This window comes from Sphaerodactylus townsendi, linkage group LG08 (assembly GCF_021028975.2).
Source record: "Sphaerodactylus townsendi isolate TG3544 linkage group LG08, MPM_Stown_v2.3, whole genome shotgun sequence".
In the NCBI taxonomy this organism is placed as follows: Eukaryota; Metazoa; Chordata; class Lepidosauria; order Squamata; family Sphaerodactylidae; genus Sphaerodactylus; species Sphaerodactylus townsendi.
This window is the reverse complement of record NC_059432.1, coordinates 69,890,385-70,013,005: the sequence shown is the minus strand read 5'-3', so window position 1 is coordinate 70,013,005 and position 122,621 is coordinate 69,890,385. Positions and strand designations below refer to the sequence as shown.

Below are 122,621 nucleotides of genomic sequence, written 5' to 3'. Positions count from 1 at the left end.
GGGCGCAAAAACTGCAGGTTCGTTTGTGGGATTTTTTGTATTTTCAGTGTTTTTCTTTGGCCTGCAGAGGGCGCAGTTTTTAGGCTAGCAGCACCAAAATTTCAGGGATGTTTCAGGAGACTCTCCTGATGGTACTACCCAGGTTTGGTGAGGTTTGGTTCTGGGAGTCCAAAGTTATGGACTCCCAAAAGGGGTGCCCCATCCCCCATTGTTTCCAATCGGAGCTAATAGGAGATAAGGCTACACCTTTGAGGGTTGATAACTTTGGACCCCCTGAACCAAGAGCTTCCACTTAAGAAGCCTGGAATGGCTATCATCAGAGGAGATCCTCTTTCTGATAACTACCAGGTTTTGTGAAGTTTGGTCCAGGGGGGGTCCCAAAGCCTGGACTCCCAAAGGGGGTGCCCCATCATCCATTGTTTCCAATAGGGAGCTAACAGAAGATAGAGGCTACACCTTTTGAGGGTCCATAACTTTGGATCCCCTAGAACCAAACTTCACCAAGCCTAGTGAGTATCAAATAGGAAGGAAGTCTCCTAAATATACCCTGAAAGTTTGGTGCTGCTGGCTTAATCGAATTGCACCCCTGACAGCAGGCACTTCCCAAAATTTCCCAGATTTTCCTTTTTAAAATCCCCCCGCCTTTGACATTGTGGATTTAAAAGGAGAATCTAAAGGACCCTAATTTAAACATTGAAAGTGATGCTGTTTCGGGGTGGGGGAGAATCAACCCTGAAATAGCATCACTTTCCAATGTTATTTAAACTAGAACTTGGAATACTCCCTTTAAGGTGGATTTAAAAGGAGAATCTGGACTCCCCCGATTAGACACCCTTTAAACAGAAACTGTTTGGGGGCGGAGTTCAGCATCAATTGTCTAAACTAGGGAGGCCAGGATTCTGCTTTGAAACAATGAAAATGATGCTGTTTCCCTCAATCGGAGGTTGGATACAACCCCATCAACTGTTTTCATATCAGTAATAATACATTTTTTGAAAGCATTTTGAAAATGTTTTCCAAAATTATTTCTGCTACGCAGCTGTGGCTTGTGCTGAGTTCAGATTTGTGAGTTGGGGCATGTTCTATAATGTGATGGTGACTTTGAAACAACCTGGTGTAAAAAATCATTGCTTGGTTACAGTGGGGGAGGGTGGCTGCCCATGGGTGGCGCCAAACTCCAGTTTGCCTAGATACGCCACTGGGTGTAGCTACAAGGGGGGGTGCGCGTTGCATTGGGCACGTGCCTGGGGGGGCATCAAACTCAGGTTTTGCCCAGGGCTCCAGTTTGCCTAGTTACGCCACTGAATTTCTGCATACCTTTTCTGGGACACGACATCCTCTGCTGCACAGATTTTAGATATACTATGCTTTACAAATCTGCATCTCAGCGATAGGTATGAGAAGAGGCAGAGTGGTAACAGAACTCTGAACTGATGGAAGTTTCAATGCCCAGTTTTCAGAACGTGAATGCACACAGTAAATGTTGAACTTAACAATGCAGAAAACTCAGTCCAATTTCACACAGCTTGTGAGCCTTAACGATATCAAATATCATTCACTAGCTAGCAGAACGTTAGCAGTCTCTGTAAAGATATGTTAACAAGTTTGGCTCCTCTGTTACTACTTCTTCCTCATAAGATATCCTGTTTTCTTTCATTCTTTCACTCTCTTCTTACCAACTGACCTCTACCTTCCCTCTACCTTTTCCCCAAATGGCAGGGCTATCTGATCAAGGCAAAGTGTCCTGTACTAGAATGAGGTGCATTAATTAGTCAGCTCCCTGCCTATGCTCAACACAGTCAGACCCAGTGAGAATGGCATGTGAAACTGGCAGCTGAACTTTCATAAAGCAGGACACAGAAGTGTCAAGACTAGATGGATGTGTACGCCTCAATACCAGGAAGGGAGAGACATTTCCTCTCATTCTTCATGGAAATAAAAAGAGATGTAATTGAAAAGAATCTAAGAAACCAAGAGAATGTTTCCTGCATCAAGAATAAATAAGAGTCAAGTAGAGGAAGCTATATATATATATAGGAGGAAAGAAAGGTAAGGGTTGGGATGGGATGGGATGGGAAGAGGGTTGGTAGGTGAGTATTGGGGTGGGGAAGGGTTGAAAGGTGTGGGTATGGGTGGGGGGAGGGTGGAATTTAGATGACTGCGGTGAGACAGGAGGCAGGGAGATTTTGCCTTTGCTCCGGACTCCAGCCCTGAGCCCTCACCATCACGTGGGAGGGGTGCTGCCAGTACGTGCAAGCTCCTGGGTGGCAAAGGAGCCAAAACACTGCCTCCACTGGAGCAGGAGCAATGGGAGTTTGGGAAAAAGCATATATATGGTGGGACATTTTGCATTGGATAAAATTACTAGACTCAATGTTGTATATGTGATGTCCTTCCCACATCAACCAAAGCCTTATTTTAATGCGATGTGGCAGTTTAGAAGATCTTGCCTGTGTAATGTTTCATGTGCACATTATCTAATTTAAACTGGGTTTGCATGCAGCTTTGGCATGCCAAAGATCCATAGCCCAAGCAGGCATGACACCCATGACTGCATTCCACACATAGATACGCAGCACAGTTTAAATGAGACATTGGGCATGAGTAAGGTCACATAGATAAGTTCTTGCAAACCAGTACGTGCTTAAATCAGGCATGAGCTAAACTAACGGTGGTCTCAGAAGACCTCTTCTAGAAAGGGCGTGGTTGGGGTTTCAGATGAAATCATGCTTACAAACCTTTCCCTCAAGAGACAACAGAAAGATCACATTTTCAGTCATGAGTTTACTTTCACAATTCCTTTGACCCTTAAGTTCCATGTAACTCCAAACGTGGCAAAGAAACCTAAGAGCCTGTACATCTTGCAACTATTATGCAAATAACGGTAATTAGCTACATGTAAATGTAGCTCTGGAGAGCCAGCATGAGATTGTGGTTAAGAGTGGCAGACTCTAATCTGGAGAACTGGGTTCGATTCCCACTCCCCCTTATGAATCATGCTGGTGACCTTGGACCAGCCACAGTTCTCTTACAACTCTCTCAGCCTACATGGGGGAAGGCAATAGCAAGCCACCACCAAAGGTCTGTTGACTTGAAAACCCTACAACACAGGTGTCAAACTCACGCCCCTCCAGATGTTATGGACTACAGTTCCCATCATCCCCTGCCAGGATGATGAGAACTGTAGTCCATAACATCTGGAGGGCCGCGAGTTTCACACCTACGCCCTACAAAGTCACCAAGTCAGCTATGACCTGACGGCACTTTTCACCACCAAATATAGCTCTAGAAAGGGAATCCTTGAGGGTAAAAGTTCAAAACTATCAATAAAAGAAACAAAACACTGGATCTTCAGTCTGAACAATGCTTATAGGGGAGTGGTGGGGCTCTGATGTGTGTGTGTAGTCAACATTTTTTTCCTGATATTTTTACTGGTTTTCAGAATTGTTTCATTTAAAGCTCTTTACCACATCCTCAATATGCTAAGCCTAACTATTCCCACTTGCCATTTGTCCTCAGATCTGAAAGTCTAGATGTGATGAAAGTTCCATATTCAGATCACCACAGTGTTTTTGTTTTCTTGACAGCAGCTGTGATTAGGACTATGGCACAAAAAGAGTAGAGAACCAACACCACATGTCTGCGATTAACCCCACAAGCAGATGTAGGAACTTTATGTGTTGCTTCATCTCTCTGCCCTTTATAAATTGTTTGGAAAGAGTAGTAGAACTTGAACAGGAAGTGCACTGAAATTGTGGATGAAACTGTCAGTTGCGTGAGTATTTTGCAGCAAAGACCTACTAGATGAGGGGGGGGGGGGCAGAAGCATTATAACTTCTCTGTGCAACAAAAAACTCTAGGCAAGGAAAAAATGAAGTAAACATTGTTCCAGTTTGGGAGCTATGGAAAGAAGAACATTCCTTGCATAGCAAACTGCAGCTGAATACAAAAAGAAAAAGAAAGAAAAAGAAATTGCAAAGCCAAAACTGAAAGTAGCAGAAGCACATTTACCAAAAGTAAGTACCCAGGTTAAGGAGTAGATAGCTTCTTCTCTGGGTACAGACACTGAGAATGCTCAAACGCACAAAGAGAAGTAGGTTTTAAAATAAGAAGTGTGGTCAGTTGCAAGAATCAGCAATTGAGAGACACATTAAGACAGGGAGACAAAACTTCAAAAATGGTTAAACTGACATTTCAAGCTTCAAATAAAAAAAAACTAGCAATAAAATTAGGATTGGTGGCAGCAGTCATACCCACAGTCCCTGCTTTGAAAAAAAGACTATTATGAATGACAGGAGAATATTTTTTAAATCATATGGAGAAAGTTAACATCGTATTACAGTGGTTCTCAACCTTCCTAATGCCATGACCCTTTAATACAGTTCATCATGTTGTGGTGACCCCCAACCCTAACATTTATCCATTTTACAGATGGAGAACACTAATGCAGAGAGTCTTAGGCGACCCCTGTGAAAGGGTCTATCGACCCCCAGATTGAGAACCACTGTCTTATTATATGTGTGAAGGGGCTTCCAATGGAGTATTGGAATATTTTTATCCTGGCATCAGTTATGCAGGATGAATCTTTTCCAGTCCAACAAACTGCTACTATTCTAAACCACAAAACTTAAAGAAGGCTCTTCAGGTACCAAAAGGGCTTTGTTAGAGTCACTGGAAACATCTAGGATTAAAAAAAACACCCTCAGGTAACAGAAATGGCCATGCTAAAAACTTTGTGGGTTTGTTATTCAGAAACAAGCCTTTTCTCTTATTAAGGGTATGCACACAGCCTCCTAATATTTTTGGAATCTAGGTTTGTTCTGAACCATAAGTCTTCCCTTAGTCTCCAGATGTTCTACAGGTAGTGAGTGTATAGATTTGGGTTCTCTGCTGTGAGGTAATGTTTGTGATGCACAAGGAGGTTATTGAGATAACTGAGGCTGGATTAATATATAAACAGCTAAGAAGATTTATTTAATTTCAGTTTAGTTTTAAAGGAACAACCCAACAGCACAGATCTTCAGGTAGATAAAGTAGAAACCTGGCTGAGGCACAGCATTCCCCCCAACATCCCAACACATTTCTTGAAGGTGCCCCCTTGAATGCTAGGGCAGCATGCCTATGCACTCATCTGGGTGCCTGATTTTCCCTTCAAGGGCAGGACAGTCTTCTGTCCATCAAAGCCATCATTCACATAAGCTCTTCAAAGAAACTTCAGCCAGAGTCCTGGAGGGGGAGAACACAGCAAGGTTACAGAAGGAGTAGATGGAAAGGGTTGGGGGGTAGAGAATCAGAGTCTGGTTAATGGCTTGGGGTGGGGGGAGGAAAGAAAGGTAAGGGTTGGGATGGGATGGGATGGGATGGGAAGAGGGTTGGTAGGTGAGTATTGGGGTGGGGAAGGGTCGAAAGGTGTGGGTATGGGTGGGGGGAGGGTGGAATTTAGATGACTGCGGTGAGACAGGAGGCAGGGAGATTTTGCCTTTGCTCCGGACTCCAGCCCTGAGCCCTCACCATCACGTGGGAGGGGTGCTGCCAGTACGTGCAAGCTCCTGGGTGGCGAAGGAGCCAAAACACTGCCTCCACTGGAGCAGGAGCAATGGGAGTTTGGGAAAAAGCATAACACAAGGCGAGCAGCGGGAGCATGAGAAGTCCGGGGGTGGGTGGGTGGGCAGGGAGGTCACAAAGGAAAAGCGGGAAAGAAAAGAGGTGCAGAGCGAGAAGTGGCGCAAAAGAGGGAAACGCCAAGACAGGAGCTAGGAGGAAAGGGAGGAGATAAGGAAGCAGCTGCAGAAATGGACAGCAGGAATCAAATAGAGGAAGAAAGGCCGGGGGGGTGGAGGAGCAGTGGCGGAGCTACAAGGGAACGGGGGGTGCACCGTGCACCGGGCACACGCCTGGGGGCACAGAAAAATTGTCCCCAGGCCCCTCCCCCTTCTCCCCCAGTGGCACCCCCCACCCCCTTCCCACACTTACCTTAGTTCCTTTCCTTTTTCTAGAACTTTTTCAGGCTGCAAAAGGCCTGTTCACAGTGAAAACGGCCTGAGGAACTACAGTTCCCTGGAGACCTTGGGGCTCACAAGGTCTCCTGGGAAGTATAGTTCCCATCAGGACGTTTTTACTGTGAACAGGCCTTTTGCAGCCTGAAAAAGTTCTAGAAAAAGGAAAGGAACTAAGGTAAATGAGGAGGAGTGAGAGAGCCCAGGAGAAATGGAAGGAAACAGAACAACAGCCACAGACACAACTGGTAAAGCGGTGAGAGAAACAGGAAGATAAAAAAAAGCACAGGCAGGCACAGAAACGAGAAAGGGAGATGAAGCCCTCCCCCCCCCGGAAAATAAAAAAGGGGTAGGAGGTAAAGGGAGGGGGCAGTAGCATTCTCGCTGCACCCCTGGATGTGCTCATGGCACCCCAGGGTGCTGTGGAACCCTGGTTGGGAATCGCTGGTCTAGAGCAGTGGTTCTCAACCTTCCTAATGCCGCGACCCTTTAATACAGTTCCTCATGTTGTGGTGACCCCCAACCCTAACATTTATCCATTTTATAGATGGAGAACACTGATACAGAGAGTCTTAGACGACCCCTGTGAAAGGGTCCTTCGACCCCCAAAGGGGTCCCAACCCCCAGGTTGAGAACCACTGATCTAGAGAAATCTGGAGACAACTGATAGAGGGGAGGGGACAACAGGAAGCAATGGAGTCTACTACTGAGTTCATTGTCAGAGCACCACCACCAATTCAGAGATTTAAAAAGCAGTTTCAAATTCTGAAAGAAAGGGAGGATTCTCTCTAATCTTTAGAGGCCACTCCCTAATGATTACTATGCTGGAGTTGTCTCTCCCAAATATTTGACAACCAAGCAGAAAAGTATAAATGTTCTACTCACACAAAAAGAATACTTGTAAGCTATCTAAAAAAACAAAGGTAGCTGCCAGTTAACAGAAAGAAAAAAATCCTTTAGTTAGAATTTTTTTAAGCTGACAAAATCCCCTTTAAGCAGTTATTTTAAATGAAACAGGAAATGAAAACATCTCTTGTTAATCAACTTTGTGAAAAAGAATAATTGTTTCAATCAGGATATGCTGTGTAAATGTATTGTATTTTAACCATCACAGCATCCTCTTGTCCACTATGGGGATGCTGCTAAATTTTTAAGTGATTTTAAAAGCCACAAATGAAATAGGCGGAAGTGGTCTTGTTTGCCACCCCTCGAAATGCCTTTTCAAGTGATGGGGAGTGGGAGGGTGCAGCCATTTTGGTATCTGAAAAAGTACAGGGGAAGAAAGTGCCTTAACCTGCTACGCTCTGGGCTGGATCAAGAACAGGCACTTGAAGCATTTTTAAAACAGCGTCCCTCAAGCCCATTGCTATAGACCACTATATCTGAGTCCTAGGAATATGTATTTTTAAAAATACATTTTCTAAAAAAAATCATGATAAAATAGATTTTGTAGCTAATGAAGTATTAAAGTTTTTAAATTGTTTTATATTTGTTCCTTTTTTGGTGAATTACACAAAGAACTTCTAAGATAATTTATTTTAAAATTACACAACCATAACAGATTCAGTTCAGCTATATGCAGTGGTGGGATTCAGCAGGTTCACACCCCTTCGGCAGAACCAGTTGTTAAAATGGCGCTTGTAAACAACCAGTGGTTAAATTATTTGAATCTCACCACTGGCTGTATGTATATATAATTTTAGAAACAGACAGTGTAAAATACTCCATTCTAAACCCATTGATTAGACTGCATAAAATTGTACAGTTAGGCGTAGGGGGTGGGGAGAGAATGAGGTTTCCAGATCATTCTGGAGATTTTGGTAAGAAAGAAAAGGCAACAGTATTTGCAAATGTTCTTGTGTGCTAAAACAGATGATATTTACAAACTGTATGCTCATTGTAACTGGGAAAATAATCATGTTCAGTCAGCCTATTAGCTTCTCACAGGGAAGAACACCACTTAAGTGCAAGTGCTTTCATCCAGCACGGTTTAAAGCATGATTTCACATTCAGGAAACTTGCACCACCAATGATTTGGGACCCCATACTGTATTGTAGTAGAAGTATTAACATGCTTTTGTTTGTTTGCTGTATACAGCATGACAAGTCTCCTTTTCTTTTAGAAACATGGAGATACCTGCCTTGATTACTTTCTCAATAAGGCGGTGGTACATATACTGAAAAACAGTGAGTGTGCAGGGCAGGAGAAGCAGCTATTATTGTATTTTTGAGCTGATTTTTTTCTGTGATCTTAGGAAGAGATTAGTCTTGTGAGTGCTAGGATGTGTTGATCTATTTGGCCATCCTATTTTTTGTTTCCTTATGGATATACTGTCTGCCTTTTCTGTAAGTTTATGTCAGTAACATACATTGATAAAGGACTAGGTTTTAAGTTATAAACCTGCTAATATCAGACACATCCCGACCTATTCTCATTGTGCTTTATGGATTAATTCACATAAACAAACCAGAAACTTCCCAAATAGACCTTGAAGAGTGAGAACATCCTGTATGTTTCCCATTGCATGGATGACCCTGCAGTTTTGTCTGCTTTCTGGAACTACATCTTAAGGGTTTGATGAGTGAAGACCCACCCAGCCTGAATAGGAGCTGTCAGAGGCACAGGCACAGAGGCACACTTACAGCTCCTACGACGAGGTTTCAAATGTTTATTGTAACTTCAGGTATCAGAATGGCATTCCTATCAGCAAGGCAAGTATATTTTCTTCTGAGGATTAAAGTAACTTAGCTGTGGAAAGGTGGACAATGATTGACACCTACTGGTTGGTTATATTAGGAATCTTTGCAAATATTAACCAGAACAGAAATGGGAAGTACCATACCAAATTAGTGAGTCACAGGAGACCCCTGACTAGGCAGAGCAAACAAAATCAGCATTTCTTGGATGAAAATGCACAGTAAAAGGACTGAAATATTTTGTACCAGGCATATAGTTTATGTCTCATGGCACCTCACTATGACAATACATAAGTGAAGCGGGTATAAAATGTATAAAATCCTCAGGAACAAACAAGCATGGACTGAAATAGTAACAAGCTTGTGATGTTCAGCTCCATGGCATCCCTGAACCGAAGTTGTGATAGACAATGTACACCTACTAGGGAGAAGCAAACCCTACCGAGTTCTGTCCCGTTTACCTCTATATAAATGCACTTTATTTCACTGTGTGATGTTGAGCTCCATGGCATCCCTGAAGCGAATTTGTGCAAGCCTATGAACGTCTACTTGGTAGCAACAAGCCCTACCGAGTTCTGGCCCGTTTACCTCTAAAATAATGTACTAAAAATTGCACTTTACAAATATGCAACCTTTTCCCCCTCCCCGCCTCCCCCAGATGACTGCAGCACAAGGCAGAACTATGACACTGCAAGAAGGGGGCATCAGGTGATGAAAGCCTCGGAGTGGGTACGTCAGCCAGGTAGCCCCGCCTCCTGCGGGCGGAGCCAGAGGTTGGGCGGCAGAGGCGTGGCTGAAAGGGACCGGGGTTCAGGGTTTGCTCCTGGTGTGCCTGGCGTCTGTCATTCAATCGGAGTCCTTGAGCTTCGAGAACGGCCGGGACAATGGCGGGAATTGGACTGGGCTCGGAGGCGCTGGACCTGGAGAAGCTGCGCATGGCCGGCGCCGGCGTGGCTCTGGCCGTGCTCACCAGCGGCGGGGATGCACAAGGTCAGTTGAGGAATAGGACACGGCTCGCGCTCGTTAGCCTCCTCCCCCGCCCTTCCAGGAGAGGGGCACGAGCCCGTGCTTAAGGCGCAAGCAGCGTCACGTGTTGCCAAGTCGAACGTGCAGATACACACGATATGGAGGCAAAGTGGGTAGACAGTGGACTAGGCCTGAGTAATGGAGCCCTGGCTGGCGAGACGTCTCGGTGGTCCAGTACCTTGGGGAAAGGGAGGCCTCTTTAATCAACGCCAGAGAAATGGATGACGTCTTGAAAGATTCAAAGCTGCCCTTGAGGAGCTGTCCCCGCAGATGCCCTTTTCCCTTTCTTGTGTTTGTGTGTCTGGATTTATAACGAGTCCCAAACTCCCAGAAGATATTTTTGGGAGTGTTGCTTTGATGAGAATCACCCCCAGCTGTCACAAAATAATAGAGCTTTTTTTTTTTTGCAATCTTCAGAACTCTTTATCTGCCTAATTGTACAGCAACCAACAACAACAACGGTGTGTTTTGTGTGTGATGTTGGGCATGATAGAAAGGCCTCAGGGTCTGGCTGCTTACATGTGTTGCTGGGGTGCACACAGCTATTTGGACAGGGGACAGAGCTCTGAGTCCAGAGTGTAGTTTTAATATTCAGGCTTAGCTTCAGAGTATGTGAAGCAATCATCAGGAGCTTTTGAGCATGTGCTGAATAGATTCCTCCTTTTCATGGAGCAGAAACAAGCAGTTCTCCCATTCTGTATCATGCTTTTGGTATGCCATTTCTCCAAGGAGCTCAGGCCAAATTATATGCTTCTTGCCTCCTCTATCCTCCCAATAACCCTGTAGGTTAGATTGGATGCAAGCTGATCCCCAGTTACCCAGTGAGTTTCATGAGTGAATGGAAATTAAACCCGTGTCCCCTCGGTCCTTATACAGCATTCAAATCCCTGCAACACATGTCTCAGAGCAGTGAGCAGGGGCTTTTCTTGGGGCATCAGTGAAGGATGATGACAATGGTGGTTAGGGTTGCTGAGCAAATGTGTCAAGTTCTTTGGACTGAAGGTTCCATTCCAAGGAGAATTGCACCCTTCTGAGCCTATTGACTTCAAAGGATATTTAAGAATGAACTATCAGGAACTACACAGACTCTCAGTATGATTCTTTTATATTGGGGGGGGGTATTCATTGATTGTGGCGTTGTAACAAAACATTCCCTCTCACATCGTCCATTAGGAGTGACTCTAGTAATTACGCAGTTTTAAAGACTTTGCCACCTTGCAAAATCTTTAGCAGCGGTAGGAGTTCTCCAGAATTTATCAATAAAAAGGTGATGTACAACCTTTAACAATGATAACATGAAAGAGTAAGGGATAGAGTTCAGTTCTCCGAACTATTCAGTGTCAAACCAGACCGAAAACCTGTGCAGTTTTTAGTGTTGTTTAAACATTTTGTAGCAAGTAATATTGTACATATTGTAGCAAGTAATAGCTTATTGTACATATTGTAGCAAGTAATAGCTTTTTAAAAAACAAATCAGATTTTAACTTTTGTCTCACTGCTTTTAGGAATTATCAAAAAGCCCAAGTTGTCCTAGAAATCTCACCTTAAGCAATACACTAGCATGGTGTAGTGATTATGAGCAGTGGACTTTAATCTATTGAACTAGGTTTGTTTCCTTACTCCTCCACAGGAAACTTGCTGGGTGACCTTGGGCTAGTCACAGTTCTCTCACAACTCTTTCAGCCCCATGTATCTCACAAGGCATCTTTTATGGGGAGAGGAAGGGAAAGCAATTTTGAGCTGCTTTGAGACACGTTAAAGGTAGTGAAAAGCAGGCTATAAAGGTTTTTCTGAGACTTCCAGCCAGAGATATTTGCTTGTCACAGGAGTGCTTATTTTTAGAAAAATATCAGTCCTTATATTTTTCTAAATCCGATCTTTATAATCATCTGATTATATCTAGAGAATTGATTGGTTCATAACTAAATATGAGATAATCAACACAAGTCAAATAAGACTATCAACATATGTATATGAGTTACATGTGACCTAGCAAGGCCAGTGTCGACTCTTAATGTCCTAATTAATCTAACTTTTTTCTGTATTTATTTTAACTGACTTTCCAAGATGAGAGCATCTCTAACTACAAAGTTCACTGGCGCTTGAAAAGTGTGAACTTGCAAACTCATCAAGGAAAAAGTACTGATAATTGTTCCTATTGCTACAGAGCCATTGGGTCCAAACTCTCATTTAACCAGATCATGGGAAGACAGTTGGCAATACTAATTTCCATAGTTCTAAACTTGTCTATTCAATCAGCAGGCTTCTTCTGTTAAAATAACTGGTAAGTACAACTCCTGCTAACTTAAGTAAATATATTGCAGGCTAATAATAGGGCTCCTTTGACATAGATCCAACCATGAGGTTATCCAGATATGCCAGTGTGGATTCAATCCCCTCTTATTTGTTCTGTGTACATGTGTCTACATGGACTGTGTACATGTGTTCTGTGTACATGTGCCCATTCTGTGATTCCTGTCTATATCCCCATAACAGGCTTAAAGGTCTCTTGTTTGTTACACCTGTGCCTCGATTACCCAAATGTTTCCTATGTAATTGTATATGTGGTTAATGGCTATTCTGGTACAATGGGGCTTATTTTGATGTAGACTGTTGCAGTTGTGTGGCTGCTGCATCAGTTTTCCTCCCTCTGTACATCAAGGTCACATGTATATTAAATGGAATAGTCCAGGTAAGATCCTCATTGAACTTGCTTAACAATAGACATGGAGCTATTTTTGCCACATCAAAGTGCTTGCTGGCCCTTTAGGGAAGTAAGCTGTCTTTTGAATCTGTGGGACAATAATAGATTTTCTCCATTGTAGTCAATCACAGTGTTTGACATTTTTTTTGTAATTATTAAATCTTAAACGTCAATATTTTAGAATATCTGTTATGGCATACAAATCAAAGCTCATGCTAGCTCTTGGTTGTGTGTTAGAAAAATGCCTCATTATATTTTCTGTCTCTTATAAATTATACCGTTAACTTTCTATATCCATCTATAGAAACATATCATGTTCCAGTGTAAAGGCTGAGTCAGTTTAGTTTTCACTTGTTAAAAAAAAATCTTAAGAAACTGATGGAACCTGAGAATTAAACTGGAATTGCCCTTATACAGCTTTCTCTGTGCTCTACATTTTTGTGGTCATCTGTAGTAAAGTAATCTGTCCAATTTCAGCTGACGAAAAAAACATTGCACCAACCTTATCTGTGAAATACCATACATTTATAGCCCCACCATATAAATAACCCACATTCTTTGTTGTGTGCCTTTGAAATCATTATTAACTCATTTTGCTATTTCACTGGTGGGATTACATGTTGCAACCTCGCAAGCAATCAGTTGGCAAAGATTTTTGACCTTTAATCTTACTTATTACTCCCTTGGCTTTTGCATGTCTCGATTCTAATCTTTAACATTGCTATTGCCCATGTTCTATATATAATACAACATATTTATTTTGTTTTATTAAATGTCTATACTGCCCCACCACTTCGGGTTGGGTGGTTTCCAACAAAATATATACACAGTCTAAACCCAATAATAAACACAATAAAATGTATACATTTTAAAACTACACATAATTTCTACAGATTCCAAGATGGTGATGAAAGTTTCAAGTTCCACCTAACTTGGTAAAAATCACAACAGAAGGAAAGGAGGAAGGTGAGGAGGTCAGATGTTGTTTCAACCATGTGCCTGGTAAAACATTACCAGTCCTGCAGAACTGCATCAAATCCCACAGGGACCTGGTCTCACTAGACAGAGCATTCCACCAGGAATTTGCCCATTCAGAAAAACCCTGGCCCTGGTTTAGGCCAGCCAGACTGTCAGGGACCACAAGTAAATTTTCAGTCGATGAGCATTTAGTACTGCAAGTTTTTAAGTGGAAATGGATAAAGGTAGTTTCAGTAGAACAGTATTAAGTTAAAGCAGTAATGATTGTGTTCTATATGGTGTGGAAAAGGTAAATATATCCCTGCTGTGGTTCTGAGGCATATGTGTACATCTGAGTGTTCACTCAGAGATTTTGGCACATTCTTATGGAGGCAAATGTGTAAGGAAGTTCCTTTCCTGAAGCAATTCCTGTGCAGACCTTCTTATTAGTATGGGTAAACCCTGTTTGCAAACTTGCCCTTAGCAAATTGCCCATGCTGTCTCTCAAAGGGCCAGGAATGTGGCAGGACAGCCAAGGTTTCAAGCAGTATCTCTTGCCTTTTTCGAAGGATAGTAGCTGTGCCTTTGGCAGGATTTTGGGTGCTCTTGGGCAAGCACCTTTATGTACATCCATAACTCGGATGACTTTCCCTGTCCACCCCCCTCCCCCATCTTTTTTTTTTCTGCACTAGAAAGTATTCAAAGTTTCAGCCTTCCCTTATAGAGAAGATGTTCCAATTCCTTGTCCTTTTTGGTTGCCTTTTTCCAATGCTGCCAGTCATTTTTGAAATTCAGCAGCCAGAACTGTATAGATACAACCACACCACAAATTTGTATAAAGGCATTATGTACTGGTGGTTTTACTTAATCATTCCTAGTGTGTAATCTTCTCTTTTCCCGCCACCAGTGTGTCCTGAGTATAGTAATAAAGAGTTCACTATGTATGTATAGGGTTTGGTTGTCCTGATATGCATAACTTTATGCTCTCTTACATTTACTCTAATTTGCCCATTCATCATATAACTTGGAGATAATATTATGAAACTCTTTACAGTTGATTATTTTTATCATTATTGTTATTGTTATTTATATATTTTTTTATTTGTATCCCATTTGTCTCCCTGACCAAAAGTGGCTTTTCACTTCATTTTCCCTTTCTGTGCTTAGTCTTCACACCAACAACTTTATGAAAATAGGTTAGGCTGATAGGTTGTGATGGACCCAACGTCACCTGGCAGACCTTCATGGTTGAGCAAGGGATTCAGACTTGCTTATCCTAATCTGACACTCTAACCATTATGCCACACCATTCCTCTGTCTGCTTAAGAGTTTCACGATACTGGATAATTCATTGTCATCTGCAAACCTCAGCATCTCAGTGTCATTCCAAATTACAGATTGTTTGAATGTAAGAAACAACCCCAATCCTCATGACTTTCCATTGTGAAACCTGTCTTTTTCCCTAGCCTTTCTGCTGTTTAACTAGTTATTTAATCAGATGATAACACATTTCTTCTCTCCTATGACTGCTAAATGAATTCAGGGACTTCATGGAGGAGTTTGTCAAAGGAAACAAACCTTTGAAGTCACCAAACTGACTGGGAAGCTGGTGATTGATGTATATGGCCAATTAGTTGCCATTAATGGTCTGTTTAGACTGTTGATTAGCCATATTATGTGGGAAGAGAAAAAGAAACTCAAGTACATGCTTAGTTGAACAAAAAGTGTTGGTCATTGTTTTCACCCATGCTAGTTTGTACTTGCTACTTGTATCTTAGTGTAAGTGTGCAGTTCTATCCTATCTGGTGTGGTATTTATAGCTAATCTAGGTACCAGATAGTACATTCTTAATCAGAATGACACCCTTTGAAGTCAGTGGGCTTAGAAAGATGTGGTTGTCCTTCGAATTGCACTGCTGTTTTTCAGTGGGATATGAATTTATGCCTCCATTGCCTTTTTGAATCAGAAGCCTAAGGTACCCATGTTTCTTGCTGTGGTCTGTCGATATGGGACCTTGTATCAAAGAGTCAAGGTACTGAACTGTAGAAAGGGTATCATTTTCCTCTCTGGGATTTCATACACAATAATAAAGTAAAATCACCAACTGCTCATTTTCCCTCATGCAGATTAGTTTATGCAAAGTATGCAGACACTAAGTTCTGGTGAATGCAGAAATTCTTACAAGGACTGTATGCTGGAACAGCATGAGATATTATTACATTCAAGAGAAGTTTGATTTTTTTTGATACCAAAAATATGTATATAAATATAATAGAAAATAAATCACTACAAAAGAGATAGGAGAAAAATAAAGTTTTTTCAGTTCAACTATTCAGGCTGAGTAAATGTGATTCTTCTCAAGGGGCACTGGTTGATCCTATGGGGAGGGACATGCCTTACTTCTGATGATGATAGTATCTCAGTACTTGTTTGCTTCTATATTAGCCCCGTTCGTCAGAATTGCTATTAGCCTAAGTTGTTAAGTGGAATCTTTAGTTGTTTTTGCTGCAAAATAGCTTAGTGGCATTTTTTTTCCTGATATTTTAAATGCAGTTCCAACACCAGCCTGCCAGGATGAACGGGCAAAGCACAAGCCACGTGGGAGAGTAGTGAGGTACCTTGTGAAACTCTATTTTCCCTCAACTCTTTCCACCCCACTTCCATGAACAGTTTTTAACAAACATAAATAAAATTCTATAGGTTACAGTGGTTCACAGCTGACATACACTTAGAAAATAATAAATAAAATAAAAAATTCCTGTCCTCCTGGGACCAGCAGAAACAAGTAGATAGATACACAGAGTGGATCAGTCCTCCTCTGGAAGAAGACAGTGTTCTCTGCTATGCCTTGATCTAGCTACGCCTTGATCTCTGCTACGCCTTGATCGGTGTCATTCTGCCTGTGACGCCAGCCTCAGCGGTTCACCCTCGGTCATGCTACCATGGGAACCCTGACCTTGCCTGCCTGTTCCTTGCTCATAATTACTCCTGTGGTGCAGAAAAGCAAGCTCTGGCTCCCCTGCCAGCTTCTAGGAGAAGAGATGGGGGAAAGGCAGTTTTTTACCCTGCACATCGGTAACGAAAAAAATCATAACTATTAAAATATATAATGTAATATATGAATAAGATTCAAACCCCAATTAACAAAACTCTGTGGTACTTCAAAAACAACACACAGGGACTAGTCAAAAAGGAAAGGGCAGACCAATTAAAATTCTAATAGAAAAGAAAAAACAATAATATAAGAATGGGGGAAAGGAAGGGACTGGGGCGGGGTGGGGGAGGGGGAGGAGGCCAGCAAGATGGAAATAGTCGCTGTTCTCAGCCATTGGCTTGGTGGAACATCTCAGTCCTGCAGACTTTGTCACTGGATTAAAATTAAAAGATCAATAACTCATACTGACCCATCCCCTGTTGTCTTTTTCACAACAGCCCAAAAGGGAAGGCCAAAAAAAGAAGTATTTTTGGCAGTCATCTCTCTGATAAACATCAAATTATCATAAGAAGCTTACCCACTTTGGTTCCATGCCAGACAGTGATGAGAATTGAGTAGCATTCCCTAGAAAACTGAGACACTCTCCTCTATCAAAATCACTTCTCCTAGGGAAAGGAAGATAAATAGAAGCTGGTATCAAAACTTACATTTGCTTTTAGATATTAGGTTTAAGAATTATCTCTTGGTTAACCTGTAATGTCTTCAGTTTACTCCCTTCTTCTACCTACCACAACTGGTGGTAGCAGAACTTTAAAAAAATAACACAATAAGAATGACCTATCCAGCATTTGCCAATGTTCACTTTTTTTCAAGCTAGGACTAGAATCTCCACACTTCTAGAAAGTAAATAATTAGCTGACCGCATGGCTTTCAATAGAATAATCATAGCCTTGCTAGATGGTATCTGTACTCAGTCCACAAAAAACTTTATGTACTGTTATTTTTTTTTAGAAGAACAGTTTCCAAAATACAGTGATCAGATTTCAAGGGATCTTGGCCTCTGACTACAATTTATACCACAATTTCAATGGAATTTGAATTCCAGTAAAATCAGTATGTCTCTAAATACGTGCTGGATTGCAGAGAAATGAGACATGCTTGAATGCCTAAGTTCTATTAAATGGTACTTAGGTGCATATTTTTGTATTAATTTCAAGGTCCCTCAAGGACATTTTATGTTTTAATTGTACATGTTGACAGTAAGGAATGGAGATTACACAGATGCAAATGGACACCTGTCTCTGATGTGTATGTCTGCCCTGCCTCCTTTACCTGATTGGCAGTAGCTTCTATATGTCAACCTGGGTGGGTGGGGAAGTAGTCATGGGAGGGGCCGGTATACCCCGGGAATCTCTCTCATAAGGGTCAAGGTCTCAAGTCTGGGAGGACATTCTAACTTTCCATTCACCTACTTGACTCTATGGGATGGCAATAGCATGAGGAGAGGAGAACCTAGGGTGCTGTTAACCGCTTTCCCTCATCAATGAGGTTTGTCACCTACTCAGAGAGGCTCTGGAAAGTATGTTGGCTGTGGTTGATCTTGCATGCTTACAAAAAGAGCAAAAGTAGTGCAGGAAACGAGGCAGTAAATAAAGTTGTTGCTCTTTCTCAGTCCAGGGCAAGTAAACTCTGATCCATAAATTTTCTTGAACTTATGGGACTTTGGGATGGATACAAACAACCAAATGTACAAAGATCTTGCCAAACTCTTGTCATGTTGCTTTATTAAGGAAGAAGGAGACCCTGTTGGGAGAAATGTCAGTTTAAGTTTCCTGGCTTCAGTTGTCATATGTACAGTGGAAAAAAATACCACTCAGAATTGGAAAGCAATGTGGGAAGTTTCAGGTTCCTCTTAGGGACGAGATGATGATTTGTGAAACCAACTTTCATTGTTTCAATATTGTCATATGTGGTAACATGGCAGAATGCGGTGTGTGGTTTATTTAAGGACATGAGATGTGAGTGGAGCCAAACAAGCAAACTTTTTTTGATCTTTTTCAGTTCATTAATATTTTCCCACATCTGGTTTGATTCCAACGTAATCTTTTAAGAAAAGGTTCAGATATAAAGCCTGCAGTTTGGAACCATTTAAAGCCAATTCATCTGCATCTCATACAGCTGAATGTACAACATGTGCATGACATGTCAAACTGAAAAGAGGCCAACCAGCATTATATTGTATCCTGCCAGGTGCTTGGAAGCACTTTATTTTTTGAAGTTTTAGCCAGGTTGCAGAAAAGCCTTTCTGAGCAAGTGGTGGGCTGCGTTAGACTTGGGAAGCAGAAACTGATCCAGCGTGAAATAGTACTATAAATGTGTACAATTGCAATACATCCCTTTTGAAGTTAACACAGTAATAAATATTAACCTTGAAATAAAGTTATTCAAATGCATTAATGCCACTTCCTCCAGAACTGTCAACAGTTTCCCCCACAAAATAACAAAATAATATTTTTCTGCAGTGGCTCATATAGAAATATTTTGGGGAGTGGCTCATTTCTGGAGTTTTTTCTTTCCTTTTTTCTTGACTCTTCCAACAACAATCAGTACCTATTTGAGTTGCTGTTATGAAGAATATTTCCTTTGTGAGTTCATCAAAGTTGGACTCTGAGTCCCCAATGGGTGTTGTATTTCACATTCCATGTCATCTAAAGCTTTTTGGACATTATTGTTTTCTTTCTAATCACGGGATCCCCAGAACTGGATTGGATGTGAGTGTCCTATTTTCACAGCTGGCTCAGTAGAGGCCTAGGCCTGCAATTAAATTAATTGTGTCAGAATCCAAATACCAGTTCCCAGAGCTTTGTGTGGTTTGATTTTATGCCGTCTCGTTTTCTAATGTTTCATTTTTTTCAACTTACAGGCCATGCTTCCCCGTACAGGGTCAAGGCAGCTTATAGCAATAGATTAAATCAACAATGAACATTCTCACACACACCTTGGTACCATTGAGCTCCAGCAAGGGGAATAAAACACTAGCATTTGAAAGTATAATCTCCATATATTCATCGTTCACACCATGACTAGATGAAATAAAAAGAAGAGTTTGGATTTATACCCCACCTTTCTCTCCTGAAAGGATTCTCAAAGCGAATTACAAACTCCTTCCTTTCCTCTCCCTGCAACAGACACCTTGTGAGATAGTGGGGCTGAGAGAATTTCCAAGGTCACCCAGCAGGCTTCATGTGTGGGAGCAGAGAAATAAATCCACTTCCCTAGATAGTAGTCCACCAGTCATGTGGAGGAATGGGGAATCAAACCCAGTTCTCCAGATAAGAGTCCCCTGCTCCTAACCATTATACCACGCTGGCTGGGAAGGAAGGGGGAAAGGAGGCCAGCTAGTTAGATACCGTTGCTGTTCTCAATGTGCAGTGTAATTTTCCCGGGGTTTCATGCCCATTGCATACATTCTCATCCCCTTGTGCTTGTTTTCTTGTCTTAATGTCTGCATGTAGGCCTTCTAAGGAGTTTTAGCAGTGCTGGCCTTTTATGCCCCTGATGCCGTACTGTGATTTTTCTTTTCTGTCATCTAATGCTGGTTATAAGCTTTTGTGGTGGCGCCAGGTGAAGGATAGGAACCTAAAAATCAGTTCACTAGAGAACATTTGCTCCATGACCCTTTGTAAATGAAAGTTATTCAACAGCAAAACTAGCTTGTACCAGGTTGGTTCAGGCTGTAAACACTGTTATACCTTGTGCTCCATCTTTGCAGGTATGAATGCTGCTGTCCGAGCTGTGACTCGCATGGGACTATATGTTGGAGCGAAAGTATTCCTGATCTATGAGGTTCAATTTTCTTTTCCTCCTTTGAAATTCATTTCTTCTTGATATATTGATTATTGATATAGTGTTGTCTTAAAAACTGTTGTACTCCTCCAGGGAGATTTTTGAGAGTGGTAAGACTTAAATTGGATCCTGATTTGGATCCTACTGTACCATGCATTTCGTTTACATACAGCCAGAGAAGATCTCACCTCCCTCCTTCACTCCCAAGAGCTACAATCCTGTCTGAAATGCCGCTAGTTAAATATCTACGTAAAATCCAATATACATTAACCAGACTTGATTCCTGGATTCTTGGTGGTAGATGGAGGGTGCAGTGTGAGCTTGCTTATGTTGTGTTTTATGCACCTATGTCCTATGTCAATGCATGGAATGTGATGGTGTTAATAGGTGGGTTGAGTATACAAGGTGAGTGGGCAAAGGAGGTGCAATCTCATGTAGGGAGAATAGAGTTTGAACCAGGCCTAGGCCTTATTGAGATGCTGATAAAGCATCAGGCTGTTCATCTGGAGGTCTGTTCTTACACTCTGTTTCACATAAAGATGTTCATTCAGCCAGTTGACGTGCAGCTGTTAAGAAAATTGTATGCTTCTGCATTAGAATATAGTCCCGAACGAATATGAGAATTATAATTCATTTTTCGCAATGCCTTTTTCAAAACCATATTCTGTGCATTATTGACCACGGTACTTTGATACAAGAGCATTTATGCCAAAATGTATCTTGACTTTCAAACAGATGGGGAGAGCAGTGCTAAGTAGGCAGTAGCACCAGGCGGAGCATTCTACAACAAAGAAGGTCTGTCATGCTTTTTTCTGTGGCAGAGGAATATATAATCTATTAACACCCTTATGTGAAACAGAATATAGAAACTGCTACAACAGGGATGGGTAATTGAGAGGCAGTGTAGTACAGTGGTTAGCATGTCAGTCTAGGACTGTGGTGGCGAACCTATGGCACTCCAGATGTTCATGAACTACAATTCCCATCAGCCCCTGCCAATTGGCCATGCTGTCAGGGGCTGATGGGAATTGTAGTCCATGAACATCTGGAGTGCCATAGGTTCGCCACCACTGGTCTAGGATCTGGGAGACTGACTGTGCCATGGAAGCTTGAAGTTTGCTAGGTGACTTGGGCCTCATCCTAACTTACCTCAGAAGGTGGTTGTGAGGATAAAATGGAAGTCAAGAGGACGATGTAAGCTGCTTCAAATTCCTTTTGGGGAGATGTAGGGTATAAATGAAGTGAAGAAAGAAATGTGGGGGGGGGATTCACAATCTAGAATTCAAAATTCTTCAACTTTACTGGAAGCAGATGTAGTAGACTTCTTTCTGACTTGAGAGGTGAGATTAGAGAACAGTTTAGGGGCTCAGGGGAGCTGCTTCTAGTATAGATATGCATGGGTTTGGGAAGGAAATAAGGTATGCATATGAACCTAGTGGGCCATCTGGATCCTGGTTGAAATTTTTTAAAGCGCTCTTCTCATATAATCCATTACGACTAGGAACTATATCGGAAGGCACATTCCACAAATAGCCAGAATAGTTATTCAGTAAACTGGCTCTTGGAATGTAACAGTTCAACCAATGATCACAGCACAGGGAACTTGCCAGATGAAGCAGTTTGTTTTATACAACCTAAATCATGACAGTACTAGCAAATTCCGCTAAAGGCCATGGGGCAAGAGAAAGAATGGGGGAGAATATAGTGATCAAGTTAGAACCAAATATTATTGCAAATTACACTTACATGGGAATCTGTCTGCTATTTATTTTATTTTTACTTATATTTATAGCCCTCCTTCCCCCTGCATAGAAGGGCTGAGGGTGGGTAACGTGAATTTTAAAACACACTAAATAAATTCATGGATTAAAGCTAAATTAAAATAGTAGACTAGATAACACCAAAAAAGCAGCAATATGCAGGTTCTAATAGTACTTCCGGCTGAGATACAGCAGCAAGTTCAGGCACTGGGAGCATGTGCACACTGCTAATTGGGGTGGTATGTAGTTGGCTAAAAAAACTTGATGGTCTAATAGCACATAGTGTGGGAGAGGAGACCCACAAGGTTCTGTTACCAGACAGACTCATGGTGGGTGGGGGAGGCCTGTTTTCTTAGGGCAGCAGTTCTGCCTATCCTGCCAGCCTTAGAGGTGGCCTAGCAATGCAGTGCCAGGATGGATGCCATCTCTGCATTGGCTCTGTGTTACCAATAAGAACAGAAACCTTTTTGGGCAAGATCCTCTGCCAGCATTTACTTGCAAATAGCAGCGTCACCTTTTCCTGAAGCAATTCAGAAAAGACAAAGCCTCTAGCCTGGGAAAGCCAGTTCCCACTTCGACCATGACACACCTGTCTCAGTAAAACCAAGAGTATGCTAACTAATTTCATCAATGTTCCTGTCAGCTTTGTCTTGTTCTAAACATTGATCTCATCTTCTCATTTCCTGACTAACCTCTAAAATGACACCTTCATCTCCACTGGCATTATCCCAAAGCTGTCATGACATCAATTCCACCACAAAATCTAATCATTTCCAGGCACTCCCTGGGCTTAGACCATTAAGCCAAGTGCCCACCTTTTGTCCCCCTTGTGGAGGACAAGAGCTGCCTTTGTCCTGGGAAGATCAGGTCTCTTAGCATGGCTAGAAGGCCCAATTTTCCCAATAAATTAGCTGTCCACCCTGCAGTCAGTGCCCAGTGTTTTCTGGACTAACCCCTGGTTCAGTTGTACTGTGCACCATCTGCTTTCGCTCTGTCTCGTTGGAGCTCAGTGTGGGCATTGAACTCTGCTTTTCTGGACTGCTTCTTCAGGATAAGGAAATTATCACGTCATTCCCTGAAGCCCTGACCTATTCCAGACCATTACCCTCAATTGTATCTATATTAGGACTGTGTGATTTCTTGTGGAAACTACCTCCGTAAATGCTGGTGGAAAAGATCTCGTAATGATACCCAGCATCTTTCTATGCAAGGTCTGCTCTCACTAATTCCCCACATTAAGATAAACAGACTCCAGCATTTTGGGTAAGAGTCCAGGCTGACCAATAAATTTGCTGTATACCATTGCTTCCCTCAGCTGTGTGCCTGACTGAACGGCTCCACCTTACAGGCTGGACAACAAAACTAGATGGTTTAAAACTTTGACCTCCTAAGACAGAGCATTATACCAGGGGAAACCCTGTCCCTAGTTGAGGACAGCCGAGTAACCTATGTAAAAATTACTGTAATATAGGAGCATACTATGCATTACAAGCACTAGTGCTGAGTAAACAGTACCATTAACAAAGTATAACCACCATATAATATCAGTAATACAATCCATCAAAAGCAAAAGTCCATTAACAAAGGAAACTTTCATAGGAATATCTCAGGAGTGGCACTTCTGAGTTGAACAGGTACTAGATCCGTGAAAATGCCTCTTGTCTCCTAACTTCAGACTGAGAATCTACCATAAACCCTGTTCATATTGGAAATGTGCCCTGCAGGCATCTCTTTAACTGAGGCAAAACCCTTCAATGTAAATTGTTTAGATCCAAATGACGGGTTACTGTATTGCTGATCTATTCCATCTGTATAGTTTTCTTTATCAGCTTCTTCCAGTTCAGCAAGACTTTCAAGAGATCCTGTTACAGCATTGTAAAAATTTCTCTTATCAGCCATAAACATCAAATGCCACAATGTATAGTCATCTTTATGATGTTCTTGTATTTGTTTTTATAATGTACGTTGTGTTTCTATAACGATGTTCTTATATACACCTGAAAACTGCCTGTGATAAATCCAGAGAAAGGAGATAGTGGGAATACAGAAAGGAAAATGTTTTGGAGAGCCACAAAGTTCACACTCAGAATCTCCAGGGTTCAGTTCTTGGCAGCTCAAGTTGAAGGATCTCATGCATCAAATGCTGGGAACGAGGTTGCATCTGGTCGTCTGAGATTCATAGGGCAGTGCAGGAAAGTGGGATTCTTGGTTCAGTCATTGTCTGTCTCCTAACCTTTTATATAATCACTTTTCAGATGGAGAGGAGTATTTTGAATGGACTTTGTGGTATTCCTTGTGCAGGGTATTAATTGTAGTGGAAGATGCTTAGTGTAATGGGATCTTCACCATGCTGCCTTTTTTCTTTGCAGGGGTATGAAGGGCTGGTGGAAGGAGGAGAGAATATCAAGCAGGCAAACTGGCTGAGCGTGTCCAACATCATTCAGTTGGTAAGGTTTGGATAATGGCTCTTCCCAATTCCTTGTTGTATCTGACCAATAGGACTCATGCTTTCTTTCTAAGTTCACCCACCCTGTTTCCCCGAATATAAGACATCCCCTAAAAATAAGAAATAGTAGAGATTTTGCTGAAGTGCGAAATGTAAGGCATCCCCCGAAAGTATGACATAGCAAAGTTTTTGTTTGGAAGCATGCCCGACGAACAGAACACAGAAAAATAAGACATCCCCTGAAAATAAGACATAGCACATCTTTGGGAGCAAACATTAATATAAGACACTGTCTTATATTTGGGGAAACACGGTATATCCCCTCTGACCATCTTAATTTTCTGAGTGGTTTGGATTTGAAAGGCATTTTTTATTCTGGATGATGATTTGTTAGTTTTAGTGTTATATAACACTGTCCCATTTTCTCAAATAAAAGTAGATGTGACTGACTGGTCAGCAGTACCAAGATGGGATTTTATTTATTCATTTATGTTCTTTACAGTCTGCTTTTTTCTCTGAGGCTCAAGGTAGATTACACAGTGTAAGTCAACAACAGTAAACAGGATGGGACGGTTGGTAAACAATGCAGTGGATTTTGGACTGCAGAAATCTCAAAACAGCTGAAACAAAGCATAAGTATTAGCATTACATGTTAAGCGATGCAGAAATTATGTAGGAGGATCACACAGCAATAGACAGTATGCACTGCACACAGTGGTGCAGTCTGCAGCCTCTTTCCCTTTACCAAAGCATCTTTCTGAACCATATTGTTTCAGTACTTTCCTGTTAGCTGTCAGAGAATAGTTTTGGGCTTCCACCCTACCACATCCACGGTGATGTGCTTTCTTCGTAGCCCACAAAAAGAGATTCCTACATTGGGCTAAGAAGCTATATCCTTCTTAACTCAGTGGCCTCAATGAACTTAGAAGGGCGTGCCTCCACTTGATTGCTTTGTTAATGGGGGTCGTGAATGGGGTCACAGTGTTTGCCTCATGCAACAGCAGCTCTCACTGCTGCAGGATACCATTGTCTTTAACTCACAAGGTGCCCAAAGGAGGACAGGAAAGATTGCCCTCGATCTATTTAGCTATGTGAAGCCCCATCTGAACATAACAGCACTGTTTACCCTCACTCTAGCATGTTGTCAGTAAAAGAACAATACTGCAACAGTGGTGCTCTGCAGCAGTAACAAGAATAATCACCACCAGTATTGCAAACAGGGAGAGGCTTTTGTGGAAACATTGCATCCTACAGAAGGCATCCCTTTGAGTAAAAAACTTTGTTTTCTCGACCTTGCCATTTTCTGAAAAAGATGGTCTTCAAGCCCTTGTTGGTCTTTGCATTAGAGCTGGCATGAGTGTTTAAGCAAGACAAATTCTACCAGTTGTCTTCCCACCCACTCTTTCTTACAGAGAACATAAAACACGTTGCCCATGGGATCTGGCAAGTAGAAGGGTTTAGTGTCCTTGCTTTGTGGGTCGACTTGTTAGTCTCTGACTGACTAAAGCGGCACCAATTGTGGCCTAGTGAGGGGCAAAGGCCGCAATTAATATGCTTGTGGTCCATCAGAGGTAATAAGAGTGTGCACTATTCAAACACTATTCATCCCAACAATAGGCCTGGGAAAAACTCCTCTCATTAGGAGAAAACTTGTCTGAGTTCAGTTTATTCCATGCAGTCTGTTTACAAGCGCCTTTGTGTTTTCCCCCTACTTCTTAGAGCCTTACCCAATCTGACTGCTGTGTCTCCTTTCCCTCAGGTAACAGTTTGGTGCTGCATGGCCCAGTGGGAGCACCCTTTCCTGCCTCTGTCCCTTCTTGTCTGTGTGATGTTGTTGTTGGACAGCTGCTCCTTCTCACAGAGATGAGCTTGAGCAGTGTGCTGCGTGCAGGGCTTTGTCCTACCCGCCCAAGTTCCTAGAACTTGCATAGAAAGAGAAGAGGAAGGAGAGCAGCTGTGCCAGTTTCCTGAGTGCCTTTGCATCTTCTTAACAGGTTATGACAGGCAGTCCCCTGCTAACATGAGCTAACAGCATGTTCTCCCTCCCCAGAGCCTCTCATTGCATTTCACTTTGAATCACCAGTAACACAAGCGACTTACAACCATCCCTTTCGTGTTTCTTAGCCTCTCTTGCTTTCTTTGTCCAGACTGACACTTCCCAGTAACCGTTCAAAGTTTTAGTTCTACTAATGTACATACTTTTTGTTAATCCCGTGGCTGTCGTCCTTTTCCTTCACAGATGGGACAGCAATATTCTCTGTCATTTTCGAGAACCATGTTTATCAACACTGTAAGGTGTCAAATGGCACAGACCATTAAAAGAAGGGTGTGGCTTAGAGTAAACCAGAAGATGTCTCTGTACCAGGATAAGACAGGTTGCATCAAACTCTACAGTTGGGGTCAGCCTGTGTCCCTCTACCTTCAAGACACTTTTGAAAGGAGATCTTGGTCTGGTAGGGAGGCCAGCTACCTAGTGAAACAGGAAGGACATCTTGCACTAGCAATTTGCAGAGCTGTCTATGCAATTTAGACACTGCCTAAATATTGCTGCAAAGAATCTCTGAAGGCAATAGCACCGGCAGCTTGGTTGCTGGAGAAAAAGGGTACCTTCTATTCATTGCTTATTTGGTTTAATCAGTGTAATCCCATGCTTTGGACTAGGGGCTGCTCTTCGTGCACACTAATATTGCTGCCCGATTGCTACAGCAATAAGAGTCCTGCACTCTTTCTGGACTTGCCCAGCATGGCTCTGCTGCAGCTAGAAAGTGGAACAACTTTGTTATCATTGAATCTGGGGTTACTAAAATCTTTCTTCTCCAGCAGCCCTTAGTAAGAAGTGCTCATGTTGATTTCCTAATGAAACTCCCATTGTTTGTTTGCAGGGTGGCACCATCATTGGCAGTGCCCGCTGCAAAGCTTTCACCACCCGGGAGGGCCGCCTCAAGGCTGCTCACAATCTAGTACAGCATGGTATCACCAACTTATGTGTCATTGGCGGAGATGGCAGCCTGACTGGTGCAAACATCTTTCGCACGGAGTGGGGTGAACTGTTAGAGGAGCTAGTCAGTGAAGGTATATTTGCTTTTTAATTCTGAAGGACTGCATCTTCCTGGAATGTTCAGCCCATCTACTTCACACCCTATGGACACCTTCGGAAGTGAGAGAGGGGCATCCAGAGAATGGGCTTTTTAGTAGCGGCACCTTGGTTATGTAAAGCCCTTCCCTTTGAGGCTTGCCTGGTGCCTGTGCTGCTTTCTTTTAGGTGTCAGGCCCAAACATTTCTGTTTTCGCAGGCTTTTAAAGGGATTGATCTTTTGACACTGGAAACTGGTATTTTAAGTGGTCAGTGATTTGTTTATATGGTTTATGATTTTATGTAGGGCTGAGTTTTAATGCTGGATTTTAACTAATGTCTTTTAATTATTTTGATTTTGAAAGCCACCTCTTGCAGGTTCCTGGAAAGAGGGCACAAAAATGTTCTAAACAAATATTCATATATTACTTTTCTCCCTTAAGGGAGTCAAAGCAGCTTACAGCAGTGCAGTATAAATGAACCAATAAGCCAACTAAACAGCCAACTTTGTATTGTCGAAGGTTTTCATGGTCGCATTCAACTGGTTGTTGTGGGTTTTCCGGGCTGTGTGGCTGTGGTTTGGTAGATCTTGTTCCTAACGTTTCGCCTGCATCTGAGGCTGGCATCTTCAGAGGTGCATCACAGAGGGAAATCTGTTACACACTGTGATACACCTCTGAAGATGCCAGCCACAGATGCAGGTGAAAAGTTAGGAACAAGATCTGCCAGACCATGGCCACGGAACCCCAGAAAACACACAACAACCAGCCAACTATGTCTTCGGCCAATCCTGGTTTCCTTACTGGCTTATCTAAAGGCTCATGTTATGAGCCAGACAAGAGCCTGATGGGTTGCCCTGGAAGTCTGTGGAAGTTGAAGTTTTCATAGAGGATAATATCCATGCCTCCTCCATGGCCAACTTGTGTGGTTGGTGGAGGATTGCATAACCAGTGGTGCTAGATGAGACAGACACACCACATTGGGGTTTTTTTCATCCATGTCTCTGTAATGAAATTCAGGTCAATTTCCTTTTCCTGTAACATCTCATACAGTTGTGCAGTTTTGTGCTTAGCTTACTGATCTAGGTTTACAAAGTGTGATTGTACAGGTGGAGGAAACAGGGTCCCTTGCCTCATCAACACTTAATTTGTTCTCTCTCTCTCTTTCTCTTAGGGAAGATCACTGATGAGGTGGCTAAGACATATTGCCATTTAAACATTGTGGGTCTGGTGGGGTCCATTGACAATGACTTCTGTGGTACAGATATGACCATTGGCACTGACTCTGCACTGCACCGTATCATGGAGGTGATTGATGCTATCACTACCACTGCCCAGAGGTGAGTTCTTGATTTTTGTCTTTCATTTTTCTCAAGGATGCACCATGTCTTAGACTAACTCAGAAGAACTCCTACATACAGTTCAATAGCATTGCTCCCAAGCATGGCTAGTCATGTTGAAATGGTTTCGGGCCTATTGGTGTCCGACAAAGCAATTTTTTTCTTACTTTTAAAGCAATTGCTTTGTTGCAGGCAATTCTGGTGGCTTCATCCAAGGTGGCACCTCTGTGGTTTAAATGTCAAATTTCCTTAATCACTCACACAGTAATAGGTTGGTGAGAAAATGTAACCACACACAGACACACACACACAAATCTTTGTCAACAGAATGCTGTGGCAGAGGCTTATCTGGTGAACCAGATGTGTTCCCGCTCTCCTGCATTCCTGCTTGGACTAGTCACAGTTCTTTGAAACTCTCTCCCCACCTACCTCACAAGGTGTCTGTTGTGGGGAGAGGAAGGGAAAGGAGCTTGTAAGCCACCTTGAATCACCTTACAAGAGAGAAAGGTGGGATATAAATCCAAACCTCCTCCTCTTCCTCCTCCTCCTCCTCCTCCTCTTCTTCTTCTACTACTACAACTACTACTGAAGGTGTCAACGTTTATTTATTTATTATTTCCCCCAAAGGTCCTAAGCAGGGCCCTGCTGACTTTTATTCTTGGTTGCGTGTCCCCAAAACCCACTGGGTTGCCCAGGGTAGGCCACCATTGCTGTAGGCAGCTCCTACTCTTTCCCCAAGTAGCTGTATACTCTCCATGGACATGAGTGCACTGTCCTGATGTTTTCAGGAGCAAGGGGGACAAGCAAGGCAGTATTCCAGTCTGCCCTCTTCTGCTGCCGGGCAAAATGTGAGTGAGGAAAGTTCAGTTCATCTGGCTAAGACCTAACTTTCTGATTTGAGTCCAGTAGCACCTTAGAGAGACCAACAAGATACCTGGTGAAAAGAGCCTTGACTCTCAAATGCTTAGACCCTGAAATCTTATTCTCTTCTCCTCCATTTGTGTGATGTATTTATTTGTTTATTTGCAGCCACCAGAGAACCTTTGTGTTGGAAGTGATGGGCAGGCACTGTGGGTAAGAAAAGAGCTCTGTTTTGCCTGGTTGGTTAAATTAAGGGAAGCTAGTAATTTTTCAGGTAGCAGATTACACACAGATTGGTGTGTGCCATTTGAGCTGCATCCCCAGCTCCGGGACTCCTGGGCTACTTTGCCTCCTTGGAGTTAATTCTTTCACCTCAGTTGATTCTCTAGGCTGCCATTCATGTGCTGATCCTTGCTTGCTGTTCCAGGTACCTTGCACTAGTTTCAGCTTTGGCTTCTGGTGCCGACTGGCTTTTCATCCCTGAATCACCTCCTGAGGATGGCTGGGAGGATTCCATGTGTGAGAGGCTTGGTGAGGTGAGCTAGCATGGCCAGTCATTTGACAAAATGAATTGTGCCATCTCTTCTCAAACATACTAAGAAAAAGTAGTGAGAATGTTCCGCTTTAGTCTTTTCTGCAAAGAGACATCTGGCTACAAACCTCCATTACAGTTACTTTTCCAGGTGTCTTAGCAGGACGAAGCCTTTTCTGTCTTCCTGTACTATGCACCAACTCAAAACTGGTTTCAGAGGCTGCCTTCCCGTTTAGAAGAAGTATCTGTTCTGCTAATTCTCTTCTCCAAAACCTTCATTTTGTGTAACTTTTGCAGTGCATGAATGCAGGTGGTGCTGGGTAGTGAATGCTAGTCAACAGAAGCGAAGATGTGACAAGACCTGTTAGAGAACTGGTTGTCACAGTTGTAGAGCATCCTCAGCTGGGTTCAGGCATCCTTTTGCCTCCACTGAGAAGTTCCTGCAAAGTGGAACAGGGAGAAGACACAGAAGATCTAACTCAGAGCATCAGTATTAGGACAACAAGAGAACTTAAGGCAGGGCAGCCTTTTCTCACCTTCCTGATGTGAACATCAGTCACTGACATTCGTACTCTTATTTGGACAGGCACGGAGCAGAGGATCCCGGCTAAATATTATCATCATTGCTGAGGGCGCTATTGACTGGACTGGGAAAGCTATCACCTCTAATTACGTCAAGGATGTAAGTGAGGAAATCAATGGGAGGGAGCCAGAATGACAGCAGTACTTAGCAATGCATAGATCTTTGAAAACAAACAATCACGGCAGGCTTTTCTGTGAAACTCCGCTTGCCTTTCTTCAGACTTTGGTTTCACCCAGGGTTTAAAGTGGCCATTGTCATCTTTTACTGTAGATACTTGGGGTTTGGTGCTCTTCTCACTTTACTATGGGAAAGGTAATCTGACCATGAATAAAATAAAACTCTTTTTGGTTCCTCTTTCTGATTAGCTGGTTGTGAAGCGTCTTGGCTTCGACACACGTGTGACAGTACTGGGCCACGTCCAGCGCGGTGGGACCCCCTCAGCATTTGATCGAGTTTTGGTAGGTGTGTTTTTCCCCTATACATGAGCAACTCATGAAGTTGGTCCTAATCTGACACTCTAACCACACTCTCAGTGGAGCTCCTGAGGGATAGGGAACCCTGAAGAACAGCATGAGAGAGATCTGCAGTGGGAAGGGAGAATTGGTGAAAAATGCCAGTTTAGTATATATCCAATCCAATGTGTGAATGTCTGGGTAAAATTCTTGCTTTCAGGGCTGGTTTTACCACTACCCTTTTTAATACTCCTGTTTCTGGGAGTTTTTGTCTCCTGTGTCTCCTAGGGAGAACTTTTCCAAGTATCACTTGAAAAGTGTTTCTTCATGATGACTGCTGTTTTCCAGATTAGGAGATGTTTTGTAGACTGGATATTATCCATGAAGTAATAGAGTGCAGACTGTAATCCCTTGTTAATGCCATGATAATCCCTGGTATCTAAGTGTAGGAGATGAAGTATGATTTCCAATGCTTGGAGAGGCAAGGGATCTAACACCAAAGGGATACTATGCTACAGAACTGTAGCACACAGCCCAAATTTGCATATGACCCCGGCTACAAGATAGGCAGTGCTGAGTTCTCACAATAATGAGCCAGTTCCCTCACGTGAAATGCATTGTGTGCCTCCCAGAGCAGCAAAATGGGTATGGAAGCTGTGATGGCCTTACTGGAAGCAACACCAGACACTCCAGCCTGCGTTGTGAGCCTCTCTGGGAACCAGTCGGTGCGTCTACCCCTAATGGAATGTGTGCAAGTGGTAAGTATGCCATTGAAGCCCAGGTGTGCTGAGGGAGGAGGGTTATTGCCTGAATCTGGGGCATTAAAGACTATTTTATATACAGTTCAGAAGGCAGGGAGATTGACTCAGGATGGTGCTAATAAGCAATTAATCTGGTATTACCTTGGCAGCTGTGGAAGTGTGGGCTACATTGAGGAGAGGGAACTGGGCAAAATCATACCTGCTTTTCAACAGGTGGAGTTATACTCACCATCTTACTGTAGATACCTCACCCCACTCTGTCACTGGTACATGGCATTCTGTCATGGAAAATTTATTTTACCTGTACAGTTTCTGTATGTATTCCAGACATTTTCTTCTGGTTCCTGACACAATCTAATTGAATTAAATTTTATTCACCAAAGCTTTTCAGGCGTTCCCTGGTCAGTTGAATAGAAAACATGCTGGTATTCCTCTTTGTAGTTTATTATAACTTCATAATTGGGGGAATTTGGGTGTGAGATTTTGAGCAGCGGTTTCCAAATTCCTGAATGGAAGGGATAAGCTAGTGCTATCCAGATAGCAGTCTGGCTTGCACAAAAGGACTCCCTGGGCTGTGCTATGTTAGGGGGAGGAGAAGGCTATGTTTCTTAGGCTCACACCTACATCTGCTGAGAGGAAGAATTTAATGAAGTGAATGCAGTATATCTCTGGAAGTCTTTCCAATCCATGAGCTTCCCTGCTGTCCTCTTCTCCCCTCCCCTCCACAGTGGTAACTATTGTTTTTTATTGGCCTTAGGCAGGAGAGGCATGGCTGAATATCATTACAACCAAAGATTAATTCAAGTAACTGTCCCTTAGGCCCTTTCCGCACGGGCGCAAGCGGGGGTGCATCGGCATAAACAATGCCAACACACACCCCCGGGACCGTTTGCACGGACAGTCCCAGTAGGGGTGCAGGCGGCTGCGCAGCCTTCACATAGGCTGCGCTGTCCCTGAATGCCGTACCTTGTCTCCTGGCTTCCGGCGCGTCACAGAGGCCAGGGGACACCCCCCGCAGGCTGGAGCGGCGCCTCTGGAGTCACAGGCCAGGGGGTGTGTCCCCTGACCTCTGCAATGCGCCGCCTTCCAGCCGCTGGCATTCGCATGGCAGCAGTTGGAAGACACTGCTTCTGAAAAACCTTGCTCAGGGAGCGAGGTTCAGAAGCAGCGTCTTCACACCACTTGGGGGTGGCGAGGCTGGCGCTGCTGCGAACCCCTCCCCAGGGACGGCATTTTTGTTGTCCCTGGAGCGCTCTATTCCGCTTGTGTGGAAAGAGCCTAAGTTTTCATTCTAGTTTCTTTTTGTAAGAACCTGGCTCATAATCTTCTCCTTTACAGACCAAGGATGTCCAGAAAGCAATGGATGAGAAAAGGTTTGATGAAGCAATCCAGCTCAGAGGGAGGTAAGAGACTTATCTCTAATCTCAAAGGAAATTGCATTTCTGTTGTCTGTTTATATTATGAGCCCTTCGGCTCTTTAAAAAAAATCCTAAAAAGTCAGAGCCACCTCTATGCTTGTAGCAAGCGTTTCCTATTTATTATTGAATATGTCTTATTGAATATGTCTTATTTAAGACGTATTTAGCCCATCTTTTCTGTGAAAGACTCATTAGCTAGAACACTAACTTAACTTGCTTCTTGTTTCTTTGATGCTATTTTCTTCACATTTGCTAATTTATGAGTCTAATTTGAGTACTGGACATTACTAGCTTTTGATATGTAACATGTAATGCTCTGTATTTTTGATGCTAATGTTGTACAACCATCTGCTTTTACTTTGTGCCCATAGAAAAGCCTTTACATAAGTGCATTCAATGTGTTCTTTTCAATGGGCATCATGTATAGCTGGAGGAAGCCTCTGGATGTTAGTGGCACTGTGCTGATTTTCACCTTCTGTTGGCCAGCCCTGTTTATTGTTATCAAAAATATCAGTGGGATATCTATTGCCCTTTCATGATCCTTTCTGATTGCATCCGTCATGACCTTCCTCTATGCCTGGATACTCCTGAGCAACACAAGAGACATGAGCTCATTTAAAAATCAGATATATTGTCTGATATTGTTCATTCATTGATCCTGAATCTCACAAATGTTCCAGATTGTGAGCACTCAGTTTTCTTTCTGTTTTAAACCACTGATGGTGCAATTCTGGAGAAAGTATCTTCTAGCTTGGCAAGTCTTCATAGATTCTTAGAGCTGTTGTGTCCTAGTCTAGATTGAAGAAGAATATTTTCTTTGAAATGATGTTGTATCATGGCTAAGAGTCAGGAAGCAGCCAGCTCAGACTCCATTTCTGCCATGAACTCATCAGGTGGAATTAGGCAAGCTGTTCTCAGCCTGTATCTGCAATATGGCAACAGTGATACTCATTTATCCTACTGGATGGTCCTAGGAATTACAGTTGGATAATGGATGTAAAGTACTTTGAACACTTGAACATGCGATGCAAATGCGAAGTAGTATTGGTACATTTATCAAATTAGAAACAAGCTGTTGTATTGGACTTGTACTGTCATATCTTAATTATACCCCTGCTTCCTGAGAAGTGACCTACAGCAGATGGGAATACATCCCGTGAGGTGCAGCCGCAGCCATCTTCTCGTAGGTGGCTTGTTTTAGCGGCTTGTTGGTTTTGTGTTGCTGACTTACTATTTTACTTGTAAGTCTTCTCAGGCAGGATTCTGGTGAGGCCACATAGAAATCTTTTAAATAAATAACGTGCATGTTGGAAAGTCTTTTTGCCTTAGCTGAAATACATGGGACTTTCCCCAGTAAATCAGCACTTCTGGCTTCCATGAAAAAAAGCTGATTAAAGATTCTCAATAAGTGTTGCATTTTACTCTGTCAATCCGGGCTAGAAAAGCTTTACATTTCATATTGATTTAGACCAGGGGTAGGGAACCTGCGGCTCTCCAGATGTTCAGGAACTACAATTCCCATCAGCCTCTGTCAGCATGGCCAATTGGCCATGCTGGTAGGGGCTGATGGGAATTGTAGTTCCTGAACATCTGGAGAGCCGCAGGTTCCCTACCCCTGATTTAGACGGATTTAGATGGTTAAACTCCCTTTCTGGAGTCTGCCTCACTCCAACTCTCCCCAGAGAAAAAAATAAAGCCCCTGACAAAATGGAAGGAAACTCTGTGAGAGAGTTTTGGCTTTGAAAAACTCAGACAACACACAGACACTCACCCCTTGGTGTAGGCAATAAATAACAGGAAAAATAGACTGGAACTCTTTTTGGTAATGTGAAACAGAATTTGTAAAGTTTATTTGGCTAGAATCGAAGGCTTCTCAGTTGACTTGAGGAGGTTTTAAATGCTTGTTAGATTACAGAGAAAGTAAAACTTCTATTTCTTGGAGAGGTTATTCAGTCAAGTTACACTAAAGTTTTTCTTGTTTGGTCACACGCAGGTGGGCCACTATACTCCTTCTCTTAAAGAGGTTCTGGTTCTTAAGCTTCATCATCATACACACAAGTTCTCAGATTTGCTTCCAGCTTTCTCTCGCAGAGGTTTCAGCTTTTAGTTGTTACACTGCACACAGACCACTAGATTTTTTCTCTGTTCCACACCCTTTCCAGATGCCTCACATAAACAATTCCAAGTCTTAAGACTGGAAGGACTCTGGCTTAACACTCGCCACCTTCCCTTTCAGTCCCCTGTTAAGGTCTAACTGCCCCCTTTATGGACTGGTCTTCTCCTGACTGGGCTTTGAACTGAGGTTGGACAGACACTAGTCTGGACCTGAGCGGCGGATTCACCTTTCACCAAGCCCAGGGCTTTCCCTCACACTCTTTCAAGCCTTCTCAGCCTGAATAGAGCAGTCTGACTTCTTGTCAGAACGCACAAGCAGCAACAGATCTCTCTTCCTGATCTGCACTCAGCTTTCTGGATCTTAGTCCAAGAGCGAATCAAGACAAAAGAACCCACAGCACTCTTGCTGCCTCCTTTTCTTCCCCCTGGCAATTTCCTTCAGCCAATCAGGACTGAGCAGGACTTAACTATTTCAGGGCAGTCTCTCCCTGGAAACCACTTCCCAAATATGGGTATTTGTCACATCTGCATCACTGGGTCTCTTTGAAGTCCAGCATTAAGAAATAAAAGGGGTACTCCATCTCAGACTAGAGTGAGGAGAGGGTATGGACTGTGGGATGCCAAGAGTAAAGAAGAGGCAATGTAACAGTGGTTTTGTTTTACAGGAGCTTTGAAAACAACTGGAACATTTACAAGTTACTTGCGCACCAGAAACCAGAACAGAAAAAGGTGAGGAGACAAGCATTCAAGGGGAAGGGCAGTCTTTTCCGACAATGTGAGTAGGAGAGGTCCCCCCACACAAAGCAAGCATGAATAAATCCATTTAAATTCATTGGAGTTGGTGTGTGCCTAAACGTATGTAGAGTTTCAACACATATGTGCATGTACACAAAAACAGAAAAACCCACAAAGCAATCTTAAAGCAGGTCCTGAAGATGTGTAATGTATGCCGTGTTTCAAAGTATGTCAGCAAAACTGCACTTGTATTGTGTGTTCGGGAACCAACAAACAGAGCGGGAAAACGAAGCAACTTATTTTTCCGCATGGAATCGTTGTATAACTAGTAGTCATGCTGCATATCCAAACAAAGGTTTTCAGGCAGATTGTGAAGGAAAGTGATGTCTCTTCTTATTTCAGACTGTCTCTTTCTTGACTTCCCCATCAGAAGTTTTGTATTTATTTGCAGAAGAGCAAAGAGTTTCCCTCTGTGCTAGGAAAGCACCTTTTCTGCTCAGGTCACACAAAGGACTGCAGAAGCAATCAGTGTGGGTCCTGCAGAAACTTCTATCAGCTGTAATCTGTGTTGTGCCCCAAAGATGTAGTCAGTTTTGTAATGCCCAAAAAGCTCAGGAGGTTGGGAGCACTTCTTGAGGAAGACCTTAAACTGCTAGTGCAGAGTGGATCTGTCATGGAACTTGTGATGGAATTGTGCTGTAGATCTAGCAGCATCACACATACATGTTAAAAGGGTCTTTGATCTCCAAATGGGGAAACCAAAAGGCTTTGGGTAAATTTCCATGGCTTTTTGGTTTCCCCATTCAGAGATCAAAGACCCTTTTAACATGTATGTGTGATGCGGCTAGATCTACAGCACAATTTCATCACAGAACTACTCTGTTTTATACAGTAAGAAACAGGTTGGTGTGGACAGGGACTTGGGGAACTGCAGCTGTAATGTGGTCAGCCCTTTGTCAAAGATGGCTGTGTGAGAGAGGGAAAGAAGGAAGGGAGCCTTCAGCTAGTGCTGGCTGTTGACATCTCGCTTAGTATTCCTCAAAGGTCTTATCTGAAGCAAAACAGCATTACACACAGATATATTTCAGACCCCTCCCCTTATACCGCTTTTTCTTTAGCAGAGCTTCCTCATAAAGGCTCCATCTAGAACACTGAGAATATCAGATCCCTTTTGCAATGATTCATTTATATCTTTCGCCTGACTTCTTCCTATCTTTTCCTTCTTGGACAGAGCAATTTCAACATCGCCATCCTCAACGTGGGAGCCCCGGCAGCAGGCATGAATGCAGCAGTCCGCTCTGCTGTGCGTGTTGGGATTTGCCAGGGCCATATGACATTTGTGGTGAACGATGGCTTTGAAGGCTTGAGCAAGGGACAGGTGAGTTTCTGATCAGAGGGATGAATCTTTCCTCCTCCAGGGAGCACCAGTCATGTTTTTGTTTCTTTGTAACTTGAGTGTGTGCAAGCAAGCCTTATGTGTATGGTTCATACTGTGAACAACTCAATAGGAATTACACTGAAAAGGCTTCAGCAATTGCTGTCTACTTTCACATGAAATCTTGTTATAAGTATAATACATGTCCAAAACGACAAACATTACAAAAGTACCACAAGATATCTGAAAAACAGATCCTAATAACACAAATAAAAATCTTGTGCAGTAGAAAATATCCACTAAGCTAACCGGAACCCGGATGTGCCCTGGTCTCAAACAAGCTTCAAGTCTAGTGGAACCTATTAATATAATAAATCAGAAAACCATGAAGTCAGATGTAATGCGTACAAGACTTCATTTGAAAGTAGACAGCAATTGCTGCAAGCCCTTTTCAGTGTAATTTCTATTGAATTGTACTGTGTGCACTGATCCCCACTTAATTCTGAAAGAACCAGTGTGATATCACACTTAGGCCCTTTCCGCACAGCAGAAAGGGCACTGCTCCACCGGCAGAAAATATGCCAGTGGAGGGGAGGGGGCCGTTCGCACGGGAGCGTGCGAGCGGCCCCCACAGAGACCAGCACAGAAGAGGCGGCTCCTCTTCTGCGTCCCCACCCCACTCACCTCATACTCCAATGTCGGTCTGGAAGACTGCAGAGACCCGCCCATGCTGCCCTCCGACCTCCAGGGGCAGCATGGGCGGGTCTCAGCAGTCCTCCAGACCGACGCTGGAGGACGAGGTGAGGGGGGGGGGAGACAGGAAAGCGATGGGAAGGCGGTGCTTTCCAAAAACCTCCCTTGGGAAGGGAGGTGGAAAGTGGCGCCTTCATGCCGCTTCCTCGCGGACCGCGATATGACCTGGGCGCTGCTGTGTTTCGCAGCGCCAGCGCTGCCTGTGTGCAAACGTACGCCCAGTGGATCCGAAGTGTTTTTCCGTCCCTGGGCCACTGTTTTTGGCCCCGTGCGGAAAGGGCCTTAGAGTCATGGACTAAGATCTGGGAGACACGCAAAGATGTGAATCTCTATTGAAAACAGTTAAGTGGAAGCTGAAAAAAAAAAGTTAGGTGACCAGACCTAAAGAGAAGACCTGTCAGCAGCAGAAACTCCGGCTCTCTGCAACAGATTTGTTGTTGTGAAGGAAAAAATGGAGGACAGGAAAATGATGTGGGCCACTTTGGGTCATTGTTGTGGAGAAAGGTGGCATATGAATTAAGTAAATAAATGAACTGGCACCAGTCAGGAAGGCCTTGGAATTTCAACTTAGACTATAGGGCGGGGAGGAGGAGTTGCTAGTTGGGCAACCAGTTATCATCACAATCTCTCCTTACAGAATAGCATTGTCTTCACCATCTGAGTTTGGTAGAAGGTCTGGTATGGGGGTGTAATCCAGCTGGGCACAACTGAGCAAATCACAAGGGGACCTAATTAATGTTTTCTTCTCATAGATCCGAGAAGTGGGATGGCACGATGTGGCAGGCTGGTTAGGCCGTGGTGGGTCCATGCTGGGGACCAAGCGGTGAGTGACACCAGGGACTGGAGGGGAAAGTTCTTTGTAGGCCATTGCAAAGCTGGACACTACAGGTCAGATTGCAACTGAGGCTGTCCTTAAAATTCCAAAATGAGTGGCTCACCTAGTCCCCCACAGACCTGAGACAGGATTGATTGAACCTAAACTTGAGCCCTTTGCTGTCTGCTTCCTTGAAAGTGATTTAAATTAAAAAGGAAAGTTGACAATTTCTTTTGTTTCTTTATTTTATTGTTCAGCTGTTCTTAAGGTTAATGCTTGTCTTGTATCAGCCTTCCTGTAGTGGAAATTCCTTGTTTATGCAGAACTGTTTCCTGTATGATCGCTTCCAAAACATTGCCTGTCCAACTGCTTTCCACTGACCCACTTTTTGCTCTTCTAGTCCTGTTCCTGTAAAGATTAATTCCATTTCACAACCACAATCACTTTCTCTCCAGGACATTTCTACCCGTGCAATTTTATCTTTGCAGTCTAGTGCCATTTTTTCCCTATTATTCAAAAACTAAACTTAAAACAACACGTTTATCTTATTTTTTCAGTTGTCTGAGTTGGAAAGATCGCTGAAGTGTTAGGACAGCCTGCATGCTGCTGTGATATCTTTCCAGTGTCCTTTATTTTTCATAGTTCCTGGACTTTGGATGTTTTGCTTTTCTTTCTTTCTAACAAAAAAAAATCTTTTATCTGGCTTCCTGTGTCATCTGACAATGTAAAATAGACTTGTTTGGTGAGATCTCTTTCTCACGTGCCCCTCTCTGACTTCATTGCCACCAAGTTTTCATCCCCCAGTCCAAGGGAATCTTCCCCTCTGAGTACTTCGAGTCCCATGTGTGGCTGATCCAGGAGCTCTGGGTGCTGCTGTGCCCAATCACTTTGTACCATTGCAAGGGCACATATTGCTCGATCAAATACAGACTGAAAAACTGAGGCAGGAAAACTCGCAGTTGATTCACATATAACATCTTTCCCCCTTCCCTGCAGAGACCTTGCTTGAGGTATTCAATTTGCCAAACTGTGCTTTCAGAGGGATTTCTAGAATGTGCAGACCTGTAGGTTGCCAGCCAGCATCTTAACTGAACTGATCTCCTTATTTAAGCAGTCTCCTCCTTTTACTTAGCTGTACAGATAAGGACCCTTCCCACTACTTTGTGAACTAACAGGCTGAGTTCCATTTCACTGAGCGCTTATTCATTAAATTTAGTGCTCTCTTCCAAAACCACCAGGCAATCTGAATTATATTCGCCAGTGTTTAGCTGGGTTGAACAGGGAGCAAGTGGGTACAACAAAATTTTGGCCTGCTGAGCTCCCTTGCACTCAGGAATTTTCCTTTTTTCTTTGGTGCCATTTGTTCTGCAGGGTGTAATACAAAGAGCACATTATGCCTGTGTGATTCTTGCTGTTGTCCTTATGTGAGAGTCTGCCCCCTCTTGGCAAAGAACACATTCTTCCAAAGCCTGAACATAGTGCATGTGCCCCTTTTTGCCTCACTGTTTTCTGGGAAAGGGAAAATAGATCTAAGGCACCACATTAAATTGGGATACAAAACTTTAGTTGCTCTTTCTGCTTGCTTCATGGAATAAGCAGCTCCTTTCTTTTGTTTAGAGGCCATTTCATAGAATAGCAAGCTCTGTAACACAAAGATATGAATGCAATCTAAATTTTCAAACTGCCTGTTTTCTTCTTCTTTGTCAGAACTCTCCCAAAGACATGCATGGAAAAGATTGTAGACACCATCCGGAAATTTAACATCCAGGCACTGCTGGTCGTTGGTGGATTTGAGGTGTGAAGAAACTCATTGGGCTATTTTGGTTCAGAAAGCTAAGCTAGGCATGTTCGCCCTTGGACCAGGTATGAGCTTACCATTTCCAAGGCCAGGATAGATGCACAGTGGTGAGAAATCTTTTCTTCATGGTCCATATGGCTCAATAATGTCTCCAGTGACCTGTCTATGTTACTTCATCCAGTGCCGTTTGCTGTTGAGCAACTGCAGCCCCTAGCTGTAGGGAAAGTATTCTGGTAGGGAAAGATGTTGGCATCATTTGCCCAACCCCAAAGACTACGCGTTAATTAAAGGCAGGTAGATACCTCGCAGCTCAGGTAGATACTAGACCGAAATTCTTAGTAGCAACAGGAAGGCACCAAAAGAGTAAATTGCTTCTTTACTCTTGTGTATCTGATTCAGTTGTCCCTTGCAGGCCTATGAAGGAGTATTACAACTGGTGGAGGCGCGTGGACAGTATGACGAGCTTTGCATTATCATGTGTGTGATCCCAGCTACCATCAGTAACAATGTGCCTGGGACAGATTTCAGCCTGGGATCAGATACGGCTGTCAATGCTGCCATGGAGGTGAGCCAGAAATTCCTGATCATCTCACGCTTTCTGGGACCTAGAGCATCTTTCTTGTGCTGATGTCTTTTCTTCCATGTGTCTGTGACTTGGGAAGGGAGGCAGGGGTTGGAACAGGCGATGGGAGAAGGAATAATACAGAACGTAACTACTCCGTCTTCTCTCAGAGCACTAGAAAACCCATCCCAATAATCCCATTTGATTCTGAATGTTCAGCATGATGCTTGGTCCAGGCGAATAAACATTCCATTCCATTCTCTTCTTCCCTGCCTGTATAGAGCTGTGACCGCATCAAGCAATCTGCTTCTGGCACGAAACGGCGGGTGTTCATTGTGGAGACTATGGGGGGTTACTGTGGCTACTTGTCAACAGTGACTGGCATTGCAGTTGGAGCCGACGCTGCCTATGTGTACGAAGAACCTTTCACCATCCATGACTTAAAGGTATGTTGGTGGCAAAACCTGTGCATGAGCTGTGAGCTCAGCAAAGTGCTGGTTTTGCATGATGAGGTGGCACAAAGGATGGTATTTCTGTACTGGTGAAAGTTATGAAGGAGACCATGGGAAGGAGACCATGGGAAGGAGACCATGGGAAGGAACTTGCATCCTGCAGAGGAAAAAATGGTGCCAGCAGAAAGAATTTTGCTAACTAGAAATAGATGTCTGCTAGGAATCACTGACTCTTCATTGATTTGTCCATTTTGTATGTCAGCCTTGCTTGCATAGGGTCTCAAAATATTTGGAAAAGGTGGATTACATAAGGTGCTTTTTGTGAAAAATGCTGTGGTTCCTCAAAGTACTCTGAATGTCTCCTGCATGCAAGGGAGCTCAACAGGTCAGTTGGTAGTAACTTCCATCATGAAATCTTCTTACAAAGCCAATTAAAAGCAAAGCAAAAGAAATGCTATGTCCTTCTCATTCCCCCATACTGTGTGGCCCATCTTTTTTCCAAATCCCAAGATGATGGAAGTCTAGGAAACCAAAATAGAAGACAGGATATGGAAGGGTGAAATAAAAGGAATTCCCTGTAAACAAATGCTAGCACATGAAGTATGTCCATACATAGAGATAATTCACAATCTCACTGTCTTTTTGTTGGTTATTTTGCTGTGCTTTTGGTCAATTCTAACGTTGTCCCGTGGGAGCACAGCACTTGAATTCTTATCCAGTTTTATTTTCTCTATAGCTGACAAGCAAAGTTTCTTTCTCCTTTCCCCTGCAAAGTTATGCTGTTGTCATGTAGCAACTAAAAGCTGGTCCTATGAAAGCTGTTGTTCTCTTTCCAGGCAAATGTTGAACACTTGACTGACAAAATGAAAACGGACATTCAGAGAGGCCTAGTTCTGCGGTGAGTGGCTATGCTTCAGTTATGGTGGAAGACATTAACCTTTAGTGTAATCTGAGAGTGTCACAGCACAAGGTTCAGTGTGCGGTTCTGAAATTAGGGTGCAGGCAACTGTTTAAAGAAGCCTGAAAGATAGATGATGAGGACTGCAAGAAGCCTTGCAATTATTCTAAATATGGATTCAGAGGAAAACTTATTTTATTCAAAATGTTAAAGAACTGAGGGAATGACCTTTGCACTCAGCAGCCAACAAGGGAGCCCAGAATGCTGTGCAAGGCTTGTGAGGAGGTGTGGTCTGACAGCACACAGGGGGGCATCGCCTGCTGGGTCACAAGGCTGGAGAGATATAAATTATTTTAAAAGAAAAAAGGAAAAAAAGAAAAAAGGAATTCAGTAGCTTGACAACCCCCCTCTCAACCCCATTTTTAAAGAACTGATTTTCAATGGCAGTTAACATTCCTTGCTCCTGGGGCATATTTAGTCCTCCTCAGGTTGTTTGAGTGTTTCTCCCTTTTTAGCAGATTTTCAGAAAATGTGTTTCCTGTATCTCTGAAGAGTTTCTTATGTTGGGATTCTTGCCATGTTTTTAGCTGGTTGGCTAATGTTATGTAAGTTAGTATGATGAGGATCAGACACTTGACAGAGTGATTTTAACATTGATAGTTTTAAAAATTATTATTGGCCTCACTGATTTGCACTGTAATCATATAGATATTTCTATAAGGTATGGAATTAAAATTTAAAATAAAATAATATTCACAACAGGTTTTTTTTATAAAAACTCTGCTGATCCAGGCCCTGGAGTCCTTCCAAGGCTTGCGTCTCTAAAGCAGGGCTGAAAAAGTCATTCAGGACAAATGAAGGTCTTGCAACCTAGAAATCTCTCAAACACTGAAAAGAGATAGCTCATTCTAAAATGTGATGCAGTTCGATTTGGTTTCCTGCCAAGCTTAAGAAGAAGAAGAAGAGTTTGGATTTATATCCCACCTTTCTCTCCTGTGAGGAGACTCTCAAAGGGGCTCTCCCCACAACAGACATCTTGTGAGGTAGGTGGGGCTGAGAGAGTTCTGAAGAACTGTGCCTAGCCCAAGGTCACCCAGCAGGAATGTAGGAGTGCAGAAACACATCTGGTTCACCAGACAAGCCTCCGCCACTCAGGTGGAGGAGTGGGGAATCAAACTTGGTTCGCCAGATTAGAATCCACCTGCTCTTAACCACTACACTACACTGGCTCTTAAGCATCTGTGTTCTGTTTGGCTCTTCAGTGACAGGCGTAAAACAGTGCCAGTGATGGTTTTCCTGGTGTTTGTGTTTAACTGTGTTTACATTGTCAACAATCCAGGAACGAGGATGGCGTGGTTCAGGGATACCCTGCTTCGTCCCTGGTGAATGCCAGGTCCGCCCATCGCCCGGGATTTTCTCGAGGGCGCTACCAAGTGAACCCTGGCAGTAATCACCGAGACCTGGAGTGCGTGAGGGTGAGACCATCGCCTTGGGTGAGACCACGCCACCAGGTTGTGATTACCTCCACCTGTCGCTTGAATGCAGGGGCGGCCCGGTGACAATGTTGATCCGGAATTCCGTTCCCTTCAGAGACAGTCCCCGTCGAGGAGATCCCTGCGGCATGGAGTGTGTCGGCCTGGAGTGAGTTGGCCTTGGAGAGGTTGGCTGTCCTACTGGTGTACCCGGCCGCCTAAGCACCGGGGGACAGCAGCCTACTGCGACTGCTGGAGGTGGTGGCCGGACTGGGCGTTGAGGTTTCCCAGGCTTGTGTCCTGGGTGACTTCAAAAGCATCCATGTCGATTTCGCCCTGCCATGCACATGAGACTGAGTGTCATCCATGGCGACGCTAGGCCTCTCCTTATTGAAATCTGGCCCTACTCATGAAGCCAGTCCTACGCTGGATTTGGTCTTCGGGTCTGAGGTTAACAGTGGTATCCTCTGTTGACAGAGAGTGCCATAGTCCGACCATTATGCCCTGAAGGTTAGGATGGACATGCCTTCTCCAATCTAGGCGGCAGGCTGGTTATGCCAGCAGCGAGGAGACTTATGGATCCACTTGGTTTCCTAGAATGCTCTGCGGGACCCTAGGAACCTGCGGCCAGGCACACTCGGTATTGAGCTTGGGTGGAGGATTGGAATTCCCGACTCTCGAGGCCATCGAGGTTGTTGCTCCCCGGCGTCCTCTGCGTTCCGTTCTGCAGCGGCAGGCTCCGCATGGTACACGCGAGGAGCTGCGCCATATAAACGGGTACTCAGGCGACTAGAAGCTGAGAGTGGAGAGAAATCTGGTGTGAAGCGCGCGAACATCTTATAGGGCCCGTTTATGAGAAAGCCTATGAGATGGCGACGAAGGAAGGCGAAGAGGGCTTTCTTCTCCTCCTCTCACGCATCTGCTTTAGCTCTCGCCCGGCACCAATTTAATTCCGTATAATTAGAACTTTGACCTCCTTATCAGAAGGTTCTACAAACCCTCAATTGACTATTAGCTGTAGAGGCATTCATGAGCTTCTTTGCCAGATAAAATACGTCGCTCCGCCAGGACCTGCCGCCTCCGCTTTGACTACAATCCAGTGAGCTGGAGGCTCCTTGTGGAATCTTCTGGTCCCTGTTTGACCCAGTCTTCCCTGCTCTCCGAAGCAGCTGTTGACAGGCCCTTGGCTGCTGTTAGACCTACGACCTGCCCTCTGGATCCGTGCCCTCTCCTGGCTTATTAAAACCTGCGGTGAGCCTACTGACCCCCCACGCCTGTTGAAGATCATCAATGACTCCCTTGAGCAAAGGGAGTCTTTCGAGGTTAAGGTTGAAGGAGGTGATTGATCCGCATACTCCTGAAAAGACCATCATTAGATCCTAGGGATCCTGGCCAATTACCGCCCAGTCTCAAATCTTTTACGTTTCTGGGGAAGGTAATTGAGAGAGTGGTGTTGGAGCAGCTTCAGGGCTTCCTGGATGACACATCGACGCCGATCCCTTCCAGTCCGGTTTCCGTGCTGGGCATACAGGGCGACGGAGAGCGGTTCTCGTCGCTGTCACGGAACCGCGCTCGCGTATGCAACTAGACCGAGGCCGGATACAGTAGCTGCTGGTATTATTGGACCTTACCGCAGCGTTTGATATGGTCGATCATGACCTTTTGACCCACCGCCTGGCAGCGCTTCCGGGATCGGGGCAGTGTCGCTTCAATGGCCGTTGCCTGCGTTTCGCTTGAGGCGAAGTCAGCAAGTGTGGTGTAGGGACCAAGCACTCCCGGGAGGTGCCCGCTTCAATGTGGGTGTGCCTCAGGGGGGCATTGTTGTCCCCATTGTTATTTAACTTTATCTATATCACGACCCCTTGCTCCAGTTGATGCGTAGCTTTGGGCTGATCTGTCACCAATGCGCTGATGACACTCAGCTCATTCTGTTGATGGAGGAGGGAGCCGTCATCGCCCCTCGCGGCTCTACAGCATTGTTTGGAAGGCGGTTGCTGGTTGGTTTACCCAACAGAGCAGGTTAAAACTTAATCCATCGAAGCGGAGATTCTGTGAAAGCGGCCGTGGGGGAGGGGTTGGGGATTTCCAGCCGCCCGGTGTGGGAGAGGGCCTCATTGGCGCCGACCCCCTCCACGTTCGCCAGCCTGGGGAGTCCACCTGGATTACGTCTCTTTCAATGGAGACCCAGGTAATATATAACCGAGTTGGATTTTTCCATCTCGCGTGGAGCCCGGCCCGGCTGGCTCCCTTCCTCTCCAACACGGACCTGGCCACTGCTTGATCCATGCAACGGTCACCTCCAGGTTGGACTATTGCTAACTTCGCTCTACTGGCGGGCCTTCCCTTGCGTTTGATCCGGAAGCTGAAACTGGTCCAGCATGCAGCGGCTCGACTGCTCACGAAACCTTCCGAGACTCATATACAACCTGTGCCGTCTGCACTGGCTTCCAGTTGAATTCCGAATGGAATCTTCAAGGTGTGAGTTTTGACCTTCAAAGACGCCGGCGGCCTGGGACCCTCGTGCCGGGACCGCGTACCCCATATGTCCCCAGCTTGACCTCTGCGTTCGACGAAGGCCAATCTGGAGATCCCTGGCCCCTCAATGATGCGGCTGGCCTCCACTCGAGACCCAGAACGCTTCACCGGCTCTGGCCCCTGCCTGGTGGAACCCTCTTCCTCCAACTCTCCGCGCGCTGCGAGAGCGTGTGGATTTCCGCGGGGCCTGTAAGACCGGGCTGTTCCACCGGGCTTCGGGAGAAGGCTCCAACCGCTAAGGTGCCCCCTCCCCGGCTGGAATCCCAATATCAATGGGATCCACTATTAAAAGATCTATGGGTTCCTCGCCACCGCCAGGGACTTCTCCCCCTCTTGTTAAAGGGATTAGGTTTAGGAGGGACGCCATCTAGATATATTATAACTGCTGTTTTTATTATAATTTATGGATGCCTATGATGTTTTTATGTGTTTTTATGTTGTGCACCGCCCAGAGCCCTCCGGGGATTGGGCGGTATACCAAAATAAATAAATAAATAAAAAATAAATAAATAAATAAAATGTAAACGTTTGTCAGTTGCATCCCATATAGCACAAAAGACTAGTAACATTTAGTTCTCTACATTTCCTGGGGTTCCTTGCCTTACAATTGGGGTAGGCATGTTGTTCCTTGCTTTCTGTGCAGACATCCATAACATTTTGGATTTTATTTTATTAAAAAATAAAACATTCATTTTTACTTTGGAGTTAAAATCGAAGAAATATACAAATGTCAACATATTAAAAACGTCAGAATTTTTGACTTGAATCTTAAATCCTCATTTGTTAATGAAAACACAGAATAAAGTATTAAATAAAAGTCGGAAACCAGTCAAGCCCTTCGAGGATGAGGCGGCCTATAAATTTAATAAATAAATAAATGAAATCAGGATGTCTTTGTTTGTCTTAAGTGGACTGGAAGTAACTATTTCTGGTATGTTTCTATTTGGAGTTCCATAGGCCTGGAGCTACTATTATCAAGGAAGGCGTACTCCTTGTTCTTGTTGAGGGGCAGAGATTAGGGACCATCCTCATGAACTAAGAGGGTAGGTGAGCTCATATGAGGAGAACTGCTCTGTGAGACTCTTGGGACTTGTCCACTGAGAGGTTTAAAGGTTTTGAGTTTGTCCCAGAAACTCATCAGTAAGCAGGGCACTTCCATGCAGCCGTTTGTGGATGTGGTTGTACTTGTGTAGTGTGTCACAGTGCCTTCTTTCCTGGACTTTCTCCTCAGAAACGAGAAGTGCCATGAGCACTATACCACTGAGTTCCTCTACAACCTGTATTCCTCGGAGGGGAAAGGGATATTCGATTGCCGGATCAATGTCCTTGGTCATCTTCAGCAGGTAGGTGGAGCAAAACAGTAGGCAGCCTATAGGTCACATCAGTACTCCAAGAGGCTGCAAAATTACTGGATGATAGTACTGGATGAGGAGATTAAGGAGAAAAGGAATAATGGGAGGAAAGGTGTCAGCAAGAGTCATTACTAGGACAAAGTTTAGCTACTCAAAACCTAGTACTCAAATCTATGTGGTGCATGGCTAAGGGGTCAATTTTCTGCTTTTCTTTTTTCTAAGGGGGCTCTTGTGGGGGTTGTACTTGACCTTCTGTTTTCCAGAAACGGTGGGCAAAGTGGTAATCTACTAAGTGGAATGATCCTGCCCTCTATTTCTCAGCCTGTCTCAACACTCTCTCTTGACTGTGCCATGAATTTCCCATTTCTTTTTAGGGAGGTGCTCCAACCCCATTTGACCGCAACTATGGCACCAAGCTGGGGGTGAAAGCTATCCTGTGGATGTCAGATAAGCTGAAGGAGGTTTACCGCAAAGGTACACCAGTGTGTGGTGGAAATGTTTGCTGCAATAGAGAAAATGCTTGTGACCCTGTCAGTAGAATGGAAAGAAGCTCCCAAATACCAGGTCTTGACGCTTCAGCCTGCCAGTCAGGTTTACTTCAATTGCCATTATTGTTGTAACTACAGCAAGTCAGCCCTAAGCTGAGTGTCTCAGGACAGCTGTCACAAATGACTTTCAGAGGAGGTCTTACCCTGATGTATTGCTTGAGCTACTTGTCCCTAAGCCAAGGGACGGGTTTCCTGCAGACGCTCCGTGAGCATTCTTGCTGACAATGCTGGCATGTGGAACAACCCTTTCCTGGCAAGCTTGCTCATCTCAAAGGTAGAGTCGCACTAACAAATCTTGACTTCTAGCAGAAACTGTTGACACTGAGAGCCTGGCTAATGCATGGCATCCAAGCAGCATTCCGAGGGCCCCTGCCCCTTTGGACCTCAGCATACCATGCACGGACATTTTAGCTCTGTTTTTAGACCCTTCCGTTTCCTTTTGCCTCTACCAGTCTGCACAGCTGTTTCAAAGGCATCCCACTTCAGATTTCATTGCTCACCCAACACTGAGCTAACTTGTGGCCTGAGCACAAATGTCTGTTGGCTCTGAAAATAGTTGCTTCAAGGCACTCGTAGTTCTCTTAAAGCACAGGTGTCAAACTCGCGGCCCTCTAGATGTTACGGACTACAGTTCCCATCATCCTCTGACAGCATGCTGGCAGGGGATGATGGGAACTGTAGTCCATAACATTTGGAGGGCTGCGAGTTTGACACCTGTGCCTTAAAGCATGCTGTCATCTGTCCTCAGAACAAATGAGGCCTAATGATTAATAATGAACAGGCACTAGAGCCTAGTTGTGACAGCCCAACATTGTGTCTGTGTTGAGCAATTGACTCCTAAAGTTAGGTCTGTTTGCCGTGTTTGGTGTCTGAAACTGTAGAGCCGGGGTGTCAATCTCATTTGCTATGAGGGCTGAATATAACATGAATGTGACTTGTCTGAGGCAAGCCCGGGGCAGTGGGGAGAGGGTGTGGCTGCCTCGGCCGGTGAGCTGTGCAGCTGTATAGAGGGGGGGAGGGTGTGGCTGCCTTGGCTGGGCAAGCCCCCCAGCAAGCTCTGCAGTCTAGATTGGGACTGGTGTTATCTGAAATGGTAGGGGTTTATCCCTTTTAGAGTGGGGAATTAGCAGGAAAGACCTTGCATTGTGAGAGGGGGTAACTGGGTCAGTCTACTGGTTTATACGGAGGCTGTTCTCCCTTAGAAATCTACAGGAGACCGGAATAAAGATCAACAAATTTTATTTTGAAGTAAAAAAATAAACTTACAAGCACACAATTGGGATAAAGCACACACACAAGAATATTTGGAGGATCTTAAGATTTAGACAGGGAGGAAGGTTAGGATTTGGAATAGATTGAGGTCATTGTGGGTAATAGTTATCTTTCTAGTAGAGGAATGGTCCCGAGAAGCAGAGTTCAACACCCGCATTGAGCTCCAAGGAGACAAGGTGAAAGCAGCACTGGGAATAGTGTGTCCGGAGAAGAGTGTAGTCCAGGAAACACTGAAGGGGGGCAGTCCTAATATAGAAAAAATTGGAAGCACTTTTCCCTGTTGGCACAATTGTGCGGATTCAGGAGATAGCTTCCCCTGTACTGCCAAGGCACCCTTTAGGGAAGGGGGACAGATATTGACACGGCTTCCTAAAAACCACCCTCTCCCCACCCAATCCCACCTAGGGTCTGCTGGAAACACGGGGGGGGGGGGTGCAGCAGCTAACTCAGCTTGAGAGCGCTTATCAGGCCAGTGAGCCAGGTGAGGTATCCCGCCTCTTGTTCTAGCCTGGTGAGCCAACAAGGGGCCAGATCCAATCCCCAAGCTGCATGTTAGACACTCCTGTGATAGTTTCTTGGCTCCAGTGTTCAGCAGAGAGAGCCTGCAGCCATTTTTCTTGACCCTTACTTGATTGTAGAAACATGTGTTTCTCTGTGGCGTCAGGCTCTTCACTCTAATGCCTAACTGTTTATTAGGCGTAGTTCCTAGCAGTTACTGCACTTGTATCACGCTCTTCTTTTTCTTCTCCTCCACTTGATTCTCGTGGCAACCCTGTGATTCATGTTAGAAAAGTGTGTGGCTGGCCCAGAACCATCCAGTTAGCTGCTTCACGACTGAAAAGGGATTTGAGCCCAGGTCTCCTCTATCCTGCACTGGCACCTCACTCGATACCTCACGCTGCTGCTTTTCTTTCCACAGGTCGTGTGTTTGCCAACGATACCAATTCTGCTTGCGTGATAGGGCTGAAGAGGAAGACGGTGTCCTTTAGCCCTGTGACTGAACTCAAGAAAGTAACAGATTTTGAGTAAGTAGCACTCCCTCCACCATCCAATTCATGGGGGGATGTGAGCCACTGGCAATAGGAGGGTGTTAGATTCTACTAGAAATAAGACAACACACAGGAAAAGGGCTGTGAAGGGAGGAAGTTTCTTTTTTCCTCGCCAATATATTCCTCTGGTCTAATCATACAAAATTTAAGAGGGAGTTTGGTGGACTCATTGACCAAACTGTAGCATAACCTGGCCTAGAAGTTCTGCTCTGAAATCCCAGGCTGGCAGAGGATGGTTGTGAAGTGAAAAATAACCTGCACATGCCCAGTGCTGCTTGTTCTCTTTATTGATTTCACCTGAGGCCTGGCTGAGAGATTATGCCCTGGCACAGTGACACTGTTCTTTTCCTCCCTGCAGGCACAGGCTACCCAAAGAGCAGTGGTGGCTGAACCTGCGCTTGATGCTGAAGATGCTGGCCCACTACCAGATCAGCCTGACTGAATACGTGTCTGGGAAGATGGAGCATGTCACCCGGCGAACACTTAGCATTGAGAAGGGGTTCTAGCTACCACCTGTTCCTTCTCCCCTCCGGCACATATTTGCTGTAGCCCCTCCCCACCCCCAGCCTTCTCATGCCTTACGAGTGTAGTGCTGGTACCACTGTGAGCCTGCAGGAGTATGGCTGGGGGCAGTGTAGCTGCTTTCTTGTGCAGGGCTATGAGATGGGGAGGAGGGCAGGCAGGCAGGCAGGCTTTCCTTGGTAGCAGAAGTGTGGATACAGGCCTTGGAGTCCATTCCAATATCAGAAGCTATTGCTTTATTCTCACTATTCAGGTGTTCCTTAAGGCACCTGATGAGTCCTGCTAGGGCCCAAGAACTGCTGTTGGCCACTGTCGTATCACCCAGCAAAACCTTACCTGGCAGGTCTTTCATCTTCATGTCTTGCCCACAAAGGAGCCAGAAAAGAGCTCTGCCAGAAGAGCTCTTCTTTTTCCCTTTGGTTGGGCTCCTAGTGCCAACTAGGCGAGGGCAGCATATCTGAACACTTGGTTGGGAAGGCAGCATTCTGTGGCTTTACATGGAGAACAGTCTTCTCCATGCCCATCTGACTTAGTGTGCCTGATTCACTGTCTATAGCTAGTGCTATAAGGATGCCACTGCCACCACTGTGGCCATGTTGTATCTGCACTCTGTCCCGGATGCAGTTCTGTGACCTCAGTGTCATGTTATCACTGTATTTGTCTGTGGCACTGCTTGTGTCCTGTAGAAATTTTAAAAATCACTGAATCAAACCTGTGTGTTGGCTGATTCTGCTTTTGGTTGGTGAGCTAATTTTATCATGGTCTGGAACTTTAGTTTAAGGGGGAAAAAACCCTTTTTGGAGCATGATGTATGGAAACGAAGGGGAAGATGGGAGACTTTACAGTAATGACCGTTCTGGCATACTCCAGACAAATATTAACCTCCATCCTGCACAGTTCCTTTCTTGCTTTCTGCTACAGCTAGAATGCTGCTTCAGTTAGGCTACATGGTATCTGGGATCATATAGTGAGAGATTATGGTAACAGTTCTATGTGTTTACTGCCAGGTATAATCAAAGGTAATTTTCAACACTTGCTTCGAGCCAGACCCTAAGTTTGTGCCATGTGTATCCCTTGTACACTTTTCTGGGAAGGGAGTGGCAGTGCCAAAACAAGAGGCCTGCCAAGTCTCTCAAAGCTAAGAATCATATTTGAAAATCCATGACTGGATCTTCTCAGTCTTTTTAAAAAGAGCAATAGTAGCCATACAGAGTTTTAATTTAAATTACCCATTCTTTCCATATACACTTTTGCCAATCTTTTTTTTTTATGGTAGGAAATAGACCACCCAGCACTAAGTCTGTTTTGGTCTTAGTTACATTTACTCCACTTAGGAAATGCTAAAACTAGCAGATACTGTTCCTAGTGGTAAGCTACTGAGAGGTATTGTCCCTGGGCCTTGGGAAATGTTTTTTTTAAACTTCCTTTTCCTTCAGCTACTGGTAATCCACTGAGACTATTGTAAAGGGCAGGGAATAAATCAAAATAATAACAATAAGTTGCTAACTGCTGTAATATCTACAGTGTTACACAACAATGCAGCTTCAGCTATTGTTATTATTTCCGCATTCTTTTAAGTAAAAGTAACCGCTCTTATTTTGTTTTGGAACCCTGCTGATATACTACAGTGAGAGTACATCATTCTGGTCCACAGTGCATTTAGGCACAATTAATTGTTCAGTAATCTAGCCAGAAGGTTTCAGGCTGTGCGTTTTCCTTTTAAAAGGCATTTCTTTCCATGCCTGTTCAGTTCCATATGTTGTGGAAACAAGAAGCCTGGCTTGCTTATATCAGAAAGAAGCATTAATGGAACAGGACATCATCACAAAAACATTTCCCACAGGTTAAGAAATAAGCTATTTTCTTTTAATCATTTATATATGTTCTACTTCCAAAAATTAATGAAAAATCTACATTGTTGCACCTTCAACACACAACATTTACAACTAAGATCCCATACTTAAAAAAAAACCCCCAGTGTCACTTATAAAGACTGCTTTTGGCTGGCATTTCAGTCAAAATAAAACTGGTGCTTTTCCTGGAAATTATTACCATCATGAAAGTACCAGTTTTTATGGACCGTTCTTAATACAAACCTCAAAAGAAGAGCAAATTAGGGAGCCATGAACTGGAGCTTTTAAAATAAAGGTACAAATGCATTTTTGCCAGTCAAGAAGTGAATTAAAAATATGAAAGGTCCCTTTATGACTCCTTAGTATTTATTATAACTGATTTAAGGCTCTTGGCAGCCTGAAAGAAGCTACCTGGGGACACATAACTAGGACTGATTTTTTTTCCCCTGAAAACTGAACTATAAAGAGATTTTCCAGTTTTGCAGCAGCTAGGCACAAAATAGCTAATCCTCATTGGGGTTAAAGTAACATGAATGCACAATGACTCAGTTATGGGAAAAGAGGGCCAAGTTCTATTACAAGAAGCCCATCAATGCAAGTATTTGGGGTCACATCGGTATTCAACAAGGAGAATGCCAAGTTTAATTTCTGCTGTGATCAGTTATGACTAAACATTTTTGAAAGGGCTAACCATTATTTGTGGTACTCAGGAAAACAGTTTGTGAGAACACAGTAAATTAAGAATCTAGTGCATCTCACTATGGAAAATTGGCCAACCATAGCAAACGCTGGCTTTTTGTTTAGGCTTGTTCCTATAGCACACAAAGTAAAAGATTCCAGAACCCTTTTTTAGCTTTGAAAAAAAAATTCCATCATTGGCATGTTTCCTGTTTGGTTTCTTTCCCAGAGTAGTACACCTGACGAGCTGTCTAATCACTAGTCAAGGCAGCAATTCCCAGGCTGATGACTGTTTGGCTTATAAACACTGCCCTCTTCTTGTCCTCTGAATTATTACCCACAGGCTTATACCAGCTTTTTTGCTTCTTTTTTTTTTTTTAAAAAAAAGCTGAAGACCCCTGTGAGCAGTAATGCTTCAGAGGTACTAAAAGGACTGCTATGGAAAGAAACGCTGCCTCCACCTGCTGCTATTGAAAAAAATGAACTGGGCAACTGATTGGAGAAAGCAGACTTCCAAGACTTCTTTATCAAATGGTCTAACTGCAGTTTATGCTCCTGTTTTCTAGTCCAAAGACTAAAGTGGTGCCACTGAGTGTGAAGTCTACCACTAAATTTAAAAGTTCAATGATTGCATAAGGACCCTACGAAACTTGGCCTCAACAGGCCAAACTACTGTAGAAAGCTCCTCAGGGTAGGAGGAGGGAGGCGTCAAGTTGATTCTTGCACCAGCACAGCAGTGCAATACAATGGAAGAACGTCATGCTAACAGAACTGCTACAGTCGAGGCTTATTCTTAACACAGCCAGACTGGGAGCAATTCTAGCTGGAGGCACATCTTAAACATAGAGGGCATAACAACCTCTTCCCTTTCATGTGAAAACTACCTTCCATGGTTTGGGGCTTGCTTGTTCACCTTGTTGATGGAGTGTCTTTGCAGGACACTTGGCAGAAGATGCCCTGATACAAGCATGTGAGTTGTGATGACGCATGGAATCTCAGTACAGAGCAGGACCCCAATGTGTGAAGCACGGGTGGATGAATGTCAGTTCCTCCCATATGTGACATAGCAACATGAGGAGCATTCAGTGAGAGCTGGTGATGCCACTCTGATTCAAGGGTTCACTGCCTGGGGTTTGCTACCGCTCCTCATGCAGTTCCTTCTTCTGCAAGGCCTGGAGTTTGTTCCCAGATGTCTGATGGACAACTTCTAGCCCCTCCAAATCCAGATCCTCCAAAAGCAGCAGAATGGCATTCAGGATGTTATTCTGTTCATTCAGGACACACAAGACATAAAAAGCATCAGAACTGAACAAAGGAATAGCTACTTCCTTCAATGCCTAACGGTCACTTGACTGTTGTGTCCCTTCAAGGTTCGTTCTGCTCAGTTCTAGCAATCTGCTGTGACATAAATGCCCAAACTCACAGAGGATGGGTCTACCAGTGGTCACAAAAGTGAAAAGTGGAACTTCTTGATTAGCAATTGGATAAACATGCCATCCTGGTCTTATAAGCTTCAGAGGGGCACTAGATAAGAACCTTGCTAAAAACCAAACCCTAAATAGAAATCAGGTCTGATTCAACAAGGCAATTCCAGTGTCCTTATGATCCTGTCACATTTTCTAGGTGCTCCCTATGAATACTGACAATTGCTTTGCCTCCTTCAAATCCCTGAATGGCCTGCTCAGGAGGCAGGAACTCTTTGCACTTTTCTGCGCTATCTTTCTGCCCTATTTATGGTTTCCAAGGCAGCAAACATTAGAACAAAACATTAAAACATGAGGCATTCAAACTATTTATTTATTGTGTATTTCCCGCCTATCATCAAAGTCCCTAGGCAGGGTACAATCCTAAAAACACCATAAAAACAATAATAAAATCATTGTAAAATATCCTGTAAGAACCATCCCCATTGCCCACAGATATATTGAAAATATTGAAAACAAAGACACGAAGGAAGGCAATTCTATTCCAGTCTAACTCAGCCTATTCCAATAGTGTCTTGTGCCATTCAACCCTACTCAGACGACTCAACACAATTCAGAAATTCACGCATATGAGAAAGACAGATTTTCACACTCACCCGATTTTTTTGGTTCCCATCCATGTCCCTTGGGGAGAAGGATGAAAACCTATCTCTTGGAACAGGCTTCATACCAAGCTGCTGACGGATTTTGCTGTAAGGAAAGTGAGCAACAAACTAAGCAAAACAGCAGCCTTAGGTGCTCAGCACCCCCTGAAACATCAGAGATGTTTCTTTTTAAATATTTTTTAATTACTGAAACTTAAAAAGCTTAAAAACATAAGAGAAACAAAGAACAGTTAACAAGAGGACTTCCAATTTCATCTATACCAAGTATTAACATGCTACTTGGTCTCTAATAACACCTTTAAAATTAATTCTTAATTATTATTATTAATAAAATTCTCCCTTTTCTCTATTATATCTTTTTTTCTCCTTAATCTTCAATCCAATTGTCAATTCATTTTTTCTGTTTTACGCAAAAGTCGATCAGAGATGTTTCAACACACATTGAAACACATCCTTCAAATCCATTTGCTATAGGGACTTACACCAGGAAAAGGATGGACCATAACACAATTCCATTAAGAAACCCAGCAAAGAAACCCCAATTACGGGCAATTGGACTCTTCTCACTTTGTCTCCTCCAAGCTGAAGTTCATGAGTTCATTTTCACTCTCCACCGTGAAGTCTGTCCCACTGGACTCTGTGGTGGTATTTTGGCAGCAGTTATCCAAGTCCAATTTGGCTGGGGGTGCGGTTATCTCTTCCCCTTCCAGCAGTGCGTGGGACAATTCTTCCTCTGTCACCACTACAAAACCAAGGAGAAAGCAACCCCATGGGCCACCACACACAGATTGCTTTAAGGTACTAAACACAGCAAACCATTAAGAATGTTAACAGCTTTCTGAGTTATTTGATCCATACTACTGAAGATGCTCACCACCCGAAGTCTCTTACACAAATTTGGAATGAGATTATCCTATCTGCACAGTATGTTTCTGCCCACTAACAGCTCCACACAAACATGAAACACTAGCTCTTGTGGAGGTGATAAATCCATATTTGATCTGAACCATGAGACGTGATATGGAAGGTCACATGAGTTAAATGCAATAACTTTTCCCCCACGCAAAGACTAGCATGTTAAGAAGCCTTGGGCACAAGCTAGCTTTCTATGTGGGAAAGAATGTTTTCCCATGGAGAAGCTTCCACCTGCAAAGTCAAGTAACAAACCAGACACAAGTTTACCACCTCCATGAGAAGTAAGCCAGACAAACAACTCAGCTGGTAGCAACTGCTCTTTGTACACCAGCAAAAAACAACCATACAAGAAAACAAAAAAATGGCCATGCTTTAGCTGCCATTCCCCTCTTTCAGGCAGTCTGCACTGGTCTCCAGCAAGCAGCAAACCAGGCTAAACCACAGGATGAAACTGAAATTTTGCACCTCCCAAACCACCTGCTCATTATTCCTCAAAACAAATGCACTTGAACCTTCTAGAAAGGCACTTGGTCTAGACATCCAGCAACTACACCTCTACTGTCGCAGTGCAAAAACAACCAAGTTTCACAGTATCACAGTTCTTCAGTGAGACTGTGACAACAGGTTGTGGTTTAAAAGAAGACCCAGAGGGCAGTTTTAAATCGCTGACTGGAGCAGTTATCATGCGCTCCATCAGAAGCTAATGGTTAGGCTGAAAAACTCAAGGCAGCCAAAGTGGCTTTTTTTCAATACGCACACTGATTGTCAAGCTTTTGGAGACTGGGCAGGTTCCGCAGCACTGTCATGCGATAACGATGAGGGTCTGGGCCACAGCACGGATTTTCAGATAGCCAGAGAATTCTCAGATGGGGCAGTTTTTTCAGGTAGAACAGCTCAGTGAGGCTTGCAATCCGATTCTTCCTTAGATATAGCTCAGTTAAGTGCTGGCACTGGCTCACTGGCTCCAGGTCAGATATGTTATTCACACTGGTTGGAAAGAACAAGAGCACACTGGAAACCAGAGACAAGTCTTATCTGCACCATACCTATGTAGCATTAACGGCCTCAAGTCGCTTCCCTGGTTGCAGCCCACTGGTAATACTCCGAACACCCACTCTATGCAGGCACATCCTCCCAAGCCTTTCAGCCATGAAAGTGGAGATGAGGGAATGATTGCATTTGAACTGAACACCTACACTGTTCCCGCTTCTCTCCAGATTCAGAAACAAGAGGAGCTGATGGTGCCAACTTTTCTAATCTGTTGTACCCAGCTAGCCACGCGACACTGCCTGCCTGCCACCAAGATGCCTCTAGCATGTGAATTTGATAGCAGAGTGAAAGACGTGTGTGTGATGCCAACTGACCTTAATTAAGAAGACAGGATTTTTTTTGGTTTTCAAAAAAAAGGAGAGAATGAAGAAAACAGGGCAATACAGTGAGGGACAGCATGGTAATAGTGGTTAAGAACAGTGGTTAAGAATAGTGGTTAAGAACAGGATTCTAAACTGGAGAACTAGATTACATTCCACACTCCTCCACATGAAGCCTGCTGTGAGATTTTGGACCAGTTCACACTTCTCTCAGAACTCTCTCAGCCCCTTCTAGCTCACAAGGTGCCTATTGTGGGAACAGGATTGTGAATGTAAGCTGCTCTGAGACTTCTTAAGTAGAGAAAAGCAGGATATAACAACCAACTCATTCATCTGTAGGGCAGGGGGCAAAAGAAGAGGCAGTAGATAGCAGAAGGCAGAAAAAGGAAGAGTGCCTGGTGCAAAGAGAAAAAAGCAAAAAAGAAAAGAGTGCATGCATTTTGTAGGATGGGATGACTCAAAATGGGTTAATAAATCCCAGAGGCGTAGCTAGACCAGAGTGCGCCCGGTGCACACTCTGGCTTTTGTGGCCCCCACGGGCCCCCCTCCCCGCGCCCCCCACCCCACTTACTTTTAGGAAAGGAGCAGGCCGGAGAAGAAGGCCAGAAGCCTGCCTGCGTTGCCTGGGCCTGGTGGGAACTACACTTCTCAGGAGCCCCTGGGAAATGTAGTTCCCACCAGGCCCAGGCAATGCAGGCAGGCTCCCGGCCTGCTCCATTCCTAAAAGTAAGTGAGGTGGTGCTTCGCGGGGGGGGGGGGGGGGGGGGGGGGGGGGAGATTTTTTCCACCCGCCACGTGACCAGAAATGGTGTGTCTGGTGCGTCGGGCACCCCCCGGCCCCCGGTGGCTTCGCCACTGATAAATCCTGAAGAACTGCCTCCTTCCAGTGGCAAAGCTCCCAGGGGTGAGGAGTATGCCATGCACTGAGCGCACGGATTTGGGTCACATGGGGGAGCAAAATTCCCCCAGCCCCTCCCCCTTCCCCCGTGCGCCCCCCCCCCCCCCACACTTACTTTAGGAAACCGAGCAGGCTGGAGAACAGGCCTGCCTGTTCTGTTGGGAACTACATTTCAAATGTAGTTCCCAACAGAACAGGAAGGCCTGTTCTCCAGCCTGCTCAGTTTCCTAAAGTAAGAGAGGCACCAGAGGGGCCGGCATGATTTCCCCGCTTACGGCGCCCTCCACACAATAATATTACACACTTACTTTAGGAAACCGAGCAGGCTAGAGAACAGGCCTTCCTGTTCTGCTGGGAACTACATTTCCCAGGATATAGGGAGGCCTGTTCTGCAGCCTGTTCGGTTTTCTAAAGTAAGGGGGGGGTGCCGCGGGGGCGGGCGGGCAGGCATGATTTCCCCCCCTTACAGCGCCCCCCCTGCAGTGCCCCCCCCGCACTTACTTTAGGAAACCAAGCAGGCTGGAGAACAGACCTGCCTGAGTGGGAACTACATTTCCCAGAAAACCCTGGGAAATGTAGTTCCCAGCAGAACTGGCCTCCAGCCTGCTTGGTTTCCTAAAGTAAGTGGTGGTGGGTGGTGGGTGGTGTGCGGGCGGGCGGGCGGGCGGGCGGGCGGGCAGGGGGGGGGGGCCGCTACGCCGCAGGGCCAGTTAAGAGTCTCTTTCCAAGCGTGGCTTTTTCTGCCCCCAGCTTCAAGGGTGAAGCAAGTGACAACCAGAGATAAGGCTTTTCCAGCACTCTCCACGCAGTAGTAGAAGACAACCACTGGTTATATTGCAACTTATAGGCCTTGCTACAGAGGGTGCAACCAGGCCCCTGCCTTTGTTTTGCTGTGTTATGTCATACTCCAGCACTTACCTGAAAGTGATCACCTGAATGTTGGGAAGCTCATGGCAGATCGAAATCTAGATGTAAAAAAGAAGCAAATAGCTTTAGCAAACTTTTGCAATACCTTGGAAAATGAAACACATCCAGCATTCCTGTTTCCAATATTTCAGAATGGAGGACAAACAGCACATTCCTGTGTAAAGAATTTGACACCAGTCAAATTCCACGGAAAGTCTCTTATATCAAGGCATATTCCCCGTTATCCATAAAGTTTCTCAAATGCCAGAGCAAGCAAGGCCACCAAGACTACAGTTCAAGGAATGAGCTCGATTTCACTCCAGGCAGCCTAGGAAGATAAACGGCTCTGGGAGTAAAAATATTACACTCTACTGTACAATATAATACAGAAATTCCATTCCATTGAAAAGGAACAGTCTGAGCCTGATTTTATAAAAAGTAAAATAAACTACAAGAATCTGCCAGGCAGAGGTCTTTCATGTCACCTACTATCATATTCTTTCAATAAAAAGCTGCAGAGATTGAACCCAGGACTCAACAGTGTGGATCCAACTATCCTCCGAGCAGCCTTCCACCCGCTTGGGTTCCACCAGCTTTGCTAACAGAATAATAAACAATAATTTTATCAGTGGAATGGTAGGATCCACTCCTCTGTATTCAGAGCAGATGCTCCAACACTAAGCCCACTGTTGTTCCCAGTTCTTATCTCTCTATTTGCTTCTTCAGTTACCAACAAAGGAGTGAAGCTCTCTTCCTCCATGCACTCTTCATTAAGAAACTGAATTTGAATTGGCTCTGAACAAAGACAAAGGGTACTTGTGGTGCTAGCACACTGTTAATTTGAAGTGCAGAACAAAGTAATTTGAACTCTTCTGTATCTCAGAGAGGTGATAGTTCACAGTATTTTAGAAATCAGGAATAAGACTTACATCTGTGAGGCGGCTACCCCTAAAAAAGAAAAGAAAATACTCAACAGATGTAACAGATTTAACACAACAGCATAAGAGAAGCAACATTGGAACCAAGCAAACAGTTCAGTTATGTTATAACGGGGTGGGGGGGGAGAAGCAACTAAGACTGAAATGAATCTGAAGTTCACAGAGCTGTTGCCACAAGAGTTCCTTTATACATGACTATCTATCTTTCTGGTTATCATCCTAAGGCTCTACACATATATGCCCATCTGACAGTTTCAACAGATGGCGTATCAGAAAACAGATTATACCTGAAAAGCTGCATCTCATTAAAAGATGATCCAGGAAACAGATGAATTCTGGTTATCCAGAAGGGATCAATGACACCAAAAAGATATATTTAAGCAAGCAATCACATTCCAGGTAACTGGGTTGGCCTCTGGACAGAATTAGGTAAGCGTAGCCCAGTACTGGAGTAATCTCATGGGAGGGCAACACTGATAGTCCAAACCACTTCTAAATAAAAACCAGTAAGTTCTGAATGACTGTTAAATGAATTACTGAGAGCACTGCCAGAATAGCAAAGTGAGTTTAATACTGTGATGTTCACTGAACAAAATGTTGGGAGATCCTAAACGAATCTTACAGCTGCAGCTGGGCAACTGTGTCTGGGGAGATGTAGAGGGGTGTTATCCCAGGCCCATTTTCTGACCCCAAACAGCCCCTAACCACTAATATTCACAACAGTAGGGAAAGATACAAGTTCCCTCCCTAGAGCAAAAAAAAAAGCAGTTGGGAGGGAATCTGATGCTGGGAAAATGGCACAGAGCTAAAACCAACTCCTTCTGTTTGAGAAGGAGAAGAGTTTGGATGTATATCCCCACTTTCTCTCCTGTAGGAGACTCAAAGGGCTTTACAATCTCCTTTCCCTCCCCCCAAACACACTGTGAGGTGGGTGGGGCTGAGAGCTCCCTAGAGCTGTGACTAGCCCAAGGTCACTCCGGTGGTTTGTGCTGGAGTGCACAAGCTAATCTAGTTCCCCAGATAAGCCTCCACAGCTCAAGTGGCAGAGCGGGGAATCAAACCCGGTTCTCCAGATTAGTGCACACCTGCTCTTAACCACTACCCCACTGCTGCAAATGTTTGAGAGATGCAAACACAACCCTAAGATGCCAAGACCGAAGCCGAGGCTCTGCTTTTAAGAACCGCAAGGCAGCAGGAGTTCTGCTAGGAAAGTCTCCTGAATGAAGCAGCCGCGGAGGAAGGGGTGGAAACAGCCTCTCCGGTTTTGCCAATCATTTCGCCGTTGCAGGCACAGGGAAGGAGTCGTGCCTGGGCAAAGCAAGCTGGGGGGCGGGGGAAGGTGCAGATTTGTTCTGCTTTAGTTGTATCCAACCCTGCAAGCGCATCTCTCCCACTGCAGCAAACAGGGACTGAGCCATCCAGCCCCCTCCCTCCCTCCCTTGCCGGGCGAGCGCCACCCCGCCCCTCACCAGCAATTCAACTTGCGGACGCTGCCCAGCTCGGTGGCCTTCGCCCGGGACAGCACCGCCTTGCGAGTGAGTTTCATGGTTCCGACAGCGGCGCCCGGCTTGCCAGAGGGCGTCGCCAACGCCGGCTCGGCAGCGTCCACCGCGTTTCCAAGGGGGGGCCTGGGCGCAGGCGCCATCGCGTCCATCCCACCAGCTCACCAAGGAGGCAAGCCCCGCCCCCATCATGCTCCGCCCATTAACGGCGCTGCGCGAGCCTGACTCCGACACCCGGTCTAGGTGCGGAAGTGAAGTGGGGTGGGGGAAGAGAGTAGGCTTCCTCGTCAGGGGTTGGCTGCCCGTTGGGTGACGTGACCCCAGCCACGATTTAGCGATGAAAAAGGAGCTTGTCGTTCATGTGTAACGGCCGTGCGTTGTTGCCGGCGATGTCTGTCCGTCTTTTGCCTTGCATGTAGTGGCCGTTTCAGCCGATGTAATCATAGTTCCGGAGCTGGGCTTCATTTTTACTACCTTCCACAGGGCTTACTCCTAGTATTTTGATAAACTAGCTGTAACTTTTAAAAAAATTAATAAAGAATGATGTTATGCACTCCTATTCAGGCGACTGCGCTTTACTTTATCGTGGCTGCACTATGACTTACTTATAGACTGAATTTTACCGTAAACTTTGTATTATTTAAGAGGCTATTATGCCAATAAGGGTTGTTGATGTTGATCTAAGAGGTATAAGTGAGCTTACCAGTCCTGCTTTGTAGCCCCCATACAGGTTTCAGTTGCTTTCAACTGCAGGGAGAGCAGGTACAAATATCTGCACACACAATTTTTTGTTCATGCAAAGTGTAGATCAGATCTGGCAACTAATGTGACATGACAAAATCATCTTGAACTTGCATTGACAACCATTTAGCTTCTGGATGCTACTCAGGTTCTGGCTTTAACTTACAAAACCCTAACCCATCAGCAGGGTCTGAAGCCCTGAAGAAACATTTTCATTTTCTCACCTATGGAGATCTGGCTATTGGACTCTCCTGTGCATTACTTCTGTACAGATTGTAACACTGTCCGTAGTTGCTCAGCAATGAGCAACTTTTTGAGACAACCCTGACTGCTCCCTTTTCTGCTAGGTGGGTTGCCAATCTTTAATGAGAGCTAAGTTCTTAGTAATGAAAAATATCCTATTTACCCTCCCTATCATCTTATCATGTTTTGTTCTGTCCTAGAAAAGAACTTGAAGAGGACTGCAAATGAAGCTGTCAGCTAACCAGCACAGAGAAAAATCTTATGAAATACATTTTAAAGCCTACAGTGGATTTTCCCCCACTATCTTTTCTGGATCTTAGGCAGTGTTTTCCAACTTGTGGATGAGGACCCAACCATGGGTTGTGAAGGCAGCCTTCTAATGGCCGACCCTGTTCTTTCCACTGATCTCTTTTGTAACTTGGAAGCCAAGACCTGACCCTGGAAACAGCATCTTCTATTTTTCTTCACTGCATATACATGTTGACCAAGTAAAATGTGTCCTAATGGTCATTTGAGTGAGTGAGAATCTTAAGGCAAATTAGAGAGAGTAATAGAGAAGGAGGGGATGGTCAAAAGCTGGACTGTAACCTCCATATGAAAGGCTGTTTGTGTCAGAATGCCATTTGCTTGGGGTTCATGATAGGGATGGCTCTGCCCTTTAGGTGATGTTTGTTGGTTTCTCAAAAATGTTTGGTTAGCCAATGTTGAAAATGTAATGCTGAACTAGACAGGTGCCAAAGTCTGCCTAAGGCTCCAAAAAACCTTGGGCTAACCCTGTGTAAATATAGACCTAAGAACATAAGAAAGAGCCTGGTGGATCTAGTCCAGCACTCTGGTATTCACAGTGGCCCACCAGATGCCTTTGGGAGCTCACATGCAGGATGTGAAAGCAATGGCCTGCTGCTGCTGCTCCCGAGCACCTGGTCTGCTAACCCATTAGACTTGTGAGATACCATGCCAAAAAGGTTGGGATTCAGAACTGCGGTTTTAAGGGATACTTAAGATACTCTGCAGAAGCAGGCAAGCAACTGGGTAGCTCACAAGTTTTCTGCTGGAGACCCTACTTGCAGAGTTGCCAACTTCCAGATCTCCTGAAATTGAAACTTATCTCCAGACAACAGAGATCAGTTCCCCTACAGAAGGTGGCAACTTTGGAGGGCAGATTCTAGGGCATTATATCCTACCTGAGCTTCCTCGTCTCCCAAGATTCCACCCTCCTCAGGTTCTACTTCATCTCTCCAGGAATTTCTCAGGCCAGAGCTGGCAATGTGAGGCTGTGCTCACTGATGATTTATACAGGTTTGGTTGAAATGTTTGGTTCACATCTGGTGTTTGTTGTTTATGCTGATTAGATGGATTTGTGTTAACTTATTTTAATGTTTGTTTCATTGTTTTACCTCTTTTGTCCTTACTGTATTAAACTGCCTTAATGATTTAAATCATTAAGGAGGTATATAAATATTAAGGGTAAATAATTAATCCCCTCTCCAACAAATGACATCTTATACAACATCTTGTACAACAGAAATAACAGCGCTACATTTCTTATGTGGAAAAAAATACATGTCTAAAAAAGCCTTTCCATCTCACCACAGTACCTTTCTCATTGATTTGCCTGGTAACCTCAGTGTCAGAGAAGAATGTAGTTTCCATCTTTTCAAAAACACATTTTACATAATTGCCTTTTGTTTTCAAAGAGCTGTAAAAACTTGAAAACCACTTTTCTGTTCATAGGTGCTCAGGGCCTCCTCCTAAACCCATTAGAGTTAGTGGGGGACCTCACACTCGCTTAGGCGCAATTACACCTTTTAAAATCCTTTCTAAATCCACTGAAGTCACTGAGCTCACAGGGATGTAACTTTGCCTAAAATTGTAGATGGGCCTGGTCAAGGTCTTCAGTTTTACACTGTAAAGTCAGTATGATGCGGGGTGGTGGGAGAACAGGCATTGGATGGGAAAGGAGAGGCTGAGCTCATGTTTCACATGTATTAAGCATTTAGTTCATCTCCAGCTGAGAAATCCAAGGTAATAGGTTGGGCAGGGGCATAGTGAGGAGGTGAGAGGGGCTCTTATCCTGGGCACCAGGTGCTTGGGGGCGCCCTGGCCACTGCCATTGCTTCCACAAAACCCCTGCTTAGAGTGACATTCCTGTGTCAAGTTTCTAATCCTAGCCATATTCTTGAATGTTGTGTTTTTACTGATGGTGTCTAATAATGATATTCTTCCTAACAGATGTGCTGTTTTTTATTCTTAAATTGACATACCTCACGCTTAAATGCTGTCATAAATTAAAAAATGAGCTATTCTAACTTTTTTTGTTTGTATCTTCCATTCCCTAAAGTTGCTCAAGGCAGAAATATTTATTTGTTTGTTTATTTATTCCATCAAGTCATATCTGACTTATGGAGATCCCTGGTGGCGTTTTCAAAACAGGAGACATTCAGAGGTGGTATGCTTTGGAGGTCACCTATCCAAATTCTTGCTAGGGTTGAAGCTTCTTAGCTTCTGAGATCTGATGAGATCAGCCTAGCCTAGGCTATTCAGATAAGGACCAAAGTGGGATAACACAGGGTAATTTTACTTTATCCTCACAACAGTCTGGGTTAGATTGAGAGATGGTGACACGCCAGTTTATGGTACCTAACCAAGAGCTGCAAGAAAAAACAAGAGAAGAATGGGGAGTGTAGTGGAGCAGAAGTACAAACTTAAAGGAAGCCTCCTATACCCTAGCTACCAGCAGAATACAAATGCCACCCAGTGAGTACCACAATAAATGCTTTAATGCTTAATTTAATAGTGCCCAAAAAAGTGCTGTAAAGGTGCAACATATAGCAAACACATATATCAAACACATGACCGTGTGTGTGTGTGTGTGTATATATATATATATATACATAATATAGATACATATATATATAATGAGACAAGACAACACTGAAAATGTGCTTAGCCATCTGGCAAGCACAGAAAGATCCCAATGGGAGATAAACTCAACCAATCCTCGTATTAAAAGTCTCAAATCAGATTGAATGGAATGTTATCACTTGCAAAATCTAACAGGTAAGTCTCTCCCAGGTAGGTGACAGTTAAACAAGATGGTCACAGCAGTAGGGTGGATGGGAAATTCTGGAACACACCTGTTTCGCTGCAAAAACAGCTTCGTCAGTAGATTGGTAATATCATAAGCTTGCCCATGGTAGGATACAGAAGTCAAGCTGTAAGCACTGTATAAAGTAGGCAGGTAATAATTAACTTTTGTGAGTTATAAATGTACAATTATTAAAAAGTTATTATTACAAAGTTACTGAATATTAATTTTAATTGATAAATTAATACAGTTACAAATAAAATGAAATTAAGTAAATATGATCTAATTTGTTTGATGGTGTTAGCTGCACTACTGTGAGTACATTTCTGTTAACCATTTTTAATGATTTAAGCTTATATTTACTTTGGTATATATTTATATAACAGTCAGTACAAAAACTATTTATAGTCAACAGTTTGTAGTCAATTATTATGTCATATTTAATATTACTATTTTTCTATGATCTTTTAAGCCTCTATTTGAGAGGATATTTATATTATGGTCAATTCCTTTTTATGTATTTCATACATATTCTGGTAGCTAATTATTGGATTATATTAATTGACTTTAGTAACTTTGTAAAAATAACTTTTTAATAATTCCAGTTGTAATCCACAAAAGTTCATTGTACTTTTATTATTTTCCCTTTAATACAAGCATTAAACTTTTTTGCTCTCCTGCGGATTTCTTGCTTAAGCAACTCTTCGTAAAAGTTGGCAACCAATATTCCAAGCTTGCCTGATCACTTACTAAGCCAGAAGTCTGCTCTCACTAATGCCCCAATCTAAAAGGGACTGACTCCCACCACTTTGGGTAACATACAGGCTGGGTCACCTATCCCTTTGGTATGTGTTACCTCAACTAACAGTTAAAGATGTGAACTATTGGCATTGAAAAGTATTGTTTTATCTGTGGTGCCCTTGTAAAGTCACTTTAATTATTTTCATCACTTATGTGGCTTCCTCTGTGGATCTCAAGGTAATACTCTTGATGACTTCACCTCCTTACATTTATCGTCACAACTCTGTGAGGTAATTGAGGCTGAGAAACAGTGGGCCAGAGTCATATATATAAACTTTGTGACTGTCTGATTTTAACCCGTTTGCCTAGAGTTTGGATTTGTAACATGGAGTGTATGAATTCCATCCCAACTCAGAAAAGTGCATGTTGATGGTTTGAACCTTCTGCCAGCTCACAACAGTCCATCAAGGGGAAAATAAAGGGATAGACATCCCTCTCACTGTTTTCATGTCACTTCCCATGCAAATCACAAGTGATATCAATACAGTGGAGCGATGCTATAGTATTCACTCAACATTCTTTCAGAAAACCATAGAGTTTAAGGTGCATGTGACAGCATTGCCCCATCATGTTGACAGCACTTCCACTTCATGCCAGAAGTGGGGTTGTCAGCCTCCAGTTGGAGCCTGGAGATCTCCTGTTATTACAACTGATCTCCAGGCAACAGTGATCAGTTCACCTGGAGAAAATGGCTGCCTTGGTGTCCCACTGAAGTCCTTCCCTTCAAAACCCCAGTCCTCTTATGTTATTATGTTCTCTTCAGGCTCTACCCTACAAATCTCCAGCCTGGAATTAACAACCCTAGGAGGGAAGGGTCTTCAATGTGATATAATGCCTTATAATCCACCTTCCAAGGATGCCATTCATTCCACGTGAACTGATCTCTGTCACCTGGACATGAATTGTAATAATGGGAGATCTCCAGCCACCACCTGGCAGTTAGCAACTGTATCCCCATGCCTGGTTCAAATCAGGCCTGAACACCTGATAAATTAGTTCCCTCACACCTGATATCTGTCTCAGTACATTTATATCATGTAGTCTGACCCTAAATGTACAGTGATCCAGAAGAAGGTCTGTAGTCTATGTAGCCACACTCCAGGGGCTGCATTTGATCTGTGAGTTGAGACCAAAGCACAGGCATGTCTCCCTGCTATCTTGGATCCTTCATTGACTTCCTGCCTAAACTGTGTTGTGTATTTTATCTTTATTACTTTGGAGAACCTGAACTATTATCTACTGTTTGTGGGATTCAAAACATTAACCCATTGTTACAAACATGCATTGATCCAGATTTGTTTCTAAAAAGCAAGATTAGATAGTATCAGGAAGAGATGCTGGTTTTCAAAATCGGAAGTGCCTTCTAGTTACAGATTCATGCAACATATTTCAACAACATATAATGTATGCTAATCAGACCTCAAGCATCTTCCCAAATAGTTTGAGTAATATCTGCCAATGTGGACTCTGAAGGTAATGAAATAATCCAATTTCAACAGCTTTGAAAAATAATGTGAATTTTATCCCATGTAATATTGTAATATTCTTCTGCAGAAACTTCCAAAGACAAGGTTGTGAGGCCCAGCTACTTTATCTGCGGATCAGGACAGATGTGTGACTCACGTCAAATTTATCTTTCTATGCCAGACTCCTGAGCTGTACTTGGGCCTGGCTTCTGCAGTGTGATTTGCTGGCAATCTGTCAGGCCTTGGGCCACAGTCTCCTCCTCCTAGCTGCAGTCACTTCAGAGAGGGCTGTGCTGATTTCTAGCTCTCCAGCCATAAAGTGACCTGCCTTCAACATGAGACAGAGGTGCATTCTTCATGACTAGCAGGGAGCACATGAGCAGGAGTGGGATCAGAAGGATGCTGCAGGAAAGGTACATCCATGGAGGGGGATAGTTGATTTGTGTGTATGCTTGGGGCTTCTCATTGCAAATTCTAAGACCCTTCAACTCGACCCTTCAGTGACAATGCAGGGAATTTGGATCCCTTGCTAGTGTGGAGAGTAATCATGCCCTGCAGAACTAGAGGTGAGCAGAATAGATAGTGCAGAACTGCTTAGCTGGAATGCAGTCTTCAATACTGCAAGGTCATGAGAAAAATCCTTAGTGCATTTTAAACAGTTGCAGCTTGCTATGTGCTGTGTTGGTAGAGCTGAGTGCTTTTCTGCATAAAGATATTAAGGATGTGTTACATAGTTTTCACCTTCAAGCTGTACAGCCTGATCCAGTATATAACTACTCAGAAGTAATTCCCACTGAAGTCAATAGCACTTAGAACTCATTTCAGAGTGCACCTGGGGAAACTAGTTCTGGTATACCCAAAACTGGAAAAATATCTGTTGGCTTCTCAGAGCCAGCAACAAAATTTTAGGCAGCAGTTTTGCACAGGGATGCACGGATATTACAAAGGTCTAGCACATGGGCCTTTTAAAAACTGTGGTTCTGCCTCTCAAACAACTTGATATTGATCCAGCAGGGCTTCAGTTGTAAAAAGAAGTAATAATGGGCTTGAGTGTTTTTGGACTGGTAGCTAACAATTTTTTGTTTGTATGTTTGTCACAAACTTAAATTCCATTGAGGCTTGAGCCCTGAACAATGTTTAAGGGTGCAGTCCTATGCCACTTACCTGGGAGTAAGCATAACTGAACATAGTAGGACTTGCTTGTGAGCAGGCATGCATAGGATTTTGCAAGGCAATGTCAGAGAATGAAACAAAAATGTGGAAAGATAGTAAAATACACAGGGAAATCCGGGCCAAGACAGTAAAATGACCTTTAGACGCAGTCTGGCAAAATCTGCCAATGAATGCAATTCCAACAAAGAAAGGTATGCTTAATCCCCATGGAACACAACCAAATTATTCTACATAGACATTCCATTTATTTCAGTGGGATTTAGGATACCTGACTTTATTTGGATTGCAACCTAAATTAATTGAAACCCAAGGGAATTTGGGATCTCATTCCATTTCTAAAAATTTCATCCTACCGGTATGTGTAAGCTATGGTCTAGTTGTGTAAATTAAGCTCTATATTCTGTACCCTAGTTTCACACAAATTTGATAAACTGGTACGCTGACTAACTAGCTAGCCTTGACCAATCTTCAAATGTTCAAAATAAATGCATACATTTAAATTGTCCCGTTTACAAACCTGAAACAATACAGAGTTGTTGTGTGGTTGAAATTAAAATAATTGCAAGGCATTTTCACATTACTTGTGAAACCACCTTTCATGGAGGCAGAATATAGGTGCATTATACTTGCTCCTGTCCACACTGATTGGCAGCAGCTCTGTAGGATCTCAGGTGGGAAAAAGGTCTTTTCTCTCTACATAAGCTCTTCTAACTGGAGATGCAAAGGACTGAACATGGTGCTGTCTCAATTCAAAGCAGATTCTCTACACTTCCCACTAACAAGAATAATAAGCCGCATGCAGTTTGACTTCTAGTTAATAACAACATGGTATTGTGTTGATTTGGGTTAACTGGTTGCTTACTAATATTTTCCTTGGGGTGGGACATGCTTTGCTTGAAAGGTGGTTGAGATCATAATGAAATGGATTCTGAGAATGAGAGCAAACTTCTCAGCCCATTGACTTCAATGGACTTGGAAAGGTGGAACTGAAGGTAGGATTGCCACCAGTGGGTTTATCTCTACCATATCCTTGTAAATGAATTGGTAATTATAATACTGTAACTTGAAAGATGCAAAACTTTCTGGATCATATGTCTATCTGCTACTGTTAATTTACTGTGTGGTTATGGACTGATCAAGAATTGAACTGAAACAAATTTATGGATTTTGTTCTAAGCAGATGAGGGGACCTGGTTTTCTTAGATCTGTTTCCATTATTTTTATCTATCTAGGTTTCTGTATTCATCTGAATTTTCTCACAGTCACATGGACAGGTTACAGAAAACAACAACTCTAGCTCAATAACCCCCAGGAAATAGGGCTTCTTTCCTGATATATTTGATCCTTTGGCCAAATGAGATTAAATTCATGTTAGTCAATTTGTGATCCCAAGCCCAACAAAGTGCTTTTAAAATATGTATTCAAAATACCTAACCCAGTTATAAGTGTCTTGCAATACTTTCCAAACATTTCAGAAGCTTGCAAATCCCAAACATGCTATGATTGAAGAATAAAGTCTTTCTGGAAGCAGTTCGTAATAAGTCCTTTTTAGGGTGTGTTTGTTTTGTTTGTTTGTTTGTTTGTTTGGTGTTGTCAGCATACAGGCGGTATACTTCAGTTATAATTGCTGTATTTTCTAACTTCAGCATGATGATTTCCTTGACTCCTCTTCTAGTTGCATTTGAGAAGTTTTAGTGACTGAACAAAGAAACTTGGCCATGGCTGGACCTGGCAAGCGAATCAAGACAGTCACATCAGAACTAAATAAGGTCTGCCCCGATGAAGGAGACGGCTACTCTGTGTATCCTAAGAGCTACTATGACCTTGATGTGGTTCCCAACCTCAGGCGGAGTAACAGTACCTTCAGTAAGAGCAAAAGGAGGACTCACTTCACACTCAGTACCAACGAAAAGGCAAGTTCATTGGAAAGGAGATAGTTTGTGATAGAAGGATGGAGTAGTCTGTTATGGGATGGAAACCATAGATACAGGGGGAAGGGGAAAGTAGTTTGATTCTGCACCATTAGTGTTATGATTTTGTACTGATATTTACATTTGCAAACAAAAATGAGTATCATATTTTGTTTCTGCTAGTAATGTTTGCTGTTCTGTTGTAATATTCTGTTTGCTGTTCCCACTGCAGGAGAATCTTAGCTCTTGGATTCCTGAAAACTTTCGGAAAAAGGAATGTGTTTATTATATTGAGAGTTCCCAGATGTCAGATTCTGGGTAAGGAAGCTGCTTTTATTCTTTCTTCTAAAACAGTTATTTTTTCCTGATTTTTTGCCAAGCACATGGAAGTGTGATCACAAACTATACTAGCAATATCCCTCCATGATTAGGTTGATCATGAAAAAATAGTTCGTATGATTATGAATGGATTTTTGGTATATTTGCTGTTGGTAGCAAAGACTGTTTTTCTGCAGTGTGATAATTGTGATAATAGAAAAAAATCTGAGATTAAATTATGATGGCTGAAAGACAGGGAGACGGGAGGGAAGAGGACAAGGTAGGGCCTGATCTTGTCAGATCTCCGAAGTTAAGCGGGGGTGGTGCTTGGACGGGAAACCTCCCGAAAAGACTCTGCATAGGAAGGCAATGGCAAATCACCTCTCCTTCTCACTTGTCTTGAAAGCCCTTTGCTTGGGTTGCCATGGGTTGGCTGCGACTTGACAGCCCTTTCCACACAGAAGACAAGGAGATTTCTTTTCTTTTTTAAATGGCCCTTGTATATAATATTAAAAGAAAATGGCATTCAAAATGCAAGTAAGCCAAACAAGGAAAAATGAGAGAGTTAAGCAAGAGTTTAGAGTGTTACTCATTGAAATCAGTTGGACACAAGTGTTCATCTTTAGATGGGACAAGGTGCAATTGCTGGCGTTTTGTGTTCTTTAGCCTGTAACATATTTGCTGGTTAAGAGGTGTGCTATCTCTGGTGGCAGTTCTCACAATATTACTGTGCTTAAAAGGACCCTTTTCCAAAGTGGTCAAAGGCTCAGAAGCTTCACCCTGTGTAGTTTGACGACCATAGCTGAGCCAAAGTTTAGGGTTTGTGGGATGGCTGTGAGTATGTGTAAAGGCACTGATTTGGTGCAGAAAGTGCATCCAGCTTTTTCTGTAGTTTTTTTTTCCCTATGGACATGACAAGGCTCCCAACAATTTCTGAGATTCTGACTATGTTTTCTTACAGGAAAACGGTGTGTGAGTGTGGCTATCTCAGGGAACAGCATTCAGAGGAGGCTGTAAAACCTGCCATGTTCCAGGGGAAAGAATGGGATCCCAGAAGACATGTTCAAGAAGTACCAACTGATGCTTTTGGGGATCTTTGTTTCACAGGCTTGGGTCAAAAATTAGCAAAGGTAAGATTGCAGGTGACAATCATACAGGCTGTGATTAACTGCATGAACATTGGGGGGGGGCATCATTCACAGCCGTTAATACTTGAAGATTTCCCAGTATGTCTAAGAAGGTAAGAAGGGATCATTAATTGAATAGTAAGAAGAGGAGATCAATGAATCCATCAATTAAGTATTTTGATTGTAAATCCAATCTGCAAGATCAAAAATTAAAAGTATCCCCACATGTGTTTTATGGTATTGTAAGGCACTATAGCCACTCTGTGTTATTCTTTGGGGCTGAATAGTAAGGATCAAGGGCCAGGCTAGCAAGATGTAGGGAGACCCCTACATCAGTTCTCCCCAAGGATTTTTTTTCTTTAATTGAAAGCAACTGTCAGGAAAACAGGGTCCTGCAAGCCCTCTTTTGTCCATTGTGGTATATATAGGGCATGTAGCTGTCCCAGGTTTCCTACCAAGTGAGGCTTCCCCTCCCCCACATTCCTGGTAATTTCTACTTTATTCTGGCACACACACACCCTCACCCTACTAGTTGTTTTCTAGGGCCTGATCCACCAAGGTTAGCTCTTAGGCACCCTCTGCTCTTTTGCTGCTTAAAGACTAAGGTCAATTAGGCACGGTGAGATTCCCACAATTCAAAAAGAATTGGCCTATAAATCTTTGTTTTGGGGCATATTTGGCATTATTGCCCACCACCCTGTTTGCAGCAGGGCAGGCATTACCCATCAATAGCTGTAGCTTTTCTACTTGCAGCTGCGAAGGGGATGTGTTAACTGTGGGTCTTCTACCATCGTTGCAGAGCGCAACTGCGCACACTTTTAATATAATCTTTATCTTTAATCATATCAATAGATTGATATCAATAGATCAATCTATCAGTAAATCAGTATCAATAGACTGATCTATCAATCTATCAATTGATTGATATATCAACATAAAAAGGTGAACTAAAAAGTCTTGAATATGGCATCTGTACATTTTTCTCGAACACTGATTGTCTTTTATCGTGGGAAGTGAGGGGGGAGTAATGGCGGTGTGCAAACTGCAAAACCGCAAAAGGACAACGTGAACTGCCATTAGCTAAGCTCTCCAGGTTCATGATCATCAGTGTCCCGATCTGCTGTAAACCCAAGTGTCAAGACTGACAGGCTTTTCCCAGTGTGGTCTGGAATCACTGATTGCTTGTGTACAAAACTGCGAGGCTGGAGACGTCCCAGTTTGTTAATCAAATGCAGGGGCAAATCGGGTATTTGATCTGATTGACTGGTCTTATTATTTTTACTTTTTTAGCGTTGATATCAATGTATTGATCTACCAATATGGTTATTTATTTTTAAGATCTAAAGATATGCAGGAGAGGGGAGGCCATGGGCAATAGAAATGTTGCAGCAGGACAGGAAGTGGGAAGTACAGCAGTACAGTGGGAAATAGTCAGCAGCAGGGAGGAGAGTGAGGTGGAAGGATGCAAAGCAGCACAGGGGAGTAAGGGGGGTAAGACTAGGTGGGCTGGCTGCAGGCAGAGGGCAGAGGTCCAGAGCAAAGCTGTGCCCAATGGCAAATCTGTCCCACTTTGGTAACGAAGTAAAATTAAAATCATGCTATAAGTAGATTTGCTTGCCATGGAGAGAATGGAAAGTGAAAGAGGGACTAGAGAAAATATGTCTGTACAAGAAATCCTGCTGCGGTGGACATTCACGGTGGACATGCAACAAACACCTTGTGCGTAATTGGCCCTAGCTTCCTTTTTCCCTTTTGCACTTTGATTGCCTACCTGCTACAAAAACAAACACACTCACATGTATGGTCTGGGAATGAAGGAAACAATTACTGCTTCTCCCCCTGCTCCTCATTGGTATTCAAATATGCATAGGGCTTGATATGGATCACAGAGACTGGACTTGCAACATTCACATTGTAGTAAAGAAATGAAAGCGTATACATCATTTGTAAATATAACAGAGTGAGCAAGGGCAAAAAGGAAAGGCAATAAAGCCATGATCTGCTGGCCATAACTCTCTACATAACCCTAATGGAAAAGTATTAATTCTTGAAGTTTTACCTCAGTGTTCTGGGGTTCTTTGCCAGTGGTCAAGTTTGAGTCCATGTTAACATTTCTGTGATGCTGATTGCCTGGAAGGTGAGTTATTCCCTCTCCTCTTTCTCTCTTCCTCCACCCATTCAGTAAAAGGCACTTGGTAACCTCTTCTCCTGTGCAATGTACAGACCCCATTTGAAATAAGCTTTGATACCAATTCAGAGATGTAAGGCACTTTATCACAGCACCCACAAAGAGCCCCAAATCACATTGGAGATGCAGCTCAGGGGAGAATGAGAGATTAATCTTTCCTGTTATTTTCCTAATGTAAACACATGTTCCACAAGCTACTTGTGTTTCATGTTTTCAAATATAGTATGCTCTATCTAGATTGGGAAGTAGAAGATAGACAATCATTGTTGATGAGTCAAGAAATGTTTTGTGAAGTTTAGGATGGAATCTTTTAAGATCATGGAAGAGCTTTGCATTGTCTTTGTCATTTTGTATTGTCCATGATATCATCTGCATGAAGGTAAATTGTTCTGTATCCATTGAATGGGAAACATTCTGGAAATTGTATATATGAGCCTCTGAGTTCTATGGAAGACAGGTAGTATACAAAGTAATAAAAAAGGTTGCACTCTGGTATATTCAAAGTCCTGGTAGTGAATGGAATCCTTACGAGCCTGGATATTGTTGCATAATGAGTAGACCTAGGAAATTCATCCCTTATGTGTTTCACTTCCAATTGCAGTTTGTGCGTGTGTCCTCTGACACTCCCCCAAGAGTCATCTACCAGCTAATGACACAACACTGGGGCCTTGATATACCAAACCTCTTAATATCTGTGACAGGAGGAGCTAAAAATTTCAACATGAAGCCGAGACTGAAGAACATTTTCAGGAGGGGGCTTGTCAAAGTGGCACAGACAACAGGTAAAGTGACTTCCTGGCCCAGATGCAACAGGAAAGTGTGCATCCACAGCGAATGCAAAATAAATGTGGCAGCAGAGCGAGTCCATTCATATTCTTTGTTCCACAGGTGCCTGGATCATCAGTGGTGGTTCTCATGCTGGTGTCATGAAGCAAGTTGGGGAAGCAGTGCGGGGCTTCAGCTTAACCAGTAGCTACAAGGAAGGTGAGATTGTCACCATTGGCATTGCAACATGGGGGACCGTGCATAACCGCAACAGCCTCATCTGCCCTATGGTGAGTCAGAGGACCTCCAGACTTTCTATTAGGGGTATCAGTAACTTACAGTATGATCCTGTGCAGAGTTGCTTCAGTCTAAAGCCACTGAAATTAACATGTGTAGACTAGATTGGCCTCTGCACAAGATTGTAGTGTTGCTTCATTCAGGGGATGGGGTGAAAATAACTACAAGCTGTGGCAATGATGCCACCATGGAAGCTGTTGTGTGACTGAAAGTTATACAATGTTCACTAGAGTAGTGGGAAGACTGGGAAAAAAATGAAACCAGGTTCTAAAGCTCTTTTTGGTAACCCTAGGTGCCTTTTGGGCTTTGGTTCCAAAGCATGTATCATGCAGGGCTTACATTGTTTACATATACTTTATAACAATTTAATCCTTTACATGTATTAATTATCATGTCGTTTCCTATGTAGGCATCTTTAGTGGAATCTATATGGCCTCATAAGGCCATTGCTCTAACAATAGCACTTGCAGCCAAACAAGACACTACATTCTTAAACAAGTTAAGTTGAGCCAGCCTAATTCTCATCTGCCCTGTTGGGGTATTGCATTTGCACTATGAGCTGCACATGCTGTTCCTTTCATGGGCAAATACCAGTAGATCCCATCCCCTGGACCATTTTGGGTTGAGAAAATGGTGCAGGAAGAAGTCTCAACCCACTCCTTCCCCATATCTAATTCCTTATCTGAATTGGACTCCTGAAGGATCTGAAAATACAGTTTCCGCCTGTTGCCATCCAGCTGAGTCAAATGAGAGCTGGGTTGGAGAAACGTGACCCAAACTTGTAAAAAAATATAATGCCTAGTTTGTACCTTCACAGTCTGAATCCAGTATTTCTGTTCCAATTCATTTAATTTCAGTTGATTCTTGCCTTTGTATCCTGAAACAAATGTTCATATATTTAAAATCCACATGTATACAATCTGCCTGGAATGTAACAGTGTTTTTACTCTGTACACCGAATTTATGCAAGTACATATACTCGTGCACAGTTTTTCATGTTGTTTCCTTGAAAAGGGATGGAATGAGTGGCTGAGACAAGACTGTGAGATAAATTAAGATTTAAAATGTTTGCAGATGAAATTAATGAAGTCTATAGGCAGGGACATAGGTAAGGGGGGGGGGTGTTCTCGGGTTCAAACCCCTCCCATTACATGTTCAGCTTGCTTGAAACAATGCATGGAATGGAACAGCCGTAAAGCCCTCAGTCACCAAACCCACCCCATTAAAAATCTGTACCTATGTCACTGGCTGTAGGTTCAATTTCTTATGTACTAATTCACCATAATTTTTAAAAATGCTTTGATGATAAAGGAGGAATGGCCAATGGCCAAATAAAGGCAGCATTAATTACCTCTTCAGAGCAGGAACATACTTGTTCTTTTGTGTTCACATGGAAGGTTATGTTTGGGAGAAAAGTGCGGTTCAAATAGGGACAGATCCTACATCATTTGTGTGACTTGTTTGGTGTTGCCCACCACCACCCATGAATGTCAGTCCAGCTCTGCACTAATAGGATTACTGAGGCCTATCATTAGGACTGAAGCCCACCATTTAGGAATAAGTGAGTGACGTTCTCATTTTTGTTTCTTGACAGTAAACATCCCTAAGCCACATTGCCTCAATGATGGAACTAAGACTGTATTTGTTACTTAATATTTGAAATCTTAAAGGTGCACCTAGGCTTCTTAGCATTTTCCTTCTCATATTTACATGTTATAATACAGCCTCAGATAGGGGTGAGAGGCTGTGAGATGTGAGATCATAACGACAGAAGTCAAGAACAGACTGTCCCTTCCTACATTCATCAGATACCAACACTTTTCCTATACTGGTGAGAGCCAGTATTTGTCATGTTTCCTTTGACATTACAAAAATACTTCAGCATGCAAAACAGAATCCTGTCATCTTCCAAAAGATCTACCATTCTTTTGCAGAAAGATTTCAATAATGTCTAATGTATACACATACCCAACTATGGGTGGAACTACACATTACATGTATTTAAACATTTGTTTCCTTTTAATGACAAATTGCATTTGTTGGGGCTGCAGTTTCCAGAGGTGACAGTGGGGGAGTGAGAGAAGTGCCTCTTAACCCTTCTTCTAATCTAGTGTTTCCCACCATCACAATCGCCTTCTCCAAGCTGCTTTTATCCTCACTGAAGAAAATTTATAGTTTTTCACATTTTGCCCCTGGCGAGGGGTGGTCAAAGCAGCATGAAAATAGTGATGGGGAGGGGCTAACAGCACATATCTTCTGCCCCACCAGAAATATATCTTCTGCCCCACTAGGCTCCCTCTATATACCACAGCTTCAGCATCTACAATTTGTAAAAGAAACAAGGGCCTTGAAAATGATCACAGTACTCTGCATAAAGTGTAATTTTCACCCTAAGGGTCAGAGGTCCAAAAATTACTGTCAGTTTGTTTATTTGTTGTTTGTTTTCATATTTGCAGGGCAGTTTTCCGGCAGAGTATGTGCTAGATGAGGAGAGCCAAGGCAACCTCTCTTGTCTGGACAGCAATCACTCACATTTCATCCTGGTGGATGATGGGACACATGGGAAATATGGTGTAGAGATCCTCCTGAGGACCAAACTTGAGAAGTTTATTTCAGAGCAAACAAAGGTGAAAGAAGGTAGGGAGGCATCCTGTTGCTGTGAAAAAAAAATAGTAGAGCCACAGCTGTAATTAATAATGGAATAACACCCAATTCATCCAGCCTTAGTCAGATGAGGAATATTAAGGTCATCTTTTTCAGCTGGAGTGTAGGGCTCATGTTTTCCGATGAAGGGCTGAGACCATTGTCAGTATCACTGCACCTATTGTCTATGTTTATTACATTACATTATTTTACAAATGTATAGACCTCAACTTGTGTCTTTTTGAGAATATTGCTGTAGTGAAAAATTTGTGAAATAATAGGACACGTGTGGTAGCTAGGCAGAAAGAAAAAGCAGGCGTCTGCAGCTAATTGTCATTTAAAAAAAAGGTACTTTGGAAGCCACAGCTTATCATGGGAGGAAATGCTGCACCTGCTGAAATTCTCTTCCTTACATCAACTCACCCTAACATATACATGGTGTCTCCTCTCTCCCTGATGGCTCCCCCTCTCTCCCCCTTTTAAACTTCTGCTGCCCTTATTCATCTTTGGGCCTTTCGTCTCCCTCTCAAGAGGGGCTTTTTAGATTGTCTGGACGCTATATTTTGTACACTGTGTTTTAAATGGCCTTAATTATTTTAATATTTTTAAATTTATATTGTACTTATATTTATTGTGCTTATAAGTACAATATATATTGTACTTATATTTAAATTATGAGAGTGCTCTTTTGTTAAGTTGTGTTATGTTGTTTATGTTGTACACCACTCAGAGCCCTTGGGGGGTGAGCGGTATAAAAGTCTAACAACAACAACGATAACAACAACAACAACAATAACTATCAGCCAGCAATTTCTAGCTGGTGTTGTGTTCTAATGAAAGGACTTAAATCTGGGATCAGTGAGCGATATCCTATGACATAACAGGGACACTGTCATTGCCAGTGACAGAGAAGAAGATTAATCTGTTCTTCAGATTTAGGCTTTTTCTTGCAGTGTTTCCCATATGGTTCTGCATTCTGAAGACTCCTTGTAGAGTGCCTCTGACACCAAATTATGTATTGACCCTGTGAAAGTGGGCACCGCCAGGAAGGGAAGAACGATGCATTGTACACATATGGAAATGACTGAATTTTTATCTCCTCACAGGAGTTGCCATTAAGATACCAATTGTTTGTGTAGTCCTGGAAGGTGGCCCTGGGACTCTTGATGTAAGTACTCCACTGGGTCAAGAACATCTCACCTCAGAAAAGAAAATTGTGTATAGGAGAAAATTATCATTTTTAACACATATCCTAAGCACTCTAGACCTAATGACTCTTGATTTAATCACATAATGACTATTGGTTAAAGCGAATTTTTCAGTATTTGTGTACAAGAGCTGATGAATCAGGAGGAGATGTATAGTAAAAACACCCTTCTCTTCAAAGGGTTTTTACCTGCATGTGCCCTTTTATCTCACAAATACCAAAGAAATTATCTACGGTAACAGATAGTGAAGCCATATGCTTTAGCAAGTGTATACTCAGCACATGTTCTCATTCAGTTGTTTGGGAGGACACATAGCTGGGAAAGAATTTAAAAGTATGTTCTTCAAACTGTCTGAAGGTTGGTAGTCCAGAATGCTACTGCTTCAATGCACCACTGAGCACTGTTGAAGAGGAAAGGGAATCTGATTCCTTTACTAGAGTATACCAGGAGGTGAGAATGGAAACTACAACCATACTATGCAGGGGCATAGCTGGATAACATCTGGGTGTAATTACTTCCACCCACACTACTACTGCCACTGAGTAGCCATGAGTTGATGTGGTTTTGCAGGGTCAGCCTCAGTCTCTGTTTCATGATGGCTTCCAATAGAGGCATCAAACTGCCTTCTACTTGAATGGCTGTGGATGGAGTTCTCCTAGAGAACCACCACAGAAGTCACCCTTGCCTGCTGTAAAGCTGCTCAAAACCAATCTGTGTATTGAAGCTGTAGAATTCTGGACTGCAGGACTTCAGTTTGAGGGACATACTTTAATTCTTTCCCACATATAAAACTCCCCGTATTCTTGAGGTCATGGGAGGGTTGTGCCAACCGTTTCACATGTACAGCGTAGAGAAAGTATTTTACGTGGGAGGTCATTCATAAAGGTGAATCCTTACCTGCAGTCTGAAGTGGCGGAGTTCAGATTTCTAACATTGCAGCCTACCACCTCATTCTGTAAATTGACTCTGAAGTCAGCAGCAATGACAGTGGACATTTAGTAAGAACTGGGGATGTAACATCAGACTCTCCTGTTCTACAGACCATCTACAATGCAATCACAAACGGCACCCCTTGTGTGATTGTGGAAGGCTCAGGGCGTGTTGCTGATGTCATTGCGCAGGTGGCTAACTTGCCCATCTCCAAAATAAACATCAAGCTGATACAAAAAGAACTAAGAACATTCTTTAAGGACAGCTATGAGCAGTTCACTGAAAATAAGATTGTGGAGTGGACCAAAAAGGTAAGACTGAAAAAATACTCTATGTGGAAATATTACAGGTTTTCATTGGGGAAGTTTTACCCAAGGCAAAGGATATGCCATAGGACAGGGGTCTGCAACCTGCAGCTCTCCAGATGTTCATGGACTACAAATCCCATCAGCCCCTGCCAGCATGGCCAATTGGCCATGCTGACAGGGGCTGATGGGAATTATAGTTCATGAACATCTGGAGAGCTGCAGATTGCAGATCCCTGCCATAGGAAAACCTGTTTCTGACCTTGGTAATCATGTGTCAGTAAGAAATATATATATAACTTCTGTTCCCCAGTGTTAACTTATAAAATAGTTACTTTCTTTCGATGTTCCCTGCGGAAACCTTTGCTCAACATTGCACAGATTATAAGCTTATGACTTGGTGGACAGCAAGTTATGTAGGAGAACTCTGCACAGTAGTGGGGCTTCAACTCATGGGTCGGGATCCTCAGGTGGGTCACAGAACCCTTCCTTCTAGCTCTTAAACCTCCTCGCTCCCCAAGAACCAATATTGTTGCTGATTTCTGAAAGGACCTGCTGCTTTTCAAACCATGGTGAACCAGATTTTTCTAAGTTGGCAGGACAGGTAGCCTGGTCATAGATTGAAGTCACATAGATTGAAGGGGTAGCGACTGGGACCACAAAATGGAGGTGCAATGGTCATGGCAATGTGCTTGCAACTTAATTGTTCCTAAGCTGCAGCCTGAGGTTAAAGGTGGGTCCCAGCTGCAAAAATAATGTTCTCTCCTGTGTAATGTAGTGTAGAGGATGTCATTTGAGCAGTCTCTGACTCATCACTGACCTCTACTTCAAATTCACTATGTGTTCTTCAGCAAGCCACAGTTGTTTCGCCCTCAGACCTCCAGAAGTAAGGGAATATCCAGCCTACCTTACATGGTTATTGTAAAACTCTTACCGTTCTTTTATTTGTTATTTAGACATATTTATATTCTGCTTTTCCTTTTCAGTGGTGTTCCAAAGTAGATTATAACATTGTTCTCCCTTCCTCCATTTTTTCCAAATAAAAACTGTGTGAGGTAGGTTAGGCTGAGTGTGTGTGACTGGGCCAAGGTCACCCAGCAAGTTTTCATGGCAAAGTGGGGAATCAAATCTGGGTCTCCCAAATCTTAGTCTGACACTCTAATTATGACACCATACTGGCTGTCTTGTTGTATAAACACTAAGAATCATGGTCTCATGGTGTCTGCTGGGGTTAGAAAATTTGCAAGGTATGAATACAGAAACTCTCCCTGTTCCCATTCTATGCCTGAACTAAACCTGGGTATGTACAACTGGAATGACACATTCTGCTGCTTTTTGTCCCAACTTCCTTCTCTTCTCTTTGTTGTCTGTCTCATCACAAATTTTGGATAGTAAGCTCTTTGGGCAGGACCAGTTTGATCTTTGTAAATTTCCATTTACACTGATTGCACTGTACACATTAGAAATAATAATTCTAAAAACCAAATGCAGAGACTCTGGAGGTCAGTATATCTGGGAAAACTGAGAGCCAGTGATTGTAAATTCATGGCAAGTTTAGTAAAATCTTCATAGGGAGAAGTTACTACTGAATGTCATTATAGCAGCTGCACATTTGTTTTGCAGATCCAAGATATTGTCCGCCACAGGCCGCTCCTGACCATTTTCAGAGAAGGGAAAGATGGGCAGCAGGATGTTGATGTGGCCGTTCTCCAAGCAATGCTGAAAGGTGAGCAGTGACTATAGCTGAGCTGACTCTGAGGTTGTCTGTAATCACACAGATGCACACAATTGCAGCTGCGACCCCAGTGTGACATGCAGTCATTCTTCTCTTTTAGATCTGTCTTGAGGAGAGATTTTTTTGCCTGTTTGGGGATAGAAGACAGTCTTGATTGGTCCTTGTATTTATCACAAAGCCACCACCCGCATTTCCCTAAAATGTTAAAAAGGGGGGGGAGTGTCAAATATTGGAGCATTTAAGCATGCCAAGCTCTTGAAAAAATAAATAACTCCCCATGACGAATTTATACAGCTGCTTAAAACATGGGGGGCGGTGTGTGTGTGTGTGTGTCTGTTTTGAATCCAAAATCCAGAGGCCTGATCTAGGCACTGAAGCAGGGATGGAGCTAATAGCAGAAAAACTCTATGGCAGAGCTAATTCTATAGCAGAAAAACCCACAACTGTTGGATGGTGTTCTTGAAGACATGTCTATATGTTAGTTAATTGATGGTCAAGCTAGACATTTCTTTATTTTTATGACACAGAAGACCTGTGATCAGGATATTCTGCAAACTGGGCTTGTTGTTTAGGTAATTGGAGGGTGGTTGGTGGGGGATTATCCACCCCACATGCCTGCTTTGAAGACTGGAAAGCAGCATTCGAATAGGAGTGTTTTAATGGCTTCCTCCTTTACCCTTCCCCTAATGTAAATAATCTCCTGTTTGTTCTACAAGAAACGATAGGTAAAAGAATATAGGTTAAGCGTTACCCCCAACCAAAACGTCTGTTGAACCAATGATCATGTGCAGGCTGGGTAGGGCTGGTGTGCTGCCACAGCAACACGCAGTGCTGAGGAGGCTCAGAGCTGGACCTGGTCTGCTGGCAGTTTAGCAAAGAATAAAGTTCAAGGTTACCAAGACCATGGGAAAGTTCAAAGAGAAGTCAGTCAGGGCAGGAGTCAAATGCCAAGAATGCATATGGCAACCAAGAGAATCCAAGAATCAAGGTCAAAAGCCGGTCCATTGTCAGTCAGATCTGGAGACAACAATGGTGTGCAAACAAAGTCAGGTAGAATCCACTTTGCAACCACTATTTCAGTTTCTGTCCATGGCTTTTTATTCTTCAGAGCTACTTGCCTGCGACTGTTCATTCAAAGGCTTTGGGTAATGCCTAGCCTGTAGTCTTGCTTAGCAGCGTCTCTCCTTTAAGGCCAGTCTCAATCTTTGTCTGCACCTCACACTTGCATCTGGAGACTCAGAGCTGCTAGCATTGTCTTTAGCCCTGCTGATTAGTTCTGAGCCAGAAGCCTGTATGGTTCAGGCTCTACCAGTTCAGCTGGCTTCTCTTTGCAAGGCTCCACTAACCTTTTCTCAGGCGAGCTCTCTGCTGCAGCAGGGGCTTCTTCAGAGGAGCTGTCAATTGCAGCAGGGGGGAGGCATGACAGGTCAAGATTCAGTATCAAACAGCTTCAGGTGTTCTTTATATCTCTGTTGTAGCCTCCCGATACCGTGATAATTTTGGCCGTGAGAACTGGGACCACCAGCTGAGGCTTGCAGTAGCATGGAATCGGGTGGATATTGCCCGGAGTGAAATCTTCACTGACAATCATGAGTGGAAGGTGGGTCATTCTTTGGTGATGTATTGGCCACAATTATGTCCCTTTTCTGTCCACATGGGTTAGCGCAGGGTCCAGAAGTACTAGCCTTGCCTTGACTGCAAAAAAAGGAAAAAAACAACATGTGCACAGGATCGCTAGGCAAAACAACCTTTATTCATCTACCTTGAACAGCAAAATCACACATGGATGAACTGCAAGCTGAGGAAACCTCCATGGAGAATCTTCCTGGAGAATCTGCTGCAGCACACAAAATGGCAGCCACAGCTGTGCAATGGACAAGAGCTCCATACAGCAGGCAGGGGAAAAGATTTGCTTTGGCTGGCAACATTTGTGTTCTCCTGCACTGTGGGAACACAAAATGCCAAAATGGATCTTTCTATAAGGTTCTAAAGATGTTACATTTGTGCTGTGTGGAATTCACCAATGAGAGACAGAAAAGATGATCTTATGATCACTGATCCTTTCCCATTAGCTGTCCTCTGCCTGCCTGCTTTGGTTTCATGACTAAGCTACAGCTGCTGCCATTACCAGAGGTAGCGCCAAGTTCTTGCATGCTTTCCCCTCCCTGCCTTTGGGATGCCTTCTCTTACATGTTTCCATGTCATGGGCCTGAGCCCTCTGTATTAATGCTGGCTCCTGCTGGCTGTTTTCCTGCCCAACAGCCCTGTGATCTGCACCCAATGATGGCCGCTGCCCTCATAGCCAACAAGCCAGAATTCGTGAAATTGTTTCTGGAGCAAGGTGTGCGCCTGAAGGAATTTGTTACCTGGGATACCCTCAACTACCTCTATGAGAATTTGGTGGCCTCCAGTGTCTTCTATGGGAAGCTGCAGAAGGTGCTTCTGGAAGAGAAGGAGCACTCGGCCTTCTCCAGAGTCCCCAGGGTCCAGCTGCATCACGTATCCCAGGTGCTAAGGGAGCTGTTGGGGGACTTCACACAGCTGCTGTACCCCAAGCCGAAGAACACTGATCGACATCGTCTCTCCATCGCTGTGCCTCATATCAAGCTCAATGTACTCCATTTCTGCAATGCTGTTAACCCCTTAACCCTCTTCTGTCTTTTAGCTTTACAGTAGGACCTCTTAGTGCTTTCCACCACAGGCCTTCCTTGACCATACCTGGGTGGCCCATTCCTCTCTCTCCTCTACTAACAGTGGCCACTGCTCAAAATACCAGAGATACCTGTGCTTCAGCCCAGCACCAATCTTTGCTAAGATTATAATATAAACAGGTCTTAAATTATGTCCCTGTTCCCTTCTGCCACTTTGCAGAAACAGCTAAAGTTGAGATGAGATAGGACCAGTTATTGGGGATTTCTTCTTTGGTGCTCCATTTTCATTCACATTTCCTATGTTGGTCTTCGACCTGTATATCCCAAACCGTTTCCCATAAGGGGCTAAAAATCAACTGCAGCTGATAGTTTCCCAAACCCATCTGTTTTGCTCTCCTGGCCCCCTTCTATCCCAGGAGATAGTGCTAGAGAAGACCAGGTGAGTTGAGGGGAAAATGAGCTAGTAGATCCTTTACCAGGACTTAGACCCTTCCACACGTGCAGAATAATGCACTTTCAATCCACTTTCACAGTTATTTGCAAGTGGATTTTGCCATTCCGCACAGCTGCAAAGTGCACTGAAAGTGGGTTGACAGTGCATTATTCTGCATATAAATCAAATAAATAAATATTATTTATTTACTTACTTACTTACTTACTTACTAACTTACTTACTAACTTACTTATTTATACTGCTAACCCACCCTCCCCTGAAGGGCTCAGGGTGGTGTACAGCAATATAAAACAACATAAAATCCATAAAACCAGTAAAACATTCCAATCAATAAAACAGATGGCAACAAAACTCCCATCTGCACTCATAGGGAAGCCGAGATGGTCTTATTTATCTTCCCAGCTGGCCAGGTGGGAACGCTTGGTGGAACAAGGTCATCTTACAGACCCTGCAAAGGGGCCTTAGTCTTCTCCTTGCTTTTGTCTTCTTCTAGTGGCCAGAGCTGAATGGTGACTTCCTTCTGGGTCTACTTTCACACAGTTACAGTGGTTCTTTTGGTTCTTATTGCTGCTGTTCGTATTTTTACTGATTTTTACATCACTTTGCATCTCTCCACCCATGGTCACCATTCCTTCCCAGTGTGCACCACTGGAGGGCTTTTTAATTTGTTTTCTTAAAAAAAGATAATTGCTACATTGCTGTAGCACTGTAGTGATTAAACCAATTACTAATGTTTAGAAAAAGGAAAAAAATCCCTCCAGTGGCGAGTCAGTGAACAAGGAACCAAGGTGTGCAGCAATTCACACTTCCCCACTCATATGGCATGTGAACACTCTTTGACTACAGTCTTTTCCATATCAAACTAGAGGTGGGAAAGATGGGAGAAAAATGAGGTGGAGAAAATCTGGGTAGTGTTGTTCAGTTCAGTTTTTATTATGGCCTACAGGCAGAGGCGTAGCAAGGGGGAAAAGCATCCAGTGCACTGGTGCATCCTCTGCCCCCACCCCAGAACACCCCCGGAACGCCCTTGCCACACCTCCATAGGGGTGTGCGCCCGGTGCGTGACACACTCCCCAGTCCCCTTGGAGCTACACCTCTGCCTACAGGCCATTCAGAAACAGAAACACTTTGATAAATTAACTAGCTGCGTAAAATCTTAGCATTCATCATTCATCTTTAAATAACTAAAGGTTTAAGGGCTACACAGGATGTTAACCTCTATGTGGAAAAACAGATTTTTTTCAAAGCTGAAGGTGGCATAAAAGAGGCATCGTGGTACTGCCGCTGCTGTCTCTGGCAAATAGGCTTTGCAGGTTTTTATATTTTTTCAAAAAACTAATTGGAGACGTAAGAATAGAAATAGGATTCTTCATGGAGGTTTTGCTTCTTTTCAGCGGTGCTGTTTTCAGTAGCATCCACATGACTTTATCCTATGTTTATTCTTTTAACATGTTTTCTCTGCTTTGTTGCGATCAATCCTAAATATGATCTTTTTGGAAAGATTGCAGCCAGAGTGCTTTTGGATACCATGTGAATGAGAAAGTGCACATATTTTGGGGTCCTGCCTTTCTTAGCACCATTTTTCCCCAAGCAGCCAATTCATCCCAGCTTTACAGGCTGTTTAAAATGGGCATTAGCTATATTGCTATACTGTTATAAGGAGCCGCGTGGCATAGTGGTTAAGTGCTTGCACTGCCACTCACATGGCCAGGAGTTTGAGCCCCCTGTGGGTCAGATATCCTGGCAGCTGGCTCATGGTCAACTCAGCCATCCATCCATCCATCCATCCATTCCTTGATCGGTAAATGAGTACCTATAGCTAGAGGGTAAAGAATAGCTGGGGAAAGCAATGGCAAACTACCCCACAGAAATGGCTTGCCTATGAAATCACTGCTTGCAGTGGTACCCCAGGGTTGGACACAACTGAAGGGGAAACTTTACTTTTTTACTATACTGTTATAACATTAGAATGATCTATGGCAACAATATACTAGTTTCCAGCTTCCTTTCTTTTTTGCCCCCCCCCTCCCCATTTTAATATTAGTCTCCAGCTTTTATTGGTTGCAGATTTAGAATGCTTCATGCATCTCCTTATTGCTGCAACCAAAAAAAGAAGGCTGATCATTAGTATATTGTTATAAAAGATTGTTATGTTATAATGCCATTACCAATTGTCTAAGCCTGGAAAAGGTAAAGAAATGGTAGCCATGGGTGGCTAAGGTGAGGCAAGTGAGGGAAGAACTGATGTGTGGATGCTCTGCAGCAATGAAAGGTACATGAAGAATCATCTCTGTGTAGAAGTGGCCCTGATCCTGGGCAGTTGTGCCTCTGTCATAATTCCTTCAGCTTTCTTTGCAGTTGTGGTTTGCCTCCAGCTTTTACAAGTGCTTTTCTGTAGGTACAAGGGGTGAATCTTCGATCCCTCTACAAGCGTTCTGCTGGCCGTGTCACATTTACCATGGATCCCGTGAGGGATTTACTCATTTGGGCAGTTGTCCAAAACCGCAAGGAGTTGGCTGAAATCATCTGGGCTCAGGTAAAGATATTTTCCCAAGTTGTATCCAGATTGCGCTGTGCCCACCTCACATGGTCTTGTGGGAGATCGCTCAGTTTAAAAAACATAGCCTTTCATTCTGAGCCCTACCAGCAAACTGAGGTCCCCAGTTTAAACATTGAAAGTGATGCTGTTTCAGGGTGGGGGAGAATCAACCCCAAAATAGCATCACTTTCAATGTTGTTTAAACTGGGAACCCCAGATTCTCCCTTTAAGGTGGATTTAAAAGGAGAATCTGGGCTCCCTAGTTTAAACACCATTGAAAATGATGATGTCTGGGAGTGGATTCCAGCATCACTTGTTTAAACTGGGCATAGCTACAAGGGGGCCAGGGGGTGCGCATTGCACTGGGTACGCACCTGGGGGCATCAAACTCAGATTTTGCTCAGGGCTCCAGTTTGCCTAGTTACGCCACTGCCTTACCAACCTTCAGGTGGGGCCTGGAGATCATTTTGCCATTTAGATAAATTTAATCTCCCATTCTGGGCCCCCAAAATGAATTTTTGTGGGCATACCAAATACATTTCTCCACAAATAACAAATGTGCTATTACATGTATTCAGAACTTGCCTTGCCAACCTCCAGGTGGAGCCTGGAAATCTGGACTTGCAACTGATCTCCAAACCTGATCCCCTGGAGAAAATGATTCCTTTGGAGGGAGGGCTTTACAGTGTCCTAACAGTTTCCTCCCCACTCAAACCCTGCTGTAGCTAGCTTTCTTCCACAAGTCTCCAGGAATTTCCCAACCTGGAGCTGGAAACCTTATTCCCCAAGTCTCAAACAATTCCTTAGGGAAAACCACCTCTCTCTCTCTCTCTCTCTCTCTCTCTCTCTCTCTCTCTCTCTCTCTCTCTCTCTCTCTCTCTCTCTCTCTCTCTTTTCCTTGCTCTCTCCTCAAATCTGGCTGTGCAGCCTGTGTCCACACCCTTCAGAAAAGTCAGACACACATCAGAAAACATTCCGTATCAGGCTTGCCAACCTCCATGCTGGGCCTGGAGATCTGTGATATATGTACGAATGTACATGGATGTAAATAAGACACAAAATGTTAAAACTTAGTTGAAGCAATTTTATTTACATAGTTACAGTCTTCTTGGCAATTTAGGGCCTTTCCCCACTTACCTTAAGCCCCGCGCTACTCTCCCTAAGTAGCGCGGGGTCCCGGGGCACTCCCCACGACAGGGGCGGCGACAGCGCAGCCACCCCGACGCTTCCGCTGTAGCGCCCCCTCACTGCGCGGCATCCCAAGCGCTGGAGAAAACGTCGTGAGGATGCCCGGGCACGCACCAGGGATGCCGCATGCTGAGAGCAGCGTGCAGCATAAGGGGGATCGGGGTGAGTGGGGAAACGCCCTTAGATGGGAAAACAGAACTGTAATATAAACAGAGTTAATATTAGTGATACAATTACAAGTTGAATCAAAACATTTTTCCAAAGTGACATGTTCCTAAGAACCTTGAACACTTGGTGCCAAATAGCTTGGTTCCCAACAAATTTAAGGCCTTGCTGCCGCACCCTCCACCAACAGCTGTCTAGAGTCAGTTGTATTGCACAGTGTCACCACAATGGCTTTACTGCTAGTATTGCATAAAAACCTTCAATTTTGAGAACTAAGTTAAAGAGATAAGGCTATAACAGGGTTATATTATATCTATGTCTGTATTTTTTTTTAATTGAATTGGGTTCAAATTGCCTTTTAAGATTTAAAAGCTTTCTGGTTTTAGCATTAATGAAAATTTACCATATAGGGGATTATTTTGGCAGCTGGATTTGGGTGGGAAGTCAAATTAGTTATTTATAGTTTATACCTATATTGTCTTAGTATAGAATGACTGGTTCACTGATGACTACTTTCCCTTGCTAGTTTTGTTGTAGTTGTGATAAAATCAATTTTTAAAAAGATACTTGGCTGGACAGAAAGAGCACACTGTGCCCCAACAGTTCTGCCAAAATCTCAGGGCTTCAGCTTGGCTGCTTGGGCAGAGAACCGGCCTTGTGTCCTAAGCAAACAGGCCAGGTGTGCCACTGATTGGCACACACAGTAGGGCTTTCCTGCCACTGAGCAAGACCATATGTAGGGCACAGAGCAGTTGGTCGGAAGCGATGAATTGCTACGATGCCAGCAGACTAGGAGCAGGTAGCATGATCTGTACTGAAAGAGCAACTTTTCCAAAAGCTAGGGCTGCAGAAAGGTACACTGTCAGCCCAGGGTTAGAAGAAGTATCATGTTCTTGCTAATTTGAGTTCTTTTGCTGCAGAGTCAGGACTGCATTGCAGCAGCTTTGGCCTGCAGCAAGATACTGAAAGAGTTGTCCAAAGAGGAAGATGACACTGACAGCACAGAGGAAATGCTGACCTTGGCAGAGGAGTATGAGCATCGAGCCATTGGTGAGTCAGGGCTGGGGTGGTTTGGAGTCAGATATGAGCTAAGTAGCAACTCCGGTCTCCTGTTTCTGTGCTGCCACCTCACAGACAGTTTCATTCCTGTGCCACCATCTATGCTGCATTGGCTTCATGCGACTCCCAGCCCAAAGTATCCTTTTGGTGAGCAACCTGCTCAATTCTGCCCTAGAATTCCTTCCCCTGTGGCATTATCTCTCAAAAAAACTGGCGCACAGTTGCAGCCATATAGATCCCAGGGATTTGATTCAGCCTGAAATTTGGCAAGTTTTTAGTAGTTGCCTGTTCATGCTCTCAACCACAGGTGAACACTGGAATCAGTACTCAGAAACCAGGGTGTGATTACTAAGGTTGACTACATGTTACATAGTCATTGGGTCATGCTTAGGTCCATCCTAGGGACTTTCAATCAGATGTTCATTGCAAGCTCCCTTCTGGGAACTCAGTTTCTAGACACTGGAGAGGCACAATCTGGATTGAGACAATCGTGTACAAGCAAGGGGCTTCAGCTTCTTCCCCCACTGTATCGGGAAGTAGTGCTCAACTGAGGCTGTTTCAGGTTGGGAAAATAGCACTTGGAGCCACTTCTGGCTTGAGAATCTTCTCTCCACATGCCATGGTCTCAGTGGGAATTAAGTCTGCAGCACACGAGACTGGGACTCCGGAACACATTTGCTGGCCCAATCTGGAGGCATATCTGGGAAAAATCTATCATGAGGTTAAACTCTTAAGCCCATCTGCTATCTTTGGGTATCCTCCTTCCTTCAATTCCAGCCACATACCTCTACCTCTGTGTCTACACACTGTGTGTAGTGTGTGATGTTCATACATAGACAGCCCAGGCTGTAGCTCATGCTGAAAGTACATATGAAAATGGCAGGTGCCGTGAAACTAATAAATGTCTCTTTTTTAGGTGTTTTTACTGAATGTCACCGGAAGGATGAGGAGAGAGCCCAGAAGCTCCTGATCCGTATCTCAGATGCTTGGGGCAAAACCACCTGCCTACAACTAGCCCTGGAGGCTAAAAACATGAACTTTGTGTCTCATGGGGCCGTCCAGGTGTGATTCACTTTCTTAGTGTGTTTCCAGATGATAACCCCCCAAAAAGCAATGTTGTTTTACTGTTACTGTGGAAGAGCAAACCCAATTCAATGGTGATTATGCATTAAGGTAATCTCCATGCTTTTTCCAAAAGAGATTGCAATGCCAGTGCTTTTGCTGCTTCCTACAAATTGCTTCCCACAAATTGTTGCTGCTTCAGAATCTTGTTTGCCTATCTTTTGCCTCATAAGAGCTCCCAGGGCCACTACCCACTTACCTCACTAAACTGCAACGCCGCTGCGACCCCGCAATGAAAAGCCTCCGTGGCTTCTGACCACAGAGACATTTGTTCCCCACACGTTTGCAATTCTTGAAATAACGCGGGCAGCAAAGAGCGGGAGTTCCGTTGCAATGAAGGGAATGGAGCGCTCCGATTGGCCGTCGAACGTGTGCGTCATGAGTTACGAGAAAGTGGCTGGCCAGCCCGGCGAGGTCTCCAGTGTGATTGGCTGGGAAGAGGTTGTTTATGATAGGTTACGCCGGCGTGAGTCACGAGCGATCATCAAAGAAGCTAACAGCCCTCTATTAAAGACGTCGGCACATGCTGACGTCAGCAGTCATCGTTGGCTGCGCGTTCTGTGGAGACACGTCATCAGCAGTGTTTGGAAGTGAAAGCAGAAGCCAGCTCGCACGCACGCCTCTTGTACTTCCTCATTCGCTCGGCGCCGACTTTTCCATTTGCTCAGCACGGGCTTTGAACAAGTTGAGGCGATGAAGGCGTGACCGACTGGATGTCGACCGTGTCTACGTCATCACTACAGCGCACTTTTAGGCGGGGACACCCCCACTTAACAAGATGAAGCTCCCTGTTCCTGATTGGCCGTGAGCTGCGCGTCACAGCGAATCAGCCGCGCGCAAACAGCCGAGGTTCCCCACAACCCCGCGGCACCCGCGGGGTTTTTTAAAAAGTTGCTCTTTTTAGCGGAGCTAATTTGCCGCGCAGCCAGGAGGCGGGAGAGAGGTAAATCCCTGACAGCCGCGCAGTGAGCGCCGGAGATGTGGGGAGCGTCCAGGACCCCCGTGGCTTTTAAAGAGGTGACCCCGCGGCTTATGGTGAGTGGATAGTGACCCCCAGATAACATCTACTGCTCTTTCTTGAGGAAGATAAAATGAAGTGAAATGAGAAGTGGTTTCTTTCTTCCCTTTTTCTTCGCTTTTTATCTTTCCTTTTTATCTTTTCTTTTTCTTGCAACTACCAGCACTGACTACATGCAGAGGCATATTTAGAGTGGATGCATGTCCTGGGTGCCACTTGAACTCTACATGGACATAAGAGGCATAGTCCACAGTTTAAAGCTGTATCTCAGTTAGGCTGCTGGCTTGGCCAGGCTGTGTTCAGATTTAGGCTGCTGGCTCTGCTTGTGTGGCTCCACTTCCAAAGTCACATGGATTTCAGAGTTGGCCTGCACAGTTCAACACTGAACCTGGCCAGGCTGCAGATGAGGGAGGTGGAGAAGAGGTTTTAGTGCTTTCCCTAGGCACTGTTTTCCATAGATATCCTGAAGGGAAGCAAGCCTTCTCCTTTTCACTTTTTCTTTTCAAGTTAAAACCAGGGTGTGTCCTCTAGTGATAGAAGACCTCCTCTTGAGCCGCTTCAATTTACATTTGCTATTTGCAGTTTTTTTCAGCACACTTTCAAGGGAGAATTAGTCTTTTGGAGTGCTCATGAAGAAGGATTACAAAATGGTGATTCTCTCACCATCATGCATTCTTGTACATGTGCTGTTGCCACATTTCTGTGAGCAGCTGGAGTCATCACTAGAGAAAGGGGCTTCTATGAACCCATCCATAGTCCCAGATTGCAATCATGCAGCCCCACAGTCACACGGACACTGTAGTCATCAATCTTCTTCACTGTGGACTTGTGCTGGTCTACAAGGGAGGGCAGAGCTGACTACCTGGTCTGACTCAGCCACAGCTGGAACACACCTCTTCTCTAAAGCTGTTTTGAGGTCTTTTGGGTTGTCGCCTTATTCTATGGTGTAAAATGCACAGTGGCCTCAGAATGGTATCTGCTGCCCTCTCTCAAAAAGAACCCCCCCATCCTTCACTTTCTGTCTGCCACCTGGTACCAGACATAGAAGAATGCCCCGGCATGCATTGCACGTTGTTCTCACAATACTCCTCTCCCCTTTGCAGGCCTTCTTAACCAAAGTCTGGTGGGGGAAGATGAGTGTTGACAATGGAATCTGTCAGGTCATCCTGTGTATGCTGTTCTTCCCCCTGCTCTACACCGGCCTCATCACATTCAGGTATTTGCAGGTCTTTACAACATTAATTTTTTATGTTTATGTGCAAGACAGCCATACTGATGGGAAAACAGCTAGATGTAACAAGTTCTTTTATTAGCCTCTCTCGATGCCTGGTTGAAGGAGCTGTGGCTCAGAGGTAGAGGATGTGCTTTGCATGCAGAAGATCCCAGGTTCAGTCCCTGGAAACTCAAGTAAAAAGGATCAAATAGTGGTGGGTGATGCGAAAGGCCTTTATCTAAGACCCTGAAAAATGGTTGCCAGTCAAAGTAGACAGAGCTGACCTTGACATGTCAATGGTCTGATTCAGTGTAAGGGGAGTATTAAGAGTAAAGATACAGAGAAATAGTGATTAGTGGTGCATTTCTAATGCATGTGTACATAGCAAAGCAGACATACTTCATAATGGCTTTTTCCACACAAAGCATTTAAAATGTTTTGCAAACTCTTTGAAAACAATACTTTTCTTGGATGATTGTCTGCACAGCCCTAAAAATAAAACATTTCAAATAAAAGTGATTATTTTCTTTTTTAAAAAAAAAGCACGTATGTGCGTCTTAGATGCTACAGAGACTCGATATCTGAAGCCTTGCTGATTCTGATGTTGAATCTACGTAGCTTTAAATCTACAACGCACAACATTTTTAAAAAGGAAAAATTGCACATTCATGTAATCTGCAGGCAAAAAATGAATTTATTAGTATACAGCAAAGAAAGAAATGGAGGGAAGCGGCGATTCCAGAAACTTTATCAAGTGGCAGACAGCCACAGAATCTATGAAGAAGCAGAAGGCAGTGGACAGCAGAGAAACAAAAGTAGCAGAGTCAGAGTGTGTGTAGAGCTTCAAAATTTGGACAGGAGAAACAAAATGTTTCTGTTTCTCTGTGCAAGCCAGCAGAAAATGTTTTGGGGGAACAAGATCGAAACATTTTGAGGGTAACATAAAATGTTTTCAAAATGTTTTTTGGGAAAACCATGCGGACCTCCTGGAGGAAACGTTTTATTTTCTTGCCTTAAAATGTTTTATTTTGGCTGTGCTGAAAGGGGCAATGTTTGTGATAGTGACATCTATGTAGGAAAAATGAGTGCCATAGATGAAGCAGCCCACATTTTTCAACAATGGCCACCCTCCGCCTTGGAGTCAGCTGTTTTAAACTTAGTTTTGGTGAAATCATTCTAATATACACATGAACAATATACCTAAGGATTACTCCATTAGCTCTTCATTTCTGACAACATACCACATACCACACATACTTCAGAGTCATACAAGATGTGAAGTCCCTGTTGCAGCCATCTCTACTCACACCATTCCTTTCCATTTCCTTCCTTTCCCCAGGGAAAATAGGCTCCAACCAATGAGTTGCCTGACTCGCTTCCGAGCCTTCTTCACAGCTCCCATGGTCATCTTCCACCTCAATATTCTGTCCTACTTCAGCTTCCTCTGTCTCTTTGCCTATGTGTTGATGGTTGATTTTCAGCCAGTCCCATCCTGGCTGGAGTATGTCATCTATTTCTGGCTCTTCTCCCTGGTGTGTGAGGAAACGCGTCAGGTATTGGCTGGGCCAAGCATGTAAGATTCACTGGTAATAGTGCCATTGAGAAAGAGTGCACTCTGACTTCTGTGGACTGTTGTCTTAGACTTAGTGCCTTCCTAAACTATTGTTTCATTATGTAGGAAATTTGTCATTGTTCGTAAGTTACTGGAGCTAAATCTCACTGTCTTAGTTACCATTTGTTGCATTTTTCTAGGAATAAACTGTAGTCTTCATTCAATGAAAATTCTATTTTCCCTCCACTTAGTATATTGTTTTTGATTTACAAGGGCATCTATTGGTCAGTACCTATGACATCACTAGAGGACCTCAACACACTGATCCTCTCTCTCTCTCTCTCTTGCCTGTGTCACTTTCAGGGTTTTATATTGTTTATTTTTTACTTTTTTACAATGCAATCCCTAAGCACTGTTCAGTCCACTGATTTCAATCCACTGTTTAAGAGTGCACTGGTACAGATCCTGTATCAGAACACTCACTGGTGAGTTCCCTGCCATTGTGAAATATGGTCTCGAGGTCTTCTCATTGATTACTCCTGAGGAGTGTCAATGATGGCAAGCATTACTGCCAATTCTATATGTTCTGAGTCAATAGATATCATTCAATCTCAAAAGTACACAATCTTTTTTATGAATATGAATTGGATCATTTTGATTTCTAGGACCTTTTGAAGCTGTGATTCTCATATTTGTCTGGAATCTCTAAATATTACTGCAGTAACATCTCCATGGACTAACTGAGTTTAGTTCAGCATAAGCTTTTGTATGTGAAGCACTACTTCAGATACTGGAGTGGAATTCTTTTTACTTGAAGTCATTTCTTTGTGACTGCCTCAGACTGACATTCATAGATTTAGGATTTTTCATACTTGATGGGAAGAGACAAAAAAAGCCAGTGATTCATTACATTTTAGTGGGCATTCTGTTTTACCGTTTTGATACATATCCAGCTTGTATTTAAAATCCTGGCAATCTGAAGTCTCAGCAGAAGTTAAGGCAAACATACATGTTCTCCAGTTTTTCTAGGATGGATTCTGCTTCTGCTTTATTTGATGGAAATGTGTAATATGGTCCTGTCAATCATTGTAGTCGGGGGGGGGGGGGCACTGAACAATACATTTCTGTTTAGAAAACCCTAATAACAAGGACTTTATTGACACAGCGCAAACATTCCTCTTCTCTCAGCTTTTTTATGATCCTGATGGGTTTGGCTTCCTGAAAATGGTTTCCCTGTACCTCAATGATTTCTGGAACAAATTGGATCTTTGTGCCATCCTGATCTTTACGGCTGGACTGACGTGCAGGTGAGTTATTGTGCAACAGTATCAAAGTACTTTTTGTGAGAAGTGAAGAGAACAGGGCATATTCTGGTGTCACAGCTGTGTGTTTCGATGTTTTGTTTCCCTTGATGGACTCCCCTGTCAGTTGGCGGGGACTGGAATAGTTGATGAAGTCACCCAGTTATTTTGCTTCTTCCATGACTCTTTTATAGAAAATCTCAGTTCAGTTCCTCCTTATTCCTGGACTGCAAGTACTTGTGGGCAGAGGTGGGATCCAGCAGGTTCTCACAGGTTCCCAAGAGTAGGTTACTAATTATTTGTGTGTGCCGAGAGGGGGTTACTAATTGGTGATTTTGCCACGTGATTTTTGCCTTAGTTACTCCCCTCCTCTCAGCAGTAGAGCGCAGAACTTGAAGCAGTCTAGCAGGAGGTGCACCGGCGTGCGTGGCAGCCTGCGCCTGTATGCATTCGTTTCCCGCCCAAGGACTGGTGCAGCAGCTGCGTCCTTGCCACAGCCCCGCCCAGAAATGCCCCGCCCCCAGAATGCCCGCCCACGCCCCTGTCGTGCCCCGCCCAGCCCCATTGGCGCTACGCCACAGTTTGAATCCCACCACCATGGAACCTTTTACTAAAATTTTTGGATCCCACCACTGCTTGTGGGCCATTTTCGTCTTTGGGCTGCTGGGCTACACATGCCTTAGGTTCCTGAGTTATTGGGGCAACAGCATTTGCACATTCTCCTTTTCTCCTTTGCGGATTGCTGCAGAGGGAATGGTGAGGCAGAAATCTGCATCCCTTGGAAAGTAAACCTTTTCATGTTTGGAAATGGATGGATGGATGGATGGATGGATGGATGGATGGATGGATGGATGGATGGATGGATGGATGGATGGATGGATGGATGGATGGATGGATGGATGGATGGATGGATGGATGGATGGATGGATGGATGGATGGATGGATGGATGGATGGATGGATGGATGGATGGATGGATGGATGGATGGATGGATGGATGGATGGATGGATGGATGGATGGATGGGTGGGTGGGTGGGTGGGTGGGTGCTTTTCTACATAGCTGCTTTTCTACATTGCAGAATTCAAGGCAGCTTACAATGTAAATTACATACCTAAAAGACCACAATTTGAAATCTCAATCAGGAGTTGCCAACAAATAAAAACCAAATTAGTCAAATGCAATCCTAAATAAAGCTGTCTTAACTGCTTCCTAAAAATTGAAAGTGAAGGGCCCAGTCGCACCTTCCTTCATTGGGCTGCCACTGAAAAGCCCCTCTCGTATACTCACTAGAAGAGCTTCTTTGGTTGGTGGAGTGATTAAGAGGGCATCTTTCTTTGATTCTGATTCCCGGGCAGGAACACATGGGTGAAGATGGTTCTTTGGGTACTCCAGTCCCAAGCCAAGTACATCTTTCAATGTCAAAAGCAACACCTTGAATGGGGCTTGGAAGCAGAGGGCCGTGTAATAGTGTAAGATAAGGATCACATGATCTGGTAACTGAAGCTGGCAATTTAGCCACAGCTTTGTGCATTGGCTGCAACTTTCAAACATTATTCAAAGTAGAGCAAATTGCAATGGGCCAGTCTAGATATAACTAAGGCATGGGTCACTATGGCGAGATCAGATTGAGCCAGGATCAGGTGCAGTTGGTGCACCAGCCAAAAGCACTCTGAACCACAACATCTGTTGGATTTTCGAAGGTGTTTGCTTTTCATGTGGAATGTAACCCCATCCAAGTCAGGGGTGATCTCGAGTCCCTCATCAGTCTTTCTACTACCTGTGTCTTGTCAGGATTAAGTTTATGCAGTTTCTTCTGAATATAGAAGAGCCTTGAATGGCGAACAAATATGCTTTTCATTTCCTTCCTCTGTCCTAAGATGGATCACAGCCACTTTCTATCCTGGAAGAATCATATTGTCTTTGGCTTTTATTATCTTCTGTCTGCGCTTGATGCACATTTTCACAGTCAGTAAAACTTTAGGACCCAAAATCATCATAGTGAAGAGAATGGTGAGTTGCCCTTGCTACTGATAATTTCATTTGGGGAAGCTCCACTGTAGTTGCATGCAATCTCTGCCTTTCATTTCCTGCAGAGGGTGCTAGAACTATGACAACAACCACTGTCTGGGCCAGTATGATTTCATTCTTGTTTTCTCTTATGGATCTGCAGATGAAGGACGTCTTTTTCTTCCTCTTCCTTTTGGCTGTCTGGGTTGTGTCCTTTGGGGTGGCCAAGCAAGCCATACTGATCCATAATGAGAACCGTGTGGACTGGATCTTTCGAGGAGTTGTTTACCATTCTTACTTGACAATATTTGGGCAGATACCTTCCTACATTGATGGTACAAAATCATTTTGTACTTTAAGCTACCAAGGGATATTTTTGAAACTTTCAGCTTTAAGGGCATATAAAAAAGATGGCCCAGAGCCTAAGTGGGTGGGAAGGGTCTTGAACTAATTTCATAGCGCACAAAAACATGACAGATGAAGCAGTAGTGCAACTGAGTGATAGCTGAGTGGGCCTTTGATCATCATGATAATGGCAGTGCTCTGCAAATTCTGTTGTGATATTCCAGAATTCTTGACGACCTTATCCACTGTTATATTTTCCAATGGGATGGCATCTATTCTTTCTTTTTCTCAGCTTGCACAGTGTGTTGTGCCATTTGTGTTGGTCTTGATGAAAAGTTATTATATGATTTCCAGTATTGGATTTGACTATGGGTTGAAAAGGCTACCTATTGTTTTGTTTTTATTTGTTTTTTTAAAGAATCATGGTGTTACCATACGTTGAGAAAATTAACCAGGGAGCTGCCTGGGTTAAGCTGGTTATGATCTGATTAAATGTCACATGAAGTGTACACACACATGCACACACGCACACTAAGATTTCTTTCTTAGGCGCTGGTCGGCTGCATCATTATGCTTCTCAGCTCTTATTTTCAGAGTGCTGCTATAAATAGCACTCTGAGCTGCTATGGATCCCCAGGAGATGAACCCTTCTGATTTGTCTCCAGCAATAGTTTTGGAAGCAGCATATTTCTTAAGAGAGGAAGGAACGTGAGTGACACTGTGAATCAGCCTGTACACCACCACCTTTCCAGTCAGTGCAAGCAGGACTGAGTCATTCATTGCACCTCTCTGAAAACCACTAATGATCCTAAACTCTAATAACAGAACCTGTTGTTATCTATTATAGAACTGGGAAATCGGAACACTCCAAACAAGCAGTATAAGGATTAGCCTTCCTTCTGTTGCTGGAATAACTTAGCTTTCACCAGTTTCCGTTTTTTTTTTGTAATGGCAGGAGTGAACTTCAACCTGGATCAGTGCAGCCCAAATGGGACTGACCCGTACAAGCCCAAGTGCCCTGAGAACAATGAGGCCAATCAACAGCCCGTCTTCCCTGAATGGCTGACTGTCATCTTGCTCTGCTTGTACCTGCTCTTCACCAACATTCTCCTCCTCAATCTCCTCATTGCTATGTTCAAGTGAGTGCAGTGTTTCATGTCCTCTCCTGCTGTTCCCATCGTCCTGCTTCCCCTTCAAGAACGGAGTGTTCTAAAGATGACAAGAGAAGAAAAGGCGAAAGCAATGCATTGCTGCTCCTGAAACTGCTCGATTGCTTCTGATGACCTTAAGCGCAGGATGCCGAAAGTGCTTTTAGGGTTGGATTAAATGAGATGCTGAGGACATCACCTGAACACGACACAGATAATATTATGGGGAGGTCATGGGCATTTCTCTCTTATGGAAGGGGTTATCCATGACTGAGGGCAATAAAAAAAGCTGGGCCTACAACTGAGAGGAGCCCTTCTACCAGTTGTGGTTCAGATTTTTTTGGAACTCTGAGGCATTGCTAAAATCTTTGGGGAAAATGAGCCCTTTTGAACAAAGTTTGGAAAGCTTCTGCAAACCCTTATTTAGCCCAGGACTAGAGCAGAGCCAGGCCTATGAGAATAAACGTTGCCATGGTAAATCCCACTTTCTATAAACTGAGAACATGAGAACAGCCATGCTGGTTGAAATTTATTCTCCATGTCTTTCAACACCCTGTTCCACACAGTGGCTGTCCAGGTGCTCCTGGAAGACCTGCAAGCTGGACACAGCAGTCAAAACATCTTCCTGTGATTGCCATCCTGTATTCAGGATGAGACCTACGCGTTTTGCCAAAATATTTCTTCAGGGGAATCTGTTAGTCTTGCAGTGTGAAGGATGACAGACACGGGTTGCAGGTCCGGCGGGGGAGAGGCGTCCAGCGTTCTCTCTTGAGTGCCTTCTCCCTTCACCTTTTATTATGAAGCTTATCAGGGTAAAAGACAATGGGACCAGCGGGGGATTACAGGCAAGGGTTGCGCCACCGTGGTCAGCGAAGGCATGTACTTGCAGGAGCCAGAGAGTCTGTGAGTCAGCAGTTTCTGCCCAAATACACATTAGTCCGGAGGAGAGGGTGAGTACATGAATGACCCGTGAGCTCGGCATGTCGGGCTGAGAGGGGACTCCCGGCCAGGAGTGTGCTCACTGGGCGGGGCGTCTCCCCCCGTCCAGGCTTCCCTACAGCAGTGATTTTCCTAAAAGAGTACAAAATCAGATCTTGAACATAGAAATGTTCTAAATAGATAAATAAATCTCAGTGCTGCACTATCTATTTTGAGATACAGCAACCGAATATAATATTCCACATACAGCAATACCATAATTCTATGCAAGGGCATTATGATGTTGGTCATTTAGTTTACTTACTACTTCATTTACCTCCTACCTTTCTCCTCAATGGTGGCTGATGCTGTTTCCCTCTCCTCCATTTTATCCTCACAACAACTCTGTGAGGTAGGTTAAGCTGAATGTGTGTGACTGCTGAAGGTCACCAGCAAACTACCACGGCAGAGCAGGGATTGACACCTGGGTCGCCCGAATCCTGGTCCAATACTTCAACTTCAACCCTTTCTTAATAATTCCTAGTGTAGAATTTGTCCTTTTCATTGCTGCTGCAGGCGGAGTCAATATTTCAGCAATACTCTGACTTTCTCCAGTAATCTCAGTGGGAATGTGGCTCTGCAAGACTTTGCCCATCCACTCCTGCTGCCAGGATGTTTAGGGGAGGGCTACCACTTGCCCTTCATACAGGTGAGATATTTAGATTGCAAGCAGTGTGTATGAGGCCAGGGGAGCTCATTCTTCTTGTCTCTCCCTATCCTAGCTACACATTCCAACAGGTACAGGAGCACACGGATCAGATCTGGAAGTTCCAGCGCCATGACCTGATTGAGGAGTACCACGGCAGGCCTCCTGCTCCACCACCCTTCATCCTCTTTAACCACCTGCAGCTTTTTGTCAAGCGGGTGCTTCTCCGGAAGCCAGCCATGCGTCGCAAGCAGCTCAGTAAGAACCTTTGTTGTGTGGGGTCTCATGGAAACAGTGCTGGCGATCACTTTGGCCCGTGGGATAGAGTGTGATCACATGGTAATTTATGCCCTTGTGGTGGTGATGGCGCACTTACCGAAAGAATGGGAGCAAGATAAAAGGGGGAAAGTGATTCTGCATCTGGATGATATTTCATCCTTTTTGGTGGGAATAACACCCTCCCAACCCCAGGGTCAGAAGTTCCACTCTGACAGGGCAGCTTCCTTAGTTACAAAATTATCTGTATTAGGCTTTTCTCATCTTCTTCCCTTCCCCCACCCAACTAGTTGGGTGCACAGGTAACAAAACTGCTCTATATTTGTGTGTGCTGCTTAATAGTTCACTCTGCAGTTTCTGCCTTTGAACTGCCTGTGGCACCGGATGAGCGGCCCAATTTGCTCACCACCTCCCAAAAAGCACAGTGGGGGATGCCCAAAAGGCCCCCTGGCAGAAACAGACATCAGGTACAGAGCGGTGCCCTGAACACAATCAAGCACAGAGGCTGCAAGACTTGATTGACTCAAAGAAGAACTCATGTGCAAGCAGAGCAGGAGAATATACCTCTGTCTACACATGGCCCTTTTTGTCACTTTGCTGGCTAGACCCTCCAACCATTTCATCTGCTTCCCTTTTCCTATTCATTCCCTCATCTGCTTGATTTGGCCTGCAGAAGAGAAGCTTGAGAAGAATGAAGAGGCATCCCTCTTGTCTTGGGAGATGTACCTGAAGGAAAACTATTTGCAGCACCAACAGTGCCAGCAGAAACAGAACACTGAACAGATGATCCAGGACATTGCCAATAGGTGAGGGCTGCTTTTCCTATAAGTTATCCATCACCAAGATCAGGTGAACTGGCTGACCAGCTCCCTAGCACCATGACAGCATCACTCAAAAGAGCTCAGGAGGGTTTAATGACTCTGCTGGTTCATACCTTGCCACCACTCCGAGTCCTTCACTATAACTCCTACACTGCCCCAGGCAGCCCACACTCCAGTTCAGCCGTGCAGTGGAAGCTGAGGGATGGGTGCTCCTGAGTGCAACAACAGGAGGACTTCCTGAATGGGCCAGCCCCAAAAAGAAAGCTGAGAAAACCTGGCAGAATCTGATGCCTTGACCATGCATTAAGCCTAAATTTCTTTTTCAGGATGGATGTCGTAGCAGAACAACTGGACCTCGCTCAGGTGAAAAGGACAGGGCTGGTGGAACAGAGGCTAGCCCATCTGGAGGAGCAGGTAAGGCAGATTTCCAAGGTTGCCACTCACGTTAGTCCAGTTAGGGAAACCTGAAAGCCCATATGGAGGGTGAGTTCAGTCTGGGAGGAAGGCAACTCAGTCTGAGAGCCGGAATGCGTAGGGAGCCAACTGGGGTCACATGACCCTATCTTGTGACCCATCCTACCTGCTGCATTACTTAATGTGCTTCTGTACAAAGAAGACACTCTCCAGATCCCTACATTAAGTACCAAACAGACAGTAAGTAAAACAAGTTTTCTGTCCACATGCTTAACCAGCACTTGTGTTAAGAGATGACTCTCCAAGGGAAGCCCCATTTGGATGATCTACCAGCTTTAGAAAATGTTTCCTGAACAGCACCTTCCCCAAATAAAATGCGTGCCCAAGTTTTTTCATGGAATTCAGAGTCCCTCAACAACTATCTTCTTCCTTCTTCTCCTGTAGTGGTTGGTTAAAGAGATACTAACTGGTTTGATTTGATCTCTAGATGTTCCAGTCTACAAAGGCACTGCAATGGATTGTTAATTCACTTTCTAGTAGCGGGTTTGGATTGGAGGACGATGCTCCCATTATGGGTATGTCTGATTGCAAACATGCAAGTATCTGGGGCACTTCTTAAAGGTACTTCAATTCCAGAACCTGGTACTTAAATACAAAAAACATACCTCTCATTGCTTCCACAACTTACATGTGTATCACTTTCTGCTTTCCCTCTGGGGGACAAAACAGTCATGATGAAGGTGTCAGATTTTTGCCTGTTTAAAGGTTTTTGTTTGCACAGAGATTCTCCCCTTGCAAGGTGTTGCTAGCCAAGCCAATCTGCCATTTTGCCTGTTCACCATTTCCTTGTTGTTTCTGTGCAACTTTCATTTGAGGAGGTTGCCAATTTTTTGTCAATGTTCAGTGTTATTTTTTACTCACCTCTTATCCTTTTGTAATGGTGGCCCAAAGAGTGGGAGGAACTGCTGTGGTGTGGGCAGGGAAAGACAGGGAAAGGCAAGAAAACCTGAAGAAAGCTAAACACATGCTGATCTCCTTCACTTTCCCTGTGAATTAAGAGGAAAAGTCATATTTTCTGATCTTTCAGAAACCATGGGGATTCTCTGATCTGAAGGTGAGGTGACTGCCAAGGGGGGAAATGTGTGAATAACCAAGAATCAAACCCAAAGGGAATTTATGCTTAATGTGAAGAAGACTACAAGTGTAACTTTTGTTTTTTAAAAAACAAGTCCTTGCCATGCAACGATTTAAGGGAAAAGGCACATCTTCTGTAGGGGGAGAGGCTAGAAACTTATTTTTTAAAAGAATGAAAGCTGGGAATTCAGAAAACCTATAACACTTATAGTTGACAACAGTGTGTAGATGAAATAACATTCTAATGCTATTTTTTTCTAATTGTCAAAGCCCTTGTGGCCCATGGGAGGGGAAGTGGCCACTTTTAGGGGAACTGGGACAGGGATACTGCAGAGGAATATGTCACGTAGAAGCCTTGTTGATGCTACACTTTATATGGCATCAAGGAAACCATGAAAACCCATCCCTGTGTGGAAGCCACCAGAAAATAAGACCCCTGAACTCAGCTCCAGGACTCCATAGAGTTCCCAATCATGACACAGCAAGTCAGGCTTCTCTATGAACCCACTATGAAGGCTGCTCACATTGGAGAGCAGCCAGCTTTTCCTTGCAAAGGGCTTTAGAACTGAACCGCCCCTTTAAGGGGTGACTGGTCCAAGAAATGCAGCAACAAGAGATCATGTGGGAGTGCTAGTCCCAAGACTTACCACTATGAAGGGTCCTTCTGTGGGTTTCTACCTCCCTATGCACTTGTGCCTGATAGCCAAATATCACCAGGTTGACTCTGTCTAATAATCTGTTCTACCTGCGGACACATCTGCACTTATTATCTAAGAATTGCCAAGCTAATGCTTAACAAGCTCATTGCTGTCAGCCAGCATTCAGATGCTTAGGAAGGCTCAGAAGAAGAGCTTAATGCAGTTGATTATGTGGCCTATGCAGAAGGTATTGTGTTTGTCCTAGTCCCCAGCAGAGCGCCCAAGATGGAGGACCATGAAGAGGAGGTCTCAGAAACTTTTCAAGTTCTGTACCATGTGAGGGCCAGGAACCTTTTGTATCCCAGTTCCACTGCTGTCCGCTTTCCAGTGCCTGATGAGAAGGTGCCATGGGAGGTAAGAGCTTAAGGGAACAAGAGAAAAAAATGGAAAGGAAAGAATAACCATGATTTGCAATTGCAGTGACTTAAATGTTGCTGCATAACAGTTTATCCATATCTGCATACCTGCATCCATATCCATAACCTGCATAACAGTTTATCCATATCTAGGAAACAATAGACCTCTTCTAGAGGAGGAGGAAGCATAGGCAGAGGCATGGGGTAGGGGGGACAAACATCCTGGCTGCAGGCGGGGGGGCGGAGAATCCCTCCCCCACCCCTCCCCTCAGGCCACCCCTATGGCCCGGAGCAGGCTGCTCTTTCAACTTTTAAAGATAAGTGAGGCATGTTGGGGGTGGGGTGCGGGTGCCATTTTGCCCCGGGTGCCAGTCCCCCCCCCTGAACTGGGAGGAAGGCATTTCCATGTGACTCATTCTTCCACTTACTCTAAGGGGAAGGGCCTCAAAGTCCTCAGACAGCCAAACCTTTCTTCAGGAGGTGGCCCCTACCTCGGGTCCTTCTCACAACCCTCATGCAACTTCAGTGACCAGGATTCTTCGTGGAAAATCATGCCAGTGATCATACAGTATGTGGCTAAAAACCCAAACATGTAAGTTAGAAAACAGATCTGTCCTCGTCCAAAGGAACTCAGATCTAAACTTTAACCTTGAAGTAGCTGCCATTGGCACGAGAAAAGAACCCTGATGAAACTAGCCCCAGCAGTTTTCACCAGGAATACGTGGCACTAAACAGTGCCAGGGACTGTCACAGACAAGAATTGGGAACCAAGAATAGTCATGTTTTGGGGACAAGGCTGTTCCCCCCTCTCAAGTAGCTGTTGAGTTTTCAGATACATTGTGTGGTTAAAATGTGGACAGTCACAGCTATGTTTTGTAAATCTAAAATATGCCTTTACCAGCCTCTTTTCCTGGTAGGTGGAGTTTGACATCTACAATCCCCTCTTCTATAGTGAGGAAAGGAAAGAGACCGATCCGCCCGAGTCCTCAAGAGAGTACGTATGCCCTCTGTGTCTCTCACTGTAGTGAGGTCTGTCTACTGGTTTCTTCTGTGGTGTTTTTCACTCACTCGCCCTTCTCCTGATTGTCTTTTATCCTTCTGCCTTCTGCCTTTGACTCTATTTTCAGTGAGCTCAGTGAGACTTTGCTTCTCTTTCAGCACTCTGGAGAATCTTTCCAAGATAAACTTCAACAGTATGGATGGGGAGATCAACAGACAGAGTTTCCATGGCACCTACATTGTTCAGGATGGCCTGCCACTGTGAGTCTGGTGGCATAGATGGGAATCTCCATTGTGGTATCTTATGTTCTGTGTTTAGCTTTGCTTTGGATAGAAACTGGGTGTCACAAGGGGCCACAGTCAGTGCTGGCCTACACATGGACACCATGGAAAAGCAATTTCAAGAAGGAAAATGCACCACCTTCATCTCATTCAGATTTACAGAGGCAGATGGGATAGACAGTCCCTCATGACAATGCACAGTAGATTGGCTGTGATCAAAACACACCTGTTTAATTTCAGACAAAGAAGTTCAAGTCAAGGGAATGTGATTCAAAAAACATCTAGAATTACAAGTAATGACAATTTGTATTATGAGCCTGGACAACTTCATCAGCATCACTAAATATGGAATCACCTCACTAGGCATAGTTTCCTATTGCTGTCATTGTTATCCTTTAGAACCCAAGCTACGGCTGTCTTATTTTCCAGAGCATTTAAGTCAGTGGTTCTCAACCTTCCTAATGCTGCAATCCTTTAATACAGTTCCTCATGTTGTGGTGATCCCCAACCCTAACATCCATTTTACAGATGGAGAACACTGATGCAGAGAGTCTTAGGCACCCCCTGTGAAAGGATCATTCGACCCCCAAAGGGGTCATGACCCACAGGTTGAGAACCACTAATTTAAGTGGAATTAATATTGCTTTTACCAGCTCTTTATTTCTGCAATTTTGTGTAATGTGGGCTTTACTACTTTTATTATTCCTATATTCATATTATTATTTTTAATTGAATTTCCAAGCTGCTTTGAAAGCCAATATAGTACAAAGATGAGATTGATATCTTTTAATGGCAGTAATAAGTAAATGTTTTGAATGCAACCAGTTCAAATAATGGTGCTTCTATTTATAGGAGCTCATTTATCAAAAGACCTTGGGGGGGAAAAAACCTTCTGTCTAAGATCTTGGGGAGTCAAAAATGGTGATGATGCATACAGCCAAGCTAGACTTGACAACAGGAGTTCTGTGAATGGACATTTTTAAAGTGACAGTATTAGGAATGGAAGGGGGTAAAGGGGGGGGGGCTATCACTTCCCCCCATTTTGTTTTGATCTCAGTCCCCTCTATGCACACAGAGCTGCTATATGCAATTGTATAAAATCACAGGAGATCCATTTACAGATCTCCCATTGTCATATCTCATTTGGCCCTTAGTATGAATTTGCATATATTTATTTATAAACCATTTTTCTCCCCCCCCCAAAAATAACCCCCAAAGTGGCTTAGAACATTGCTTTTCCCCTCCTCCATTTTATCATCACAACAATCGTGTTAGATAGGTTAGGGTGACAGAATGCGATTGGATCAAGATCACCTGGCAAAATTCCACAATCTAGTGCTATTAGTCTTACTGGTTATTATACCATCAACTTTCCTAGACAGTGTCATACTGTGGATGGACTGAGAGCTTAGAAAGTGTGTACTTGGTCTCATGGTAGCAGTAGAGTCACCCAGTGGTCAGTTTCCAAAAAACATAAAAGATGCTGGGACCCTGTCCCATGCCCTAATGTTGACACTGTGATTTTTCAGTGGCAAGTGACAGATACTCTACACATTCTCAGAGATTGTCTCATCTTGGTGTACTGGAGCTCCTAGTGAGTTCCAGGTTAAATTAAGTTCCTGCTGGTCATGACTTGTGCTGAACACCCTGTGATTTTTCCTCTACTTGTTATCAGCCCTTTAAAAAAAGATGTTTGCTTGGGGTTAACACATAGCCAGGACACCAGCCCACAACAGGACTAACATGGCTCTTTTTCTTACAGGAATCCCATGGGAAGGACTGGCTTGAGGGGCCAGGGGATTCTTCGGTTCTTTGGACCAAATCATGACCTTCACCCTGTTGTAACACGGTGAGTAGAATATGAAGACTCTTACTCATCCCGTTAAGGCAGTCTGCTACTCTTAAAATGTCTGTTCTGCTTAGGACAATTCTGAGGACCTTGAAAGAAGCAGAAAATGAAATGGTGAAATGATTTCTACTAGTTTTTTTTTTCTTCAAAATCCAGAGTGATTGGCTTTGTTGCTCTTGAGCACCAAGAACAATTTTATCTGGGTCATTTTCTGAGAAATTGGATGAGTTTTTCCTCATCATTTATACCCATCTAGAGATTAGAACCAGCCTGCCTTTTACAGAGTGAACCTTATGAAGTACTCTGCCTGTTTTTACAGCACTTTTTAGCCTGAGCTGATGGCTGCAGCACAGCAAGAGCTGTATCCATGACAACAGCAGAGCAAGAAAAGGAATACGGGCATCCCTGAGATCTGGCTAGCTTCCTTGCTCCAGGAGACTTTCTGTAGCTTCCAAAAGTCAGAGTTTTTGTCACTCCATTTGAAACCTGATAACTGATCTGTGTCAGAGAAGTTGTGTTGGAGATTGAGAATATTACCACAGGTGCAGGAGAATCTGTTAAAGTACCAAATGCTCATCCCTATCATGTAATCTTTCTCTCTGTCTTTTATAGCTGGAGGAGGAATCTGGATGGATCCATTGCTAGGAAAAGCTTAAAGAAAATGCTGGAAATCTTAGTTGTTAAATTTCCCTTGTCAGATCACTGGGCTTTACCTGGGGTAAGTGGTTGTGAGACTCTCAACTTAGTCTGGATTTGAAGAGGCTGGAAGATGCATTCAGGCAGCATAATTAAGTGGCAGTAATAGCTGACAGAAGCAGTCAAAACACCCATGATGGTGCTCCTCAAAAATCTGCTGAAGGAAAAGGATGCAGAACTGGCTGCCAACGAACAGCTTGCAGAATGAGGCTTGGAGCAGGAGTGCCTGCCTGTTAGAGATGGGCTCGGAGCAGAATTGGCTCAACAAAGCAAGCTACTTTACTGGAAAGCTGGCAAATCTCTCTGTTCTTCTGAGCCAAATTTCAAAGTCTTAGAATGATTGAAAAAGTCCACGGCACTCCCAGTGACATCAGCAGCAGCCACACACAGGCTTTCCCCAAAACCTCCTGTTGAAGATAGATCACTGCAGGCCACAATAGCTCATCTTCTGAATCCAGGAAATAAAACTCTAGCAGTGCCCCTAAGGCCCACATCAAACCACCCTTCTTCCTTGATCCTGTGCTAATGAAGTGAAGGGATGTTTTGTATTAGGTGCGTCATTCCGCCATCATTCTTTCATGTTTTTCCTCATTTGAGCCCAGTTTCTAGAATGTGATTTTGTCACCCAGAGCCTCACTGTCTCTTAATAATTCAAATTAAAAGCTCCAGCATTCCATCTCTGTTTGAATCTGTAGCACGCTTTGAGATGGCAGCCATGATCCGAGATCAGGCTTTCTTGCATCTTGCTGGAAAGTGGACAAGCAAGCCGCTTCAGGAGACTCTTAGCCCCATGTCTTGATCATCACATGTGAATAGCCTTCACTGGTAATTACACAGAGTAACATTTTCATTCTTTTCAGGGATCTCTGGAGCCAGGAGAAGCATTGCCACAGAAGCTGAAATGGATCCTGAGACGGGAGTTCTGGCCACAGTTTCAGAAACTGCTGAATCAGGGCACAGAGGTATTGATTTGGGTACAGGCTGGGATTTGGCAAAAAGCAGAGGGGCACTATGTGCACACTTGTCTGAACACTGTTGTTTCCTTTTTCAAAATGTAGAGTGAATGATGGAGAAATGTCATCAGCGAAGCTTTGGTGCGCAGTGTGCTAGATGGGCACACGATTTAGCTGTGAATCAAATGTTTTATAAACTAAAAATGCCTGGACTCACTGCAGAGATCATCAGTAATTTGCAATTCCCAGTAGTCACTATGTATACTTCTCCTCTGCCGGGCCATTTTTGCAGATACTGAAGCAATTTTGAAACTGGAAAATGCACATTCTTTTGCAGAATTGCATACTCATCACTCACCTCATCATGTTTCCCATCCATAATTTTCTTACCTGAGATCTACACGGATTAGAGGCAGGAGGAGGATGGGAGAAAAGAATCAGGATAGAAGAGGTTGTTAAGGGAAATGAGAAAGAAATGATAGGATAGGCTTGCATTTGAACCTGTGGCTCTAGGAAGTGGCTCAAATTGTCTTCTGTTATGTTAACCAATTGCAGTGAGCATTTGAGGGGCAGCTCTATCTGGAACCTGGAAAAGCAATATTCGGACCTTATGAATTTTTTAAACAAAGATTACATGGTGCATGACTATTCAGGGAGGCAGATTGAAAGAACCTTTGATTCTCAGGCACAGACAATGTGAAAAAAACTCTGCATACCATCATACCATTTCTTACTTCTTTCGAATCCAACAAAATCCCCCTTTTCCTACAGAAAAATATAACCCCCCTCCCATTTATCCATAGCTTCTTTTCCCTTATGTTTCATTTTAGATTGTTATCTCTTTGGACAGTGACCTTTCTGTTTCTGCTTTGAAGAGCCTCATGCATATTGAAGATGCTGCATGGATGGATAAAAACTGCCATTCCATCAAGCCCAATAGTAGGAGCTCTCCAAGGTCTCAGTTAGGGACCCTTTCTTAGTCCTGTCATTGTAACCCTTTTAATTGGAACAGACTGTGGATTGAACCTCAGATTTGCTGCTTCATGAACCTTACCAAATAAGAAGAACTTCATTTTATACCCCACTTTTCTCTACTGAAAGGAGTTCAAAGCGGCTTACAATCACCTCCCCCCCATCTTGTGAGGCAGGTAGGACTGAGAGAGTTCTGAGAGAACTCTTACTAGCCCAAGGTCACCCAGTAGGTATAACTTAGAGAAGCAGGAAATCAAATCTGGTTCTCCAGATTGGAGTCTCAGCTCTGAAATATTACACTATGTTATAGCTTCCCATCTGGCTTCTAAGTAATGGATGTAGAGAAGTGTTTCTGAGCAACTAACTCATCTAGAATATAATTAGCCATCACAAGAAGGCTGGATATAAGAAGGATCAGACATGGGAAGTTCCAATTGCTTTGACTGTTTCACCCACATCAGACACACATATACACACTAACAGTCCAAGGATTTCCTAGATTCTTGGGCATTTCAGTTGATCCCTGTTTTCTAGCAAAGCCCCAAAACATTTCACAGCCCCCTCCACCATCCCCACCTTAAGAAAGAGCAGCTTTAGAACCCCAATGGGTTTACAAGTCCTTTTGGAAGGCTTCGTCCTCACTGGCTTCTCTCTTTCCACCTCCATGTATCCCACACTCTTCCAGGTTTATAAAGGATATATGGATGATCCCAGGAATACAGACAATGCCTGGATAGAGACCTCGGCCATCAATGTGCATTTTGAAGACCAGAATGATGTGGAGATGAAGCGTTTGAATTCGGTACATGTTTGTAGTGACACTTTTGATCTTAATGGGGATTTCCTTTAGTTGCATATTCTCTGATGAAACCATCCAATGAATGCCACATTTTTTTTCAATGTGGCTACGTGACTTTTGAAAGAGCCCTGTGGCACAGAGTGGTATGCTGCAGTACTTCAGTCCAAGAAATCAGTTTCAGGTAGCCAGCTCAAGCTTGACTCAGCCTTCCATCCTTCTGAGGTTGGTAAAATGAGTACCCAGCTTGCTGGAGGTAAAATGTAGCCAACTGGGGAAGGCAATGGCAAACCACCCTGTCAACAAAGTCTGCCTAGTAAACATTATGATGTGATGTCACCCCATGAATCAGTAATGACCAGGTGCTTGCAAAAGGACTACCTTTACCTTTTTTACATGACTTTGACTGTAAAGAGGGAGAAGGATAGTTTTGTGGACCCTGGATGTGGGTATCAAGCTGGAGGGAAAATGACAGAAGGCTTTAAGAAGCACATGGATTATATGGAAACAAAAGTCACTTGGGAAAAGAGAAGAAATAGTTCCAAGAGTAGAAGTGTGAAAAGGTTGTATATGAGATAGACAGAGAGTGGGTGAACATTATGTAATGATTGCAGAGAATGCTGTAAGAAGAGGCACATTCAGTGTATGTATTGCTGAGATTTGGGTACATGAGCAAGGGGAGTTTATCTCAGCTGCTGCCAGCTAGGTTTTCAGTACAGCAGCAGTTATGCCCTGGAGGCTGGGGTGGTGGTAGCATTGCCTTGGTCTGTCATGATTACATCACCCTACCCAAGATGGCTGGTACCAAGTCCACCGGATTTGGAGAACTCGTTCCTGGCACTGGACTCCTAACACAGGATTGAGATTCTGGTGATGTACCATCCACCTCACTGCCTGGCAATCTCCCTGTCTGAACTGGTATTAGTGTTGGTACTGGAGTTCCTCACACTGTTGGATGTGGAAAGACTTCACCTTCCACTCTGAAATTTTGCTGCCTAGAGCAGTTCAGTATTTCATGGCCCCCATGACAGCCATGGGTCTTGGGGTGTGTGTGTGTGTGTTTAATGGGTCAATGAAACTGGTGCAAGCTCACACCAACATGTTTTGCCAAATGCAAGGGTGGAATGGGCAAAATGGGAGGCAGGTGTGCACCCAACCTGGAAGGGAAGCTGGCCATCTGAGCTGCATTGGCATCCAGGAGGATGCTGGCACAGCATGAGGTGTTCCTGGGTTTTCCCAAGGTGGAGCTAATGTTAATCAGCTTCCACACGGGCATTGCTGTTGGGAACACAGTGCCCAGTACCTTGAAGTTACACCACCCAAAAGGGTACCGTAACTTAATTAAGTCCTATGGAGGGTTTTCTGGCAGTGGGTTTTTTCCCATGCCTTCCTACACTGCCAGAAAGCCCTCTGGGGGTAGCATGGTACTGTGGCAGCAGTGCCGTCCCCAGCCTTCTTGTGCTTTAGATGGGGCTGCCCCTCTCAACTGACACCAACTCTGATTTCCAGACCAGTTCATATCCTAGATTTGGTATTCTGGGAAGATCAGCTTAATTACAATCTGGAAGTGACTCCATTGTCATGGACGGATCACCCTGCAGTTGGGTTTAGATTTAAGGAATTGTAGAATCTCTACAGGGATAGTGGATCAATTACAATGAGCAGTCTCTGGGAATATGGCCAGTCTCAGCTTAAGCTTTTACATTCACTCTGCTCTCTGGCTAGATGTTCTGATATAATCTATCTGCATCATTGGAACGGTGTCTTCTTCCCCATGGTTTGTGGACTCAGAAGAGTGTTAAAGTGCAGCTCAGAATAACCTCTGTTCTCATCTGTCTGTTGTTTTTTCCTATCAGTTTCTCCAAGGTTGTGATCTTGAAGTCGCTGTCCGGTGGCAAGTTGTGGACAAGAGGATTCCCCTTTATACAAACCACAAGGAGATCCTGAAAAAAGCATCTGACCTATTGGGGGCTTACTATTGACGACGATGCAGCCAACATCCCCCCCCCCCCTTCCTCTCTTTCCATACAAAACAAATGAGTGGCTTCTTCCTGGTTCTTCTCACGGGCCATATTTCCTGTGCAACTCACTCTGGACTTAGAAGTCAGATTTACCTTGGCTCACTCAAAGGTTGGGATTTGCATTTGAAAAAGGAAGGGGTAGGACTTTGTGTCAGCTGGATCAGAGGCACCGAAACAACAGATTCTGTTTCTAGCTGTGCTACAGGATGTGTTGTAGACTGTGATTAACATGCCTGAAGCTCTTTTGTGGCATTCGGCATCCACAAACAATCCAGAGTCAGCACAGAATCACTGTTCCAAGGCTTGTGGCGAGGGGCCAGTGACAGTGCCTTCAAGATGCATGCCCTGTCATCAAGCCTGCCTTTGGAAAGTCATGAACCCTCTTGTCCTGGCATGCTGCTGAGCTGAGAATTTCAGGAAACCATCTCCAAAGTTGGCAAGAATGACTTCAAAGACAGAGCCATGAGGCTGAGAGAATGAGGCTCTGTTGCTTTGCTTTAGTTAAGGGACCTGATGCGGCTGGAGATTCCTCCTGACCCCGGGTTTCTAGGCTGGCCAAGAGTTTTATCTGAAGCTCCAGAGCTTTGTCAAGGCGAGAGTGACTTTTGCTTCATGCCTCACCCTGCTGAGCTAGACCATATGCAGGTGCAGAGAACTGCTAAAACCCGAAGGCTCTTATGGACTGGCACTGCTTGAGTTACACTGCAGAACATTTTACAAAGGAGGTCATTCATTTATGGTGCCTGCAATGTTGATATCTCCTTCATCATTTGTCCTTTTCATTTATTCAGGTGCATTCCTTTGCCTCACAGGTGTTAGCATGTTGAGTTTTGCACAGAACCTGAGCTCAGTCTTTGATCCGAACAAGGTTGCCTTTTCCATTTCTTATTTCTATTTTGACTCAGACCAGTATCCATCTCATGTAGTATTTATTTCTAATCATAACTTTCTAGAGCTCGCAAGTAATATGTTCGATGGAAGCAGCACTTCCAATTGTTAGGTCTCAGCATCTGGCAATCAGATATACAATGCAGGTGAAGCTGAAACATGACGGTCTATCAATGCTGTTAGCTAAAACAGACTATTTTTAGAATTTATAGTTTTGATTTTAGCAACAAATACAACTGTCCTCCAGAAATGTATCTAATCCCCCTGTTAAATTATTGGCCAGACCAGTTTAAAAAGTACACAGCTCTAGCTGTCAATTGATGTATTGTCTTTCACACTCACAACGCTTTGCATTGCCTACAGTGTGCTTTTATCTGGTTGTCTCCTTGCAGCGTTCTGTATTTATAGGTGCATCCTATGTCCATAGGCACTTGCTTATGCTGGAAGGAATAGTCTGACCTTCAGGAGATGTCTACTCTTGTCCTACATCTTCCATAAAAAGATGGCTAAATAAATTATTCTTGCACAACAATTGTACAATATTTTGTGATTTCTGTTACCATCCATACTTGAAATTGTTGAGGGTTCATTTAGCAGATCTGTGTAGTTTCACAAAGTATGATCAACTAAACTAAGCTTAAAAAATCAAGACGTTTGAGGAGCTGTAGAAGGAATGAGGCCAAAAATCTGCTGCAACATGGAAGATTTCTGATTTCAGGGTTATTTATTCTAGTGCTAGATCAAGGGTTTAACAGCTCCATTAAAATGTTTAACTTAGAATTATGTCCCACTGTATTCAGCACAACTTACTCCCAATTACATATAAACAAAGGTTGCACGTTCCTGAGGACAATTAAAAAGTTCCCCAAAATAAAGTTTCAACCACCACACATCATACCACCAGCAAATTCAGGAGATTCTGGTCTCTAAGGGACATATGCTGGTTCCTGGTTCAAAAATCCAGTTATTTTACCAGCTACCGCAAAGTAAGTTGACCCTAGAACAAATGCATATACAGATACTAGGGTCTAACTGCATACCAACACAGTCTTTGGACCACCCAATTCACATATTCCTACACTGTCCCCTGCAAAAAGACATACAGCAGTGCCTGGTCTAAGCACTGGTTCTGACTGATTCACTGTGGCTTGCACCTAATTAGCCAATTTTGTGGCCTTGGGTTGGTTTCTGGGTCAGATTCAAGGTGCTGGTATACACTTTAAAGCTCTGAACAGTCTGGGATTATCATATCTAAATGACTGCCTCTCCCATTATGACCTCTTGATGTGTCTTTTTTCTGACACATCTGGGCTTTTGGGGGTGGCTGGCCCTCAGCTAGCCCATTACAGTATGATGAGGGCAAGGGCCTTTTCCATCGTGACCCCAACCTGGTGGAATGCTTTGAGGAGACCTATGCCCTGCAGAACTTGTCTGCATTCTGCAAGGCATGTAAGACACAATCATTCCACCAGGATTTTCACTAATGCAATTTTAGTAGACTCCACCATCAACACTGTTGGTAATATATGCCAAAAGCATTCCTTTGCTGTATGAGGTGTTTTTAATTGGATTTCATTGAAATTATGGCTTTGTTATTGCTACTGTAATGATATGTTGTTAGTTGCCCTGAGCTCCATTCTGGGGGAGGGGTGGGATAAAAATCTTCTAAAATAAATTAGTACAACTGACTTTTTCCCCCTAGCTAATGCTCACCATCTGTAAAATTGGCAAGTGTTGATCAATTTCAGAAGCTCTTTAAATTGTAAGTGACCCTGGACTGATCCATTATTTAAAGCCCATGCATTAAAAATAATTAAAATAAATGGCTTCTTATGCTTGCTTAAATGCTACCACTGAACTTTCCCAGCTTTTGTATTTATCGACAGTGCTGCTCCCACGCATTATATTCCTCATGCCCATTTAAGTATGTGGACTTCCAGTCTCTCATATTTTAATCTAACTGCGTTAATGGTATCTGAGCTGATGCTGGTCTGTTGCTTCTCAATAAAAAGGTCTCCTGATGCCTGCGATTCCATTAATGCTTCTGCTGTTGTTGTTTATGGATAGAAGAACATTATAAAAGCTCTACTGGATCAGACCAGTACTCCATCTAATTCAGCGTCCCACAGTGGCCAGTCAGTTCCTCTGGAGGGCCAACAACAGGGCATAGAGGCTGAGGCCTTCCCCTGTTGCTTCCTAGCACTGGTATTCAGAGGTTTATTGCATCTGAATGTGGAGATTCCTTTTCGTTAACATGGCTAGTAGCTGCTGATACACCTATCCTCTATGGGCTTTCAAACAGCTTTTGACAGTACCTCATCATAGACTCGTGAGTAAGTTTAGCAGTCATGGGATAAAAGGACAGGTTCCCTTTTGTATTAAAACTTGAATAAATGAAAGGAAGCAGTGGGGATCCCACAAAGATCAGTGTTGGGGTTGGAGCTATTTAATTTGTTAATTAAAAATTTGGAACTGGTTGTAAACAGTGTAGCAGTCAAGTTTGAAAAGGATTCAGAATGATTCAGGATGGTAAAAAACCAAGGATTGCCATGAAGAACTCCAGCAGGATCTCCACAAATTGGGATAATTCCAGGTAGTAGGTTTTGGAAGTTTTGAATAATGTTTTGAAAATGCACTCACCAAGGTATTTTAGAAGTCTGGTGATCTTACATAAAGCTTTGCCTTCTTACATGGTAACAGCACCCCATAACAGGACTCAGGTTATTGTTATGCTTTTGAAAACTCCCCTGAGTCCATCTGAAGACTTCTTCTAAAAGCCAAGGTTGAAACTCCTTCCTGACCCTCAGTTTTCATAAAAGAGTGCTTAGGCTCTTTATCCATTCAAGTTTCACCCATTCCCAAAACCAGGCAATATATACATTCTATAATGTGTTGGTGACTGAGATGACCTGGTGCAAAAAAAAAATTGTTTGGTCATAGGGAGGGGAGGGCGGCCACCCATGGGGAGGGGGAGGGGGGCGGAAAACTCAGATTTTGCAATGGGCTACATTTTCCCTAGATACTCCTCTGCCCAAAACCAATCTACAGCAATCACAGGAGAAGAAAAATGCACAGGGGATTGCATAATGGTTCTTCCGGCACCTCATCCAATCTAATCCATAGCCTCCTAATTCTCAGGCCCTGACTGCAAAAGTCCATAGAACATGTTCATCCATATAGATATTCTCAGTTGGCCCTGAATGCTTCTGGATCTGCTGTGATTCACTAAAACTGCTCTTCAGGCAAGGGTCTCCTTTCCTAACAAACTCTGGCTGCATCTTCAAATTTGTTTTAGGACTTCATAAACAATGTAGTTGCAATGCTCTGGTTTCTTTCTGGTATGTCTTTTTTTGCTCATGTTGGCTCAATTGCCTTAGCTCATAGTTTGTTTCCTGGGAAAGACAATCACACTTTCACATCAATAGTGTGTAATTTCTACTTCCCTGAGTAATAAGAAATCTCAACAACACCCAGAAACAAAGAGGTGTTCCCACTAAGCAGCAAATCAGGTAGCCCACATCAGACACAGAGACTCTGTGCTCCTTGGGTGCTTCTCCCTTAGCCAGTTCCCAGCTTTGCCTCTTCCAAACTTTCTTCTTTTCCTCTTCCACAGCTGTATGTGTGACCTTTTCTCCTCAGATGGAGGAGTGACTCATTCTCCAAGCTCTGATGGGTATCTCATTCAACAGCAATCAGGAGACCATCTCTAAACAATTAGCTCCATTCAGGACATATCCAGTGCCATTAAAGAACAGTAACCCCAGAGGGATAGCTGTGTTAGTCAGCTGCAGCAAATAATAAACAGGTATTTAAAAATAACAATATTTGATTCCAGAACAAGCATTTGTGGACTAGAACCTAGATCTTCAGTGCGAGATGAAGGCTATAGTCCACCAAAACTTTGCTACAGTTATTATTGGGTGGCAGGGAGAGGGAGGGATCTTTCACTGTATTCCTGTTTATTTTCTTTGTCAAAAGCTCTGGCCATCTCCCTCAAGAGATGGCATTTTAATCCAAACCAGTGATAGCCCCACTGTACAGCAATTGCCAAGAAGCTCAAAAATTGTTTTCCAATACAGTTTTTTAGTGGTGGCGGGAGGTGTCAGAGTTCCAAATATATGGCCTTAGGACAGACAAGTGAAGATCACATCACACACTAAAAAGTGTTTATGGTGCATCCTGCAATGAACAGCATCCCCATGTCTTAAGGGCACCCATATGCCTCAGTAGGCATATGTACACTGGCAGGCGTTTCCTCTGAGGGGTCTTCACCACAGGGAAAGCTTGCTACAAATATCTGCAGCCTTTCTGTGTGCCCTCAAGCCTGAGCGGAGGCTCTGGCCATAACTAACGCAGATCAGTCACGAACACGAATTCCACTCCGATTGCCTACAGGCAGAGAACGGCAGTCCACAGCTGGAACTGGGATGAAAACTGGGGCAGCTATTCTCTCACTTGTTCCCGGGTTATTGCCTGCTACAAAAACGCCCAGCCCCCGAGCATACGAGAGCGTGAAGCCAACCCTTTGAGCGGCGCCTATGAGCGAGCTGCCCCTTTAAAAACAAAATCCTGGGATGCTCCGCTAGGATGTCAGTGCCGAGCAGATGCTATCCAATGACAGCCCGCTTTCGCCATGAATGGCTCGGTGTGCGGCTGATAGGAAGAAAAGAGGCCGGCAGCAACAAGTGCGGTGCGCAGGCTGCAACTCCCCGCCGCCCTGGACTGCACCGCCGCGCCGCCCCAGGAAGGGTGTGGCCGAGAGGCAGCCTCGGGAGCCGTCGTGGGCCTGGCTGCTGAACAAACTTGGGAGGTGCCAGCAAATTAGACGCCCTCGATCACGGCTCGGGTAAGGCGCCTTCGTCGGAGGAGGGGAATGTAGGCGAGGCGGGTGGTCGAAGGGGTCGGGGTCCACTAATGTCTCTCTCTCGGTGGGACCTTGCGGCGGGTGGCCTCGGAGCTCTGTGCTGCTGCCACCACTGCAGGGCATCGTGGAAGAAACTCCGGGAGGAACAAGAAGGCGGATGCTGCAGCAGCAGCCAGGGGCATGTTTACCTCCGGCGGGGAGAAGCAGATGGAGCAGATTTCTCTGCTGTGCTTCTAGGAGGGGATGGCCGGCATGGCTGCCGGCGCTATCATGACTCACGTCCCTCGAATAGTTGTAGAGAAGGCAGCAGGTGCCCCTTGTCATGTCAGAAAGCTACGGGGGTGGCCGGGGGTGAGAAGCTGCACGGTGCACCTGCCAAAAAATTTCCTTGCAGCGCAAATGTGCACGGTGCACAAGGCAGAATGGTTGGCCAACCATGGGCAATAGGTTGTGGCCGGGCCAGGAGGGAGACTTCTCCAGAGACTGGAGGGATCTCCCCGGGAAGGCTCCATTGATGGCTACCAGCGGTTAAACACTGAGGCAGAGAGCCCTATGCCACACCAGTGCCCCGGATTTTGAAATCTAGAACTGCTGACTTCAGCCCACTAAGGTATATTCATACCTTAGATTTAAGCTGATTTAATATTCCTTTCCCCAAAGGAACTGTGGGAGTTATAGTTCTGTAAGGAAGACTGGATGTTTGACAGAATGTTCAGTACCTCCAGCGGACTCCAACTCCCAGGATTCTTTGGAGGAAGCCATGACAGATATAGGGTATAAAGTGATTGTAGTGTATGACAGATGCAGCATAAACTATCAAACAGTTTGCATGGGTAACCTGGTATAGATGGTTAATAATGATGTATCTTCGGTAATATGTGAAATAGTTGGTGCTACCTGATTTGAATGAACTAGGCAGGAATTAATCTCACTTCTCCCTCATGTATGTGAAGGTCTAAGTCCATGTTACTTGAAATAAAACCTACTTTGGAAGGTTTTGTTTTAGAACATAGAAGCAGTGGAGAGAGAGAGAGAGAGTGCTTCATGTTTCCCCGCCTATGTTTCTCTAAGCCAAATCAGCCATCATCCCAAATTGTTTTTCTCTCATAGAGTTACAAATGATTTTTTGCTTCAGAAGGGTGCATGGAGCATTCTGGCTGGATAGCCCTGGTTAGTATTTGGATGGGCAGCCTCCAAGAAATGCCAAGGTCGTGACACCAAGGCAGCCAATGGCAAACCACCTCCAAATGACCCTTGCCTTGCCTCGGAAACCCTATGGGGGTTGCCATAAGTCAGCTTCTTGATAGCAACCCCTCCCCTCAAAAAAAAAAAAGAGTAAAATCATTCTGGAAGGCCCGTTTGAAGTAGAGAAAAGCAGGCTGGGAAACAAGAAGCCCTGTCTGTCCCCACTGCTCTTTCTTCACTCTTGGAGCTGAATATAAATCCTGTGTTTTCCCTCATTGCACGCAATCTTCTCCCACCTGCTGACCC

At 43.9% G+C, this 122,621-nt stretch overlaps 4 protein-coding genes across 6 annotated transcripts in view; 3 read left to right on the top strand and 1 right to left on the bottom strand.

Annotated features, from left to right (window-relative positions):
• The first annotated feature begins 9,460 nt into the window (after window positions 1–9,460).
• Window positions 9,461–53,051, top strand: PFKL (phosphofructokinase, liver type). Its single transcript, XM_048505923.1, has 22 exons — window positions 9,461–9,683; window positions 20,088–20,161; window positions 24,291–24,368; window positions 27,250–27,439; window positions 28,614–28,779; window positions 29,809–29,853; window positions 30,068–30,176; window positions 30,759–30,854; window positions 31,121–31,213; window positions 31,840–31,965; window positions 33,307–33,371; window positions 36,167–36,230; window positions 37,468–37,614; window positions 39,117–39,187; window positions 40,886–40,973; window positions 41,389–41,541; window positions 41,820–41,984; window positions 42,827–42,888; window positions 48,127–48,238; window positions 48,622–48,721; window positions 50,987–51,092; window positions 51,475–53,051. Exons 1-22 carry the CDS (start codon window positions 9,578–9,580, stop codon window positions 51,620–51,622), a joined length of 2,364 nt encoding a protein of 787 aa, XP_048361880.1. The 5' UTR covers window positions 9,461–9,577; the 3' UTR covers window positions 51,623–53,051.
• Window positions 53,052–53,482: 431 nt separating this feature from the next.
• CFAP410 (cilia and flagella associated protein 410) lies at window positions 53,483–62,961 on the bottom strand. The gene is made up of 7 exons (XM_048505924.1): window positions 62,755–62,961; window positions 61,277–61,295; window positions 60,360–60,406; window positions 57,931–58,160; window positions 56,826–57,000; window positions 56,250–56,343; window positions 53,483–55,434 (listed from the first exon to the last, which is right to left on the bottom strand). The coding sequence occupies exons 1-7, from the start codon at window positions 62,937–62,939 to the stop codon at window positions 55,306–55,308; spliced, it is 879 nt and encodes a 292-aa protein (XP_048361881.1). The 5' UTR covers window positions 62,940–62,961; the 3' UTR covers window positions 53,483–55,305.
• A 6,474-nt stretch (window positions 62,962–69,435) lies between these two features.
• TRPM2 (transient receptor potential cation channel subfamily M member 2) lies at window positions 69,436–116,572 on the top strand. 3 transcript variants are annotated; one of them, XM_048506386.1, is made up of 33 exons: window positions 69,436–69,539; window positions 71,975–72,212; window positions 72,442–72,527; window positions 73,489–73,657; window positions 76,444–76,624; window positions 76,731–76,897; window positions 79,361–79,541; window positions 80,654–80,715; window positions 81,796–81,996; window positions 83,614–83,716; window positions 85,204–85,325; window positions 85,988–86,338; window positions 89,229–89,366; window positions 91,643–91,772; window positions 92,698–92,843; window positions 95,025–95,137; window positions 96,474–96,687; window positions 97,875–97,993; window positions 99,865–99,997; window positions 100,158–100,329; window positions 101,295–101,478; window positions 103,188–103,369; window positions 104,061–104,193; window positions 104,535–104,622; window positions 105,110–105,197; window positions 106,660–106,808; window positions 107,728–107,804; window positions 107,969–108,070; window positions 109,854–109,940; window positions 110,553–110,658; window positions 111,497–111,598; window positions 113,247–113,363; window positions 115,214–116,572. In XM_048506386.1, the coding sequence occupies exons 2-33, from the start codon at window positions 72,018–72,020 to the stop codon at window positions 115,337–115,339; spliced, it is 4,524 nt and encodes a 1,507-aa protein (XP_048362343.1). In that variant the 5' UTR covers window positions 69,436–69,539; window positions 71,975–72,017; the 3' UTR covers window positions 115,340–116,572. The 3 variants fall into 3 exon arrangements, 2 of the variants coding, with proteins under 2 accessions (XP_048362343.1, XP_048362344.1); XR_007245299.1 differs by lacking the exons at window positions 96,474–96,687; window positions 100,158–100,329; window positions 101,295–101,478; ... (10 more) ...; window positions 113,247–113,363; window positions 115,214–116,572 and having other exon boundaries at window positions 99,865–99,971; XM_048506387.1 differs by lacking the exons at window positions 69,436–69,539; window positions 71,975–72,212; window positions 72,442–72,527; ... (11 more) ...; window positions 92,698–92,843; window positions 96,474–96,687 and having other exon boundaries at window positions 95,051–95,137.
• Window positions 116,573–120,860: 4,288 nt separating this feature from the next.
• The window catches only part of LRRC3 (leucine rich repeat containing 3), a 4,443-nt gene continuing 2,682 nt past the window's right edge, over window positions 120,861–122,621 (top strand). Inside the window, exon 1 of the mRNA XM_048507002.1 lies at window positions 120,861–121,112. The gene's annotated coding sequence lies outside the window, so the exon portion shown is untranslated. The remainder of the gene's footprint in view (window positions 121,113–122,621) is intronic.

Excerpts from the sequence above, each read along its gene's own strand:
- PFKL (XM_048505923.1), top strand. The coding sequence starts at position 9,578 with ATGGCGGGAATTGGACTGGGCTCGGAGGCGCTGGACCTGGAGAAGCTG. Across the intron at positions 41,542-41,819 it reads CTGTCAATGCTGCCATGGAG|AGCTGTGACCGCATCAAGCA; the intron begins GTGAGCCAGAAA and ends CTGCCTGTATAG. Across the intron at positions 48,722-50,986 it reads GAAGGAGGTTTACCGCAAAG|GTCGTGTGTTTGCCAACGAT; the intron begins GTACACCAGTGT and ends TTCTTTCCACAG.
- TRPM2 (XM_048506386.1), top strand. The coding sequence starts at position 72,018 with ATGGCTGGACCTGGCAAGCGAATCAAGACAGTCACATCAGAACTAAAT. Across the intron at positions 80,716-81,795 it reads GTGGCCCTGGGACTCTTGAT|ACCATCTACAATGCAATCAC; the intron begins GTAAGTACTCCA and ends CCTGTTCTACAG. Across the intron at positions 101,479-103,187 it reads CTCCTCATTGCTATGTTCAA|CTACACATTCCAACAGGTAC; the intron begins GTGAGTGCAGTG and ends TCCCTATCCTAG.
- CFAP410 (XM_048505924.1), bottom strand. The coding sequence starts at position 62,939 with ATGGACGCGATGGCGCCTGCGCCCAGGCCCCCCCTTGGAAACGCGGTG. Across the intron at positions 58,161-60,359 it reads ATTCAGGTGATCACTTTCAG|TGTGAATAACATATCTGACC; the intron begins GTAAGTGCTGGA and ends CTTTCCAACCAG. Across the intron at positions 56,344-56,825 it reads TTCAGCTTGGAGGAGACAAA|CAAAATCCGTCAGCAGCTTG; the intron begins GTGAGAAGAGTC and ends CTTTCCTTACAG.